Here is a 142,491-nt window from a genome sequence, read left to right as displayed (position 1 = left end):
CTAAGGGTTCTCCTGTTTTGGGGAACTTAGTGGGACTGAGATATTAAACTTTCAAAGGAAAGTGGTAACTTGCTTGTAGCTTATTAATTGAAGGACTTGGCTATTTCCCATTAGTGTTTCAGAGCTCTATTTTGCATTTCTGTCATTTGTTAAATCCTTGAGGTGAGACTTGGGGCTTCTTGTGAAAGAATATGGTTGTGATAGCAGTAGGAAAATAAATTTTATGCTATAGAATGCCTTGAATAATTGCAGTATGACCAGTAAAGCTGTTTGAATGTTCTTTAATCCCATTAGGGAAGCTGTTGGGTTTTCAGTCCCTATTTGCAGAGAAGGAAAGAAAGGTTTTCGATACTTCAAGATGTACAAGTTATCTGTTTACAAGATGCAAGCCTCCAAGAAGCAACATTGTTAGCAAAGAGATGCCCCTTTGAGGGTCACAGACCCTCAAAGGGGCATCTCTTTGCTAACAATGTTGCTTCTTGGAGGCTTGCATCTTGTAAACAGATAACTTGTTCATCTTGAAGTATAGAAAACCTTTTTTCTTCTCTGCAAATGGGCTGTTTTTTTCCTCTTGATCTGAGGATTGTGCATTGTGTGTGTGTCTGATCATTATCTCCTGGCAGGCAAGCCAGAGTTTGCTTTGATTTGGCTGCATTTAGAAACTAATTCTGCAAGGAATGCTTGTTAGACAGCTGTCAGAAATGCTGTTTGCTCCAAGTCTTCTGACTGCTCAGAGCAGGGAAGCTGATGTACAGGAATGAGCACGCAGGCTGCTGTAGCTGTATGGAGCCCCTGTAAGGCAGTAACCTACAGTAAAAGGTTAGGAGGGTGTGAATATGGCAGGACTGGCACTGTGCCATGGTCCCCTCACCTTCTGTGAAAATAATTTTGCAGTGCTATCCATTCAATGGAATGAATCTGCAGTGTTTGGCCTGGCTGTCTTCCTAGCATCATGTTGTCTCCAGCTAAATTTTAGGCCTGACTTATTTTTTTATTTTATTTTTTTTGGGAGGGAAAGGACCTATTGCTTGGTATCCCTCTGACAAATCTTTCAATAGCAAGAGTGGCAGAAAGTTTTCTTCCCTCCTCAATAGGATTATTTTCAATGTGTGTGGAAGAGGAGTTTGGAGTGGAACTGTAACTTACCTGTGCAGCTGCTATCCTGAAGGGAAAGTGCCTTTAACTCCAGCTTCCTGAGCAGAATATTATTTTACTAGTGTTAAGACTGTTGCTTAGAATTAGAGAACAGGTGAGGCTAGATGGAACCTCTGGCGGATTTCAGTTCAGCTCCCTTCTCTAAGCTGGACTGACCTCAAAGTTGGGCCAAGTTGTTAATGGCTCTTTCAAGTCTATATATCTTTGAGAGAGAGAAGTGGAGAACTCTTCCATCTCTGAGAAGCTGGTTCTGTATTTAACCACCTGGGAGGAAAAAGCTCATATTGGTATAGAATTTCGCTTTCTGTGGTCATGTTGTCCCTCATCTTTTTGGGGTGCACATCTGAAGTCGGGCTGTCTTTGGAATAGCCTTCTGCTAGGTAGTCAGAGGCAGCAACATTAGCCATGGTTCCTTAGCCATTTCTTCATGCTGAACAGATCTCCTGGATGTTTCTCATGTTTCTCTAGCTGTTCTAGTGTTTTCACTCTAGCTGTACTGGTGAGTCCAGAAGTGGGCACAACATGCCAGAAGTGGTCTCATCAGTGCTAAATAGCAGGGAGGAATTGCTTCCTTGTAACTGCATTGCCAGTGCGTCATAAGAGCTTCTATCTGCATGAAATTAAACAGTTCAAGGACAATCTACCTAAGTACCTAGAAAGCTCTTGCTTGGGACTTTCTAAGTGAAAACTTAGAATGGGAGGAAACCACCAGTGCTAATTCCATGCCCTCTTTCTAAGAAATGGGGAAGGCACTTAAGTGGAGTCCTGTCTAAAAATTTTGTAGCGGAAGTCACACAGTCAGGATTTCCCCCCCAACAAGATCTTTTGTTTTGAGGAAAAGGTCCTTAAATGCTGGCTCCCTGTGGGAGACCCAGTTCTTTTTTTCCCCAGGAGAAAAAAATCATTGCTCAAAGTTAACTAGTGTTTGGTAGCCTTAGGGGGCAAGAAGCCTGTCTTGACTCCTGAGGCCAGAATTGCCATGTTCTCAGGCAGGATAACTTTAACTTTACCTTGCTTGTGATGTTGAGTAGCAAATCTGAATTTGTCTCCCTTGGAATTTATAATGACTAGAGTTTCTTGCTTTAAAATTGTGGTTAAGACTCCCTACACTGTGGAAGGGGAGTGTATGTTTATAGGTTGGCTATCTCATCAGATATTCCTCTTCTAGAAAAAGCAATGCTCAAATAGCAAACAGTTGGACAAGAGTTTAATTCTCCCTCTCGCTCTGAAAGGGAGTAGAAGTCACTATCTTTCCCAGTCTGACCTTGACCTAGTCAAAAACACCATGGGTTTGTTACACCCAGGTTCATATGTGCCAATATCCAAAGGAGATGTATCGTTAAGAGATGTTAGTACATGAGTAGTGATCCTACAGCTATGGGTAGTTTTCTAGGTCCTGTTAGAGGATGCCCTAACTAGTTTCCTGGTCTAAGATTTCAAGAATAACAGTAACCATGCTGTATCTCTGGCATCAGAGGATTTTCTTCAGTTGTTTTAAATATTGGTATTTTCCCAAATAAGTCACTTCCTGCTGTGTTCCTTCAGGAGCAATGACGCACTTGAGGGAGGTGAATTGATCCTCAGACTCATTCTTGTCTATCATTAAGGTGACAAAAGGTTTAAGTTGACAACAAACAGGCTGTACCTTGGTGGTTAGCTATCAACTTGGTCAGTAAAAAAGGAATAAAACTTCGCCTTGATGGTTTAGCACTGGAACAATTGACTTCTGACTCAACCAACAGCTTAAAGGGTTTTGCCTGCATGGACAAGGAGGATAGAATTCCTCAGGTGACTCCTCAGATTCCTGTCTTTAAGGCCTGGCACCTTAATGTAGCAGCTATTCATTGGCCCTGTCTTGTTTCCTGATGTGGTGGTGACTTTGGAATGATAGACACTTTTACTTGAAAGAAGTGTCTATATGTAAAATCTCCCTAGGATTTCAACAGTCTTATGTAAATGCTTGTGATGTCTGAACCCAGACATGAGGTCTATTAAAGCTTGGTTATTTTTGTCATGAAGTCAGGCTAGTACACTTCTTGCTCCAGGTCCCCTTTGGTTTTGATGGAAGTGGTTTGGGCATTATACGTCTGCTTACACACAGGTCTGTGGGGCTTCAAAGGGGTCTGTTTGAGCTGGCTGGTTTAGTGCATGCTATGTGATGTGCTTGATAGCAGAACAGTTATACAAGGTTCTTGCCTTGTGTCAACTGAAGCTGTCCACAACTGTCTGGATTATGAAAGCTATATATGTCTCCTTGCTAAAGCAGCCTAGGCAGCTGAGCATAAACCTGCTCCAGAATTTTCTTTCCTTGTGGTATACAGACTTGGTGTTCATCTTGTCCCTACAAATGGATCACACTGCAGTGCAGAAAAACTGTCAGGTCCTTGCAATATCCATTGCTGTATCCACACTGCTATGGTCCCCATGCTTCTCCCTGTCTCTGATCCAGGGGTTCATCTGCAATTCTCCTCCTGGGAATGATGTAGAGCACTACAGCTGGCCTGTCTTGGAGAAGAAGTGGTGGGAAATGCCAACTTCCTCCATACAAATGCATCTGGATCTGCTGGTGGTGCAGACAATCCATTTGCAATTAGGATTTGAATGACATCTGCCATTTGAATAGCAAAAGTGCTGCTGCATCTGTGTAAATGTGCTTCTATCAGTATGTTCATGTGTGCTTGTGGAAAATGTCTTCTACAAATTGTAGAGGCTGAATGTTGCTACCTTATGGATTCATGTCTTGAAATTTTAGTACGCATGTCATAAGTACTGATGTGCTGCTTAATTTACTAGCCTCTAATCCTTTCCTAGTCTAGTCTCTAGATATCTAGATGGTAGTTCTGGGACTAATCCCTTGCCAGTCTGTTTGTGTGCTATTTATATGATCAATATGGCTACAAAAGTCTAGTTTTTGATGCAATTTCTGCCAAGTGGTGAACACAGGAGCAGCCAATATGTGTTTCCTCAGGAGGGTTGTCCCTCTAGTGTTCCCCTTGCCTCTGAGATGTGGGAATTCAGGAGCAGGATGGTAATGACATATTAGTGCTGTGATTCCCTGCATGGGAGGCATGAAATAGCTGCTTTGTCCTGGAAGCCTGTAGTTGACTGTTTGTTTAGGCCAGGGATGCGCTTTTTTTTTTTTTAATCTCAGACCAAAACAGAAAAAATCTTGGTTTTTGCCTACCTTTACTGTTTCTAAAGTACTTAATTCTTGGCAGAGTTTCCCTGGACTTGTATGTCATGAATTGTCACAGTCTTTGAAGAATCGAAGTTGGCTGAGCCTGCATCTTTGTGCTGCATCCAATTCTTGTCACTCTGATCTACTGTAGTCCCTGTGCTGGCTATTTGAAGAAGGCTAACAACTATGTAGGTGGTGCTTTTAGTTTCTTTTCCCTTTAAGGAAGCTAGACTTTTATATAATAGTACCACTTGTCTCCTTCCTTTAATAACAAGCTGTATGCCCAGTTGATGGGTGATCTCGCTGATATGAAGACCTTTGCATGCCTGAAAAGAAAGGAAAACAGTGAAATGTCCAATGGCAGTCTGTATTAAGAGCTCTCTGCACCACTGGATGCTTGGGAATCCACCTGTGAATTTGATGCAAGGATAAATCTGTAGATGAGTAGTTGTTATCCTGCTTCCCAAGAAGAGACCTGTTTATCCACTGCAAACCCCAGGTGCCAGAGTTATGGCCAAGTTGGGTTGTGCAGCCACTTTTTATTTGCATAATCCACCTCTCTCTACTTCCTTGAAGTAGGGGGGAGTCAGAGACTTCCCTTTGAGCATACAAAGCCCTGTAATCTAGTTAGATAATACTTGCTTGAGGGAAGATGGCTGGATTAAACTTATTCTGACAAGCTATTCAATATTATACAGTTGAACTTCTTCCCCCTTGGCTGGCTTATTTCATGCTGGATGATGGTATCTGAGACAGGACAAATGTGAGTTTATTCCACCATTGATCCAGGAGCGTGTGCACAGGCAACCATGTAATGGGGTTTGGTAAAGTCATTGGTTGGTGGGAAAACAAGGTCTTTGGACCAGCTATGTCTTGGCAGGCACAGACTGACACTTTCCTGTTGCTTCATGAAAATGGGATTCATCAATCTGCTCTCTAATAGCCTGGGTGTGCATCAAGTCTGAGGCTTTGAGGCAAGGTTTGGCATTTTCTGAAGCAAAGCTTCCCTGTGCAGATAAAAGTAAATTTTACCAACAATCACATATGGCTACACTAGGAGTTAAACCTTCCCCAAGACTGGTGCTTTTTGGCATGCCAGCATCACCCAGGCTGATATTACCTTGGTTGAAAAAAGCAGATGTGGGTGAGGTTATTTTCAAGAGTAAGAAAACTTTCTCTAAGGAAATTGGTACAGGTTTACAGCAGTGAACTTCTAACAGGAAAACAAAGGAAGAGCTCTGCAGCTGTCTTGAAAGAGAATACACCTTTAGGAGCTGACAGTACAAGCTTGGAGGAAGCGATAATATAGTTCACATTTATTCATTAGCTGAGTGAACTGCGTAGGTTTGAGATGACATTAAGTGAAGCTGGAGGGGATGGAACTAGGACCTACTGCTTGCTCCTTTTCCAGTGAGGAAAAGCACTGATGGGCTGTACTAGTTCATACTGGGATGAGAGCATGGATATAGAATTGATCCTGACTTCATCCATGGAGATATTGGGTTTGAGGAGACTGGTGCTTAAACCTGAACTGTGTTCTAAGTGGGAGATGAAGAGAAACATAATGAAAGAGGGGATACCTATGTTGGAGGCTTTAAAGTCTAATTAGAGGCCTATTAAGCCTGTGTGTGCATATATAGAATTAAGATTCCCTTTGAGGAGGGACTTTTTTTTTTATTTAACAAGATGGCATAATATTTCAGAATCTCGCAAGGAAATAACTTGTGGGAGAAACATGTGAAGTAGTATCTGAACTGCTCTAAACAAGTGGGAAGCAAAGAGATAATTCTACTTGAATATAACACTCTGGCTTGATATCATTAGACTCAAAGAATGTCCTTTTCTAACTTTCTACTGGTCCTGTTAGGCCTTAAAATGAATAAAGACCCTTTTAAAAGGGGCTTGCTGGCCCTGGCACTTCTTAAAGTATGACATGGTAAGGCAAGCTAAAGTTGGTTGACACCTTTAGGCCTGAGCTAAGATCCCTAAGGAGCACTTTTCTTTGCAGAGATTAGTGGAATGATTGCTCTTACCTACCCCAAGGTGAAACTTCTGCTTTTAAAATATATGGTAGAACTGTTAATGTGGTCTCTGCCTAGGTTAGGAATCCAAAAATGTCATTTATGAAAGAGATTCTATTGCAAACAAGCTTCTAAACTTCAGTAAATAGACAATAAGTGTGGTGGACTTTCAGATGGTGAAACTGAATTGCCCAGGGTAAGGTTTAGGGATGGACTCATGAGGGGCAGGCTTGATTACCTTCCTGTAGGCTGTTAATTCAATGAAGCAGTGTAACAGATCCAATTTTAGTCTATTTTCAGATGCTATTACATGCTTTTATTTTAGCCTGAATAAAGCATGAAAAATGTTTTTTTAACCCCTGCCATCTTTCCGCACAACCAGAAAAACACATGTAAAATTGTCCTTTTTAATGTGGGCTATAGGAACAGCTCCTGGGGTCAGAGATGAGATAAACTATGTATAATATTTTCACCTCTCAAGTTTAGTTCCTTATGCTTCTAACAAACATCAAAGCATTCCAGAAAAGTCTTCAGCTAAAAGGTGAGCTCAAATATACTAAGGAAGTCCAGCCCCATATAGGAAGAGGTGGTGAACTACTGTGACTCATGTGGAGATCTTTCTTCTTAAAGATCTGGTATGCCTTTGGTTTAGAGAGGTCTATTTTTTTCTATCTATGAGCAGATCTTTTTAAATGCTCCAATTATGCTTTTGCCATTTCATTAAGCTTTAACTGTAAGCATGAAGTGTCCTGGGTGTTGCCAGACTTCTTGTCTGAAGTTAATTTTGAAGAAAAAGGGGGAAATTAAAGTTCTGTTCATCCAGCCTCTGCCATGCGCATTTTAGAAGATTACTTGAAACTTGTGCATAGGTTGTGTTCACTGGAAATGATTCCTTCATCTGAATGCTATGGACATCAGACAGAATGGCATAACGATGTATTGTATTTATAAGCTTTGCAGGCTACCTGGTTGTTATAGTAGCACAAGACTGAAAAGACAGTAGTATATTGGCCCCTTCGATCTGAGAATCTGGGGCCCATCTGTACCAATGGTGACAGATTTGTTTGTGACTGAACTGATGCACCACAGAGGACTTAAGTCTGAACTATAGTTGTACACTTGTCTTTGTTTTGGAGAATCACGAAAGATGAATAATCAGATATAAGGTTATACAAATGTTAAATAACTCTCAGCAAATACTAGTGTTCCAGATAGGTTTCACTTGAGTGCAAAGCTTTGAGGCACAACCTCAAGCCAAACTGCTAAAAATGTGCAGGCCACAAACCACTGCTCAGAAGCACAGAATAATGAATTAGTGCTGTCTGTTTTATAGTTGAGTAATTAAAGACTGACTTATATTCTTTCATTCACAAAACAGGAAAAACTTGTGGAAGTTGCTTCCGGCCTGCTACTGTGAAAGCATTTACCAATGCAACTCTGCTGGTGTCTGTGTGGTCTATCAGCAGGTTCCCATTTTGAGTCCTACCAGGAGGAGGATGCTCCTTAATGTGAGAACTTTGCAGCAGCAAATGGCATCTCTGGTTGGGTGATGCTAGGTATGTGATATGTTTTGGTCACCAGGGTTCCCATCCCATGGATAATGGGAGAAATGAGGATCTTATCTGTTTTGCCCCCCCAGCAGTAGAGGGCATATTTTCTGGTAGAGACAAGAAGATTTATCTGTTTTTCTTTACGCTGTCACTCATTGAAACTCTTCAGTTTTCCTAGCCTGGTTCTCTGACATAGTGGCATCAAACTCATTACATTTGGATCTTCAGTTCTTGATCCTTGTGGCGTTATCTCCTGCTGCTGTCATTTTTTCTTATGACTGCTAATCTTAGTTACCTCCTGTCTGCCTCGTACCTGCTTCCAAGTCTGCATAGCAAAGCCAAAACCATTGAGCCTTAAATTCCAAAGTCCAAGGGCTGTTGAACATATGCAATTTAGCTGCTCTTTCTCCTCCCCTCTAAAGGCTTATAATTTGCCTAGATTTTCAGTGATGACAAAAATTTAAATTTGACACAAAAAGCTTATCCTCTGCTCGTTAAAGTCCCAGTTCTTAAATCATGGGTCTCAGGCTTTTCAAAAAAGTCACCAGAAATTGAACAAAACAATGTGTTTATTCCCATGCTGCTTTCTGAGAAGCAGTTGAATTCACATGTTCCAAAACAACTCTGCCTGGGGCAGACCCAACTAGCATGCAAACTCCTATCTCAAACAGCCAGGACTTGGTGAACTTATAAGCAACTGAAAACAGTACTGGGAAGGGTTAGGCAGCCTTAATACTGTCTAAAGACACAGCCTTGAAAGGAAGATAATCTCTTGAAAAGTCTCGTAAAAATCAAGTCCTGCTGAATTCCCCTAAGAACATGATGGGTTTAATTCAGCCTTGCCACACTCTTGCACAGACCCCACATCATTCCTGTTTAAATAGCCCAGTATTCTTGTCTACCACAATAGTACAAAAGACAAATGGAAATGATTGTGTGCTTGTGAGTCTTATTTTCTTTAATAGATGCATTTCAGGGGTCATGGGCCATGTGGCCCTCCCTTAGATATACAATCAGACCCTGAAAGAACATTGTCTGCTGGAGAACTTCCTCTGACACACCACCCTGCTGAAACAGCATGACAACAGCCATGTTTCATTTTTCAAAGAGCTGCGTTCAGTCAACTCTGTAATTAGGACAATGAGGAATATGTATCTCTAAAGTAGCATGTCTTTTAATAGTTGATTTATTTTTAAGAATGGGTGTGATTCAACAGCTCTAAAAACTTCATCTCCTACTGTCTGTATGTTAAGGAATAAGCCTGGTGTTGATCTAGTGATTCTTCAAATGGCAGGCCAGAGTTGGCTGACTTCAGTATTTTGAATGTGCTTTTATCAATACTATATTGGTGTCTGAGCTCTGGAGGCTTGTTCTTTGGCCTCTCTAAGGAGTTTTGCACTGTGTTCATCTGACCTGTTAAAGCAAGTGCCCTGCAATGGAGATGCTTCCTTTGAAAGGTTAGTGATGTTTGTGTGCTCTGATGTCTGTGTGAGCTCTGCAATCATGGGCAGCCATGTGTGTTTTGACTAGTTATGCTGCAGGGGGGCTGTATCTCTGGATTCTGGGGGCAAAGAGATGCATCATGCTCTGGGACTTCTGGTGCTTGCCTGACCTGGTACAGGTGAATCAATTGGTACTTCATGGTGGACTTAGGGGCATGCTGAAGTCCCTGTCCTCAGTCCGGCTGCTGCTGCTGTAATGGCTGTAATGGGTTAATGACTCTTGTAACCCAAAATGCCTACAGGCACTAGAAGGTTCTTGTTTTCCTGCAGCCTGGAGGGGGGAAAAAAGAACAACATCTTTTTTTCAGTTGTGATGCCCTCTCATATCCTCCATCCTGGGGATTTCCAATCTATCTTGCTGCTTTTTAGAGCATGAGGGACCCCTATCCACACCAGGAAGCTTTCTGCTCTCCTATTTCCATAAGAAGAAACTGGCTTTTTTTTTTTTGTATTAATAGCTCTAGAATGCCTCTCCTCAGGACTGAATTGTCATGGCTGATGCTGGAAAGTATGTGATGCTACCAGCAGGGCTGAGCTTTAGCTTTTGCAGTAGGCCTTAGTGATGCTGAGATTTTTTTCAGCTGGCAGCCCCCTCCCTTTCCATCAGAGGAACTGTCCCTCAGTGCTCTCTATTGCTTGTGTTTAGTAGTCAGGTTAATTGCACTCAGGAAGATATTTTCAGTGGTCAAGGCTAGTGTTTTCATCTGAAAACTGTCACTTTAGTTCCCAGCTATGCTTGATGATGGAGGGTTGATTTACTCTTAGCATCACAGGTGGGCTCATGTGAAGCCTCTGAGAAGTCTTGCTTGTAATGTTCCTTGGTGCTTGGCATGTGTAAGCAATTCTGCACTTGGCTTGTTTGCATGATGTCCCATTCTATGGGACTAACCAAAAAATAGCAAGTTTTGCTGCTCACTAACTCTCACAAAGCAAGCTTGTAGCTGATGAATGTAACCTGTGTTCAAACTGAGGTGGTCACCACTGCTGCCTCTTGAAGAGTTCTGTTCTAGCAACCTCACAGCACAGAGTAGGCTGAGGATGTTCTGTGTAGTCCCTCTGGAGCCATAGTAAGTGTACAAGGTCAAAGGGATCAAGAGCTTAGGAGTCTGAGCACAAGAAGGGGAATGCCATTATATCTCATCTAGGAGATACTGACACCTTGACATTCTTGGGAAAATTGTTTTTCTTGTTGCTCTGGACTTCAGCATGGACCTACTAAAGAGGTTTGCTGTCAGTGTAGAATTGGGGGCAAGCGAAACAAAGTATGAGAACTAGTTGTGTGGTGTTCTGAAGCCACTGTGTTTCTATTCCTTCTCATAAAGTGGTGGCAATGGATGGTAAGTGTTGGTGAGCCTTCAGGGTCCTCCATGACTTCCAAATGCTATAAACCAGTATGTTCTTTACTCTGAAGCAACTGACTTCTCAATAGGCAGAGTTCATGCAGCTTAGTGCTGGTGGGTTGTCTTCCAATTCATAAACTTCTGTGCTGGAAGTTGAGATTATCCCTATCTATGGACAAATCCTTACCTTTGAGTGAATACCTGCAGAGTGGAGGAGACCAGTTCTCATAAAATGAAGATGCTGTTCAGCTCCAGGATATGGCTGGGGCTTTAGCTGACCTGCCAGCTGCCTCTTGTGAAAGAGTTTGTCCTTAGGTCACAGCCTCCAGAAAGGCTTTCTGCTAACAATGCATTTGAAAAATCATGTTGCTTCAGCTTCAAACTTCCCTGAAGGAGGGGGCCTTCATGCTTGTCTCTTGCATTCATGTCATTCTAATATACAATAGTTAATAGGAAAACTATTGCTGCAACGTTCAGTAAGCAATTAGCTATGGTGCTGAAATTCAAGACGCGTTTCATCTTGGATTCTGGGTAAGCAGTGTAAGGTCAGCCAGAGAGAAGTTTGGGCACCAATTTTTTCACTATTGCTAGGTGTTAAATTTAGGAGTCTGTAGCCCTTTTCCAGAGGCAGCTTCCATAACTACATAATTATTGAGCAATACTTAGCTTTAATCTTGTGGTATGCCCTAGGAATAAATGCTTGGCTGTTGGTGGCAACCAAGTTCTTTAAAGTCATTCAACCCCTTGGCTGGCTTGATGAATCAATGCAGCACATCTGGCCGTGGTTCGTTGTTGCATGGTAATGTGGGGAGGAGCAGGAGGTCAAGAATGAGCTTGAACAAGAAGTGCTATTCAAGAGTTATTCCCGAAGAGGGTATGTGTATGTGTGGGGCATAAATGTTTTGTGTGTGGCTAATTCTCCTGGAAGGTTCTTTTTCTGCATGTGCATGACAGAAGACATTTAAAAAATTGTACACTGAATCTCTAACAATGATCAAAATTCAGTTGCTAAATTTTTATTTGATAAATTTATTCATGCAGAGAGGAGAAATAGTCAAGCCAAATGCTTGTAGCTGTCACCAAGTATTAAATACTTATTTAAGTTAGGGTCTTCTGATAGCAAGGATTTCTAATGCCTGAAGAACTATGACAAGTTAGTGGAGACCATTATTATGGTTTACTTAAGAGTATGGAGAGCTCCATCTTCATTAGGGAGTGAAAACTGTACAGATAAGAACCCTCTATTAGAAGGGCACTCAGAAAAGAGGTTTCCTTTTGAGGAATATACCTGTTTACTGAACTATCTGAACTTTCCTTAATGACTTGAGTTTTTCATGATGACACTTAACACTTGCAGCTATTAGAGGAATGTGATACATGAGTATGAAATGCTGCACCAAAAATATGAAAAGGTGTGGTCTGGGAGGCAATGTAGTCCACCTGTGACAAGGAGGCCAACAAAAGCACAGGAAACTTGAAGTGATGGGTATTAATTCTAAGCAGCCACCCTCATATGGGTAGTCTACCTCTGTATCTTGACATTTCATTATAAATCCTTACTTGCTGGGCAAGAAAATCAGTATGAATATCTCCTTTTTTCCCAGCGCTGTTCTCTGGTACACCATTTAGCTGATATTTAAATAACAGTGAGACCAGAGCTATAACTGAAAGTTATTCCAGCTTGAGAAAGCTCTTGGATACCAAGCCTCTTAAGGATGCTTATCTGCTCTAGAAGTCTACTTTTGTTTCGGAATGGCAATATGTCTGTTAGAAGTTTTTAAAGTAAAACATGAATTTGCTCAGCAGTGACTCAAGTAACTATCTGTTTGATATCCACGGGATTGAGAGGGCATACTTGAAGTTCAGCTGTATTGCTAGAGGATAATGCCTATGCAAAGGAAATTGTGTCTGCCTAAGTAAAATGTGTTTTGCCGAACTTCTGGAATTATTCAAAGGCCTTTGGCTTGCTCAGGAAGATCAGTGACTTAGTGATTGGTCAAATTCCAGCTTAATGGCAAGCTGCTGGAGGTGCTGGTAAAAACTGGCTGTCATCCTAGGCTGTTTGAACTGCTTGGTCTATCCTGATGTCCTGCTACTGTGGTGTTGTCTTCCACCATTTCTGGTGGAATGTAGGTGTTGTGAAGAAGTGCAAGGATCCTTGAAGTAAGGGTTTGTGTGTACTATCTCATAACTGACATGCAGATAAATATTAATAGCAGAATATTCAAACAGCATAAACGTAATGGTCGCTTGGTCTCTCTAGCTTTGCAGATGAGAGAATGTGAGAATGACATTTTTTGGAAGATTCTTAAAGGATAGCCTGCTTCAATATTAAATATGCATCTGGGGAGGCATGTGTTGTGTGTCTTGGAGAAGAATACAAATTTATTTGCTTGCTTGGATGATTGCTTGAACCACCACTTGTGGTGTGAAATATGAATTTGGAGAACAACTAACAGAATGGCTCCAGTGACTGCAGGCAGATGCGGGGTGGGGCAGGGTCTCTCTGTGTACTTAATGAGCTTTTTTAAAAAGGTTGAATATAGAAATGCAGCTATGCACATGTTTCCTCTGTAATCCTTGAGAGGCCTTGGACTGAGATTCTTCCATTTAATTGTGACTTTAGCTCTGCTACAATGGCTTGTGTGAAGGAATTGCAGGAAGCACTGAAAATGGTATGTGGAGGCCTGGGAAGAAGCACTGCAAGTGTGGCTCTGGAGGACTTGCTTTTCACTTTGGATCAGATCTGAAGCCTCTTGTAGTGGCTTTTAGGCAACAGCTAAAGTATCAAGACTACTGTTTGTACCTTGTACTTGGGTAAAGCAACATCTTCCCCAGGGTGACAAGCCATCCAGCAAGCTCTTAATACTGTTATCCTGGATATTGGGTAATATGGTGGGCTGTCTGATGTGGGACTAAAGGACTGAATGGAAGTGCGATGTGAAATACATCTCTATTATGACTTCTGATAAAACATACTGCAAACATGCAGTTCTAGCTGCCTCTAAAACCCTGCTAAGAGGCTATCTGGCACTGACAGATTGGAACTGAATCTGTGGTAGACTTTAGTATGCATGCCACTGAACATAAGTTTTCTCTGCTAAATTATTAGCAAAACCAGGATGGGAGATGCAATAAGACAACACCAGCCTTATTTTGTCTGAATACTACTTACAAAATAAGTTGTTATATGATGCACATACTATATGAAGTGCCTGCATGTCTGCTTCAACTGCAGAGGGGGTAAAAACATCTTCAGATACTAGTACCTGACTTCTGGCCTCTGTACAGCTTGTGGGCAGAGCACTGAGCTGCAGATCCAGGGAGACCCTCACTATGAAAAGGCCACTATGTCTGCCTAGAGCAGCTCTGCTGCTTGTAGACTAATGCTCCAAGAAGGTGACTCTTCTTGTGCTGTTAAAATGAGTTTGTTGTTAGTTAAATGACCACTTGTGGTGACCTCCTTAAGTTCTGTTGAAATAGCCAGAGGAAGTTTGAGGGAGCTGACATTTAAAACAATAGCATTCTCATACCCACTTATGTTATCAGGTATTATCTTAATATAAAAATGCTGCTATTATCTGAGCTCTTGAAATTAAATTTTACTGAAGGGCAGAAAAATGGTCATATATCTATTACCTAGAACTCAATGACTTAGGGGTGTGAAATTCCCTGTGGGAACATTAGCCCTTGGCTCACCCTGTAAGCCATTCCAGCAATAATATGCCAACTAAAACCAGACCATTTCACTCTAACCCTTCCTTCAATGCCATCAGCTGTTTGAGGGTTGAATTTCTTCCCCTTCAATAGACACATCTGTCTGGTTCCTCATCTTCTGCAGCAGCTGAGAAAGATCAGAGTTGTGGCTCCTGCTGAGGGATGACTGAAGTCTGCATTGGACTATGGGTTGGTTATCCATACTGCAGTGTTACAGGCTAGAACTTCTCCTCTGATTTCTCCCCACTTGCATGCTTTCTACATCAGTGCTGATGTGGTTTGGGGCTCTGTTTTGCCTGGGAGCCTTCCTTATCTGATACTGCACTGAGGAAATGTTCTCAGTAGTGGAGCATCCCTTTTGGAGTGGGAGAGGGATGTGCTGACTGCAACTGTCTTGTATGAGCCTCCAGCTACCCAATGTACAGAAGTTGTTAGCCTAAAGCCTTTCCTCTGTCAATAGTGCTTTTTGATCCGAAGAACTCTACCTGAGACAAAATGCAAAAACAATTGAGATTTAAAAAAAAAAAAAAAAAAAAAAGCTGCTTAGGTTTAAAGCACTGCAAAAACCAGCCAGCTTGCAAGATAGGCAACTTTGCAGACACAGGCCTAAGAAGAGTCCCATGTAAATAACTTCTGCCTATTAAAAAAATTCCAAGTTAATACTTGGAATTAACATTCTCATGTTAGAATCAGAGAGCAAACTTATCTTTTTCCAAGGTTGAGTGTTTAATTCTTACAGTTTTTCTCCCTTGAAAGGCATCTTAGCAATTTATAGCAGATCTGAGTGTCATTTGAACTTGGACTCCAGCTACTATTTCTGTGTGAATGTGTGGTTTCACATCTGAAACTTTGAACTTGGTGTGTAGAAAACCAGCTTCCAAGTTTCCCATCTGCAGTTCAAAAGGCCAGGAGCTCAGGCCCACTTCAAAGGGGTCTTTGCTGTTGAGTAGCCCTAATTGTGGGTTTGATGGCCAATCCATGCTGTAAATTGGTGGCCTCCGGTGTTGGAGAGGGGTTATGAGATTGTGCTGCAATAAACACGTGAAGCTGGCAAGGCTGTGAAGACTAGTCTGTATGTGCATCTTCAGAGGAAGAGACTTCACTATGGACAAAATCTCACAGCAAGACTGAGAGGAATGGAGCATGTGCACCTCTCCTGCGCTTCACTCTGGCTCCTAAAAAAAAAAAAAAAAAATAGCTGTTGCATGATGGTTGAGGCCTCTTCTAGTTGCCTACTTTTTTGGGGTTGTCACATTTGTACAGCCAGAAGAGCCACTGACACTCAAAAGCACTCATGTTGAGATGTCAGCTTGCTAAAATGTTATTTTTGAAGGGGAAGAAAAGCAGAACTCTGCAATTGAATTCAGCTAAATTCAAGATGTGCAGAACAGGAATCCTATGGCGCAGGACAAAGCAGGACATGCTGTGCTGTGTATTCTGCTGGGGTTTCCTTCCTTGTTAAATGACTTAACAGAAGGAAGTCATAACCCTCTGTGTTCCCTCTTTTGTTTGGAAGAGTTAACTTTGCAGCATTAAAGACAATCCAGCCCAGGAGAGTGACTGCAATGAGTGAAATACTATAGAAATCCCTTTGCTAAGTGGTGTGTTTTTGGTGGTTTTGCAGAGATAGAAGCATATTAGTCTCTCAAGAACTCAGAGTTTTAAGTATAGTCAATCATACTGACAAATGCAAGATGTTTAGTATAGTTAAAAAGACCCTATGATTAAAGTGCAGCTATCTACTGGGACAGTCTCAGGCATAAGTGGTGTCACCTGCCTCCTGCAGGGAAATAAGGTATTTGGGGTCCCTGCAAGTGCAGACATGGATTTTGACCCTTGGTGTGTATTGGGTTGAAGGGAGGGGAGTGTGTATGTGCGAAGAGGGCTTGTCCTGGGACTGCCTGGGCTGGGGAGAGCTGGGTGAAGGATGGGGAGATGCCTGCAAAGAAGTAGCCTATGTGGAGGATGGGCATGGAGGAGGTAGAACTGGGTGGCAAGAGCTGCAGCGAGGGACTGACAGCTTGGCCAGGAGAGGTAAGAAATACCTCTGTACAGTCAGAGGGTCCTGTGCAGAGCCTGCTCCCAGCTCAGGAGTGAGGATGTGTGCAAGGAGCAATATGCAGAACCGGCTGGTGATTCTTGTTTCCAGGGGAAAACAACAACAAAACTTTTATGTTTTGCCAAGAGGCTGTGGAGATCTCACCATGAGAAAAACACCTGTGCAGTCCACTCTCTCCACCTAGCAGCCCTCTATGTGGAGGACATTAAGGGAGTCTGGAGAACTCCTCAGCAATTGGTTATTGCAGGGATAATATTGCTCAGTTAAGAGCTGTAGAAACAGGACTTACCCGAGGAGCAATTTTGGATGCAGAAAAATTGATGATAGACACCTTTCTGCAGGCAGGCTAATGTCTACAGCTGGTCAGAGCACTTTGGAGCTAGGAAACATTCAGGCCTTGCCCCCAAGAAAACAGAGTCAGGTTGCCTAGATAGTCTCTTGCAGATATGTGCCTTCAAGCATCATGTATGTGTGTCTGCCTTCCTCCAGGTCTCTGAAACCCTGGAAAGCAGGCTTTGAGGGTCTGCTGCCTGCTCTCCTGCCTGCTGTGTAATTCTTCTAAGAACTGAATGTTGTGAGCAGACTGTGGCCCTGGGAATATTGTGTCATTAATAAGTGACACCATTAATTGGGATTTGCTTTATGGGCAAAATTCTGTAATCAAATGCAGCATTTCTTGCACAAGTCCTATTTTTGTTTTCTCTTCCCCATGAGCCAGGAAGCATAAAGTGAACATGCTGGAAGAAAGCTGCAGCTTTCTTCCCAGCCCCTCCTGATAGGGATGGGTTTGTCCCAGCAGTAGCCCCTTTGTAGGGTATAAAGAAAGAAGGGTGGGGGAAGGTCAGGCTTTCCTGAGGAAAGAATGAGCTGGAATGAGTGGAAAAGAGTAGGAAGGACTTCCCAGATACCAAGCAGGAATGGGGGAGACTGGAGTCTGGCTCTTTCTCTTGCGAACTGCCAAGTAGCTCTACCTCTATGATCTTCATCACTTTCCTTTTGAAGATGGGGGGGGGGGGGGGGGAAGTGATGCTGGAGCTGGGGTCCCCCTGAGGAGATGCTGAAAGACTGTGGAGTTTTGGGAATCCTTGGGATGTTGTTATCCAGTCTTGCAGCTCAGTCTCTGATATGCAGCGGCCGCTGGGAGCAGTCATGGTTGCGAGCTGAGTGTGCTGGGGCTGCCAGCACAAACAGCTTCCCCGGCTGTCGGAGTCAGGAAGCGGCTGAGCGAGCGCTTCCCCTCGGAGCTGCTTCCGGAGGCAGGGGGCCTTCCTGCCTGGGAGGATGCATGCCCTTGTGCGGCTATATTTGGAGGAGCAGCGCAAGCTGGCTGCGTAACTCTGGGTGTGTTTCTGCAACAAGAAACTGCCAGAAAGCTCTTGGCTGGGCAGCGGGAGTGTGGATGTGATATGGACTGGCCTGTAGCTGTGGCCTTCCTCCCTTGGGGACAGCCAATGATGGCAGAGCTGATGAACTGTGTTGGCTTCATGTGGCAAGCCTGGGGGCAAGGCTACCCATTGGAAATCCATGGAGCTTGTGTCTTCCTGGGACAAAGGTTCCTGAGCAAGCTGTGAACCAGGCGGCAAGAGCTCATCCTGATGTGAATGGGCTCTTTCTGCACCTATTCCACAACAGATGAAAAGCAAAACGAGGTGCCTGTGCAGGGGTGCACCCCATCAGACAAACTGAGGTCTCTGACTGCCCATTGTGTAGCACCCTCTCTGCTCTACAGAGCTGGAGGGTGGATGAAAGAAGATGATGTTTTGGGATACCCTGGATAGCTCCTGTGCTTGCTGATCCTGTTCAGGCTTCCATGAGGTAGCAGTCTGGTTCACACACATAATTGTAGCACAAGCACATGAGTAGCAGCTTGCCTTGGCAAAGGCTGGGACTTCCAGCCTTCCAGTCTAAGTGTGTTGGCCAAGATCTGTTTATGAAAAACACTTGGAACCTATCCAGAAACTGCTACTCAGACTTGCTGAGGTCTTCCACTTCAGAGTGTTTGGCTCCAAAGGCTGGAGGACACAGGCAGAAAAGGACTGTTCTTGCAGTCTCCCAGACATGTACTAAACAAGTGTGTACCAAGACTTCAATGCCATAAAAGTTTTTGGTGACAGTGAGGTCTCCTGGTCATTGAAGTGTATGAGGTACCGCAACTTCACCTCTAATTTGGTAGGTTCTTAGAATCCAGAGCTGACAGAGGTCCAGAACAACCTAGGGGGTCTCCCTTAAAGGCTAAGCTGGTGTTGAGGAAGTTCTAGGCATTTGCTTGTAGCTGTTTTCTAAGCCAGGATGCTGGGCTTCATGAAGGTGCTTTGATCAGCAGATGAGCTTAAACTCTTGATGCTCTTGCTTTGCCCTTACCTATCCCTGGGAATTGCCACTATACTTAAAGCTAATGTACACAATAACAAGTGTTCTTGAGCCTCAGCTAGCTTTCTCTGTAAGAAATTTTACTGGGAATGTGGGGAGGAAGCATAACCAGTAATATGCCTGTATGAATGTTGTCAGAAGGTGGAATGAGCCTGTAACTCTCTACATCTCTTGTCCATTTTCTACTGGGAAGTATCCAGAGGAGCTTAAATTTATTGTTTTTGTTACTTGTGCATGACTTTTTTTTATGGAGGAGGTGTGCCAGTTGATCCTTTTAATCCTTCAGAAAAATAGGTTTTGAGCCTTAAGTCTGGCTTGGTGTTCTCAGCACTTCCCTATGCTCTGTGGGTTTGGGACACAACTATTGAGTAATTTCAGCATCTTTCATGAATGAGATTGAGAGCAGCCTGGTGACTCAATCCACACCAGATTGAGGCAGTGATAAGTCTGTTTGAAATTAGCTGGAAATTGTGCTAAATGATTCTGAGATGCAGTATGTACCTTGGGCAATAAGGGCAAGACAAACAGATTTTGAGTGTTCAAGTGGTGCCAGATCTACTTTCTGGTTTGAGGTAGTTTGGAGCCTGAGCTGTGCTTGGTATTGGGACAGAATCTGCCTGTCTCCAGTGAGGGCACAAAGTGCTTCGCCCAGTCTGCCGCCAGGGCATAGACACCAGAGACGTGACGTCTGGACAGGCTGTTTGCTAAAGGATTGCTCACAGTGAGCTGCAAACTTGGGCCAACCCTTCAGGGAAGCCTCTCAAAATTGATCTGGCTGCTTAATTTACCAATGAGGACCAAAACAGATATCCACATCCTGACTGCTTGGGCACTGAATGCTCCTACAGTGAGGAGGTGACAAAAGGCCCAGGAAGGTGGTATTGGCTGACTGCTCTTGGGCTGTTAGTGCTTAGTGTTCTGCACAGTATCACTTTGTTTTGGCTGTAATATTTCAGGTAGCAGTTATCAAAATGTTCTGACTAAACCGAGGGAGTTCTGGGGCACGTGTTGACAGCAGCTAACTGCCAGCAATATCCTGTATGGTTCCCTGGTGTCTGTAGTCAGTAAAATAATTACGGTAAAATACTAGGTACAATGCATGTGAATAGAGGACATGTACTCATTGTGTATGCTTTATATCTCCAGGCAGTAAACAGTACTACATGAATGCCACAATCTGCCTGAGCAATGCAGTCATTCATTTAAAACACTGCCTTGATTTGCTCCCCTCGGATCTTGCAAGCTGATGGCAATACAGAAGCTGTTGGTAGTTGACTGGAAGTGAGAGCACCTTGAAGGCATAAAGTAATGCTGTGACCCGGGTGGCTGCAAGGCTGGGGAAGATGGTTAATGACAGTATTTGAGGTGGAATATTTCAAAGTAGTTAAAGAGCTGTTTCTAGATCTGAGCTCAAATGTTCCCAAAATTAAACAGTAGTCTAACTTTCCAAAGTGTGGAAGTATTCTTCAGAGGGAACAGCAATTGTGGGTCAGTTCAATAAGCTGAATGCTAATTTCTGCAGATATACCTACTGGAGTTGTCTTTAGGGGATTTAAGATGCATCAAAAACACTAGTGTTCCCCCTCCTCTATGCTTCTGAAGCTTTTCTTTTTTCAGGTGAGTTAGGGAAACCTTTACAGTACCAAGAACATTTGGATTCCCTTAAGCATTTAGCGGGACTGTCCTGCAGCCAAGGTTAAAGCTGTGCAAGGCCAAGCTCCTGGCTTGGCTATCCTGGTACTGTTAGATCAGCAATGCTACCAAAGCTCCTTTTGTAGACACTCGCCACCTGGTTGAACACCAAACTTTTGAACTTTCGTTGACTTTGATTCTCCAAAAAATGAGGGTTCGGTCCTTTGTGGTCAAGGAATTGGTTTCAGATGTGATTTTTATTTGGTTCTGTAGCTGCTTGCTGCATCCTTGATCTGCATGGCCTTGGTTGCTGGGCACTGGGTGAAAGAGCAGGGCATGTGGCTTTTCCCTGGAGAAGCTCATTACTGTTGAGTTGCTCTGGGCTTTAATTTCAGTCTTTGCTACCTACTTCCTCAGGATTTCTAGTCAGGAGCCACTCTGTCTGCAAGAGGAAATCATTTGAATGGATGGTAGTGTGCCAGCACTTCTGTAGGTGGCTCTTTTCAAGTCTCATTATCTTTAGCTAGGACACTTGAAAACACAGAAATGAAGAACAGGATAGGTGTTGTAACTTCAACTGTCTGCAGAACAGGCTCTGCAGCGTGCTGCTCAGAAGTCAGTTTTGGTGAAGACTTCTGAACAAAGCTTTCAAGCTGACAAATGGCTTTTGTGGGCTGGCATTTTGTCAGTTTGGCTTAAAACCTATTTTGCTTCCATGTTAGGGTCAATGTCCTACTAATACCAATGTCTTAAGACCTTCCATATAATTCTGCAACTTCAAGTGAAGAATAAAGGAAGGGGGAAAATCCATGGATATTGCTGGGTTAATGTAAAAAGGAAAAAAGCAGAGTCCCAGAAACGGGCTGTAGATTTCAAGCTACTATTCTTTTCTCTAAGAGCTAATAGAGGGTTAAGTGTCTGTGTGTTTGAACATGGCTGTATAGCAGTCTAGAGACCTCTGGCTTTAGGGAGAAGACTATTACACTGAGTATCTTACACTGCCCTAGATATGAAGATTTTTTTTTTTTCCTGTCACGAAGTAATTCTATATTCTTGTAGCATGGATCTGGAAGAAAGACTTAATTTGGAGAATAGAACTCACTTTTGCCCCCTTTCAACTCTATTTAAAAAGGCTTGTATTGCTATATGGTAACCTGTGTTTTTTGGGGATTTTGTTGTTTTTCCCTCCAGTTTGTGCAGGAATAATACTCTCATGGGACAGGATGACTAGATTATAGTCTGATGGCTTAATCATTGAAAACTTTCCTGCTCGTCAGTTGAAATTACCTTGTTCAGTCTTGTTCTGTTCTTTTCCAGCTCCTCTGTCTTGAAACCTATCCACAGTTGTTTTCCTCACAGGTCACTTCTGAGAAACTGCCATCATTTTATTGTTTGCTCTCAGGAACCTGTCAGTTCTGCCAACAACCTTGAGGGAGCAGTTCCAACTGTAAGCTTGAAACCTACCCATCTTTATACTTAATGCCAAGTAATAGTGTTAATAGTCAGAACTTTAATTATCCAGCTCTAGACTGATTGCTTATGCATACAAAGTCATGAAATATAAGCCACAAAACATAATCTGCACAACACAACTTCCAATCTGCTTGGAAGCTTTCTTGGAGTGATGTGCCTCTGAACCCTTCCAGACAAGCAGGTGACATGATGGCAGCTTTCTGAAGGCTGAAAGTTTCTTTTTCTGCCTTGCAAAGAATTGAAACTAAGCCAGAAGCTTCCAGTTCCATACAAAACAGTTTCCCTCTTTCTCCACAACTCTTGATGAAGTAGTAACTGGTGAATTATCTCAAGAATGGCTTACCCAGCTGTGCTTTCTTCCTCCTTGAGAGCAGATGTCCTAGGGAAAATGGAGGTTTATGTTCAGTGCTAGAATAGAAGTTAAAAATATATCTAGTGAGGTGGTGAGGTAAGGGTGCAGATGGATATGTCCCAGCCTCAGATCAGTGCCTTGTGTTTGTAGACCCTCTAAGCTCCTGTGAAAATGAACATTCACCTGCTGACAGTGAACCTGCCACCTAGCATTTAGGAAAACCGGCCGGAAAGGACCGAGTAGTACAACAGATCACGGATGTTTCACAGAGAAATAGTGAGCTAAAGGTAGAGAGTAAGGCTCTAAATTACTGCCCTCCCTTTCATGCAAATAGTCATGCCATGAAGCAGCATCTTAACTAACAGAAGTGCAAGTGAGTCTTTGAACAAGAATCTAAAAGTATTTCAGTTAGGAGGCTCCTTGTGCTTTGCCACTAATCACTGAAAGAATAGTTAAGCCTGTGATGGCATCAATAGTTTATGGCATTTAATGAAGAAGGAAAAAAAAATAACTTGAGCTAAAGGCAGTAAGGGCTTTATTTAGCTAGTCCCCCAGGCAGGGGGAAATGCTACTGGTCCAAACCAGTTCTAAAGAACAAGTGCTATCTAATAGCTTCTATACTTGGGAAAGCTAAACTTTTAACATCAAAAGGGCTTGGTTTCTTTTAATCTGGTGGCAGGGTAACTTTCTTTGTGTGGGAGCTGGATTGCAAACTCTTGAATTTGCTGTTGAGATGTGATACTTGTGCTTATGCTGTAGTGACAGGGGTGCAAAATGACATGCTCAACAGCCCTAGATGACAGCCTCTCTGCAACTGTCTGGTGTGCCTAAGTAAGGAAAAACTGTGACTGTATCTTCAGGCAGCAGCTCCTGCAGTCCATTATGCCACTGATCATCAAGCAACAAATTAAGTTTATTTGATTAACAAGAGCACTATTTGAATAGTCTGTGCTCCAGTATGTATGTAACCAGCCACTGCTTTCATGCTCTAATTAGGTCTGAAAGGCTCACTTGTAAGTGAGAGTATTTCTATCCCATATCTCTAGGGCAGGGATTGAATGGAATGGTTTTTTGCTGAGACTTGAGTGATTTTAAGGAGGCAAAGGCAATGGGGTTGCTCTGTGCTAGTGTTCCTTCTCAAGGAGGCTCATGAAAGAGGCTAATAACTCTTTAAATCTACAGTTTTGGTGACTAAAATATGTATGCCTCCCTCTCCTAGTGGAAGTAGGATATAGCTAATTGGGCAGCTCTGTGCTTGTTGGTTCAACTTCTACTAAACTGAAAGTTGTTCAGTGGAATTTGTCCCACCTGTGCTGCTAAAGCATTTTTTGTTTTGTTTGTTCTGGAGGAGTGGAACAGCAGCATTTCCTTGGCCCTTTATTCCAGCCTGAAAGTTTGATTTGTGCTAATGGTGGGGAAGTAAAGCTGTGGACTGGTCCACAAAGCTGGAGCTTAGCTCTCTAATTAGCACTCCAATTAAGTACATGTATGTGGAAGCTTGGTGTCTAACCCTATAGCTGATGGAGCTTGTGGGGCCTTCAGCTCACCATGAACTCCCCTATCTGGTTGGCCAAAAAGGCCTCCATTGCCTGTAGGGACTGGGTCTGGGCATCCTATGATCCTCCTTCCTGTGAGCAGAGTCCCCAAGTGCTGCTCAACTACTGCATTATGAGGCTGTGTTAGCTTGTGTGTGGTGTTTTTATTATTCACAGCTTCTGAGGGGTAGAATGCTTGTTAAAAGCAATGTCCCTTTTTGAAGCAATGACTTGAAATTGGGCAGATCCAGTAACCCTGAGTATGAGAGCAGCCTCTGTTCCTTGGTTGCTGCTCATCTGCCATGGAAGATATAGATGCCCCTTCTCTAAGGGGATCCAAGTGAGGATGCTGTATGTCACATTCATTTCTCTGTAGGCTACTTGGACTTGTAGTCTTCCTTAAATCCCTCTACTACATTTTATTAAGCATCCAGAACATTATTCCCAGTCTGTGCTGTCAAAAGCAGAGGTGTCAATTTGTAATCAGTGAGGACTGTGCTGTTGGAAATGGTGTGTTCCTGCTACTTGTGCACTACTGTCACATTGCTGGGGAAGGGTGGCACTTCAAGGATAGAAGTGAGAGGCTTTTCATGCACCACAAATTAAATTAAACAAGCATAGCAAACTGAATCTGTTTTAGCAGCAAGTAAAACACTATTGGGCTTTGAAGCTTGTTGTGGAATTTGAGGTTTCTTCTGTTCTTGGGCATTTGCTGCCAGCAATTGTATCTGCTCAGTGAGATGAAAGTTGTCATCCCAAAGTGTGAAGAATCTTCACAACCGCATCCCAGCATATGATCCCTTTGTGTCAGAAGCAAGGTTTTTAGCTTCTCAGAACTCTTCCAGATTGTCACTACCAGCTTCTTTCTGCAGGTCCTCATGAACCTGCTGCTGAGACTTGAAAATAAATATTTTCCAGGAAAAAGGTCATTTTTATATTAGGTTTGTTTTCATATCTATTACTTCCTAAGCCTCGCTCTTGGTTTTGTTTCCTGATATGAGACTGCACTGGTACCCTCATCGTCTTGATGATCATGAAGGCTACAGGTAAATCCTTACTTCCAAAGATGTAGTGTGATCTAAGTGGGTGTGCAGCAAGGGGCTTTGCAAGTGATTTTTTTCTTTTTCCTTTTCTTTTTTTTTTTTTTTTTAAAAAAAAAAACCTTAAATGTTCTTGCAACTTGAGATGTTGCTGAGTGTTCCTGTTCTTTATCTATTGCTTTCAGTTGTGTAATTCTTCATTGCTCTATTATGTGACATCATTTGGATCTGCTGCTCTAGTCTGCTCATTGAGCTTCATAACATGTTCAGCTGAGTCTTGGGTAAGGACAATCATTTATTTCTAAATCCATTAGTGTTCTGAAAATAAGGGGTTTAGCATGGCACTTATTTAGTTATCTCCAGTGTGTTGCCTCCAGCAGTAGTGAAAACATTCCCCTTGTCTGAGTTTCTGCTCTCTGCAGAAGAGAGGCTGGGTTTCCACTGGCTAGACTAGTCACTGAGGGTTTTTTCTTTAAATTGTGCTCTTGCACAAAAAAGGCTGGCAAGTGTGTTCGGTAGTGGAATTACAAATCTCTTAATGCTCTGAGGCTAAACTAAGGCTGAAGTCAGCTATTCAGTTGTGGCTCTGTACAAATCTCTATTGTGTGTTTTATCTCGGCCTAAGACCTACTTATGTTAGCGGCACACTTTGTATAGCTGTAATATCATTTAAAGGTGTATTTTTGCCCTTTTTTGTAGCCTTCTCATTTAAGTGAAGCAGTGGAAGGCTAACTTTCATTCCTGCTGCATGCTATGTCTGAAGTGTTACTTTGGTGGCACTGATGGATCTTGGAGATCCTGCTCTATCAGTAGATACTCTACCCCATAATGATGAGACCCATCAGTTCAGGCACAGGCCAGCAGAAAGGGGATGAAGCCAAGGCTGTCTAGTGTGTGGGTAACCTGCGCTTCAGACCCTGATTGCCTGCTGCTGTGGAGTTTGTGTGGGGATGTTCTCTTAATGATCCATAAGATGTAAATGTGCTTGCAGAGCTCTGTGGAGACACCCTTTAATTTCCTTGGAAAGGTAAACTGGCACTTGAATGCTCAAGCTGCAGGTGTTAACTTACTCTAGTAGTAGAGGGGTAGATTTGAATACCCCACTACTATAGCATTGGATTTTTATTTTGATAGTGAAACAACCATGAACAGAGTTTCTTAACTCTGACCCCAATCCTGCCTTAAAGTGGAGGGGATCCCAGTGTCTGAGGGTCAGGCTCTTTATCTGAAGGAGTAAAGAATTCTGCTGCCCAATGTACTAGTGCTGAGGTGCACCCTTAGCTTCATCTCCTTCTTCCCAAGCAAAAGCAAGGCCGTGCTCTAGAAATGAGACAAAAGCTGTGTCAGGCTGCAGTCTGGAGAGACTTCCAGATAAACATTAGTCAGAAAAACAAAATGTCCCTCCACTTCTCAAAAAGAAAGAGCAGTTATAGGGAGATAGGTGTGATCAAGTCCTTTCATGTGTTATAGTTCTTTCCTCTTTGCTGCTTTGTTTCTTTTCAGTGGTCTTTATTTACCCGTTGGATGAGCTTCTCTGCAAGGTGGGGGAGAAACCTAAGAGTAAAGGAGATCTGTCTTCTAAAGGGCAACTTGAGATATGCTCTCTTGCATCTGGAAGAACTGATTCAGTCCTGCCATGGTGTGTCTCTATAGACTTTAAAATAACCATCAAAAAAATAAACCCAGTAGCTGAGTCCATGCTCAGTGTTCAGCCTGCAAGCTGCAGCTGCTCAGACTGAGGTTCACTTTGGCCTTCAATACTTTTTTCCTCTGATTAGCAGAGTTTGTCCAAAACCAATCTGGGAAAACCCCTCTGCAGGCCACGTTGCCAGCACAGCTTCAAATGTGCATCCTGAAATGGGTTCCTTGGTGATTGCATTGGGAGAGACTAGGGGGATCCAGCCCTGTGGGCAGCTGGAAGAGCATTAAAGCAAACTGGTGGTTGGGTAAACACTTAACTCTCCCTAATGCCAAAAGCTTGAAAAAGCCATGATCTGGTTCCTGGCCCCCCTGGAGGTGGGAGTTCCCAGCAGGTTTCTGTGCTCCCTCTGCTGTGCTGCAACATTTATTGCATGATCCTGGAAACAGAACTGGCCCTTTGCAGCCCATTGCACAAGCCAGGCTGTGTCTGACAGAGCTTCATTTGTGAAGCAACCTCATGTTTAACCTGAGTTATGGTCAAAGAACTGGGACCAAGGAGGGGATGGAAGGAGTTCCAGGCATGACTAAAACAGAATAAAACAACTCTGAGTGCAAGTGAAGTGCTACTTAAATCTCTTTGATCCCATGAACAACTCTTTAAAGTTTTGGCTATGTCAGAGGCATAGGAATCCCAGCAATAACTTCATGCATTAGTATTGCACAAGTTTCTCTGCAATGCTTGGGTCCACCTAGTGTTTCTTTCTGGGCTCCAGACTCTTGTCTCCGCTACTAGTCCATGAGAAAAATCTTGACATCCATGTCCTTAAAAACGAGTATAGCTGATACCTGCCCATGGTTTGGAGGAAACCCAGGTGTTTTCTACTAACATATGTGACTGATCTTGCACCAGAGGATCATGGCCTGTATTACTTGATTGTGAAGGTAAGCAAAAAGCCCACTGCAAGTTAGTTTCATCACAAAACCAGTTTAAGTACAGAGGGGGATGTATTTAAGGTCAATCAGATAGTCTTTGAAAAGATTTGCTAAAAGGGGGTAACAACCATGCTGCTCAAAAGGAAATTATCTCTGTGCATCAAGTTATTTATCTTCCAGAGGTGAATATCAGGATCTTCAGAAGTTGAAGGACTTGGGTTTTAGGGTGCAACTCTTGCCTTTTTTAATCTCTGGGTGATCATGCTTAATACACCAATGAAGAGTTTCAAATGCTTGCAGAGATCAGACCTGGAGCCATTGGGAGAGACTAGATAGCGCCAGACAGAAGGTATTTGATATCTACACTGGTGCCTTACATCAAATCAGATAAGCTGATACCTGTGGTCATCTTTCTGAAAGTGATCCTGATGGTGGGACTAATCTCTAGCAAGAGACACCTGCAGTAATTCTTCATGGTGAAAGCTAGCTGGGTTTGAGAGAAGAAATTTAATATGGTGTCTGGGGGAGAGGAGGTTGTGACCCTCAGTATCCTGTGGGCATAGGCTTCTGCTCAGCCTTCCTTGCTGTCCTCCTTTCAGGAGGAGCAGGCCAGATCATGAGTGGCGACCAGGCTCTGCCTAGGCCTAGAGTATCCTCTAAAATCCGTCTTGTCACCTCCAAAATAGTGCAGGTGTCCCTGGGAAGGCTTGCATATAGCGCTTCACCCAGTTCCAACTTTGGTTGCTGAAATTGTTGAACTTGAGTAACAGACAACTGCAAAAAACTCCATCTAATCACCTGGTGTAGCCACTTTTACAAGGAGTTAAATCTGTACAGTGTCAGAGTTTAATGCAAATACCAAAGCTTGGTTTATGCTGCATAAGCAAAACTCAGAACCACAAATTGTTGAAATATATCTGTCTTTCAAACAAATATAAAAACCAGAGCTCCCCACTCCTGTGATGTTTTTGCATAGATCAATCTTGAGAGCTGAAGGAGGCATAGCATTCAATCAGAAAATTTATTTCTTCCAACTCACCTAGGTATGTTAAGCATAAAGGTTTTTTTTCTTCCAGGATGTGCCACCTGAATCTAGAACTAGTTTGAGCTTTCAGGCCTTAGGTGGAATGGAACCTGATCTTCACCTCTGGTTGTATTGATGCCAGTTACTTGATGTTTTTGTTTATTTTTTTTCTGGATGTGGTTAGGTTTTGAGGATAGGAAAGGCTCAGCCCTGGTATAATGCCTTGAGAATTTCCACAGCAATTGCATGCTAAGACATTTCTGGATTTACTACTTTTGCCTATTTCCCCCTATTTGCAACCGCAAAACCTCTAAAACTGACTGCTCCAACAAGTTCAGCTTGGATTCCTCCTTCTGGAGGAAGGGAAAATGGGGAAGTGGGTGAAATGCTTTGGGGGGGGGTGGTGTCAGTTTTTATCATGTACTCTATTGTGTTAGGATAAATACTTGTGTATATACTCCAATACATATTGCAGATGGTGCAAATGGCATTCAGACACCAGCAAGGGACTTAGCAATACTCTCTTGAAAAGAAACCAAAGATGTTCATTACTTCTGTGCTGAGATATTTATGCTTTGCTGATGTGTGCTGGGTTCCTTGTGATCCCCTGCTCCCCTCCAATTTTTGTGTTTTGCATTCCTAGTGTCAGCACCCCCCCTGCTTTTGGGGTGCTTTATGCAGGTGGGCAAAACACCAAGGGCTGCTTAGGTTGCAAGCAAGGTAGCAGCTGGGGAAAGTTCACTAAAAGCAAAGTCTCCTGTAGCTTGTGGTGTGCTTGTTTTCTTGCCTTTTTTTTTTTTTTTAAGCAAACACTGCGTGTCTATTTTGAAAACCTATTTTTTGCTTGGTTGTATAGGTGGCTCTTTGTTCTTCTGAAGTTAAGTTGGCTGGTTTTGATTCAACTGAAGCCCCATCAGGTTATCTTGGAGCAACCAGGTTTTTGAGGGGGCTTTTGGACAAAGGTAGAGAGACCTGATCCAAATAAGGAGACCTTTTGGTATAAATTGGCCCTTAACATGGGCATATTGGGGAATCAGGATTTGCTAACTTCACGTTTTGCCTAGAGCTGGTGTCCCTAATTGCTTGTCATCTATTAATGATTTTACTAGCATTGCATGCAGTCTGCACACTTTTCTTGCCAAGGAAAGTAAGAAGTGACTATTTTACTTAAAAGTCAAAAACCCAACGTAGTTGGGGGAGCACCAGTCTGTACAACCTGTGTTTCCGTGCACCTTAGGCTGCAGCGACTCAGTTGGCAGCATCTTGGCATTGTGCCAAGCAAACCCTGGGGATCGCAGTGTGGCCCTGGGGGCGAAGCAGCTGCCCGGGGGGTGCTGGGCACTTGCTGGCACTGTCACCCCGATGTCTCTGCCTTGCCCTGCTGTGTTCATGGCCTCGGCCAGCCCCGGTGTGCAGGCAGAGGCTCTGGGAGGGCGCTAGGACCCAGGCAGGGGTGTGACACTGCACGGTCCCTTCCCCTTTCTGCCTGCACTAGTGCACAGGGAGTTTCATTTTTGGCCACGCTACCCCTTTTTTGGAAGGGGTGAGAGAGGAGGGGGAAGGAAATAAATAATAAAAACTCGAAAACCCAAACCACAAAAAAAAGTCCGAAAGTGTCAAGATGGTGAAGACGGGATGAGAGGAAAAGGCGAAGCGGTCCCAGGAGCCATGGCAGCGAGACGGGTGTTCCACCTCCAGCCATGTGGTGAGAGGCAAAGTGGGCAAGAGGGGGAGCCACAAGTGTGACGAGCTGCATCGGGTGGCTTGCAGGGGCTGCCCTTGCCCTGGCGTTTTGCAAGGGGGGTTGTGGGTGAGGGTTCTGCTCACCCCTTGCTGGGGATGCAAGGGGAGAGGGGCTGGATGGGGGTGAGAATCGCAGTGCGGAGGGGATGGGAATGGACCCTGGGCTCCTGGTTTTTCCTCTTGCAGTGCGGGGGGAGTGACTTGGGAGCTCAGAGCTGCACCCAGGGCTTTTGTTTAGGAGCTGGTTGGTGTCTGCCTGGAGCTAACAACACGCTGCAAATCCCAGTGAATTTGACAGCTGTGAGTTTAAACCCAGCGGGTGCTGATACTGTGCTAAGGAACCAGCAAAGGATAAAGGAGCAATTGAAACTTTGGATTTCCCATCGTTTTTATTTTTTTTCCTGTGTTCCAGTACTTGTTTATACCTATGGGGGAGGAGGGCAGAGCGTGGCATTTAACTCCACTCTGTGGCTTTGCTGGCGGATGTGGTGCTGCCTGGCTGCACAGGGGCAATGGTGTAAAAGCAACAATAAAAAAAAAAAAAAAAAAAAAAAAAAAAAACTTAGTAGCTCAAACTGAACCAATGCAAAGGGCTTGTTGGGGTGTCCTAGGAAAATCGTGACAGTATTGAAAAGCTGGATCTTTAAATGTGCTTAAAACATTGCTCTTGATTCATGCAAAACTTTTTTCTGATGTGCTTTTTCTCCTCTGCCTTGCAAAAGGAAGCACTTCCTTAATCAGCATGGCTGCATTTAGTGCTGTTTTTATGCTAAATTAAGTGTTGGGGGCTTCACGGCAGTTTACGGCAGAAAGTTTGTTCTGGAGTTGAAGCGACTGTAGGTGGCACAACAGCTTTGCTGCCTGCGGAGCTGCGAGCTCCAGGCTGTTCCTCCAGCTTCTCCCTGGGATGTGTTCCTGGTGAGGAGAGTGCCCCTGCCACCTTGTCCCCTTGCAGTTAAATAGCTTTTATATATAATTTTTTTCTTCAGAAGGCATATTATTCTTCTGTTTTCTTCCCTGCTGCCGCTTCTCCTGTCCAGGGCCATCACTCTTTAAGGCTTGGTGGTATAGACTGGTTGTCTTGCCTGGCACATTAGTTGTCATCAGTGGTGTGCAGGAGAATAATAATATCTCAGTAGCAGTGGAAATCGACTCTTTGAAGGACTTCTTAATAACCTGAGTGTGTTTTAGGTGAGGACCTTAGCACCGCTCAGCAGGGATATGGCTCTATGTTCCCTGGAGCTCAAGCATGAGATAAGATGCTTGACCCAGCCAAGCCTGTAGCATTTTAACTCTTGCCTGGGTTACTCAGGGTTGGCATCACAGCTGGTGGCTCTATTTCCTCTTGCATGGCAGGAGGAACCAGTGATGTAAGGTTTTGTAGAGGTGAGGGGAACCTCCTTGGTCACTGCCACCAAGTGACACAACCCTGAGCTGTGTCCTTGCTTCCCTCCTACAGCAGAGACACATTGGCCAAGGCAGCTCAGCCAAAGCCCTCTTGTTCTGAAATGTCTGTGGCTTTTAGGCAGTTGCCACTTGGTTAAATTATGTACCGCAGAGGAAGCTCCTCTGTCTTGTGTCATTCCCTGGTAATTTGAGCACTTCAGCTTGTTTAAATGAGCATGGCTAGAAATATGGGTTTGGCTTTTGAGCACAGCATTCGCTTGACTCTCCCAGTGGCATAAGATACCAGTCTGTAAACTCCTGGTGCCTTGACTTTGAGTAAAGCTGTAGTAAATCAATTTGAGGCTGTAAATAGTTGTTAGAACTTCAGTTTGTTGAGTGAATGTGAAAACAAAGATGCCTTGGCTTCAAAAGCCAAGGGATGCAGAAACAGAAGCTTTCTATGTTGTCTTAATGTCAGGGGGGAGAAAAAAAAGCTTAATATTCCTTGCAGCAAACTTGCCAAGCTCCCTTCTGCAAAGTTTGACTTGGTTTTTAGCTTGATATGACTATTTGCTTGTTGCACTCTATATGACAAATGCTGCACTTGCAGAGCTGCAGTGATATTCCATATGCATGATTTATGTGTAAAGACATGTCCTAAATCATATTATCTACAGGGGAATCCCTTATTAGGGAATTACTGTAATATTCTGTGTTTTTGGAGGTTCCTGGGTAGTCATCAACAGGGCTTTCAAACTTTTCTGTGTGCTGGTCAGGATGATACTTAAGCTACCAAGGCCCTTCCTAGTGCAAAACCACTTCTTGAAAGGCCCCATTCCCTTGTGTGGGGTTTCTCTGGGAGTACCCAGCTGTCTGGGACACTTTAATGGCTTGTCATCGTGAAGCTGTCATCTGCTCTCTAAATAGGCAAATCCCTGCCAAGGGCACCAGTGGATACCAGCCTTATTTTAAATCCAAACTACCTCAGTGTCTGCTGCTAGAAGAGGTGCAGGCAGGGTGCTGTGGCTGGGAAACAGAGTAGAGGGTCCCCAAGACACACCACACTTAAAGCTACAAATTGAGTGCAGGGGCTCTTTGTTCCCTGAATTAACCCCAATTTGGGGGCAAGCAGTGTTTTGTCACTCTGAAGCCTGCAGAGTAGCTCCTTCAGGACTCCGCAGTGGAATCTGGTACAACTGGAGACCTTTTTCAAAATGCCACATGGACTTCTAAACATGATCCAGTGTAAGCTCCCATTAAAGCTGCTGTGCATTTGAGTTGCTGGCCCTGAAGCAGAGTACTACAGACTCCTGCATCTGTTGGTGCTCACTCTGATATCAAAGTACTGAACTGTCACTTGATTCCCTCTGTAGATTCAACTCAGGATCTCCCTGGCGTAAAGGGAAGACAGGGAGAAGCAGTGCTAAGGGCTTCAGTATGACACAGCCAACTCAGTCCTGCTGGTGAATCAGTGGAGAAAGGTCTCTGCAAGCTCTTGTGCCCTGGTTGGAGCTGTGCTTTTGGTAGGGTAGCAAAAGGAGTAGCAAACTGTGTTACTTGTAGAAACTGCTGCAAAAACTAACCCTGGCCACTAGCAGGACCAAGGTCACCAACAAATGCCAAGTTTGTGTTGAGAAAGTCTTATGTGGGCTCTGCCTGGAGCTCTGGTTTTGAGGAGCTGGATCCTTTGCTGCAGACCTTGTGACTGTTCTTGGGGCTGGTAGTCATGCCTGGGAGTGCTGCAGGGTTGCATGCTTGGATGAGCTCTGGCCCATGCAAGAACAGCAAGTGTGGCCCCATAGCACAGCAGGGAGAAAAGCTCTTCAAGACAGCCTTTGGTATGTAGTGGGGTTTGAGCTACAAGATTGAAGAGCAGTTCGCACGGTTGGGTTTGCTGTTGGTGCTGCTCCTCCAAAGACCCCCAAAGGGGACTGCTCACAAAGTCCCTGCTGCACAGTTTATTTGGTTGATGGGTGGTTTCTCCTGGCCCAGCTTTTGAACAGACCTGAAGATGCCTGGACAGACTCTCACATGGGAGCAACAGCAGGGTGAACCCCACAGGTCCCACTGTGCCCAAGGGGGAATTGCAGCATGTGAGCCTGCTTGGAGGCAGCACGAGGGGCAGAAAGCCCTGTGAGGAGCACGGCCTGAGGAAGACTGCCTTCCTCCCCTTTCAGCTAAGGGGACAGCATCAGGGCAGGCACTGCCACCCTGCAGAGGTGGGGACTGCACCTCTGGCTTGTCCCCTTGCAAAAGGCATCTTGGGGGGCACGGAGCCAGGCACCAGGTTTCTTCCCAGCCCTCCTTTTCCTGTTGAACGTCTCCCTCTCCAGTTGTTCAATGCCTCTTCCCTCTGCTCGGAGCCTAATTGCATCCCCAGGGTTTAACACGCGTGTGTTTGTTATATTCAACGCATTGGCTGTTCCCACCGGAACAGGGTTTTTTTTAAAGGGATTAGGGTTTTTTTTGCTTATTGTGCACAACAAGCTACTGCTGGAGATATTCAAAGGGGGGAGGAGGAGGAGTTGTAGTAATGCCAATACTTCTTGAATATTATAAACCTGGCTTATCAGCCCGACGCAGGGCTGGAATTTGTCTCTTCCTGTGCTGCATCTCTGCTCTCGGAGCGAGGCGCACTTAAATACAGGCTGGAGACGCAGCCTTCCCAGTGTGCTCAACTGGGCTGCCGCAGCCAGCACGGGGTTTCCATAGGGGTTTCTTTCTCGAATCCCTGGGAAGGAGCCGTGTGACAAGCCAGCTCCGAGCCTGCATGTCCCTGGAGTAGCTGCTCCAGGAGGCAAAGGGGGACGCGTTTTGCTTCGTGCAGGGCTCGCCTGTCTTCTCCGTCCTCATGGAGCCGGCGCCGTTCTGCTACCCACGGCTCACGTTTCTCCGCTCACCCTATGGCCAGTTCGGGGCCAGCGCCGATGCCGCGCAGAGCTTGGCCCCGTGGCCCCAGCGCTTGGTGACCAGGTGGAACGGGTCTGTGGATGGTGCGTGGAAAAGGTTTGGGAAGGTGGTGTGGGATCTGGGGAGTTCCCAGGTGTGATGCTTGGGTGTTGCCTTGAGTTTGGCTGTAGTGTTGGGTGGTTGTGTTAATACTCTCCATTTGGGACCTCTCCTCTTAGCACTTGCTTGGGAAATTGCATTCTGTTTCAAGGAGCTCCTATGAGCTGCTTGGAGAAACCAAACAAACAGCAACAACAAATAAATATCGTAGCTGGACTCTTGCTCTATAAGACTTTGCTTGCCAAAATACATATGGTGGTGTTGGATACCTAAACCACCTGCTGAAGTCTAGGTGGGCTCAGGTCACCTTTAACACTGGCACTTTGAGCTTGGTGTTGTTTAAATGTCTAATGGCGTTATAGGTGGGTGGTGGAAGGGTGGAAGACCCTCTGTTACTGATCTTTACTCTAGCTGCAGAGATTAACCTAGATGTTTACTTGCTTCAGAAATGAATTATATGCACTGCTTTGTGGTGAAGTTGCTAAACTTAGTCAATTCTCCTGTTTGGGGTCAAGTCTGGCTTTAAGTGCTGATGCTTGAGGAATCTCTTGCTATCTGTGAAGCTCATTTGAGGAGCTGTTGGCCTCCCCAAGATAAGGTCCTGCCAGACACACTCTGAGAGCACCCAAGGCCCCTTCTGAGCCTGGGTATTCCATAACTCTAGAAAACTTCTTGGACACAATAAGAGTATCCTGACCATGAGAGGTCCTACCTGGAAAAGCTGGTCAGGTGGCACACAAACAGGAAGGGATGAGCAGTCTCAGTGGAGAAGATGTGCAAGAGATGTTTAAAAACATGCACTGCTGGTGGTTTTGTGCAGCGGAAACAGTCCCCTGGCAGGAGCTTAGAGCATATGTGGCTTTGACCAAATCAGCCTGCTAAAAGCTGTCTATAGCAGTAGCTTTGCCATGGAGGGTTTGGGCTGCCTCCTGGTAAACTTGGTCCCTCTGAATTTCTTCCTCAGGCACCATAATTGTCCCAGTTACTGTGAGGCTCCTGAAGATGGAAGTGACCCAGTCATCCAGCATTTGGGCAATTAAATATTTATTTAGGTCTCTATCCTGTGGTGTGTATGTATGTGGGTTTTTTTTTGCCTTTTTTTTTGCTTTTGTTTTTTTTTTTTTTAAGGCTGGTTGAATGCTCCTTTGGGGAGTTCTGGAGTTTTTGGTGTGTGGCGTTTTGTTTTGGTATTTTTTGTTTCTTTTGCCAGCACAGACCATTCCTCCAGGCTTTAAACACCCAGCTGGGGAGACTTGGGTTATTGTTATGAAAATCTTGAATTATAAGGAAAGTGAAGCAGTAAACTGGGGGGGAGGGGGAGAAGCAGGGAGGGGGGGAAAGGATGTGGCATCTCCCTCCCTGAAGGTTTTTAGGAGCTGGCGAGTGGCTCGCTGGTTGCACAGGCTTGGAAACAAGTCTGCTTGGCTGAGGTGAGGTCTCCTGAGCTCTGTTTCCTGCAGCTCGCTGTCTCTGCGGCCGCCTGCCCTGTGTCTCGTGCAGGCTCCGAGTTTCTGCGTTAACCGTTGCGCTGCTGCTGCGCTCGGGCGGCGTGCGAGGCACTTGAGCGCAGCTCTGCGAGCGGGCAGCAGCCGGCACGCAGGATGCAGCAGCTGCGTCTTTAAGACTTGCTCTATCTACCTCTCAGCAGCCTTTTTCTTTTCTTCCTGTGTCTTCATTCTTTTTTTTCTGTACTGTCCATAAGGTACAGTATCTTCTCACTTTCAGCTACTGCGAAGCTTTCTTAAGGAGGCACCTGAGCTTGCACAACACCCGCAGAAGGGGTTTGTGCACAGGATCACTTTAACTGTGCTTTATTTATTTCTTTCCCCGGCTCCTTCTTACCAGAGGCAAATAGCTCCGAGAGGCAAAGCTCTTGGTGGCTGCAGGAGCCTGGATCCCATCCTGGCCGGGAAGGAGAGCCCCGGCCGGCAGCATCCGCGCTGCCCCGGCGCTTGACTCGGTGCGGAGGCTGCTTTGGGGCAGCCGAATCGGCTGGGCACCTCTGGGCTCTCATGGGTCACACTCTCACTCCACCCATTTGCCAGGCGCCAATTGGAAGTGAGGCAGAAAGATGCCCTGGATGGATTAATATTGGAGCCATTGAAAAACCGCAAGCTGCTGCCTCGGCAGCCACCTGAGCGAGTGGCTCTCAGGAGCAAGTGGTCGCTGTGGGGGAGAGCACCAAGGAAGGGACCTCTGGGGCTGTTTGCATTTGAGCAGCATCTCTATTAAAGAAGTAGTGCAGGTAAGTTGTGGTCTAAAGAAGAAAAAATACTGAAGTGCTACTGGTGCTGGATGATGTGATTGCACAGGGGAGCTGGGAAAAGCAGCTCTGTCAGCCCTTTAATTCACTAAAGTAAGGCAGTACTTGGTGTGATTTCAATAGGCTTTGCTGTTTGGCAATGCTGTCTAATGCTTGTGGCTGATGTCTCTGTGCTGCTGTGGTTAGGGCTGGAGGATATCTTTTTGGATTCAGGTTAAATGAACCAGAGTGCTGTCTTCCAGAATTTGATTTTTTTTTTTTTTTTTTTTTTTAAGTTTCAGGAAATGCATGGGGAAATGAGTGTGGAGTTTACCTATTTATTCCTTCTTGAATGCTGAAGCATCCTAACAGCCTGTCAGATAGGCTTTACATACTGATGCTTCACGTGGGCAAAGTGTGGTGCTTGGAGAAAATAAAACGCATCCATGCAATCGGTCCAAAACAGTAGCGAGCATCGTCCCTGTCGCTGTAGCCATGGAAGCCATGTAGATGAACTGTAAACAATGTTCTCATGAATAACACTCTATCATGTACTGCCAGCCTGCAATTATTTCACCAGCTGGACCAGGGTATTTCTTTATTTTGGGCTGATGATGGACAGCAAAAGCAGGTTGTGGTGCTGCTTGCTTGCTCCCTGGTTGTCCTCCCACCCATGTTGTTGCTGCTGTTTTGTGGCTCCTCAGCATAGGACCTCAATGGGGTTACCAAGTGTGTGTGTGTGTTTTTTTTTTTTTTTTTTTTATTTCCAAACCTGTCTTGATCCAAAAATCCCTGTTTTTATGGGGAGGGTTCAACCTGCAAAGGGCAGCTGGGCTGCTGTTTGTGTACCTGGGCCTGCTTTCACTTATTTCAGTGTGTCTGGAGCAACAACTGAAAACATGCAACTTTTTGGTGATCAGGTAAATATCTGAGCTAGCTGCTACACTAAGTGCCTTTCAGTATTTTGGGTATAGAACTTGGTTTTTGATCTAAGTTCTGATTTTGTACAAATTAAAGCTGGCCTCTTGGTCTGTTTAGATGCTCTTTGGGTGGTGATGGGCAGGGGTGCAGAAACAGCTTAGCTACAAAACTTGGCCAGCCACAGCTGCTGCCTTAACAGTTGTTTTCCACCTTCGTGGTGGTAAGATAGAGAGTAAAGACTTGAATGTTGCAAAACCCATGATTTGGGTACCCTGGGGGAATGACCAAGTGTGAAACAGTTTGGTGCTGCTGGTGGAAAGGAGCATCTTTGATGCAAACCCCGAACAAGGGGGCTGTATGTATTATTCTACGCCTTGTGACTTCTTGGGTTTTTATAATATTTAGCTGAGCTGTTCCAGGGAACAGCTTCCTTATCTGGGTAGCCCTGAGCAAGTAAAATGTTGATAGACTTTTAATCATTTTTGCATGTCTTGCAGAGCAGTAATGCAGATAAGTGGCAGGTGGTGGCCTCTGGAAGACCAGCCTGTGTGAGAGAAGCCTTGTAACAAAAAGGAAACATCCAAAGCACCTTTGGGAAGCCCTATTGAATCCTCACAAAGACTGGGGGCTGGTCAAATGTCTTTTCTAGTTAAGCCATGTGCTTTTTGATAGGGCCCTGCAAGTAAAATATCTGGCTGCGAAGCTGTCAGTAAGAGTTAATGCTTTCTAAATTATTTAAATGTTTCAGGGAAAGTCTCCTGAAAGGCCTTGACTGGTCTGTCCTTGGGTCATTGCCAGCTTGTGGGATCTGTGGTGGTATTTGCTTTCTCTCCTCCATGTAGCACTTACACATGTGATGCTTGCAAGTCTTAAATCACTTTTAAGCAGGTTCAACAATTAAACCTCCCCTTTCAATTTGAAAAATGTGAATTGCCCCAGTTTGTCTGCCAGCCCAGTCCCAAAGTGTTGCACTTTCCTGGCTGCTCTGCTTTTCCCAATTGACTAACAGAGGCTGCTGTCTTGCATAAATCCCATGCAATTTTGTCCTGGACAGCCACAGTTGTGCCAAGCACTGAGGACCTCAGTCCCTCTGACACCCTGGGACCTGATGTGACATGGGTAGAGAATCCAGCCAAGAGATGGAGCTAAGGAGGGGAGCGGGAAGTGTCCGCAAAGCATCTGCACAGTAATTCCTTCCTTGGGTCTTTCCTTTTCCAAATCACCTCTGGGAGGCAGCCTTGCATATTAATTGCTCTGGTGGGCTAATTTGTGATGAGTCAACCCTGAGAGCCTGGTGCTACCAGTTAAACACAAATGCCCTGATGCCCATCTCTAGCTTGCTTGCTCTTTTTGGAGGTCTGGGGTGGCAGTTGTTGCTGCAGCTGGTTGCCTTCTAGCAAAGGGTTTTACTGGGTGTCAGATCCTCTAGAGGAGGCTGGAGAGGTGTTGAGTGCACTAAGGCAAATGCTCTGCAGCAGACGTCTGGTGCCTGCACTCGTGCGTGGGTGTGTGTTTGCCTGGGAGTGAGCAGGCAGGAGGAAGCTTCCTGCTCTATCCTCTCAGTACGATGCTTTTGCTCTGCTCACACCAGCTACTGTGAAAATAAGATTCTTCTGAAGTCAGGCTGGGATTTTTTTGTTTATCAGAGTGACTGTGGCATGATTGATCTCCTTATCCCCATCTCTGGGTCTGAAGAATATCTAGCTCCTTGCATATAATCTCTGGGCTGTTAGTCTACAGCCTCACAGCTCAGTAGGGATTAAAGTTGGGTTTTTTCCCTTTGTCAGCAGGGCTTGGATCTGGATTAGCATCCCAGGACAGTTGTGCTTTGGTCAAGGATACTGTTTAGCTAGATCCATGGAGCAGTTTTCCTCAACCTCTGGTGCACTTTGGGGTAGCCCTGGAAATGTCAGGCAGTTAGAAAACTCTTCTTAAACATGCACAGAAATGGGACACATCCCAGGAGTTAGAGCCTTTTGGAATTAAGGCAGACTATGTCCCAGAAATGGAAGCTCTGGGGTTATTAAGTCCTTTGGGAGGCAAAGATTGGGTGAAGGGCCTTTACCCTTCAATTGTGGAGTGAAACACATCCACATGTCTCTCTTAAGAGAAGAGGGTTTGAGAGTAAAGTACCTTTGACCAACAGACACATTCTTCCTGCAAGGACTGCTGCTGGATTAGCCACTGTCCCTAGCACTGCAGTGCATCAGAAGAGCCAAGCTGGGTGTCCCTCTAAATGAGTCTCTTGACTCTGTAATAATTTGCTACTGGATTGAGCTGCTTAAAAGCATTTTCCTTCTTAATGCCAGCTGTGGCGATGTTTTATCTTCTAAAAGCTTACTGAGGTGAAGGAGTTTGTAGTATCTTTAAATCTTGCCTGGCTGTGGCTGTTTGAGCTACCTCACAAATCTCATGAGCTGATTTTTGGGTACGCTGTAGCTCTATGCACATAAAGAATATGTTCTACAGCCCACTTATGGTCTCAGAAGAAATCAGTAGTCTGCTCTGAAGCCATGCCAATGGCTGCAACAGTGTACCAACATCTGCTTTAAACTTTGGGGCATGCTGTGTGTGTATAGGTACCTTAGACTAAAGGGCTGTGGTGCATTATGGCTGTCCTTCAGCACCTGGCAGCATTTTGCAAAGACTTGTTGGCCTCGCAAGAATGAGAACCCATGAAGCCATGTGGTGTAAAGTGGTGTGCAAGAGGAATGTAGGCAGAGAGAGTCCACCTTTACTTTGAATACCACCTCAAGTATATCCTTAGGCTGTCACAGTGGAGATTTTAATAACTGGATGCTATAGAAAGCATTAGGAGCTTCTTATTCCCCACCTGCAATGGAGAGGCACTGTGCAAACCTAACTGGGCTGAAGAAGGCAGAGCTCTATTTTGGGGCACAGCAAGCAGGTTGTCTGCCCGGCTCTGCTTCACCCTTCCCTGTGACGGTAGCCATCAGCTGAATAACAAACAAGGGAAGAAGGAAAGTGTCTTTCTTGCATGTCTTTGGAAAGAAGATTTTACCACTGGCAGCCTCTGCTTAGGATGAGACCCTGACATGTGTGCATTCATTCAAGAGGCATGCATGGTGTTTTGGACAGGGGAAGGAGTAAGGGGGTAATATTGCTGGGAAGATGAGGCCTTTTGTTGATCTTGGCTTTCTCCCCTGATGATAAACCTCCCTGGAAGGCAGTAGTGCTGATATTGCCATTTGACAGAATATCAAAGTTTTCCCCTGCTCTGAGCTCATTCTATAACACAGTTTTTCTAATTTTATCAGAATAAAGTGCTTTCTGGATTGAAGTCTACACTTGAGCTGGCCCTGTGCATGGTACTTACCTGGAGCTTTTTTGTCCTGGAGCTTTCCTGAGCAGTATTAACAACCATGCCTTACTCATCTTACACTTCCTTGGATTAAGGTGATCAGTTCTGAAAACATGAGTTATGCTTTGTTTTCCTACATCTAAAAGGTGTAACATACAAGAAAAGTGGGTAGAATTTCAAGCCTTTGTTTAGAATGTGAATCATTATTGCCCAGAATGGCAGCATAAAGATGTCTTATTTTTGTGCTGTCTGACAGATGTGTTTTTCACTAGAGCTTTCCAGTTGATGTATGCAGTGCCATGGGAATGGGTCAGCTACTTGTTACTTGTGCCACTTGTCATTTCTGCTTATACCTTAAGGCAAAATGGGAAGGTTTTCAAATGATGCTGTTCACTAGTTCTTGCTGACTTAAACAGTTTTAAATAACTCACAGCAAATGCCTCTGCCAGGAAACCTTGTTTTTTGGTTCTGTCTAGAACACCCACTATTATAAATGATTGTGTCATAAACATGAGCAATGTTACCTGAGAAAAATCCTGCGATATCAATACCTTTAGACCTGATCAGCAGGTTAATGTGGTCAGCAGACTCTTATTAGCTGTCAGTTGGGCTCATTTCCTATTCCTCTAATGCTATCCAGTTCTGTGTCTCAAATGAAGTATGAAGTTTTCTCTCCCTGTTGTTCAGCTCTTGCTGCATACAGAGATTTCTGTATTCACTTGCAAAGTCCTTTCTGTCAGTTCCCCATAATTTTTTTAAAAAAGTCTTCTCCTGCAGGAGGCTTTCTCATGGGGTATAATTCTTTGTGTGGTTTTTCTATTATGTCTGTCTGGTTTTCAGCTGACTTTGGGTGGAGGAGGAAAGCAGTGCAACTTGGCTATTAGGTATGTGAGAGTAAAATCTGCTGCTCCATCCCTGCCCCAGATCACATGAGTGCAGTGATGCCTGGGTTCAGCTCTCTGGTTATACACACAGCTGCCAAGTCCCTTGTCCTGCACTGTTTGTGCATGATATGGGGAGGAGGACAAAGTGAGCTAATTCACAGCTGAATATTAAAATACCAGGTCTGGTGGGGTCCTGGATATGGACAGCTTTGTTTTCTTCCTCTAGTTTTGCCTGGGTTTGGATAAGGACATGTGCTTATTCAAAGTGAGATCTGGGACCAAGCCTACCTGAGGTAGCCTGGCCAACTCCAATGTTCTTACTGTGTAGGGAAGCCTGTACCTATTTCTTTAATGGTAGTGATAGATGCTTCAGCCTTGACTAGTGAGTTCCTGGAAGGCAACTTGCAGAGGCCAAAACTTTGCTTGAAAGCTGAAGACTTCCTTATGCTTTGAAAGACCCCCTCTTCTTGGATAACTGTCTCCTGGGGTTGTGCCGAGAATTGGTAATTACTCCTGAAGGGCATTTGGGAAAATTGAAATTATAACAAAAATCTACTCAACTGAATAACTCTTCTAGCTTAAGTGATTTGCCTCTTGATAACTGTGAGCCAAGGCATTGTATGTGCTGATGAGGTTCAGAATTGTCTCCAAAGCTCCAGTAATGCCATGCTGAGAAAAGGAGGAAGCAATGCAGGGCATGAGGTGCTGGAGCACACCCTGGGTAGAAGATCAGTAAGGAAGGTACCTAATGTTTCTGATCCTGGAGCAATACTTGAGGGACAACTGAAATAGTGCTGCCTGTATTTTCTCGCGATGTATTTGAATGCAGGCAGCCTCTACAGCGGAAGAGGTGTTGTCATTAAAAGCCTGTAAATGCAAAAGTTTTTCAGATAACTGTTTAATACTGCCTCTAAGTACACTTCTGTTAAACAAAAAAGTACCAGAACTTGGGGAGCTTTATTGGCAGGAGACGATAAGGTTGCAGAAGTCTGTGGGACCCCTTGTGAAAGTGTCCGTGCTGCAGACTCATTAAAGATAAATTTTGCTTTGCAGTAAGGCTCAAGCTGTAGAGATCTGTTTACTTGGAAGATGCCAGCAGCAGAACATTTTAATCAAGTTACCAAAGTATCCAGAGAATGTGTTTTTATTTGTAATCTTCTAATATTGCAAGGATCAAGACAGCTTATTACTAACTTTAAAACAAGAGAGTTAAACTGGGTTATTGGGAGATCTGAAGCACATCTCCCAAAGGAATTTAATAATAGAAGACAGCACGGTAGGGTTTTATCTGTTTTTGTTGTTAAATGCAAATGTAAAAATGGTAAGAATGTAAGAAATGAGGAAGCATGTCCACTCTCTGATACTTCTTACTATAGAACAATGAATTTGTCCTAGTCTTAATGCTAAACTCAAACTTATAGTACTTAACCAGCAGGGTAGACAAGCTTCATATGCCTTTGCTGGCTCTTCAAGTCACTGGAACAACTTCAAATGCTAGTAGCTTATTTTTTTAATCTTGTCTCTTCTCAAATATGCATTTCAGTCTAAAGAAATATGTATTTTCTTATTCCCACACTTTTGTGGGCTGTACCTTTGATTTTGGTGAACATAAGGAATAGAAAAAGTCTAGTGAAAAGCTCTATTTATTTTCTTTTTTTGAGAAAGAAACTATGGCCTGATGCTTCTAATGACTGTCCAATTTAATCTCATTTAAGTAGTCATACCCTTTGGGGTATTCGGGGAATATGGCGGGTTAGCAGTAGAAACTAAGTAAACAGTTTTCTTCATTTTTATAAGAGTTAAATTGTTTAAAAGAGCTGTTTCATGGGTTTTTGGCAGATGATGGAAGATGGCATCTTGTCTTGCTGGACAGTGAAAGCAACTGGAGTCTGATTTTTCTCTATAGGTCTTCAATGAGGGTCTGAAGAGCTGGGATGCTGATTATCTGATAATTACTAGGTAGAGGAAAGGGGAGGAATATGCTGTGTTAAGTCTTAGTTTCTCACTAATGCTTTTCAACTTTGTCTCTAGAAGCTGGATCTTGTATCTTAATGAAATTGCTTCATTGGATTTTAATTGCTTAAATTTAGGGGAAAAGCTGGCAGAAATGAGCAGAGGATAGGAACATGTAACACTGCTGTGGATTGAAGAAGTGAGTGTGCTGGTCCACGAACAACTCCTACCTGTCAGTAATCAAGGTTTCCCCTACAGCAGAGTGTATGTCTGCGCTCCACCCACAAAACTTAGCACAGGGTCTGATTTTTATACTTTATGGAAGCACTTTTGTGGCCCTGGGTGAACCCTGGAGCGTTGTCCTGTGCATCTCTAACAGCCTTGGCAAAGACTAGGCAGAGATAACAAGTTTCTAAGCTAAACAAATGCATTGATAGCTGTTATGTCATAACTGCCCCCTGTTTGGGGTTTTGAATTTCAAGAGCAGAGGGGGGATAAGAAATGTAGCTGCTTGTGTATCTGTAGCTGTATTGCTAAGGGAGAGAGGACGATGACTTGCTGTCAGCTCTGCACAGCTTGAGCCCCTTGGTCCGGTCTCCAGTGAAACATGACTAAGGAGCAGAGACCTCGGGTATTAAATTCCCCTAAGCTTCGAGAGGAGAAGAATGATGATCACTGATGCTTGACTTGCTGTCTGGCACTCAGCATGCACTCAGGTATGGTTTAGTTGGCCTTACCAATAGCTAGTAACCTCTTAAATAAGATGAGCCTGCTAGTGCCAAACCTGTTGTGGGAGTATGGGGGTGAAGGTCTGATATAAGGAGGAAAGATATCTTCATCTTCCCCCAATCTGTCTCCTTTATTCTGATCAGTTCTGTGGATTTTGCTTCCTTTAGATGGTCTCAAAGGTGGTGTAGCCCCCACTCTGCCCTTACCCACACTTTGACAAATATGTTGGATTTTGAGCTAGTGCATGTGTTTGGAATTGTATAAATAATCTCTCAACTTTTACCTCCTGGGCACATTACAGACAGCTCTCAATATTGATGTGTTCAGTCCCTTCTGTGGAGGTTGCAAGAACCTTTCAAAAGGCTCTAGCACAACTGTTTGAAAACCGAATCTGGTTAGAGCTGTGGGACTATGTTATACAGAGAGAAGCTAAATTACCAAAGCTGGAATTTAGCCAGGACATAGTAGGGTGAACGCCCATTTTTGTGCATGTGTGTCTCTCCAAACGTGCCATTGCATCTTTAATTACAAGGTTAAGACCTCTGTTTTATGACTCATCTGAAAAAAAGCAGCACCTCCAAGTTAATTGCCTGAGCTGGTTGCCTAGGGGACTGTGGCTCATTAGTGACTCAGAGGAAACAGTGCCACCTAATGAAATGCTGCTACCTGCTGAGATACCCCAGCCTTGCCCTTTTCATGTCTTGTCCAAGCAGTGATGAGACCAGTCTCCTGTGAAGGGGTAATGTCAGTCCAGGCAATGCTGCAATTAGAAGGTATTTCTGATAAAGAAAGACTGAATTTATGTCCATGGGGCATTATCTAAACTGTAGGAATGGTTGTGGATTCAGTTATAGTAAAAGCAAAGGGTGTCCTATTTTGCCTAGCAAGGGATGAACCTGTTGCTTTAGGCTTCCTCTGAATCTGTGATAGACATGAGAAATTAATATACCATCCTACGTGGGAATGCTGACCTCTGCTATTCCTTAGGTAATCCTCCTACCTAGGCTATTTTCTTTGTTTTGCTGAAATGCGTGAATGCAATCATTACACAATAAGAGCCTTTAAAAAAAAAAAAAAAAAAAAAAAAAAACACCCTTCCCTTGATCATGAACATACTAATCAGCCTGGATGGATCTTCTCCTTCCCTTCCAGGTGGAGGGAAACAATTGGCCCGTGTAACCGGTGTCCCTTGGCCACGATGGGTTTGTTTCTCCAACCCATTGTTCTGGGATGAACTTGGAACATTATGTTTCTGTCTCAGACTAGACACTTGAATTGCCCTGACTTGTGTTTTTATTTCAAATGGTCACTAGGGTGTCTCTCCAGGAACCTGTGTCTGCATTGAGCTGGCACAAGCTCCTAGCCCTGTTCTAGCTGAGGGCTAAAAGTTGGGGAATGGAGCTAGTGCCAGAGTCGTATCCTTCATCTGTCTGGCACGCAAAGTCTCCTGATGGACCAGAGTGAATTATGATGCTTGGAAGTACGGCATGAAAAAGGCCCATAACCTGTAAGCCAAGGAAGTTATGGGGTAGAGAAAAGATCTTTGGGGAACTTGCTTTCTCATACCTCAAAAGCAGGAAGCCTAATCTGTAGAACAATAAAGCAGGCAAAACCTCTTTCCTTGTTGGCCCAAATTCATCCCAGACTTGCGTAGGTAATACTTGATTACCCTGCTGAAGTGGGGAAAGACAGTAAACTTATTTCTTTCTGATTGCATTTTGGCTGGGAAGAAACACACAAACGCAGCATCTGGTAGCTGTTTTCCCACGGACTGTCTAGGTGACTCTGCTGAGGGCTGGAAGTAGAGCTCTTAACTACCCATATAATGCAGCATCTAGCTGCAAAGAGATGTTGGTCCATACAATCTGACTAGTCCAATACTTCCAGTACTAAAACACAATACTCTAGAGCTGGGTACCAGGTTTTGGTCCTGCCTGGAATAGATATGTGTGCTCCTATGTTGTTTGAACACCCCTTTGTCTGTAGTGTAAAGCTTTATCAGTAATAATGGTAGAAGTGGATGCTTAAGAAATAAGATGTCTCCTGCAGTGAAGCAAGAGGACTTAGTCCTGGTGCTGCAGTGTTTGCAAGCTCGGTTGTGGTCGGCAAGGCATCCTTTTTCACTTCCTTATGAGACCCTGTTGGTGCAGATGGTGCGTGTCTGCTGCTGGACCCCAGCTCAGGAAGCTGGCAGAGGAAGGCTGAAGTGTTCTTGTGCTTATCTGCAAGTGCCAAGCATTGGTATGGGGATATCCTAATGATTAGAAGCAGCAGAATGGGATGTGAAATTTAGTTTGCCTCTAAATCAAGAGTTGTTGCTTTCCAAATTAAACTGGTTCAGTTTGTCCAAGCATAAGATACAACCTGGATTTCATTATGGCTTCTATTAAAAAGCAGCGTCTCAAAAGCCTAGCCTCTATTAGTATTTGTATGTAACATTTCTTAATATTTGTCAGATCTCGTCCTGGTCTTCAATCTTGCTGTTTTGTGGTCTCAGCACTGGATGCTTGAGATGGTTTAACTTTTTTCAGACAGTGGTTGTGACTGTATAAGATTCTGGTAAATGCAGAGGTCAATAAACAAAAGGTTAAAGTTGCCACACTCGGAAAAATCCCTGATGCCTGTGTACTTTGGGGCCGGCTTTCTGCTACATTGGATGCTTACAATGAGTTTAGCAGTAAGGTGAAAACATCCAGCATTGACTCATGCTTCCTCTTTCTGTCTTTTCAGAGTCTCCGCCAGCAGCCATGTCAAGAAATGGATACTTCTTTGAAGAGAGTGGCAAGTATTATTTGACTTATTTGTGCATTGTATCTCCTTACAGAGGATGAGCTGGGCTACAGGGTTAGCTGAGAACTTGAAGCAAGTGATATGAGAGCCATTTCGTTTAAATAGCACCTGAACACGGGGTTGAGTGATAGTTGTGTAATCTAGCACTGGGAGCAGAATGCATTTTTAAATTCTGTAGATGTTCTAGATATTCAAATCAGTAAGTAATCCTCTTCATGTTGCCAGCAGTGACTGTCCTGGGTGGTTCCTTGTTTTTCACATTCTTTCAGGATGTTTTCCTGCTGTGCAGACTGGTAGCTATTCTGTTTTTCTTTTCTGGAACTGAGACTATGTGTAGGTGTTAGATTCCTCTCACGGTTGTCTTGCCAAGAGCATTGGGCAAATGTTGGATGGCTTCAGTAAATGCATTCTACAGTCCAAAGTGCTCTCAAGGATTTCCCTTTGCAAAAAGGTTCAGCTGTGGTCTCTGGAAACCTGTCACATCTGCTTCAACAGAGTTGGCTGAGCTGTTACAGATATCTTGCTGATAAAGGTCAGAAGTATATGCCTGAAGTGTAGCAGAATCCCAATTCTTCATCTTTGAGAGAAAAATCATGTGCAGGAGGTTTAGTGAGACACAACACTGATCCCAATTCAAGACTAACTTCATGATGTTTTCCCTTGCCCTTGGAAAGGTGCATAGGACTAAAATGCTTCATTTACCTAGGCTTGCAGATGCTGGTAGTTAGTGATGGCCTTTTTTGTTCCAGGGGCTAAGCCACCTGGGAAGGGGAAGTTAATATACACCAAATACAGCTGCATAAGATCTAGCATTACTCCTGACAGGGCTTCTGGCAATGGCTCACTTGCCTTCCCTAAAGCACTATATAGAGTCAATTCTGAGGACTGAAAGAATGAAACTGGAAGCAAAAACTCAGCTTTAGTAAGCTGTCTTTTCCAAACCCTGGATTTGGGCTCAGAAGAGCAGGGAAGAAAGGGCCTAATCTCAGGAAGGCTTCATTTCCCTACTGTTTGCAAGCTTTCCAAGGACATGTTACCTGCTTTGTCCTTAGCCTTTCTGCCAGAGGTAATGTTAGTGTAGGTGTCTGTCCTAGTACAATAAGTTGGAAAGGGTTTGTATTCCTCCTTCCAGTGCAGCTGCCTTTAGCACATCAACTGTTTTGAGTATTCTTCTAGGTGGCTTAAGTGACTGGACACCTGGATGTTTTGGGGTACATAGTTGCAATTGTGGCAGTCCCTGTAAAAGCTTTACTGTTTGTTATAGTGTGGTGGGTTTTTTTTTTAACACTAACACTCTATGGAAGAGTATGGCTTTTTTCTCCTGTTGTACCACTGTCCTTCAGCGGAAGGAGGGAAGGTTGTTTAACTTCCTGAAGTCTGCACACAATATAAACACCAATTGTAATCAAAAATATGGTGGATTCCTTTTGTCTCTACTGTAACTGCTATTCCTCAGAGCCATCCAGTTATATAAACTCACTTTTAAAAATTCAGTTGGTGATAGGTGATGAGTCACTTTTTATTACCTGATATATGTATTTTTTTCCTTCTCTCAGAGTTTAGGAATGGCACATCTAGGGAGTTTCCAAGATGCATGTTCATTGCCCTGCAAGGCATTTCTTTGGCTCTTTATGTATAGGAGTCCTGAGGGCTTGCCCAAAACTACAATAAGAAGTTACCTTTTCACATGGTTTCAAAATGAGTGCTTTTGAAACAGCTGTAATCATTAAGCTGTTTCTTGGCAGCATGAACTCTGCTATGATCAGCTGATTCAGTAGAGATGCCAATAGATGCTCTTGCCCCACCTTTAAAACTAAAAGAATGTCAAGTACATTTTCTAGGCTGTAAAAACAGCAACTCTTCCTTGGTTCCCCTTAGTATTTGTGTGTTTTTTTTTTTTTTTTTTCCTCTTGATAGAGAAATTGTTTCTCATACAACTGCTCTTATGTAGTCAAATGTTTTTCTTATCTGGTCCTGAAGTCTCACGCATATGGTTTTCTGCAGCATTAGTAATTAGGATGCTTTTTCATTAAATGTGGTGCTCTGCTCTACAAGCTGTCTCTGCCAGCTAACTTTCTTACCCTTGGGCTCTCGAGCAGCCACAGCAAGGTTAAAACTTAAAGCTGGAACTTCTGTTTTGACTAAAAGTGAAGTCATTACTGCAGCACCAAAGCAGTTTTTAGTTTAAATAAAAAAAAATTAAAAACACCTCCTGGATATTTATTATTTGTAAGAACTTACTGAAGTGCGTAACTTCTAGCTCCTGCTAAAACAGGAGCTGAAGAAAGCCTGAGTAGGATTTTTCACTTTATGGATGCGATTCTGAAAGCTCAGACAGTTGGTACATCCTGGGACACCTTAACAATCTCCTTGAGCTAGTTAACTAGGTAAAAACCTGGGGTTTGAGAAGCTTATTTTCATGAAGAAGTGTATGTGAAAGTAAACCAGGGCCATCTACTTCAGACACAAGTTCCAGGTTTCCACTCTTCTTCAGTTCTCCAGTATTGCTGGAAGGACTTGAAAGTCAGTTTTGTGGCTGTTAGTATTTTGCAGAAGGCAGATGAACATGATAAAACTTGAAGAATATCCTATTGAACAGCTGGCTCTGTAGAGGCCAACAAATGAGGAACAGGTCTACTCCATTTCTGCTAATGAAAGTATGGTAGAGATTGTTAGCTACTCTCTGTTTTGACCCATATATTGAAGTAGTTCTAATACTTATGCTCTGACAAAAATACCTTGCTGATTAAAAATACGTGTTTTCCTCATACTTTTGTGTCAGTGGAACAAGCCTCTTGTACATGAACAAAGTCTGGCACAGCAGAGTATTTGGTGTTTTTTCCCCCTTCCTTTCCTGGCCTCATGCACAGGCGGTATATTTAAGCTGCCTGAATCTCCAGCAAGGTTACCTGTTGAATCAGTTGTCTTCCTGGCAAATTTAAGTGACTGAGATGATTGTATAAACCTAATCCAAACCTGAGCATAATTGCAGCCCTGATGAAATGGAGCTCAGCAATTAATGTTTAGAGCAACTCATCAAGCCCTGCTTTGTGCCTTGGCCCCCAGGGCCAAGGGAGGGGTGTGCATCCCCTGCTCCTTGCAAGTGGGTGAGCTGCAAAAACTTGTATTAGCTCCAAGTGATTAAATCCTCCCAATATGTGATGAGCTTCCTAATTGACCCAGGAACTTTCTATGATAAAAGATGCAGAGCTGGCAGGCTTTTGTGGCTCCTCTTGCAAAATCCCAAGGAAAGGATCCCAATATAGAGCAGGGATATCTGAATTGTGTCATTGTTTTAGAGCTGGCTCAACAGATCTTGCAGCATAAATCTTGCCTTCCAGAGCAAATCTCTTACTGTTTGGTCTCCTCTGACTTATTAATTGGTTTTGCTGGCACAATAAATAGCAGTTTTGCTGAAGGGCCCCAAGGCCCCAGTCTGGCTTGGGATGTTTGGATATATTTTATCTGCTTGTTTTTGTTTTTCAGTTTGCAGTTCAGTTTGGTATGTGGGCTGTGTTTTTTCTTTTTTTACAATTGCCTTTATCGGTCTTTGAATTGTTTGCCTAAGTAAGAGATTAATCTGAACGTCTCTGTAAAAACAAACCTTTTTCCCAACGGGTTTCCCTGAGGAGATGCCCAGTTTACCAGCAGGAGAGGCACTGCTGCTACCTATGCAGAGCTGGAAGGGACAGCTTGCAGGTCTCTTAGTTCTCAGAAATAAAAGTTATCAGGTCTATATTAAAAAAAAAAAAAAAAAAATCAGGAGAGTTCATTTTATTGTGGATTCAGTTACAGAACTGAAATTCCACGTGCTGCTGTGTTTTATATTTAAAAAAGAGAAAAACAAAACAGTCCCACTGAATTACTTGGATTATTCACAACATTTCCTAGAAATCTGGCTGCAAAATACAATACTGGATTTAATTCAAAAGTGCCTGGGTGTTTTTCTTATTTGGATTTTTTGTAGCAGATCAGCTCTTTCAGCTATGTTATGAATTATTATTGGAGTGGCAATGGGAAGTTTATCTTTTCATCTGACTTCTTATAATGAGACACAAATATAAAATAGCATCAAGTATACAACTGAGAAGCCATGTCTGGCCAGTAGAGGAGGTATCTGTCACTTCAAGGAGATGCATCTGTTGTTAGTGGCTCCCCTGTTAAATGCTTTCTACCTCTACTTTGTTAGAAAGGTTGACTTAACTGATGGTTTTGGCGTATTCAGAGTTTACATCTATGTAGGATGTAGCCATTCCTACAGGAGGGAGAAAGCCCTCATCTTTTGGGCTTGCTGCAGCTCCTCAACAGCATAGAGGCATCACCCAACCCTTCCCTACCTCTTCTGATCCTTGAACGACTTGCACAGGACCTGGAGCCAAAGCATTGGGATAAAACCAGCCAACAGAAGTCATTCACCAACCTGTCCCAACTTGTACCATTAAGATTCCTAAAGGAGGCCTCCTAACACAAGCATGGGAGGCAAACTAGGGAAGCCCACTGGACCCCTCTTGCTCATGTCAGCACCCATCCCACAACAGCCTGTCAACACAGCCTGTGAGCAACCCTAATCTGAGGTTCTCTTCCCTTGGGCTGACATAAATCTTGTCCACGTGGCTGCCTGTTAGACAACTGGTAAATCTCCTCGAGGCAAAAATAGTTAGTCTTGCCAGGGAATCTCTCAGCCATGAATCAAAGGAAAAAGCTTAAAATTCTAGTAAGCATCCAGCAGTATGCAGAGCTGCTTTATTTAATCAGCGTGGCCTAAATGTTTAATTTTGTGGGAGACAGCCTTGCAAAATGTGACTTGATAGCAGCCTCTGGAGAGTATTGTCCTGTGGCTACAGCTCTGCGATTGTTCTTGTCTGACATGCAGTAATTTTTTTCAGTAAGAAGGGAAATCTTTTCTAGACTGCTTTTCAGATTGCTGTGATAAATGGTTGGTGGAGACTATTTCTCAAGTTTAACTTCTGCAGGCAGGTGCCAACTTAGGCAAGCATTTATCTAAGGCTGTTTTGTTCATCTAATTGCTTTCACTTTTTGTCTCCAAAAAAGCTTAACTATCTCAAAATCCATGTATGAGATGACCTGGAGCTTGCTTTGGGGTATATGTACATGTGTGAGCAGCACGTGATTTAAAACAGTTTCTAGAATAGTGTGCAGAGTGGTGATGACTGCACAAAGTGTTTCCCTCTCTCAGGAATCCCATGTTTGCTTTTTACCTAATGCAGGGAACTTAGGTGTTTTCCCTGAGATGCAGCAATTCTACACTTTAGCTTGCAGCTCAGGCTGATCACTTTGGCTCAGGCTAATTAAAACCTCATGCCTTTCTTAAATTAGTGTCTATTTTTGGTAAAGCATGCTGAATTCTACAGCAATAGGGAAAACCAGGGGAATATTTTAAAGAAGCTTAATACCTGTATCCTAACTAGATTTTAGGTGAACTAAGACCTTTTGAGAATCTTAAAATCATTTTTTAATCAGTACTGAATATTTGGAGAACCAGACCTGGCTTTAGGGCAGTACCTATATTTTAGCTGGTGGGGGTTTCTTTTGCTTTTAAAATCAAGTATGAATTACTACCTGTCCTGTTACTCCTTAATTAAACTGTGCTGCTTCAGATGAAGTGGACAGGAGTAGGTCTCGAAGACCAGAACTTGGCAAACCTCTGTGTTTCAGTGACTGCTACAGAGAATTTGGCCTATGTGAAACAGCAGGGAGGCCAATGACTGGATTTTTGTCTTGAGTGGATTGGGCTTGGTGACCAGTATTTCTGAAGTAGGGATACTGGAAGGAGAGTCTTTCCCTTTTCCTTTATTTTCCAGGGGAAAATGACTGGGGCTGCTGAACTGAACAGGAGCAGTGCCATACCGCTGCACTCGCCTTCTGGCAGGAAGACTGCAAGTGCTTTCTTGCAAAACCAATAAAAGGAGCTAACCCACAGCTCACTGTTCAGTGCCTAGAAACTCACTTAAACCTGGGATGTCTTTTGACATGGCTAGCTTATCTTGCTGACTTTCCAATCATAAGTGCTCAAAAGAATCTCAGTGTGTTTCAGGTTTATGGCTTTTTGAAGCATTTTCATGGGAGAGGGAAGCTCTGCTTTCTTAAACAGATACTATTGCGTGATTCTGGATTTTGAGGCTTTCGGGGAGACACCAACTGCTGTGAGGCTTTGATTTGACTGAGGGAGTAGGCATTGCTGTGCAAGCAGAAGTACTGTAACTGACAACACTTCTGGACCTGTACTTACCTCCAGTTTACAAAGCAGCCTAAAACAGGTGTTTTCAGATAGTTGATTTGAGTATTGGGAGTGTTAACATGGTGTGTATATATATATGGTCCTTCAGAAATCCAGCTTTTGAGACTTGACAGATAAATCCAAGGATATGTGTCTTAACCTTATCTGTGTAACTGCTACTAAAACAATAAGAAAATCTTTTCTGAAGGAGAAATTCTTGTTATGGAGCAAGTATGTGCCTAGAGCTGTGTGACATCTGAGCAATGCCAGAAGGGGAAATGCCTGACCTGCTGGAAAACCTCCTTAGATGTTGTCTGCCTTACTGTGCATGCATCAGGGTGGACAGATGCATCTGTCCTCCTCACCTCCTGGCTAGCACACATGCTTACAGATGCAAATGTTGGTTAATGTTCAGCACTTGGCTTTGTGCCTCCTATAAGGCACAGCAAAGTGTTATGCCAGTCTCATAACCTGAGACATGAGAGGATGCTGCATTACAAATGGTCTCTCAGCCCAAATGTCTCAGGCTTGGGTCAGCAAAGTGAAGTTAACCTGGCACTGCAGTTTGAAACCATGATGGCCAAGGTATGGGGCACTTCATTTATATCCTTTCAAAAAACACCCCTGATTTGCTGACTTGTCATGCTGTGCTGGGTGGGCAGAGGGACAAGAGGAGCAGGTCTTCAGGATTCCTGATAGCTGAGGGGTTTTTGTCGTCTTTTCCTCAGCTGCTGACTTCTGCTAGGCTAATCACTTGGGAGGAGGGTTTAGTATGCTTAACCACTCTGTGAGCTATTCCTTCAGCCAAAATAGTATTCTCAGAAAAAGGTTCTGAAAAAACATGCAAAAGCCTAACTAGCCTTCCTGGCTATGGTGTGGCACAAAAGTTTGAGGAAAAGACTTATTAAAAACTGAGAAAGGTGCTCATCAGGAGTATAGCTTCAGGTCCCCTGGGCGGCTGAGCTTGACAGCTGAAGATCTCTGCTGCTTTGGAGAAGTCTGCAGCCCCTGGGCTGAGAGTGCTGCTCCCACAGAGCAATTAAGCATTTCTGGAGAACGTGGTGAGCCTTGAAGTGATGCTTTCTTGTAACCATTGCTCTGCTGACTTTTATTGCTTTAGCTGCCAGGTACTGCTCAAACAGCTGGGAGAGGTGGTGTCACCTTCAACTGCTGCAGCTCACTTGCTGCTTTTCCCATCAGAAATGGTTAAAACACAGCTCAGAAGCAAAAGAGCTGCAGGGAAACAGCCTGTGCAGATAGGGGGAAGGTTAGTCACAGGACTGGAGGATGCAGTGAGAGGAGAGGGTAAAGCAGATTTGAGAAGCTGGAGTTGATTTCGAATAATGGCAAAATGAGGAGGACAAGATAAACCCAGACTAGGCATGAACTGCAAAAGGTGCAGTTCCAACTGGCCCCAGACGTAGGCAGGGTACACCAGGGGACTTCGATCTTCAACAGGGTCCTTGCATGAGCCCTGATGGCACATGTGAAATGAACAGCTCTGCTGTGCTGCTCCTGTGAAATGTGGTGATGAGGACAAGAAGGTTCAGTCCTGTAAAGCTTGAGGGAAAAGTCTTGAGGTTTGAGGCTTGTTGCCATTATGTTGAAGCACTTTAACTATATAGTTTATCCTTCAGTGTGATTTCAACGTGGAGGATGAATTAATAGTCAACTTGGAGGATGAATCAATGGCTGAGGAATTACTGCAAGTGCTTAGTGCTCAGCTTTGGAGAAGGAAATGCATCCATTTCTCTGCACCCTGTAAAATGAGTGGGGCTTATTTTAATATCACAGATGGTGAGCTGAGGTGCAAGACCATAGGCAGCTGAAAGTACAGATGCTTTGGCCATATGTAAAGAGTGGCTTTTGTATTTCCCTGCTGCTCTTCAGCTGCAGCACTGAAGGAGGGTGTTTGGGTTTGTCAGCAGCTACATTCTTTGACTTTCTGCCCTTGCACACAAAGGTGCCAAGCAGATCCTTCTGATCCCAGCATCAGATCCTCAATGTGCAAGAGGGCTGTGTCTGTTTCAGCCAGCTTTAACTTAGTTCCAACTCCGGCAGCTTCTTGCAATCCAGTGTTTTACCTCTTGTGAGGTTGCGCTGTTGCTTCTCTCTAGATATAAGTTGCATATATATATACAGACTAAGCCTTTCTCCTTCCATCTCCTCCTGGCTATGGGGAAACTATTTCTTCCAGGCTAGCACCCCACTGATGGGTTAATGCTGCAGGCTGGCTCACACCATGTACTTGGTCTATGGCCATAAAAGACTTGCTGCCATTTGAAGTTTAGTGTCAAGCAAAGTGTGCATGTGACTTGAGGGCTCCCCAGTGAAAAAAGCCACTATCTGGTACTTCTGCTTAGCAGAAATTATTTTGTATAGGCAAAATGACTATTTTACAGGCTGAAATTTGACTCACTACTCAGATTTGACTCACTACTGTGTAGTATCTCATAGCACTTTGGTGAATGTTGGTTTTGAGTGAAGACAACCCAGTGATGCGCATAGTGGTCATGGATAAAAATTTCATAGTAGAATCTTTCAGCCAGTTTTGGGCAATATGCAAAGGTGTGACTTGTACCCCTCAGGAACTGCTCACAGCACAGGCTAAGAAATGTTGCCAAGCTGCTACTCCATGTGGAAACCTGATCAATATTTATCAGTTCACAATTACAAACATCTGAAGGAGGCCAAATTATGCCATGTCTGCATCAGGCCCTGCTCCAAACTGCTTTAAAAGGCAGATCAGCACCTGCCCCCCCAGGAGATGTGAACCTATTCTGCTGTTGCCCATAGCATCTGCAGTAGTCAAGCAGCATGGGCAGAGGGTGGCCCTGGGTTATCCCTCAGGGTGGTGGGAAAACCCCCAGAGTTGGGGGTGGCTGTTGAGTCCTATTCAGAGGGAAGGGAAAATGTCTGCATCTAGAAGACAGGTAAGTAGTTTTTTTTATCTTCTTGATATCTACCCTTGACAGGAGCAAATCACTGCTATGTTAAAATCTCTAGTAAAGTCACTGGCTGAAGGGCTCAAAGTAGGAGTGGCTCCAAGTTTAAGGTTAGTGACAAAGCAGACACCTGCCTGGAAGCTCAGTTCCTGTACAGCCCAGATTCAGGATTATTTGCAATGCAAGTGTTTTGTTCATCCCTTGCCCAAGGGACATGCTGCTCGGCTGCCTTTTGTTCTGCTCTTTCCTCCCCTAAAGAGGGAGGAACTGAGGATGCTTCCCTTGCCAGAGTCCTCGGTGACCTCTGCCCAACCCTGTGATCTTACTCCACCCTTGCCCTTCCAGCTCCTGCACTGTTTCTTCCCGTCTCCAACTCTGCTTTCAGGACCTGCTGCTGCCACTTCTTCCTTAAGCCAGTTGTGGAAGGCTTGGAAAGCAAATGGATAACCTTCTCATAGGTTCTCTTGCTCATTTGTGTCTTAATTGCATCAGGATGCTGGAAAAACTCAACTGCCAGCCCTGCAGCTGGGATAAAGTGGTATTGTGTGCTTGAACTGCCTCAGCCCCTGTGTGCCTTTGGTATGACCCGCTAAGGAGAAGGGAGCTGTACAGACTTGTTGTGACAGCTTACTTGGGCATAACCAGGATGGTGACTCCAAGATTTGAAAGGTCAGGCAGTGGTGGGCATCCCTGTCTGCCCCTGGGCACTACTGTGAATCACTGAGGCCTGATTCCCTGTTGTGCATAGGGAAGCTCAACTAATACCTAGATTTGCTGACAGCCCTAATATTTGCAGGGGCCACTGGTGCTGTCTACAGATGGGGGAAATCAGTCATCCAAGTTAGAAAGTACCAGTCAGGCTGGTTGGGGTTAGAGATGAGGAATGCATCTAGCCACCATGATCATAGATGAGCTGAGTTGTCTTTGAGGGAGAGTTTTGACAGAGCCAGCAGGTTAATGATCAGTTTTCTTTGTTAAATTGCTACTGTCACCTCTTCCAAACATATTTTTTATATATTGATCATACATGGCTTCCCCAAGGGTGGCAGGGATAACTGGAAACAGATTTGGTCCTCAAGTGACTGCCTTCTACAGAGGAAAGACCTCCCAGTGTGGTGCCCATAGTGGCACCATACCTATGTTGAGGTGTTTCTAATTAATTCTCATGCTGTCATCACTCTACTTATGTTAAGTGCTTTAGCCCAATTTCTGCCTTACAGAGATGTAAAAGCTGTCTTAAACTCCATCCGTGGTAAAGGGTAGGATGTTCTGTGTGTTTTGCTGGCTGCTTGGCAGGTAGTGGTAGGGAAGGGGAAACAGTTGTTGCTTGTGCTTTAGATAAGCACTGTTGAGCAGAAATCACTTAAAGGTTTGGGTGTTCTGGATCCTGGGACAGGCTAGGGCTATCCTTGGGAAATAGATGCCAAGTGTGTGTTATTAGTCTGCATGTGGGGACAAGTACAAATGTCAGGATGGAGCTTGCAGCAGGAAGTGCTGCAGTCTGTGTCCTGGTTCATCAAGTTCCTGTTTGTGGTCTCTCTGTTCAGGGCTTGTTTTTGCAGTGTCAAGCAGCCAGCTTGATATTTCAAGAACGTGGTGCTTTAACTGCTGCTCTTGGTGCTGTTGCATCTGCATTTCCTTTTATGATGCTTAAAAGAAAAAATAAATGCCATCAATATTTTAGAGTTTCCATTCAAGTCTGCCTTGGAGCTCATGCTTTTCATTTTGCTATAGTGCCTAAAGCAAACTAATAAAATATATCCCTCCTGCTTCAAATTAGGCATAAAAGACTTGTCAGGAAAATGGGTAGAAGCTGCTGAATAATTCTAGTAATGTAAAAATGGCTGTTCTATAGTGTTTCTAATTCTTCTAATTAAACATGATGCATGAACACAGGAGTCCTCTAGCTCTGGAATAAAATACTGCGAGGTGCTAGTTTGCTGTTGGGGAAAACAGGCTAGGTTAAGCTGTAATCTTACGTCTTGCCAAAGGATGAAGAATTGCCAATTTTAATTGGGAAATTTGTTTATCTTTATGTCCCTGCCTCCTCTGACCTGTTCCTCAGCTTTGTGGGAAGCGTCAAGTCTGTACCAGGTGTCTCCCTGGAAACCTTTTTTCTCAGTTTTGAGTTGTGAAGTTGTGTGGAGAATGACTGTAGTGCTAGTAACTGGAGATGGCAAAAAGGTTGAGTTTGAGGGGAAGTGGGTGGGCTGAGGCCAAGAGGCAGCTCTGCCTTCAGCATCATGGTCTTCATGCAGAGTTTTTGGCCTTAGAGGAGCCTGCCCTGTATGGATCTGCAAGCTGTGACCTGGCCTTGGTGGAGTGGCTGCAGTGTCAGGAGCTCCGTGTCTGCCACACTTCTGAAAACACTCAAAAAAATAAAGGAGAGTGTGTCTCTGCTTCCTGAGTTGAGACCTAACATCCTAAACTGTTTCCACCCAGAATGAAACCTTTAAAAAGTCTTGTGCTTGATGGGCAGACTCCGGGCCATCGAGCTCCTGGAGCCTCCCACACTGGAGCTATCACCCAAGAGTGAGGCTGACATTGGCCACCATGGGCCACTCTTCTGGCATGGTGGTGGCACTTGGTGTTATGTCACCCACCCCAATCTTCAGATGTGGGTGGCAGTGACCATCAACAGCTTCTTTACCATCTTCTCGCCTGCAGGGTACCTCAAGTGCGACACAGACGATGGCTGCGAGGCCAAGGAGGAGGCGGGTGGCGAGGAGCTCTTCGACACGGTGAACTCCTCCATAGTCTCGGGAGACAGCATCCGCTTCTTCGTCAATGTCAATTTGGAGGTGCCCCCCAACATTGCTGGTGAGTGGGGACCTGGCCACAGGGCAGGAGGGATTTAAATATATTTTAAAAAAATAAATAAAATGCAAGTTTTTCAGAGAAGCTAAAACCTCCAACTGCACCCTCTTAAGAGTTTTTGGGTTTCAGGGAAAACCTGATTGAAACGGCTCTAGAGCTGACTTCTGGCCACCTGTGTGAAGCCTCTTGGCTCTCTTTCTCTTTAATCTTCCCTGTTTTCATCAATGAAGGGGAAAATCGGTGTGTAAGGCAGAGGTCCTGCTGGAAACCCACAGGTTGCTGCGAGGCTGGAGACAGGCCGGAGGGGAGGGGCCTGGTAGCACCTTCAGGGCCTACTGGCTGCTACCACCACCATCCCCGCTGCTGTGGGCCCCGACAGCTGTTTTAGTAGCGAAATTGGTGATTTGCTGAGCGGTGTGTGTGGGAGGGCCTCCTTAGCTCTTATTCAACTGCTTTTTGGGGGGCTTGGGAAAACAGGGGTTTTCAGGAGTGTTTTTAACTGCGCTTTAAATTTCATTTGGAAACAATAGAACTGAGTCAGGCCCATGGGTTTATCCTAGTTGGGTGCTGCTCTCCAGCAGCTGGAAAAGAAAGCAAGTGGTGGTGGGGAGGAATAGTGAACAAATAGGTGAAGCTAGTGTTGGATGTTTTGAAGCTGTGTCTGTTTCTCATATTTAGTAGTCTGCTATTGTTACCAATGTACTTAGATATCAAAAATGAGGAAGGAACTGGTCTGGCTGAGGTCAGTTGTCTTGAACACAAACTGATGACCCACCTTGGTTTGTGTGATGCTGTTTCTGCAGCCTGTGGTGGGTTTTGTCCAAGTCGCTCCATATCCCAACTTATCAGGGAGGTGCAGTCTGCAGAACAAGATGTTTTGGGTAGAGTCCTGTGGTTTTTGGTGCTTTCTGGAAGGCTGCTTTCCTGCAAGATGACAGTTTAGCAATGGAAGTGCACTCAGTGTTTGTGGGGGACATCTAGTGTTACAGCTGGACATCAGGGTTGGACTGGGTGGTCTCCAGAGGTCCCTTCCAACCTCAACCATCCTGTGGAAAATTTCTGTACATGAGCAATATGCTGTTGCATTATGCTCTGTTTACAAATATAAAGCTGCCTGCTCCATACTGAGGGCCCAAGTACCAAACTGTGTGCCAACAGGCATAGGTAATATGGATATCTGCAATGAGGCAGGCTTTCCATGTGGTGGAAGAAGACTTTGAGGACAGAATTTCCTGCTTGGGGTGTTGCATGCAGAGCTGTGAGATGGGATAGCAGAGCAGCTAAATGAACTGAGATTTGCATGCTTGGCAATCTGTGCTGTCAGCACCACACAGTTCCTTGGCTTGCATGTGCCAAGTATTTTGAGTGAGGGAGAGCTTTTTTTGAAGAATTTGGGGAGGTCTGTTGCACTGCCTAGTCCCATCCTGCATGTCCCAATGCTGTGCTCATCTCGGGTAGAGGAGGCTGTGAATAAAATTGTTGCGCACTTGTTGCAAGTGGACATACCTGTATAAATGTGTGCTTGTCACATCCACCCTGCAAGGTCAGCATCCTTTAACTTTGCCCAATGTAGGGTATAAGCTGGAGAGAACCTCTGAGCAGACTAGTTTATGGTGAATTGTGAAGGTGTCTTAAAATGGTTGCTGTTGAGGAATGAAATCCCACAGCTGTGTTGGACTCAGTCTATGGCTTTAACATGCTTTGCAAGGCCCATGCTAAATAGTAAAGGAGTCAGGCTAAAAAAAACTGGTGTTAATTGTATGTGCCTAGGAAAATGTGGCCTTCGGGACAAGCCAGAAGCCTTGGTTTTATCCCAGTTGCTGCAGGCAGTCTGAAGTCTGCCTACATAGGCTCTTTTTCTGAAGATTAGAGGCTAAGGGCTCTGAATTGTACTTAGCATGACAATATTGGAGAGGCCTTAAAGTTTAAGAGAAGTTGTTTTTATATTGTAAGCAGATCCTGATTAATCTATAACAAGCAGTTTTTGGAAACAGCAATGTAAAATAGGCATGTCAGACTTGTGCTTGACTACCTTGAAGGCTACTTTCTGAATGTGAATAGAGACTTTAAATTAGGAATCATATCTAGTGCTTTTTAAAGCATGTAGTTTTACAAATTCCATCTCAATTGAAAGACTTAAGGGCAACTGTACTATGACAAGTCTGGGCTTAATGCCGTGGGGTGCATTGTTTGGGATGAGGAATGCAAGTGCTGCAGATTGCTCTGTGTTTGAGGAAACTATCTTTTCTTGTGTCCTCTTGGGTTTGTTATGAATGTTTTCCCTTCTATTCAAGATCAGACAAAGCTTCCTTCTTTCCCTCGAGCAGTGATGTTTGCTGGTATTAGTTGTATCCTTTTTCTTTAGCTGAGGTATTCGAGATGCCTAAGGAAAAAAGGACTTCTGAAGTGCTGAAGTCCCTTTCCAAACACAGGGATGTAGGTTACAAGAATCTAGAGTCCAGACTTTTTAGGAGGACAGGTATGAAGTAAGGCCTTGTCTACCTCTTTTACCTGCTATAAGCAGCATCAAAGTGGCCCGGGTAGCCGAAACTCTGTGTTTATGTGAGAATTATGCATGGGATTCTCCAAACTTCACGTGCTGGAGTGCTCTAGGCTTTTGGTGCTTTCTCCAAGTAGCTTGGCTGAACTGTCTTCCAGAGTTGACTTTAATGTGCCAAACCAGTCTCTGGATGTAAAGGAATCATAGCTGATTCTCTTGGCAAGCCAACTTCAGCTCTTCTGCTTATACAATTAATGCAAACTACTGGAATGACTTGGAGAATAAAAACAAAAACTCTTCTTTATAATCTAAGCTCTTCCCAGAAATGAGGCTTAAATTCTTTGAGATACATGTAGGTGCTTCTAGGGATGTTTCTCATGTGGGGGGATGCAAGGAGACAGCTTTCAGAGATGCCCTTGCACTGCTGCTCTGGGTGTTGCTTTGAGTTTCTAGCTGAGCACTTGCAGTGTTATCCACAGTCCTGGGGACAAAAATACTGCTCTGGCCAGGCAAACAATACCTACAAAAACAGATTACTTGAGTTCTCAGGGAAGCTAGTGCCCAAGAATCGACAGCATCAGGCTCTGGTACTGTTTAAACAGTGAAAAACAAATACGGGAATGCTATCTTTCTGTTCCCCATCTCCTTTTTTTTTTGCTTTCTGAGTTGGGTGAAGGCTATGAGCTGAAAAGCCTCCTTGTGCCAAATGACTCCGTAGGGAATATCACCCTCTTGTCATGCAATGCTTCACAAAAACAGCTTGGGGTTGGATTGCTGCCCGTTTGGAGAGGGGTTGACCACTGGTCTTGGATGCTTAAAACACAACTGCTCAGTCTCCATCAGGAAAGAATAAAAGGTAGCTTGAAACAAGAAAAAAATAGCTGCTATGAGATGTTGGAGCTGCCCCTTCTGGTCTCCATCCTTGTTCTTTGCTCTGTGGGCTAAATTGTTTTCTGCAAGAGGCCACCTCTGGAAAGCTGCTGTGAGGGTGTTGCCCACTGTCAGGTATAGGGCTAGTGAATGCTCCTGGGGAGGGTGAAGAGGTGGTAGTGCAGGGTATGGGTGCTGGCAAGCAACATAAGTGGAATTACACACTTGATGACAGCTCTGCTATCAGCTTGTCGAGCTGTTAATCTCCATATGATGGATGTGCAGCTCACTACAAGCATAATTAGATGCACTTTGCTGTTTTTTCTCTTTTTAAAGAGCTCTGTGTGGGATGAACCGTTGAGCCAACATAATATAGCATGGCCCATAATGCTCTGATAATTAGCCATTGTCATGAAGTGTTGGGCTGTGTGTACAGGTGTATGTAAACCTTGCAGTTTCTTGAAGTTATTGCCTTTTAATGTAAGGCCTGTCTTGTTTTAAATTATCACGGGCTGCTCTTAGATTAAGTGTAGATGCCCAGATACTAAAATGCTTCTTAGTTTTGACGCCTGGATCTTTTGTACTAGGTATTTATTGCTTCCTTGTGGTAGCTGATTAAAAACAAGCTGACTTTTCTTCTGCCTCTGAGCTCTATAGATTAGGTTTAGGTGGGGAGAAGTCAGTCTTCAGCAAGAGTTGATAGCTCCCCCCAAAAAGTGTGCTTTTTCTAGAAGCTGGATGCTTTGTGGCATGGGATCAGTTGCCCAATCTGGGAAAGATTGGGCAGGTTTTGGAAACATTTTCATGGCTTGGAGAGGCTTAAAAATCCTGCTTCCCAGCTTGCAGGAGAGGAGTTGGCAGAGTTTTTCTTAAACTAAAGTCTGGCTTTAGTGCTAGTAGCCACTAAACCTCTTGCAGCCTATGCTGCCAATTGCAGCCAGTGCTCATATTGGTGCCTTTAGCTGTCAAAGGGTGCCCAAAGGGGTGTGAGTTTTTTGGGGGAAGAGGAGGAAGAATCCTGATCACTAGCAAAAACCTCATTGGCAGGCAGGATGTGGCTTTGTTGGAGGAGCAGGGGGTGAAAAATAATGGAATGCACCTTCAGCTTCAGGAGAAATTAAAGCCTGTTCCCCCCTCTGGACAATTGACCATGGCTAGAGCCGGAGAATTGACGATTTCCTGCCTGTCCACTCCCGAGACGCGCACGTGCTGGCCCACCGCTGCTGCTAGCAAAACGTGGCTCCCACCGCTGCGGAGATAACTTCTTTAGTGTGTTTTTTCTTAAGGGGACAAGGAGAAATGCTTGATGCTGGCGCCAAGGATATTCCAGGGAGAGTAGTGTCCAGAGACAAGTGGTCTGGGCCTGAATGGGTATCACTCTGCACACAATAGTCACATTTCCTTGCATTAATGCCGAGGTCCTTTTTATGTCTCGCGGCACAATGCTGACCCACGCGTTCCATCTGATAACTCCTATTTTAGCAGTTTGATGTCAGTGGGGGCTGCTGGGCTCTTCGGGCTTCCTATACTCTAATGGAAAGTGGATACACCAATTGTGTTGTGTGTGTGGGGAGGGTGGCCTCCGTCCGAGTTTCCTTATTAGGGTGTTTTCAAAGCAATGTTGTTTAAGTGAGCAGAGGAGGGGGGAGGGAGGCGGGTAGCCTTTATGCAAGGCTGTGCTAGGCTCCTCACCTTGGATTTGCTTCAGGGGACTCTCCCCTCTTGGTTTTGAGTGCCTGATACCTGCTTAGGAGCAACCTGGCAAGAAATGAAATGTCTTTGCCCTGCTTGCTTCCTCCATTCCATCTCCTTCAAGAAACCTAGTTGAAAATCCTATTTTGCTTTTATTTTAAAACAGAAAATTTGCTCTTGTACGTGCTTGTTTGGGGTGTCAGGGGGTGCGTGTTGAGCCTCGCGGTGCTCCACGCTCTCGTGTCTTGTCCCTGGATATGTGCATGAGCCCTGATCAGTCTGTGCAGTCTGTCTCTTTCCAATCCCTCAGCAATGTCCCAAACGTGGTGTCAGCCGATAATTCTCCACACGCCGCAATCTTGCAACGCCTGTGCTGACTATTTCTCAGGTGAGGCTTTCCTTCCCCCTGCCTGCCCCTTTCCAACCTGCTCCAGGAACTTGCAGCTAGTTACTAATCCCCAGCTGTCCACTTAAGAGCAATGATCTTAGCTGAATTTAGGCTTTCTGCTGGGTGGAGACCCTTGGCTGAGGGGCACTTCAGCCCACTGCTCTTATTGTGGGAATGTGGGATTGCTGGGCTGTGAAGGTAGGTTTCTAGCTTAAATAAGTCAGATGGGGATGAGTCCAGGTTTGGAGCAGCCCCCACTAAAGTGGGAGGACGCCCTTGAGATCCTCACTGTGTATCTCCTCTCCAGCAAAGAGCTCGTGTTACCTCTTCTGCCTCTAAAAAGCTCCCCTTGTGCTGTGTTTCGGTGAGTTTCAAGGCAGAAGATGCTAAAAGCAGAACAGTTCTGTGGCTTATGATGTGCTCCCACTTAAGTGACTTGAGGTTTAAACTTTCTCAGGCTTCTGGAATCTGCCAGTATCCAGATAAAATAGTATTTGTTACATGAGAACTTAAAATGCTTCTACTTCAGCTTGGTTCTTGACATTTTTGGGGGCAGGGCAAAGCATGGAAATGCTAAGGTAGTGCCCTTCCCGGATTTATTAGCATTTTTGGCTATCGTGATGTGCTGGGGGTTGCATACAGATCTGAAGCAACTTAGCTTAGACCTGTTCAGGTTCCTGCTCTCTATGAATCTGCTGCAGAGCTGCTTCACTGCACAGAATTATTGGTCATCCCAGGTGTTAAGGGTGGCACTGTGGACCTGTGCAGGGAAGAAGTGCCAGAGAAAATGCAGTTGAGGCAAGATTTTGCTTGAGGCAGAAAGTGGAAAGCTTTGCACTTCAGCTTATGGCTTTCAGGAGATTTTTCAGGGCTGCCTTTGCACAGGAAATGCATTGAGTCTCTTTATCTAAATAGAAAGGAGAAAAGCAGAAAACTTCATTTCTCTGGATTGCTCTGCTCAGCTACGTTACGTGAAGGCCAGTTAGGGTGGAACTGCTTTGGGGTATGGCAGAGATTTCTTGCTGTGTTTCCTGCTTCCAAGTGTTAAATTTCTTTGTTAATATCTGGAAGCTGCCTGGTCCTGCTGTGCTGCCCATGTGGGAGAGAAAAAGGGAGACATGGCATGGTGCTCTGCCAGGGCTCTGAGTGTGCTGACTTGAGGCCATAGGAGCAAATCTCATGTTGGCACTTTATCACTGTTGCTAAAAATTGAAGCTAACTCCAGTGAGCTGCTTGCTGTGTACTCACTCATGCCGCATCCTAGAAAACTGGAATTGTGCATGTTACCTTGACGTAGGCTCCAGGGAGCATCTGAAATGCATTTCTGGCCGTTTTTATTTTTTCAGAACAGAACCTGGAGTGCAGCATAAAAGATAAGTTCAGCCCCTTTTAGCAGCTATCCTGCACATGTGTGGATGGGACACAAGGCTCAAAACTAGCAGTTTTGTCTGGAATGCTTTTGCAGGCTATTTTCTCCAGGAAGGAGGACAACAAAAATGGATATGTAAATATTACATGGCCCTGACCTCCTTCTGTTGCAGTACAATTTTAGTAACCAGGTTTCATACCTGAAAGTTAGAATTACTGCACCTAGCAGCAATGCACAGTGGATGCATCATCTGCAGATGCTTTCCTGCTGTCAGCTGAGGGTGAACTCATATTTTCCTATAGCCCCTTTGCTCTGTGGAGTGCTAAGGGTGAATGCCCTCCAAAGCTGCAGGGGGGATGGCCAGGAAGGAGAGAATTATGGATGAAGCAATGAGGGAAATGTCATTGGCAATGACTGGGCAAAAGCCCACTAGGGCCAAGTAACAAGTCCATTGGGATTAGTGGGATTCCCCTGGGATAGGGCAATGGGTAGCTCATAAACTGGGTCAAAATGCACCTAAGTCTGTATTTTCCCACTTTCTGTTTTCTGCTGCCCAAAACCCATGTTAAACCCTCAGCAGGCCTTTGAGATCCCAGTCCAACTGGTTTGGTGTTATCCATCTGTCTCCTTCCTTTGGATCAGGATGATGTGACAGCTCAGATGCCATGATGGATGAGGCCTCCTAGAAGTCACTGTGCCCAAAACACTGTTTGGGAGCTCTGAAAGCCCCTGCTCCAACAGATGCAATGACATGTTTTTGCTTGTGCTGATAAAGCAGCCCCGAGAGCTCATCCAAGTTGAGTGCTGTCAATGGCAAGGACTGGTGCGCGCTTCAGCTGCTGAGGGACGAGGGAGATGCTGCGAGATAAAAGGGCAACATAAGCTTGTTGCCTTTACATGTATCTAAGAGTGGAGAGAAGGACAGATTGCAGATATGCTTTTCACACATGCTCCCTATTGTGCAGGGTTGTGGGTATTTTTTGTCTCTAGAATGATTTCTTGCAAAAGCTGAAGAACCAAAACATGTTTTCTCCCAGATGAATATTTATGGCTTCTAAATCTTCCAGCATACTTCTGCATATGTAATTAGCCTGCAAATTGAGTAAGTGAGCATTGGAGAGCTACAAATGTAAGAGCCTGAGGAAAATGCCTGATGCTTCTGGTTTAGCTGGGTGCTTGATTTTTAATAATAAATAGCATTTTCAAGATAAAACAGCTTGTGTTTTTTCCAAAGGATGTGTCAAAAGCAGTAATAACTGGGACTGTTGCACCAGGCAGACATGTCTAGTAAGTGATTCTTTTAATCGTATGTAGAGCAACTCAGTAAACTTTGGTTGTCACTCAGCTTTTCCCTCAGCCTCTGAACCCCTTTAACTTGTTTTATGGGGAATGACTGCAAAGTCAACTTTCGAGTCCCAGGCTTTTTGACCCAAGTGTGAACACAAAATGAATTCCTGGTTGATCAGTGATGCCTTTGGATGAAAGACAGGAAAAAGCCTAAATTTTGCAGCTTTCCCTGTGCTTTTTTTAAGCTCTTGTTAGTGTTCTTTTTGCAAGTGATTTGCACCTGCAAGCAGTTTATTTTTTGGAGGGTAGTCGAGCAAGGCTTGTAGGTGCCTGCTGTGGGGTGAGCCTGTAAGATGGGATTGCAGCAGTTCTTACAGGTTAGATTTTGAAATACTGATATGGAGAGGAAGGGAAAACTTCCCCTGGGTATCTGTAACTGAGTTCCATCTCTGTACTTTTTCCATAGCTTGACTAGTGGGAAGGTTTCTGGCCTTTGGTGTGTTTATCCTGTGCTGTCACTGTGCTCATTTGAATGAAAACTGTTCACGTTTCCTGTATAATTTTGGTAGTGGCTGAATGCTTGTGTTTTTGGAGGGTGCGAAGATGACTTTGTGGAAGAAGGATGCACAAACTGTACTTTAGGGACAGAGATCCATACATGGTACTAAAAATCCAAAGAGAAGTCTTCTTCAATGAAGGTGATGCAGAGAGTAGCAAAACTGAGCTTTTTTAGATTATTCTTATCTTTGGAGTTATGGTGAAAGCTATCCTGAGTAAATATTAACCTGGATCCTTGGAAGTTTGACACAGGAGCTTCCTAGGTACCCTCATCCCAGCTTAAGCCCTGTAATAAATGGTACTTAATAGTCTCTAAGCTCCAGTTTTCTTTCTCAAGAGCTCTGTTGCTTTGCAGCTAGGTGTATGGGGGCAGTGTGATGAGTTGACAGGATGTTACTGTGCTCATCTTCAGGTTGCTGCATGTGATCTCTTGCAGGCTGCTCCCCTGGAAGCGCCTTGCTGCTGTTGCTGACTTGCTGAGTACCAGAATGGGCTCCACATGAGGATGACTCATGTAATTTTAGCCTCAATATATCAAGCAGCAATGCAGGGGATTAAATGATTACCTAAAGTATTAGGAGTCCTGTGAGGAGCTTCTATTCAAGAGGGGAGCAAAGAGTAAAACACAAAACCTTTTTAAAAAAGGCAAACTGCAGGACAAAAAGCTGCTCAGATAATACAAAAGGCTGCTGCTGTACTTGGTTCATGCTTCCAAACCTGGAAATGTTGTAAAAAACAAATCTCTGCTTCTCTCTAGAGATCATCTGCTGCCAAGAGAACAATCTTGCACCTTGTTCTGAGCCTTCTGGTTGATTCCTGCTGCCTGTCAGGTACCAGTGATAGTAACATTTCCTCAATTTTTCTTTCCAGTTGAGAATGAAAGTGCTGGCTGCGTGTTGCTGCACACATCAAGGAAGGTAAGTAAGAATTATTTATAATGTCTTTAGTAATTTAGAAGCAGAGAAAGGAGTCTTGAAACACTTGGAGCACTGTTGTTTTTTTATGGCCTGAACAAAAGACATTAATGCCTCTTTCCCTAAATCTGTCTTAATTTAGATTTCTAAAGCCATGTGGTGTTTGTTTTCCAAGCAATTTCTTTCTAAGTCTGATTGTTCCACTGTTTTTTGTCCCAGACAATTCCTTGACACATTAATTCATCCCTTCTTTCTGTAGCTGCCTGTGAAGGGATCCAGGCCTGCACCATAGTCTCGGGCTGCTTAGCTCGTCTCGAGCCTAAAACAAAAGCATCCCATAGACACTGCTGTGACTTGGTTTCCTGTTTATCCCAGCTAATCATATCTGTGTTAGCAAGGAGCAGCAGGAACGAACTCCGTGGATGCGCGGGCTCTTGAAAGGACTGTTGTGAAACAGCATTTAGTTTGTGCTCCCTCTTGAGACCCTAACTTGATAACGATAAGGCAGAAATGCATGAGCCCTGTATTGGTAGTGGTCCTGCAGACCCAGACCCTCAACTACATAAAATATGCAAAAACCATGCAGTGGGGGAAATGGGTACTTCATGTTAGGTCATAAAAGATCCAGTTCACTTTTTGCATGCTAACAGTCATGCTTGGGAACTGAAATCATTGTAAATAAATTGCCCTGATTAATACTAGTACCTGAGTTGCTTTGAATTTTATGCCCTAGATTTAAAGCAGCAGAGGAACTTGGTCCTTTCAAATGCAAATTCCAAATACAAATGCAGGATCTAAATCTGATAGGAAATAGATAGGAGGTGCAGCACATGTAGCTTTTCTGATTTATTTTTCTTTTCAGTTCTGTAGGATTCCTGCTTTCTTGACACTTTAATTAATGCTTAAGCATTTTAGTGTGCTGTTAAGCAAAAAATGCCAGAGAGATACCCTGCTTTAGCTGGGCATGTGAAAAGATGCTACTGCCAGTGTCTTCCAGGAAGGACAGGTGGAATTGCGTGCATTGAATATGAAGGAAACTGGACTAGAAGCATCTACAGAGGCATATGGGTTTTTCAATCAATCTGTTTCCACACTCTCTCTATAGAGCCAGTCCTGCACTGAGGACCTTTTGTTCACAGACAGTTTGAGGGGAGTTTCTACTATTTTGACTTGAGAATATCTGTGGATATTGACTTTGGAGGATGGACAGCATAGCAAGATCAGTAGGAAGAACCTTGCAGGGCAGACATGTGGGGCTGCCCCATGCAGGACATGGAACAAGGTTGTTGGAGATGGTTCAAAGTGACCAGGAAGGGGAATCACTAGATGAAACATTAGAGATGTTTCCCTTTGGGATGTTCCTTTCTCTTGTCACATGTTTATGCTTTTCGGAGATTACTGGCAGTGTAATCCATGTCTCGGGCAAATTTTAACCACTGCACTGCATTTTGTAGGTACCAGAAAGAAATCTAGAGACTGCTGTTGAGTTTTGAGCTGTTTAGTCGTCATTTCAATGAGTTTCGGAGGAGATTGCCCCAAGTGTCTGTGTTGGCTGCTAAGGTGGAGCACTCTTGTAATGTGCTTGCAGCGTCTGGAAATGCATGTGATCCAGAGCAGCAGCCCAGCAGATAACTAACCTTTTGGACCTTCATGATGAGCACTGAAATCGGTTAATTTTGTGCCGATCAAGCTTGCAACTTTTTGTAGTGGCTGGGCAGTAACTCTGCCTGTAGTGAGGGAGGATATTTAATGTTTTCTTGCCTCTGTAAGCTCAATAGCCTTGGTTCTTCCTGCTGTAACAGAAGTGTTCAGGCTTGTATTGGTGTATACTGGGCTTTGTTAAAGCTACTGTGTGGTGGCTGTCTTGGTGTGCTGTGTGTGTGTGGTTTGTGTGCGTGTGGTGTTTTTTTTTTTTTTTTTTTTTTTTTTTTTGCTAAGCATATTCGAGTATCACATATCCTGGTGTGATTTGACTATTTAGCTAAAAATATTTGTGAGGGAGCAGTCATAAATTTCTCTCCAAAACAGTGGGTGTCCTGATTGTGGAGCAGGCTCTGTTTGAGCTAGCTCCCAGGTGCTGCTTTACCAACTGATTCTTTGTGTCTCAGCTAGAGAAAAAATGTATTTATATCCTCCCCTGCTAGCAAGCTGCCTTTCAGTGTTTAATTTGCCTGTGTCATGGGCAGGAGGACCCTGTTCAAGAGTGAGGAAAGGCAACAGAGGACTGAGGCCTAAGATTTACCCAAGGCTGTGCCAGAGGTCTTTGACAAAGCTGGAGCCAAATCCTGATAAGCAGTTATTAAACATAGTTATGAAGCCACTGCTTTGTCTTTTTGATGCCTTCTTACCACAACAGTAGCTGTGAGGGCACATTCATGGCAAGCTGGCCTTCCTCATGTTCTTAACCCTCCCTATATTTCCTTGGCTACCATCTGTGCCATTCACACCACTAAATCCTCTTATTTGGCCTGTGCTGTTGGAACCCCTATCCAAAGTCAGGCTCTGAGGAGGTAACTTGCTTCAGGAAAACCACCCTGCCTTGCTTGCAGAGATGGTTGCTGATCATGCTGTGACTCCACAAGTTTCTTACAGCTCCTGCTCTAAAATGGTTGTAGATGCTTAATCTGTTCTCCTGTGGTGATAGGCTAAGTCTCCCTTGGCCACTTGGTTGCCTCCTCTAGTTGGGATTGCAATGCAACTACTTCACTGTTTCCTCTCCTAAGAACAGATGGCAACAAGGGCTTGGGGGTGGGAGCTCAAATCCTTGGGAGGCTCTTCTGTCTCCACCGTGCTCTCTGAGAAATGATTGATGCAAAGTAAAACAGTGTTAATTGCAATGGATGTGTACTGACAACTTGATAGTTGCCTTGATAATTACAGTAATTACTGAGATGTTAGCATTCTTTGCTGTGTCTAGGCTATAAATGGAAAAGGTAGTGGGGGGGGTATGTGTGAGAGGAAGGAATCTTTTTGGTTCAGGTTCTGGAGCAGTCTAGTATCATGGGAGGAATGTGTCAAGCTCCTAGTCTTGGAAGCAGGTCGGAGTTAGCTTTGGAAAAGGAGTTCGGATCTTGATCCTTACTGAGTTTAAGGGGAGCAGGGAGCTTCAATCACAGAATAGTTGAGGTTGAAAGGGATGTCTTGAGCTCCAGCAAGGTCACCTACAGCCTAGGGTCACCAGGAGCCTAAATGTATCTTTAAAATCTGGCCCTCAACACTATGAATTTGGGCTTTGCTGGTTTCTAGTGGGATGGAAGATCCATATAATGATGTCTAAATCTCATATCCACATTTAATCTCAAGCTACTGAAGGCGATGATTGTTGGTCACTTGACAGATACTTTGCTAACTGCATTCTTGGATTTCCAAGAAGCGTGAATGGGAATTACATATTTAATTCAGTTGAACTCCCCTGACAAATGCAGAAAGGAAATGAGACTAACATAGCATGGCTCTCCTGTTGTATCTCCTAGACATCTACCAGCTTTGTGACTGGGACTGCAAAGGGAACCAGTAGAGAGCTGGAAGACAAAGGCTGACACTGTCTTCTCCCATCTCCTGTTTATACCCCGACTCAAAGCTGAGTCTTCTGTGCAAAAGATGAGAACTTCCTTGGATGTGGAACAGGGGGTGGGAGAGATATAGGGATTAAAGGCTCTGAGGTAGAGAGCATTCCTCATCTCCCTCTCCAGACTTCCTAACTGGAGGAACAAGGAAAGGGAGCTCCTTGTTTGAGAAGAGCTAGCTTTGGATGCTCATGTGCATATTAGTAATGTTTCATGATGCTGAGCTCAAAGTATATTTCTTCAAAGTAACTTTTCCAGTATTATAAAAATCTTGAGTTATTTAAACCAAGAGAGACTCTTAAATGCTACCTTGAGCATTTATGGTTTTAGACCAACTTTTGTGCTTCATTCTAGGCAATGAAACTAATGTTGTTAGTTCTGCTTTCTATGTCAGGATTGAAATGGTGTTTAGGTATGTGCCTGTGATGACTAAACTAGCTTAAGCCTTGAGAATGTAGGCCTTTGGTGCAGTAATAGAATCATATAAACTCTTATTTAAAATGTCATCTGCGCTGGGAAAGTGATTCCAGAATCTCTGGCTTGCTGGTGGTAACTGGAACAAAAGGTTCTTTTCAACTACTTGGGTATTAGTTCTCTGCAATTAGGCATTGCACGAGTCTCTCTAATGTTCTGACCTCTTCATGCAGTACCTGAAGTTAAAGAATTTTGAGGAGGAAGTCAGAGCCCACCGAGACCTGGATGGGTTCTTGGCCAGAGCCAGCATCATCCTTGATGAAACTGCAACCTCCTTAGATGACGTCCTTCGAGAGATGCTGAAACATTTTGCTGAAGACCCTGATAACACAGAGCCGAGCTGCAACTTTGAGAAAATCATGAGCACTTTATTCACAGATTCAGGGACCCCTCGAGAAGGGAATGGTAATTAGCTCTTGATTCACCTTTGCCTACAGGTTGCTGTTCATCTTGCTTCCCTTGGTGGCATGTAAAACACACTACTGCATGGTCTTTGGACTGGCATGGTGCATGTCACATGAGGGGAGTGGGGGTTCTTTATGTCACTTAGGCTGGACAGTCTTATGTCACTGGGATTTTTATAGTTTAGTGGAATCTGGCCCCTAAGATGAGATGTATAGGTGTTGTCCAGAAGTGCCCAGCACTGGAGTGTTTGGCTTGTCCCTGTTAGGGTGATGCACTTGTCTGTAGACAAGTGGTTGATGCTTTTAAGCAAAGAGGCACTTGCTGGTGTCCTTTCAGAAACAGCTCCTTTGCCTTGTGATTCACTATCTGAATTCACACAGGCTGGAGAAGGTGACTGCTCTGACCACCTTCCTAATATAATTTGTTGGTGAGGGCTGAGCATTTACATTGCTTCTAGTCAGCTGCAGGTGGTGAGAGGTGCCTTTTCTTTCTCCAGAAATTCAACATTTGAGTAGCCCTAGCCAACATTGTTAGCTTAAGTGTCACCTTAAACTACAAGCAAATGTCATAGCATAGACTAAAACCCTACCCTCTAGCCCAAGATGTAAAGAAGCTTAACTAAGCCTTGTTTCTCTGTAGGCACCCATGATGTTTCAGAGCCAACAGGAATGAATAAACACACATGTACATCGCACCTCAAATGTAACTGTCACAGCCTGAGTGAATTTGTTTAACAGATATGTCAAGTCCTGAGCATGTAGTAAGCATGTTCATGCTTTGCTTACTTCTTGCTGTCTTAGAGCTTTGCATTTATCTTGTTAATTTAAGCTTTCTGCCAATAAAGGAAAAAAGAGCAGTTCCATAAGATGACTTGAGAGTAATTACAAAGAGGGAAGAGGGCAGGGAAATTGGAGGAGGAAATCTCTTCCAGTCCTGTCTCTGTGTGTGCATTGAATAATGCTAATCTAATAATCTTGTATTATGGTAGGATGAGGTTAGGCAAAACAGCTGCCTTTTCAAACTGAAAGACTGAAGGGCAGAATTCAGAAGCATCAGGTCAAGTGCTTCATCTTTCCCTGTTGTCACCCCTGCCACCCTTGCATCAATCCAGTATGCAGATAAATTAGTGCGCTTTGTATTAGCACTTGGCATCCATTTGAAAAGACTCTAGTGTTGCAGAGCACATATGCAAATTGTAATATTTTCTTTTTTCCCTCCCTAGTTCATCTCCTATCAGATACAATTCAAGGGGTCACGGCAACAGTCACAGGGGTGCAGTATCAGCAGTCCTGGCTCTGTATCATGTAAGTACTCAGCTTAAATAGAAGAATACACAGGCTGTTCCAAACTTCTTGCTGCTTTTTCAGTGGAAGAATAAGTGCTCCAGAAATCGCTGCTCTTAAGTCACGGTGGTAATGCCCTGTCTGGACATCTGTCCTTGTCTGTGGCATCTCTATTTCTATCTTGCTGCTCTCTTCTACAGATGGGGAAGCAGCACCACAGGCAGAGATGGCCACAGCCCACACAGGGCATTAGGTTACTGTAATGCTATCTAAATCTGGTGTTAACAAGTTAAGGGTGCTGGTCAGAGGAGGGGGAAAAAAAAAAAAAAACACACACACACACAAACAAAACATTCAGAGGCTGAAAATGCTGCTGAGAAATGTTAATGAGGTGGTTCTGTAAAGAACAAGGGAATTTGTGGATCGTGCTTGCTCTGGTAAGGACAGACCTTGCATTAAAAGGCTTTTTAGGCCTTTTGAAAACATCTGAAGTCTGCAGCTGGAGACTGGAGTCAGAAATTCAGGCACTAAGGATGCTTTTGATTCATTGCCAATATTGTCAAAACATGTGGAGAAAACCTTTAAGACAAAGGAGTCTGTCACCTGGGATTTATAAGGCAGGACACCTTCCCTGCCAGGTACTGTTCCACAAAAAAAAAATGGTTTGATACATTTTGAAATGATTGTGCAAGGCCAGTTTGGCTGGATAAGCCACACTGTCCCTTCCCAGCTGAGTCACTGTGCCAACCAAAAAGATAATCTGTCTGCCATCTGTCTGCTGTATGCATGTGTAGTCTCTAAGTCGAGTTGTCAAGAAATATTTTAGTAATTTCTCTGGGATTTAACATATGTTGGATAGGAGCCTCAGGGCTCTAGGAGTGTGTATGCATTAATGTAGCCTTCACAGCCAGTTTGCTAGGACAACTGTCACTATCTTTCCTTCTAGTGCTGCTCTTCCCACTCTGCTAATGGCTGGAACAAATGCAAGTTTTTCTGCCTTACAGATTTTTTTTTCCTCCCTATTGTTTCTGCTCTCTTATGAAATAGAAAGATATGATCTCTACTTAAAAGGTAATTATTGCACATCAGGGCTCTGCTCTATGGAATAAGCAACACACATAATGAGTCTGTTGTGTGTATGCTATTATCAGCTTTGTTTTTACACCTGGGATTTAGGGTACACTTTACACAAATGAGAAAATAGGTTCATATAGCAAAGTGGTCTTTGTCTGCTGGTCAAGGTAGTGTTTTTGTACAGTGTTGTCCCTTTGGATGCCATGGACAAGGTTGGGGCAATGAAACAGGCTGTGCTACTCTGGGAAGGACAGAGGGTGAGAGCTTCTCTTGGGAAAAGTCTGTTTTCCCCATCCCTCATCTATAATCATTCCATAAATTGTTCTGGAGATTTGTGGAAATGCATAGAGGTGAAAATGTGAATTTAAAATTCCTGGAGTTGAGTTTCTGAAAACTATACTGGAAGAAGCGGAGAGCCTTGGGGGTGGCAGATTGACTGGCCATCCCTTGTTCCACCCCAGCATGTCATACGGCTCTTGAGGGCTTTGGCAAAGTGCTGGCTTGGTAACAATGTGCATCTAGAGGTCATGATGCAAATGCTGTGATTACATTTGCAAAGCTTAATGGCATAAATTCAGCCTTTCTGTAAAAAATGAGGCTAAGCTTTGAATATCTGTGAGTAATAGTAGCTTCTATAACAGATGATTTGAAAAATAAGCTCACAGCCTGAAGGTGTCTTATGCAGAGTCTTCCTCATTTCTTCCTTTTGTGTCTCTGAAGAGAATAATGTGGTGGGAAAGCAATAATGAGTTATTAAATATAATTAGATAATTATTGTACTGTATTTCTGCTGTAGCTATTGTGCAACAGATTGAGAGCCATATTTTTTGACCTTACGTTGTTCTGTAAGTTAGATTGCAAAACACAGCTTCCAAAGCTCTGAAGTAAAAGGCAACTTTATTGGTGAAGGATTTAATTTTCCTATATAAGCTGGAAGAACCCTTAACTCTACTGTTACTTATCCCTGCACTTCAAATAAAGTTTAGCAAAGAATATAGGTTAGCAGTGCTGTTTTGCATGCACCTTAACTACTTACAACAATTGCATTAAGCTTAAGTATCAAGATACAATGATATTAATGAGTAAGAGGCATGGTTTTGATTGTGCTGCTTCTGCCTTGATTTTAAGGGGCAGTGTTAAAGGCAAAGATACCTTTAATCCATATAGGAAGAGTGGTGTGGAGTTTTTGTCCAGTTTTGCATAGGCTGCCTGCAGAAATGTCTCTAATGGGGAACAAATTTGTTGCCCCTTCCTACACTGGCGAGGAGACTACTCTAACACTTGCTGGTGTGGGCTGGAGTGGGGCAAAACCAGGATGAAAGTTATTCTGCTTCTGCTGGAACTGTCTCCCTCCTGAACAGTTCAGTTCTATTGACCCACTATCAATGTCAGATTTTCCATGTAGATCTGGGCCTTGTTCCCATGACAGAAAAAGGTATTGGTGGATTGAAGATCAGGGTGTGATGGCTTCTGACCCAATACTCTGTCAGGTTCAGGTTAACTTACTTAGCTTGTGGAAGGAGCTTAGGATGGCATGTTGCTACCCCTCCCAGATGCAGTAACTTCAGCAGATACAAATGGAAACTGCTGTGAATTCCTTAGGAACCAGCCCAGTTCACCATGATCAAAAGCCTGGATACTCTACATGCCTGGGTGGGAAACGATGGGGAAGAATCTTCTATGCAAGGACTCCTGGTTTTCCTCTTGCACAGCTTTTCCTTCCTTCCTAGGTGGGAAGAAGGATCCCTAATGCTAGCAATGTTAAATTAGCTGTCAAGTGGCTGCTGGTGCATATCTCCTTGATGTCCTCCTAGGAGCAACAACAGCTGTGTAGGTTATTTAGTAAATGCTGCCTGGGTTGAATGGAGTTCCTTTGGCAGTGCTATGTCAGAGCTCTGTCCTTCTCACCAGGATAGATAATACATTTTCCCCCAAAGTTAGAGAGAAGAAGGGTGGAGGGGCCAACCTGCTTCATAGCTTGTATTGAGTAGCTGAAGAGCTGTTTCTTTTGGTTGCCTTGATAAGGCACATGGATTGGCAACAGACTTGTCTTTAGTGCCTGCAGCTAATTTGCTAAAGATACTGTAAGAGGCAAAGGAGGGGAAGAAGCTTCTCTGCAAGCAAAGAGGGGAGCTCAGTAGTTCATGTACTCTGTGCTGCTCTAAAATTGTTTATTCTGTTAGACTGTCATTGCAGTGGTTCCTCTGGAGCAGTATAATGCAAAAAAAGGTAGCCTTTCAAAAACAGGAAGTGTGAGGTTTATAATGGGCATTAAGTACAACTGATGTCTGAATTTGAGTAGTAATTTCTCAGTTTTCATGGGAAATTGATCATTGTGTGGAGCACAAATACCAATGCATCTCTAAACAAAAGTAAAAGCCAGGCCTTGCTAGCATGTTCAAAGTGTCAGGACCTTGAGGTGTGTATGTTCCAAATGAGCTGTAGAAAAAAATGCTGCTATTTTAGATGTTGAATAGTTTTCAAATATAGTGTCAGTCACTGTATTCCTCTAAGTGCCCCTTATTCCCAATAGCAAGGGGATGCTGTAAGGAATTAATTGCAACCCTGTTACAAAAGCAAATATTTATTTTAGCAGAATCCTATAAACAACAGCTTCTCTCCCAAAGCTTGCAAATGTAACCTTTGATGCACTTTTTGGGCTTAAAGAATTAGAGAGGGGTGCCCGTAGCATCCTTCTTTGCCTGTCCCAGGTACTCCTAAATATCCGAGGCCCTTGCAGCTGCCCTGTTAGGGAAGGGAGTTCTCAAATTCAAGCTGTTAGTTGGGAATTTGAGTCCCCTGAGGGGAGCTGTTGGTGGGAAAGGCACTTTGGCTCAGTGCCTGGAGGAAGGAGGAGGTTTTCTCCTGTGTTGGCCTGTAGGAAACACTTTCTCCCCAGTTCCCTTAGAGATTAACTGTTAGGGAAGAGGAGGCTCTTCAGAGCTCAGCAGGATGTTTTTAGCAGCCCAAAACTAGATCCAGCTTGGGGGGATTTTACTGTACCTTGGTGAAGACTGTGCTGAGCTGTTGCTGCCCTGATGAACTGTCTTGCTGGCCAGAAGTGAATTTCTTATTTGCAAATTCTGGTTTCTGAAAGCCTTTGCTTGGAGCTGGTTCCTGGAGGAGGATTTATTTGCAGTGTGCGGGAACAAGAAGTGTCATTGTTGCTCTGCACTGGGACAGGAAAAGGCTGGCTGGCTGATTACCTCTGCTGGGCATTTTTTCTTACTGCAGGGGATAATTTGTTTTTGAATTAACTTCCTTTCTTGCCCTGTTTAAAGAGGGCTTCTGTTTCTCTTGGGTCTCCATAATTTGCCCCTTTTTATGATTTGTTTGAAAAATGTGTTATTACTCTGATAAGATCTTTGGCGTAGGCCAGATCCTCAGCATGTGGGACTCGGTGCGTTGGTGATTTTGGGGAGTTTTTACCCTCTGAATGCCCTGGTGAGCACTGCTAGACATGCAGCCTGCAAGAGGACACTGAAGTAGATAAGGTGCTATAATTGAAATGGCTTTTTAATTAATTTAGTTATTGGAGGATCAAGATAAAACTGTAGAAGATGTAACCTGACATCCCCTTAAATCATAGCCCAGCATTTCCATATGTGACTAATACTGACTGAAAATGTATTTTTTTTTTTAAGCTTTGTGGCCAAACCAAGAGAACTAAATTAGAGTAATCCAAACCAAAAGGGAACTCTGGCAAAACAGAACTTGAGTCCTAGAGTCAACTAAAAGCATCTTTCTTGTCCAGAGTTTCAGTATGGGTTTAGGTATTTAGTGGGCTTTTTAAGTGGCAATTTAATTGCTGCTTGAAGACATTTGCTGCCTTACCTAGGCCATGTTCCTTCTCCATGCTTCATTTCTCTATTCCATACAGCCGTGCCTGTATGCTTTGGAGCTGCTCTCAATGTCACTTCCTTAAGTCTGTTTTGATTCTGACCCTTGCTAAACTCTACCCATTTTATACCAATATAGGTTTAGATTACATCACTAAGTTTCAGTCTTCAGTGGCCAACACCGTCCAGTGAGAATGCTGGCTGTCAAACTCTATTCTGAAGAATGAATGGATGGCTTGATTATACCTCTATAAAATAGATTTTTTTTCCCCAAATAACAGCTATATTGCCATAGGACTTCGCATACTGTAGCAAGGGGAGAAGGGCTCCTGTGTGCTGGTGTCAACACAAGTACAAGCTTCTGTTTGCTGCATGCCCTGGGGTCCTTTGCCACTTCCAGCGCCAGGGCATGTGCTAATATGGCCAATTCTTGCCCTGTAATAATCCTTGTCTGACTGCACTTTGCAAGAAGCTCTATTGAATTGCTGGGTCAGATGCTGCAGGCCCTATCTTTTTACAGGGCAGGTAATGTGTTTAGTGCTTTGCTGGACATATTCAGTATCTGGTTCTGGCTATCTCTAGAATAGGAGTGATGCTCTAAGTGACTAGAAATCCCTCCTTTTCAGAGCAGATAACTTGATCAGCAAGCTTAGAAGCTAAGGAATGAACATGCTGACTTGAGATAAAAACAGCAGAATACAAATGGATCTATTTCCTCATGCTGCATTAACTACTGCCTGCCTTGTTTGTGCAATTTATTCTTTATCTTGTCTTCATGTGTCTTCATGAAAGACATTGGTCAACTTTGTGCTTCTGTTGGTTTAAAATCTAGAGTTAATGCATCTGCCCTATCAGTTTGCTTAGCTGTAGCACCAGGTGACTTGCAAGCTGCCCAGCCATAGCAGAACTGCTACCAAGAGGCTCTGAGAGGGGCTGTTGACTCTGCTTATTTCATCTCATGTGGCAGAAGGACAATGACTCTTGCAGGTCCCAAACTATGTTGGGTGTTGATAGTAGTCTCCAAACTGTAGGTGTTTTTGAGATTAGAGAAGATGTGGGCTTTGTATTTTTCAATCAGATTTATTTCCAGCTTAAGGATTTGCCTTTTTTTCTGTATTCTCTTCCCAGGCTTATTTCTGTAGGAGGGGGGAGAAAAGGCCAAAAAGCCATGATAGAGAGGAGTTAGGAAATCTATGAAATAATGTCCTCTTCCTGATGTTTTATTGGCATACTATAAGCTCATTTGGAAGTTCCCCTTTCCAAGAAGTGCCTCTAATTTGTATGAATCAAATGACTTACTGATTATCCATTGATAAGAAACTGTAGAAAAAAAACAACAAAAAAACTTGGAAGGGGTGATTTTATATGTGAGTTTTGGAGAACTATGAATATCTCATGCTTCAATGTCCTGTGCTCCTGAAGTACATCTCTAGCTAAAGAGCTTTGGGGAGCCATTGCTGGAATGGCCTTCAGGGCACGTGCGCTTGAGAATGTTGGAAGGAAAGACAGGCCATAATTTTGAAGAAGAAATTGAGTGACTTATGGACTGTGATAGGTGTTTGGGTGAAAAGGAAATGAACAAATAGTTTAAATGATTTTTTTTAACCACCAAATAAAGTCTGAGGTGGGGGGAATGGACACTTCTGTATCTCTTGAATATGACTGTGCAAAACCCATGCATCTGTCTCACCAGTGACTTGAACAACTTTGAAGTGCAAGGAGGTTTTTATGGGAATGAAAAGGCTGCTGCCCAGGCTGGCATTAACCTCCTGCTCCTGCCATGGCACTCGGCAACTGCACCAAGTTGCTTTGCTGCTTTTCCTGAGTTTCTAGCAGGAAAAAATGATGGTTCCTTGATCACAGCTTTAAATATTGCAGAGTGTATTGATCTCTCACAACCTCCAAATGTGGTCTTAGTGACCAGTTGCTTGATACTGGTCTTGGTTATAGGAGTACTGCTTAATCAAATGTCCTTTCCATGCCTGGCCCAGTTGCCTGGATTGCAGCTCAGCCCTGGCTCCTGAGCAGCACTTGAGTCTGCTCCAGCCCCCCAGGGCTTATGCATGAAGGTCAGCTTGGTATCTGTAGTGTGTCTGTAAGGGAAAGGGGAAAACAGCTGAGAGCAAAAAGGGAAAATTATTGCAACAGATATGATAGATCTGCCCAAGCACAAGGAGGAATGGAGATGTGTTGGTTTGGTACCTTGCCTTGTCTCTTCCTGTTTGATTTCCTCTCACCTCCCAGAGTGCTTTTGGAGGTGTGAAGTGCCTAACATTTTGGGTCTAAGAGGATGCATATGCTTCTGTAGCACTGCAAATACAAGTCATGTTCTTGCCTTTTTGTTAAAAAGCAGATGGGGAGGAGCGAGAATGAGCCTTTTAACCTTGGAAGCTATATCACACAAATGCATGGAGGTCAAGTTCTGCAAAAGTGTTAATTGGGCTGGGAGTAATTTGAAGTCATTGGTAAAGACCTAAGTGAGCCTGTCCACAACTGTCTTGCATTCTCATCACTGAAATGTCTCTTGGTAGACTTTGCCTACCAGAATAGAGCAGTGTTTCATCATGCCTAAGAGATAATCGTGCTGTTTCCCTCAACAGTTGCACTATAAAGTCCCTTCAGCGACGTCACGTTTGCATCAGCCGCCTGGAGAGGCCTCAGAATTGGGGTGAAAGTTCCTGCGAAGTTAGATTTGTGATACTAGTCCTGGCTCCTCCTAAAATGGTGAGTATTGCTCTTTTACTCTGGTGCTTGAGAGGATTCTCCTAGGGATTGCTTTTCTTTGACTTTTCTCCTTAGGTTAATGATAACCCGCTTTGCTTACATGTGCGGATGTGACGAAGTTTGAAACCTTTCCAGAACTTCTCAAAATTGCTTTGTAATTGTGTATGAGGGATATATTTTCATCAACTTTTTCGTTGTCCCATACTGTAGAAAGGCCTGTATCCTGCCATGGTGGGGAATGCTGCAAGCCAAGTGTCTGTAGTCTTCCTATGCTCAATTCTTGCTGTTTCCACAATCTGTGGTTACTACAAGTAGCAATCCACAGGTAATTTTGAACTTCTCCAGCTTTATTGGCCTTTTTTTTCGAGGTGCTGTTCCTGGCTAGTTGAAGCACTTCTGGCAAAAGGGCTCTCTTAAGTCTGCAACTGATGCTCTACATTGAAGTTCTGGGTTTTTGTTTGTTTTTTAACAGCAAAGACTCTCTTTACTAGACTCTGTGTTACAGTGCAGATGCAGTTGTACATGCAGCAATTTTGCTAATAGAGATGCAGTTGTGAGTTGTGCTGTGATATGGGTGAGGCTAGTTGGGAGCCAGGATTCTTGTAAATTTAAACTGTGCCAAGGTCCTTGTGGCTACGTCTTTATGGCTGTTGCCACCTTAAACAACAAGGTTAAAGCTTGCTCAGGTGTACTTAGTCATTGTGTGTACTGGCAATGCCAACAAATTACTTGGTAGCACGCTCATTTATTGTATTCTCATAGGGCACATTAAGAGCAGTTGGGGATTGTTTTCTACTTTCTAAAAAGCCCTGGGACATGGACTTGATCAACTCGTGTGTGTCCTGTCCTACTGTCTCATGGCTGAGGAGATCAAAGCTCAAGGCCTTGTCATGCTCGAGCTGTCTGAGTAAGCTCTTAGGCTGCTCTGCTGCTGGGAGGTGCTGGGGAGGTCGGAGACCTTGTCTGAAATGTGAGAGATCCGGATTGAATTTCCTGCTTCTTGATGCTATCTGTGTGACCCTGGGACCTCCTAGTCTCGTCTGTCTGTCTTCCTCCCTCTACCACCACCCTTGTTGAAATGGAAATACTGATGTTTCCTTATTTCCCAGCATTTTTTGGCAGATCTTTCCAGAGTGGTTCAATGCTCTTGGCATAGATCTTAAACTCTACAGGCTGAAAACATATTCATGTCCCCATGAAATGCACAAGCAAACCACTGAACAGGCCTGCAGTTGTGTTGATCTCTCTCTCATCATAGGGCACTTAGCTTATCTCCAGCCAGCTCTGTGCAAAGCACCCAACAAACAGCTCTGCATCCGCTTGTATCCTGAAAGTCTGCAACTTTAATGGACATCATCAAATTAAGGAAAGGGAGCGGAGGCCAAGCAGAGCTGCAGTTGCCAATATGCTTTACTTTAAATGAGTTGATCTAGCCAGCTTGAAGTACGCATTTCTGGTACAGCCGTTAAAATAATTAACCTGCTGACAGTAACAGATTAAATGAGCTTTGCTTGGAGGGGGTGAAAAAGGCCTGGGAAATGGGCATCTGTTGTGCAAAGGAATACAGTTCTTCAGTCTTTAACATAGGGAATGGAAAGAGACTTGAACAGTTTGGAGGAGGAGCACAGATCTTACAAACATTCCTCTCCCTGGGAAAGATGAGTTAGAGTGGGAGAGCAGAGAGTAAACAGTATTGGGCAACTCAAAGTAACTCTTTGCTGTGTTCAACCCAAGGAGACTGCCTCTCAGAGGTGAAATAAGAAGCCTTCATCCTTTTCCCTGCTGTGACAAACCCAGGCTGGTTTAATCTGGAAGGATCAAGCTCAAAAGCCTTCATAGCCCCCAAACCCAGACCTTCTGTGGAAGCTAAATTCAAAGGAACTCTAGTGAGCACATCTGTAGTGACATTAGCTACAAGAGAGGGTGAATGTGAGGAGGAGGCAAGTGGTGAGCAATCAGTGTTGAAAGGATGACTGAGACTAGAGTGGTGTGCCCCACGTGTTCATGTCTCCTCATCAAATGACACTGAATTAATTTGGTTGTGTTCCTGAAGAGATGGCTCATCTGCTTTGTTGTGAATCATGAGAATTAATTCAGATCAATAACGCACACTACTACTCTACACAGTAATGCTAGGAGTTTGGAGGCCCTCCAAAGGAGGATGGCTGTTTGGGTGTCTCCAGTAGTGGCTGTAGAGAGGGAGCTGAGTGTAGCAGAAGATGCTTAAAATTAGCATCAGAAGCAGCTCTTAGCCTTGGCTCTGACAGCATGTAGCTTGGAAGCTGCCTTGGCAGGTATCTTTCTAGCCTGACCAAAGTGATGCAGTAAGTTGAGCAGGTTGGGATTTATAGATATCTCCATCCCTGCACAAAATGGCCAAGTCCATGCCTCTGTCCCTTAGTGCTGCCTTATATCTCATTTACAGTGTGTTTGAAGTAATGGGAAAGTGTTTTTGATAGTGTTTAAGCTGCACCCTCAAATATCAAGCCTGTAGCTCACAGACATGTTAGTCAGTGAATAGGCACTTTTTTCATGCTCTTAAGTCTCCTGCCCCTTCTAGGCATTTGTTGGAGAAGCATACAAGTAGCACTGTATTTCAAGTTCAGCTGCTTATTTTCTCTGCTTTTTCCTTGCGCCTTCCCTGGTACTTTAGCTGAGAGCTCTAAATCTCTACTTCTACTGGAGTTGCCCCAGGGAAACCGACCAAATTGGGTTTTAATGCCCAGAAAATATAAAGATGATGAAGCAGATGTATACAATAATCCTTGTCTACTGGAAAACACAGCTAGACACCTTCACCTGCAGGAGTCTTGACTATCCCAGTAGCAGGAAAGCATGAGAGACCATATGATAGCAAGAATCTTTATCTATTTAGTCTTAGCCTTGAAGGACTAGAGGGATAAAGTATATGTATGCTCAGCACGATTCGGTTTGGGCTTTCGTCCTGGTAAGCTGGCAGAGAAACAGATCCATGTTTCTGCTGAAACATCAGCATGTGCACAGAGCTCCTGCTGTGGTTGGCATGTGCAAGTCTGGAACAACCTCCACATGTGTTATTCCCAATGGGGAATCCCTGGAGGTCCTAAAAGTAAGTTAGCAGAATGACTTTTTCTTCAGACAGTGGTGCTGGAAGGGCCAAACCAGTGGCTTTCTTCTGGTAACACAAGAAGAATGTTGGGAGCGGGGAGGGAAAAAAGGATTAATTTGTTTTTCATCTTTCTTTCCCTACTGCATCCTCACAGAAAAGTACCAAAACTGCCACAGAGGTGGGCCGGACCTTTGCCACGATGTTTTCGGACATAACCTTTCGGCAGAAACTTCTGGAGACCAAAACTGAAGAGGAGTTCAAGGAAGCCTTAGTGCACCAACGTCACTTGCTCACAGTGGTGAATCAGAGACCCTCAGCAGTGAGCGATGGGCATAAGCCACACAGCCCTAAGCCGCTCAAGGTAGGACTGGCCAACGTGTGTCTTTATGTTGTGGTGGTGTCCAAATGCATCAATGTGAGGGTTTAGGGTTAAGGAGAAAAGGCATTTTTGCTGCTTATCCATCATGCCCTCTTACAAGCTCCCTGTTCTGAGGTTTCTACAAACAGCTACATGTTCATGTTCAAATCCTGCCATAAATCCAAGGAAGATTCTTCCAAGGTGTGAGTGTTGATGGGATAGAATGGGACAGAATCAGTAGGGAGTTGATGGTCACAACTTTGCTTCCAGATGTTGAAGGTGGGGTTAATGAATTGCTGAGCTTTGTCAATACAAGGTATTTAATCCTTACAATCAGAAGAAGTTTCTGAAGATACTGCTGCTTGTCTTTCCTATGGTCAGATTTTTTTTAGCTTGTCCACACATAGTAATTTCACTTGCAAGTTGTCTGCCAGTACTTTGCCTGACTTCTTGCTGTTTGATCTGTAGCTCTGTACTGTGAACTGGCTTTCTACTCTGAAGTTTGAGGGAAATGCTGTAACTCCGCTTTCTTTTCTGGAATTTCCTGTGTATTGGTTACTGCACTCTTCCGTTCATAAATTCCTCCTTTAACCACGCAGCATACCTGCAAAACAAACTAGTTTGTGCTATCTCTAGCCTGCTACTCTTGTTCATGTATTACTAATCATAAAGCGTTGTCTATGGTGTGACAGCTGGTAACTTATTGCTTTTTTCTGGAGTAGAATTAAGGGTTTCAGCTGCACATCTGGAAATGAGCAAAGTCTACAATTTTCTTTTTCAATAAGGTGCCTTCCTGTATAGGTAGCAACTTGAACTCTGTGCCAGTCACCATACATGCAATCTTAAGAGCCAGTAGATTGAGGCTTGGCACAGGAACAGTCTGCGTAGAGAGGCTGTGGAGTCGTCTTCTCTTGAGATCTTCCAAACCCATCTGGATGCCACCCTGTGCCACATGTTCTAGATGTCCCTCCTGGAGCATGGAGGTTGGACTAGATGATCTCTAGAGGTCCCTTCCAACCTCAGCCATCCTGTGAGTCTTGAAATATTCTTGAAACTCAGTCATTGAGTAGTGATATCTGGACTAACTTCAGCAGTGTCACATGAGTGAATGAAGCTTAACTCTTTGTTTGAACCTCTAAGGGATGACTGGCAGTATACTAGCTCTGAGTCTTCAGGACTGCTTGGTCTCCTGCTAAAAGTACCTTTTTAAGGTCTGTATAGAGATTTCAGCTCTATGGCTCAGAATCAGAGAGCAGGTTTCTGTTAGCAATGCTGACCTGATAAGCATTGACCACAAGAAGTGGTGTTCCTAGCCTCTAGCTTGGCAAGAGGTATTGCCAGGCAGACCTTCCATTGCTGAGTCCTGTAAATAGCTGTGTCCATTTCTTTAATGCTTGTTCTTGGCAACAGCCATTCTTGGTCTTACTGACTTGATCAGTCATCGTTTTTATAACATTTTTCCCCTTCAGTTTTCTTGTCCTATGTGTTCTGATGTCTCCTAGAAGAATGTGCTTATCCTGCCCTAAGTGGGTTTGCCAGCAGAGTTCTTAAGAGCCGGTATGGAGCTATCTTTCCATCTTCTTGACAAAGTTTTGCCTGTAGGAGTGAGTTTGGCTTGGGATCATAGTTCTCCTACAAGCTGATGAGTGCAGAATAATCTCCACTAGTCCTCTCTTGGCCTGCTCTGTGTGATAGAGTGCATGAAAGGAAGCATTTAATCTGGTAGCTGACTTGTAATCACACCCTAGTTTTGTCCAATCTGTAAACACCCCAGGTTAAAATACCCTAATTTGGAGCTCCTGTATTGCACAAGTGAACTCCTGTAAAAGGAAGGGGCTCTCTGTTTTAGGTGGTGGCTGAAAGGAGTCTGTTCTTGAAGGAGCTATTTTCTGATTGCATAACTAATAAGGCTGATTGAGCCTCTTGCTCAAGTTTATGGCAAGATACTTGGAGCAATTTGTAAAATGGAAAATGGATGTTTGGTAAATTTTGAGTTGTTTTTTTATGGGTCCTCCTTTTTGCTTTCTACTCCCACCTCTATTAGTGGGAGCACAAAGTGCTAGAAGGACCTTTGAAAGAATAGGAGTTTGAAGGAGGTTGTGTTGGGTACTTGAGTGGTGGTTTCCAAAGGCTAATTAGGTTTTAGCCTGGTGGGAGGGTGTAGCTCTGGGAAAGATGCCTTCTGGAGCAAGCATCGCAGTATCAGTGTATTGCCTTGAGAGCATCACAGATGGGACCGTGAGAGGTGCCACCACTAAAGGAATGTAGACCTCAGTTTTTGGTTTCTAGAAGTCTGGGACAGGGACTTAAAATACAAGCGCATTGGCAATATGCTAACAGAAACAGAATAGGTTCAAGTAGCTGAAATATGAGATGGTGATCCTCTGCACCTAAAATTCTGATTGCTCTATCTGGGGTGTGCTGTCTCTAGTAGAGTTTTGTTTTCTGATGTGAATTTGAGGTTTTACTTTGATGTGACTCTGAACTTCCAGGCACTGCAAGACAGGTGAGTCTTGTGAGGGAAGATGAGGCTGTGTAGTCTAAATGAACACAATAGCATGAAGTCCTTCCTGAATCCCTGAGGCTTCACAGCGCACTAGCCAGGCAAAGTTGGGAAGATCTCTGTGTTGTGATGAGGTGCTTTTTTGGCAAAGATATTGAATCTGTGACATTTTTCTTTCTCTCCTGTTGCAGCCTCTAGCAGAGGTTGTGAATATTCTTTACCTAGGTCTGCAAGAAACATGAAATACTTAATGTGAGTTGGCTAGGGATAATCAAACTTGAAAGGTCCATTTTTGTGTTTTTTTGTTTATTTGTTTCTTTTTAGTAGTAGCATTTATACCCAGAGTTGAAGATAGCAAAAAAGACAGGTGTCTCGTTTGCAAGTGTTGCTTACTCTGATGCTTTCAATGTTTTCCTTAAGGATTTAGTTGAGATTTGGGAGGCTGTAAGTCAATAACAGCTGTGGTGTATTTCTAAAAAGCTCTGTATTACCTGTCATGCCCATTAGATCTTGTAAACAAATACTTGCATCCTGTAGGTCCCCAGACAAAAGAGAGCATGTCAGGTCTTTGAGACCTCTTCACAGCATTTGTCTTGTTTATGGACAGAAGTTAAGGCTCTATTTGAAGCAATTCCAGCATCTTTTTCAATGGAGTTTGAGGTGTAGACAGGTGTCTTATTGATTTGAGGTCTTCCCCCTTTGTGAAAGTGGTGAAGAGAATAATGTACAAAGGTGCCCTTCCAGAGTGGTTTTCATGAATTTAGGGAACATTTTGCCTGATCTGAATCTGGAGTTGGCTGGAGGGGTTGGGAGGGCAGCTCTGACCCAACATAGATGCTGCAAGTACTCAAGCATCACCCAGCACCTGAAATCTAATCATGTTGTTGGCCAAGAGTGTTTTTGGAGAGTCACTTCTGTGTTCTGTATCTACTCCCTCAGTTGTGAAGCAGGGATGTGAGTGGGGAAGGGGAAGAGGGAGGGAAGGAAGGGAAGAAAATATGGTGTGTTGGGGACTTTTTCTTACAGTGCTTCTGAGGATATAATTCACTATTAAAGTGCAAAGGGTTTATGTCTATTATCATTACAAAATCTGATTTGAAATGACCTATTCAAAATGGTCTATTCAAAATGACCAGTTTTGCTCATATCAATATTGAATAAGGAGGTTAATCTCTTTAACAATGCATGAGCCTTTAAACTGACACAGCACTTCCTTCCTTTCTTTAGTTGCATGAGTTTCTCAATGTTGGCAAGGGGATTTCTGATGACATTGCACGAAGATTTCCAGTGTACGCTTTGGACTTCACTGACGGTATGTTGGCCAGTGTTTATGGAAGCATTGGCCTGATTTTGAATTTTTGTGATACAATGTCCTGTTTACAGTGTGCATTGAATATGCTCTTTGATGTGTAATAGCACTCTTATTTCTCATTTGAAAGAACATGTTGATAAAAGCCTATGAATAGGCAAAATGGCATGTTATAGATGAGGTTTGCAGTGTTCCCTTAATGAAGACATTAGCTGTATGTAGATGGTGTTTTTATTTCTCATTAAGCAATGAGATGATTAGATGGATTGATTATTGTCATGTCCAGACACAGATCAGCACACTGCAACCTAATTAGTTAGCACTTGCCCAATGGGCCCTTCCTGATTGGCAAGCCAATGGTGATTGTGGTAATGCTGTGGGGGGTGGAAGTGCTCAAACAAGACCTGAGCTGCAGAAACATCAGCTTAGTGCCTCTTAAAGAGAATAGTTTTCTGCTGTAGTGAGAACACACAGAAGAAAATACAATACTTGTACTGAGCCTTGGGTTTCAGGCTTTGTGTAGCTCCCACTATGGCCATGTGAATTTTTAGTCCCTTTCTCCCTTTCCACTTAAATATTTGCATTCAAAAATCAGAGGTTGTGAAGAGTCTTCAGGTTAGCCTCAGTCTGATATTAAAGCACAGATCATTTGGGAGTTTGTTAATATATTAAAATCTCTGGAATCAAAACCAGAGTTTGCAAAAAATTGTGATGTGAAGGGTAGGCAGGGAGAATCCTGGGCTGTTAAGCACATTCCTACTGTTACATCCTTCATACATCAAGATGTAATCATCCTTGCATTCTCCCCTGCCCCTCTGGAAAGGGATATCACCTCTGAGCTGGCATGAGAAAACCAGGATGACTCTTTCTGGACAGTTGAAGCTCATGTGCCCAGCTGAGAGCCAGCATGGTAGGTGTGCAGATATATCCTTAACTCATCTATCTTGGCATGACCTGCTATGCCAGAGGCAAAGCAGTCTGCTGCTCTGCAGAAGGAGGTGCTCTGCCTGGAGAATTACTGAGCTCTGTGTTCCAGGGTGGTCATTTCACACATGAAACCAGCTTTGGCTTGAAGTGCTGTGAGATAGAAACTTCTCCCATGATGATTTGTCTTGCAATCGGTGGTCTGCAGTGCTTTGTAGATATTGAATATCTACTCTGGAAAGAATAAAATAGGCCAAGCCACTTGCTGTGTGTGGTTTGTTTCTGGATGGTTTTTCTGGGTGCTTTGTTAACTGCTGGAATTAAGCAATTTTCAAGATGCTTGAGGTGAAAAGGCAGGTTCCATTTGAGACTGAGCCCTTAAGGCTGAATTCTCTGGTGACTGTGGACCTGTCCTGTGAAGGAAAGGGGACAAACTGTTTTCAGGATAGCAGTGAAGAGCCTGCTTGAAAGCACCCTGCCAGAAAGCTCAGAGCTTGTGCCTTGCTAACACTAGATCTGGCTCAGGGATTGAACCCCTAACTTTCACACCTCTGGAATGGACTCAGGGTGCCTCAATTCCATGGCTACTGCTTTGTAGGCTGTCAAAGTGTCAAACTATTCAAAGAGGTAGTGAAGCAGTTTGAGGAATATGCTCCAAGCTCCTTCAAGAAGAATACTATGGGGACCCATGTGCACTTCAAGCCAGAGTAGTGTCTGTTCTGGCTGTGCTCCTGAGTACAGCAGCAGCAGGTTTGTAGGCATGAATGCATCGTGCCATGGTCCTGTCAGAGTTGGAAATACATGTTCTGGGTCTGTAGACACCCTAAGGAATCTGTGCAATGCCTGCTAAACTGAGATTTTCAGCTATGGACGGGTTAGCAAACTTTCCCCAAAGGACTCCCAGTAAGCAATGCATATAGCAGACCAGGCTTTGTTTAAGCAAGGTGTGTGGATTAACTAACTTCTAGTTACTAACTTCTAGTGATGAAAGGCCATCATTTGGGGAATCAATATGACAAATTTGGAAGTTTTTTTTGTATAAAACAAGTACATTAAAGGGGGTCTGTGCACCACTACCATTTCTGGAGACCTGAAGAGAAACTCAAGAACTATTGCAACTCAATGGGAAGTGCTCACCTTATAGCAGTTATGTTCTTTCATCCTCTCCTCATGCTGCATGATTAAAATAATGGGATATGTTAATATGTGCTACTTCCCAGAAATCAGGAAGTGAGTTGAAGTCTTTGAGGATCTGTGTGGAATGCAAACCATATGGAGTGCTAAGCATCTGCTGTAAACCACCAAGAATGAAGGTGATTGGGAATGTGAAATTCCTAGATCATCACAAAGCAGCAGAGTACCAGAACATTGGGGATTTGAGCTGTCCAAATATCTGCTCTCCAGACAACCGCATGCATCAGATCTGAGCTATAAAGATGCTTTTTAAAAGATGCTTGGAGTCTAAATTTTCAATCTGAGACAATCTGTGGTTTTGGTTTAGATACAGGAACTGATTAAGAGCAGGCAGATAAATAACAGGTTTTGTAGGGCCATTGAGTGTTTTGTCAGGTGGATGCTCATGTGGCTGATCTTGCACCAAATAAAGCTAGCCACTAACTGATCCTTAGCCCTCATGACTTGGGAGGGGAAAAGAGTAATATCTAAAACATATATGTTTTTGAGGGATGGCTTGTTTCTTTTTGGTTGCTTTTCTGTCCAGGTTAAGGTTTGTTTCAAGTTTAGGTCTGACTTAGATTATAGAAGTGGGTTGTGATGGGCCTCTGTGTGTGTTGGCTGCAGTTTTATTTCTGCAGTTGAATGTGTGAAAATAAGGAAACGTTTTCTAAGCTCTTGCTGCAAGACTTTAGTGTGGGTGTCCTGCAATAGGTGTCTCTTAGCAGGAGCATCTGCTGATAAATTGGGTTGAACATAACTGCTAAATCACTTAAAGTTGGGATTCATTTGTGGAGTCTTTTATTAATGATTGCAACCCTTATTCATGCAATTCTGCTTTTCATGCAATTCTGCTTTTCAGTTTTTGTGCAGCACTTTATCCTGAGAATCTCAATAGGCACAGGGTGCTTGTGCATTTGTATTACCCTTGAAAATGAACAGTAGGAGCTTCCTGAAAGTTTGTTTTTGAGACTGGTTTGAGGGTGCAGAATCTGCCTGGGCTCTGCTTCAAGTTGTCAGCAACTTAAATTTACTGCCTTTACTCTCTGAATATTTCCTGCTGCAGCACAGAGGAGTATACTCTCAATGCTTGTGTGTAGTGTTTGGGCTATCTAGGGGGAGCATTGAGGTGTCTGGTATTTTGCTGAGCTTCAACACTATAGAAACCCTCGTTTTGAACCCTTCTCTTTCTCCTTGTGCCTTAAAGGAGAGTTGAGGTTTTTTGAGTCCTCTTCCCCCGCTCCTCTCTTCATCATATCTTGATGCATGAGCAGCTTGACTGGAAATGTGAATGCCTCTCTGTCCTTGGTCCTGCAGAGGATCTGTGACAAGCTCATGTGAACATGTCTGCTAGCAAAGGCTTCCTGCCTTGGTGCAGCTGGTGATTTGCTGTGGGGGTGTCTCTGAAGTGTCCTGCACTGTGGACATGGCTAGAAGCAAGGGCTTAAAGGTGCTAGAATAAATATGATTGAAATGGCAGGCTTTGATATTGGCCTCTGGGCCTTAAACCTGCTGAGATGTTGACTGCAGCTCTGCTGCAGGCTCTCCTGAACCTTTTCTGACCCATTTGCTCTGTCTGCCTTACTTAGCAGAAGTGTGTATCTGTGGAGAAGAAATAAAAGGGTTTGGGGATGTCTTTTTACCCTTCTCCTGGGCCTCACTTGCCCTAGGTCAGGTGTGGCAAGCTCTTGCATTGATCCCTTCATTCCTGAATGTCAGCTCAGTGTGAAGGTTTAAAGCTGTTTGAGGATAGTTTTTTGATGCCTTGGGGTATAATGACCTGGACTCACAGCTCTGTTCTAAGTCTCTTATGCAGGGAAATTCACAAAGATGCTTTTATACTTCTTGAGTATATGGATATGTTTTCAGGGGAGTGGAAGTCCACAGGAAATGGACCAAAGGAAGTGAGGGAAGAGGTAGAAGCTCTGGGCCCTTGTTTTTTGTTGTTGTCTCTTCAAACTTACCAAGTCTGAGCATGTGCGTGGTTTCTCTGCCCAAAAATCAGTAAGAGGGGTTTTCCTTTTCTGGCTAAATTCTTTAAGTAGTCTCATCTGCTGTACTTGGGGATTTATTTTTTGTAGTACTTCATGGAAGATTAATCTTTTTTTCATCTGAAAATTGGACAGAGTTCAGCAGCTACTAACATGTGAAAGGCCAGATTGAAAGAAGTTTAACTCTGCATTTTTTTGAGTAAAACCTATGAGTATCTATTCTTACTATGAGGTTTTTAGCACTGTAGAAAGGTGTAGATGTGTTTAGTTGGAGTTTTAATAGGTGTGGCCTTGACAATATAATGCATAACACTATAATTAAACTTATCTCATGTTAGATATTTCAGAGAATTATGGAGGAACATTAATAGTTGGATGTTTTATAGAATGCCTGCCTCAATTTTGAGGCACTAAATGTACAATTAGGTTTAAGGAACTGTCCTAGCTGCTGGGTCTCTTGGTCATTAGCTTCTTGATGTAGAATGTCAAACAAAGTGAGGCCAGTAATGGCCTAGTGTTCTCACTTTAACATCTTCCTTAAAACTAAGTCTTTTCAAAAAGTAGAGCAAGGAAACAGAACTGTCATACCGATGAACATAATTACTTCCCATTTCAATGTGTAGGTGTACCTTAATTTCAAGGGATTTCATCTGTAATAGTCAGCTACTCAAATTCCACAGCTGGTGAGTGAGTTGGTATTTTTTTATGCTACGAATTGACACTGTGCGGTTAGTGACACATTTCTCGAAGGCTGAACTCCTGAGTCTGCTGCAGATGAAGCACTGTCATACTGCAGCCCATCTCCTTTTAAATGAAGTAGTGTCAGTCTTTAGATTGCAAGATAGACCTTTAAATATTTGGGTGTTGACTTTAAAAGGTATATTGTGATTAATGCTAGAATTTAGTGGTAGTGTCAGATGAATGTCTGTAAAACTCAGTATATCTCAGTATTTGACTTTAGCTGTAATTAAAGGGTGGCTGCTCATGTTTGTAATGGAGACTACAGCTAAAGCAAACTGAACATATCCTTTCACAAAGTGAGTTTTGGGCCTGCCAGAAAGGACTTGGTCACTTTTCCATCCCGTAGTCTCCTGGATAAGATGTGAAGAATAGAATGTACTGGAAAACTTTAGTCCAATTGTGATATTATGTAAGGACCTCTGCAATAAGTAGTGAATCCTCCTGAAATGCTTGCTTTGAGGATTGAAGCTGAAACTCAAATCCATATATGAGCTTTTGATGTTGAACTTGAAGGCTTTCCCCACCTTCTCTCAATATAGCTTATCTACCTGCATTTTTTAGGAAGCACCTCATCTCTTAAATATCATTCTATGTTCAGCAGATGAGCATTGATGTAACTTGTCACTTCTCTTGTCCCAGTAGCTTGTGTTTTGTTTCCTATGAATGTTTTCAAAGGTTTCCATCACTGCTGCCTCTGATCTCACCTCTGATTTTTCCTCTTGGAGAGGGTCCTTTATCCACAAAGCAATGCAGAGTAGATTACTCAAAGATGTGAATCTACTTGTAAAACTACCACTTTTTCTTCTATTGACTCTGCCAAGTCTTTCATCTTCTCTAAAGGTCTCTGGGCACTTGAGAGTGAGGGATGAGCACGCAGCTGTTGGCCTTGAACTCACATGAGAACTTTTAATCCCTAAGAAGTAAATTTCAGACCTTGTGGTAGCCAAGAGTGGTCAGGAATGTTGTCTGTGGTTTCTGAATCTGGAAAACAGACTGAAAGGAATCTGCCTTGCAACAACTGGTCCCATGACTCCTGGAAGGTCAGGTTCACATTTTCATGCTTGAGATGTCTCCTCATCTCAACCTCTTGCTCTTTCTTTTCTCAAGGATGCTGAGCATGGGAAGTCCTACCTGTGTGTTCCTCCCATGTCTGAGAGCCATCACGACATGTCCTACTCATCTGGCAAGCTGATCATTGGAAACAAACTGATTTGGGTGTTTAATCTTCCTAGGTGCTGTTTTCTGTGCTCTGTAGATGCTGCAGAAAACAGATATTAGATAAGATCCTAAAGTCATCGAGTGGCTGCTTTTTGTACTAGCTCTAGTCGCTGTTGTGGTGATATTCAGATTTTTCTGTGCTGCAGCAAGAGCCTCAGATTCGATGCCCTTCATGGCAGCCTAGTTCCGTAGGCAATGGACTGGTGGTACCAAAGGCTTGAGAGACATTTGCAAGTAGGGTAAGATGCTGCATGGGAGGTAGCTGCTCAGGTGGCTGCCGGAAAGTGAAACTGAACAACTCTGTATCTCTCTAAGGGTCTTGCAGTGGGGACACCATGAAGGATTGCAGCTCAGGCAGATCAAAGGCTGTTACAAGGCGTTTGGAAAAGCAGATTTACATTGCATCTTCCACAGAGGTTGCTCAGTAAAATGGTCCTCAGGTGGTATCAGCTGCTACCATCTCAAATTCTTTCTCTTGCAATGTGATATGAGTTCATTGCAGATGGACCTTGCCCTGAAAGTAGGGAAGTAATGCTACTTCAGAGGCCCTTAAATTCATATCATGATACTTTAATTCCTCTCCAGTTACTTTTGTTTTGGTCTGGTGTGTTTTTTTCCAAAAAACATTTTAAAGCAAAGCTGTTAATGTACACATTCCTGACCTCTTTGTTATTAGTTTCTGTAAGTCTGCTAGCACTAATTGGCTCAGCATAGCACATTATTGATTCAAGCCCATAACCTCAGATTTCTGTCTAGGGAAAAAATGAAATGCTTCATTTTTCTGCCTAGAGCATCATGAGTTGGAGACAAGCATCACAAAGCTAATTGAAGGCATATCACAGAATACCTACCAAGTTGGTATTAAGAAGGCAGAGGGGATGGAAGGAGGTTATAAATCCTAAATTCACGATTTATTCTTTGATCTTTCAACCCTTTTAGGTTGGCAAAACCTGACAACATTTTCAACGCTTCCTGTTTTGATGATGCCAGAAATGGCATTATCTGCTGGCACATTGGTGCTTCCAGTTCTGGTCCCAGCTGAGCAAAAGAGCATGGTTGTGCAAAAGCAAATGTTCAGAATTACCTTTAAGACTTTCCTTCCCTTTCTCCCTTATCTCTCTCAAATTATTCTACCTTTAGTGTTTGGCAGTTCTTATTTTATATGCAGTTCATTTTATTTTTCTGAATCGTGTCATCTTGCCAAGAATATTCATCAATATTTTCTAGATGGCTACATGTGGCAAGATACTTTATATATTAACCATTCTACTTGCCTAGGGCACTTCCCAGCTGCTACATCAATACTGTCCATGTATATGCTGCTTATAGACCATGTATCAAAGAATTTTTGTGCAAAAGCATAGACTGAGTTTAGACTTTTGCCTTTCAGCACTGGAAGAACTAGGGGTAAATGAAGTTGTTTCGAGCAGTGTTTTAATGCTAGAGAAGTGTGTGGTACTAATGCTTCTTTTGTTCTGGTTTATGCTAGGTGTTATTGGAAACAACAAGGCTATAGGAAAATATATCACAACCATGATTTTTCTATATTTTGCCTGCCTCCTTCCAGCTATTGCATTTGGGTCGCTCAATGATGAAAACACCAGAGGAGCTATTGGTAAGTTGATCCACATTGTGCATCTGTTTTTTGGATGTTGTGTGTTCATGTTGGTTAGACTGCTCTGGTTGTATGAAGTTTGGGCAATTTTCCTTGAAGTAAACATCGCCAAAGGCCTTTATCACTCTTATATTCATGACTCTTTCAGATGGTTTGGAAAACCACACACTTTTCATGGTATAATATGACTGAAAGATAGAAGCATAGTATTTTTAAATAATCCCGTGTCTTGCAGCTATGTAGGAGTTGCCTGCAATCTCTGCCTCTGCTCCTCTGCTTTTGATCTCAGTTTGGATGCCAGTACCTAAGCGGTTGGTGTACTGCATGATGCCTTGTGCAGTGGAGCCATTTATGCTACTATTGCTGTTCATAGGACTCTCTAAAATCTTGTCCTGAAGGTCTCAATAAGACTTGTTTAAGGCTTTATAGGGTTTTAAAATTGCTTTCATAGTCCAGCATATGAATCTTGACTGCATCCTAAACTATTAGCACAAGTTTTCTGGCAAAGGGTCGCTACTTATTCTAAGAATGTCTTGCCTTTTAAATATTGCCATGAGTCTTCTGCTTTTATGGGCACAAAAGCCAACTACTGTTTTTCTCTGTCAGTGGTATTGGTTTAAAAAAATGCTTACTATCCTTTCTAATTGCTTGTAGATGTGCAGAAGACAATCATTGGCCAGTGTATTGGAGGGCTGCTTTATGCCCTGTTTTCAGGGCAACCTTTAGTTGTACTCCTAACTACAGCTCCTTTAGCACTCTACATTAATGGTAAGTTTACAAAATATATACACTGGGGATGGTGTTATTGTGATTAGTGGAATGGGATATTGCACAAGAACCATGTGATCCTGAGCACCCTGGTTTTTGTTTAATAAATCAGGGCTGCTTCTGGTGCTGAGGGAGAAGGGAGTGTAATCTGATGCAGACTTAAAGGACATTGGTTTCTGGTGGGATCATCTAGTACAGAAAAACAATCTCATAAGAATAAGCACTTCTGCCTCAGAGAGAAGAAATTTTTCATGTGTTTTTCATGTGTCTAAGAGCCTTGAAACGAGGATTCTTTCTTGGTCTGAAAAGTTGATAGGTGGACTCCCAGCTGCAGTTTGCAAGCTCAGTTTTGTGAGCCAGAGGTGTAAGGGAGCAAACTTGAATCAGTACCTCTATGAACAGCCAGATGAGCTCTGGTTAGTGTAAGATGAGGTCTTAGCCAGCGATGCAATGACTGATTGCATGGAGTGCAAAAGCAGATACCAAAACCCTTGATTAACACCATCTTTGAAACACCAACAGTCCAGTGTATGGCAAATTCTGACAGCTGATTTCATGGTCTTGCCCCCTAGAAGAAGCACTGAGCAGCATGGGAGAGTATTTTCCAAGTGTTTCTCACTCTGTCTTTAGAGGTGAGGGGAAAAAAATCTGCTTGAATTAGTCTGGTGTCTTTTCCATGCACAGATATGCAAGGAAAATGCATGAGGTCTGACTTACCTAAGCCTTGTTCAGTGCTTGGGATCCTTCCTGACTCTGGCTTGCTTGTATCCGTTGAATAGGATAGCGCTTCAGGACTGTCTTAGCTTGTTTTTGCCATCAAATAGATAGGAATTTCAGGATGGTGGTGACAAAGCTTAATCTGATGTTTTTTAAATTTTTTTCAGTCATTCGTGGAATTTGTGATGACTACAACTTGGATTTTAATGCTTTCTATGCCTGGATTGGACTGTGGAACAGTTTTTTCCTTGTGATGTACTCCCTCTTTAATTTCAGTCTTCTGATGAAGCTCTTTAAAAGGTAGCTATTTTCAAGAAGTCATATTTTGATCCCATTATTCAGAAAATGGGAAAATTATATATTCCAACAAGATCCTTAATTATAAACTTGCTGCAAAGTGTATTTTTTGGGATGAGACTAGTATCATTTCATCTTATTGTTCCAGCTTGAAAGGAGCTTTTAAAGATTCACTGGGTTTCGTTTCCTGAGCTGGAATCTAAAATTGGTATATTTTCATGTCAATGCATGAATATGCTGATTTTGTTAGAATGGAGTTGAATGCAGATCCTGCTACTAGCTGTGTTCATGTCTTTTTTTTCCCACAGGTCAACAGAAGAAGTAATTGCACTTTTTATATCTATCACCTTTGTTTTCGATGCTATTAAAGGCATTGCTAAAAGTAAGTCTTGCAACAATGCTCTTCAGGTCTCTGCTTAAAGGGAAGTGGGATGCTAAAAATGCATGTGATAGTTGCTTGTTCCATGTCTGCTCATTCAGGGTATCCAGAAAAACAAAGTCCATGAAACTAACAGCCTTGTGCCAGCACTTTGATTTATAGGGATGTATTGATCCCTAATACTGATTAGTTAGAGATTTAACTCATCAAATGGATAACCTATATCAATGGTGCTGGAAAAGTCTCTCTGATATTAACTGGGTTTCAGACCAAAATAGTGCAATCTGATTTTTTTTTTTTAGTAGTGCGTGCAGGTTGTACTTTTTTGAGTATTCAGATTACAGCTGTGAATATATCCAAAGGGGAGTTGAGATTGGTTGAGACTACTCATTTCTGAATAGTTTTGCGTTCTGAGGCCTTTTCTGTAAGGATGGTGAGGTCTGCCTGCATGTCTCTAAAGCAGTTCTGCCTTTTCCAGCCACTTGATCCCCATTTGTGGCTTAACTTCTAGATGAACACCCAGGGGTACCAAGATAGGAGTTTAATGTGCTAATCTCTGGTAACTTTCTGCTTTCTGATCAGGAATTGCAATGCATATTTAGCATTAGCAGAAATGCCATGCAGATGGCAGTCTGTCTGCTCATCCTGACAAGACATTAATTGAGTCTGAATTCCTTGTTTTATGATCAACTGTCCAAAAGCCCCAATGCCTGGGCTGTCTCCTGGAATCCTTCATGACGTGCTTAACCATGCTGAGCAAAACTTCCATTTTCCAGGTTGTTGAGCTTGGCTCTTTATGGTGCCTTACATGCAAAGACAAACACCTTCAAAGAGAAGGTTTAACACCGCAGAGCAGTTTGAAGTGAGATGTTTCCTGACTTTATTGAGCATCCTTAATTGCCTTCTTGGGCATATGCTTTGATTGTGCAATCAGTGTTTTTTTCCCCCTGCAGAACACCTGTGTTTTTCAGATATCTTTCCCAGATAGGTAAGGAAAAACTGTTCTGTAGTAGTTTGTCTTCTCAGTGCTCTACACACAGCTCTGACTTGTGTATGCAATTAGTACACTGTTCTGGATGCACTGAGCCATTCCCCTGGGACACTAAGGTGTTGGTCACCAAGATATTTAAGGGCTCTAATAATTATATAAGGTCACAGTGCTTTTGTGAAGTGTAGGTATGCTTTCCTGTATCATGGCCCTAGGATGCAGGCTAAGACCAAAGCATCTGTTCATCTTGGCTGACAGGCATTCAGGAGTATGTAAGTATTTTTAAGAGTATTGCAGAGGGAAAGGGAGAGGAGCCTGGAAGTAACTAGTGTGATTATCCCATGTAGTTGGGTAGAGCTGAGCTTATGTGGAGTAGTGGTAAGAGCTCAATAACTTGTTTGCCAACTCATCTTGACTTGAGCTGCATGTGTGTGCTCAACATATGAATAAATGAGACCTCAGATCAAATCAGGTCTTCAGACCCAGAAGGCTGCCCAGGGTTTATCCCAAATGATCTGCCAGTGTCACATGGATTACACAGTAGAACTGGGGACAGAACCTGGGAACATACTGCTCTTGGATTTATTTTCTTCTATTTTCGAAGCACTGGTCTGCAAGGTACATGTGCAGGAAAGAAGGGGGAGGATGCAATCCCATACAGAGGAATTTGGACGTGTGCGTCCTCACTCTCCCGGTGACACTTTGTTTTCGGCTTGTGGCCCAGCCACCTAAGCTGTGTTTGTTTGATCTTGACATCTGCACTCCACAGGAAACAGCTATGAACTGGCTGAAGCAAACAACACAAGCTAATATTGTTGGAGGGAACTTGAACACGCACTGTGCTTGAGGATGGCTCTGTTTCAGGGAGAGCATGACTTGCTTTGCAGTGTACTCTGAACTTGGGTGGTCAAATCCACTTATCCAATTCTTGCACATCTAGTTATTTAATAACAGAAAATTATTTTATAGAAAGCCCTTGTTGCAGGACAAAGGTTCTTTCTGGCCATCCTGGCATGTTCTTGTTGCAGTAACTAAAATAGTAACTAAGTTGGAAAGTTACCCTCAGCTCAGGACTTAGTGGAGCAACCTACCTGGTTTTGAAGTGGAGTGAATTGAGCTGAACTGACTGTAATGTAGTGTGTGTAGCTGTGCTTAGGCTTAAATACACCAAAGTTGTGCTCAGTCTTAAGTCTGTCTTTGCTAGGCTGTTTCAAGTCAGGAGTTCTGAAACCCTGAAAGAAGCAAAACTATTTTATTTATTTAAATCCTAATCCAAATATTGAGGCATGAAAATCTATCCTGCATAGCTGGGTGGTAGTATGTGCTGTCAGTTTATCATATGCTCAAGAATTGTGCATATATCTGGACTTAGTAGTGCTTAGGAGCTGCTGAGACAGTGAACAGCTCTTTAGCCCTGGCCAGCTGTTAATCCCCAGGAAATACCCCCGTTGCTGTTTTTTATGACAAAAGTGTCCTTTAATGTGCAGAGCAGGAAACTCTGAATCCTCCAGCCTGCTTTGTGCCGGTGTGCAGGTCACAGCAGTGCTCTGCCTTGTCTTACCTTGCTGCGCGTTAGGCGGGGGTGTGCGGCTTGCATGGACACAGCTGGGAGGATGAAGAGAGGAAATAACAGTGTGGCCTTGTCCCTGTCACGCGATGCACAATATACATGGTGCTAACGCAGTCCCTAAGGGGATGTTCCTTGCAGGGGGAGCTTTCTCATGATTAACTGTGCAATTATCACCTTATTTCTAGCTGCCTTAGATCAGGTTGAAATGGTAAAGCTTGAACCATGAACATTCCTCAAGGATGTTGAAGCTCATGTGTGAAGGTGTTTAATATGAAATAACAGGTTTGCTATTCTGTGGCCTTAAAATCCTATTGACCCCATCCATTGGTCAAGCATTTGGATGCTTAAAAAATATATAGTGTGAAAGCCCCAAGAAAGGTTTCTACTCATAAGTGTCATTATGCCTAGACATATGGTATTGATATCTGGATTTATATTTATTTTGTGTTTTAGGTTTATTATTTTTATTGAGATCTTGCAGTGAGAATCCTTAATTTTGCCTATTTTTCTATGTAGCTGCTGATGGGAATGGTTAAGAGTTGGCTTTTTCATAAGCTACATGGAGGGAAGGGTTATTAAACAGGAGCATTACATCATCTAACTCTTGGATTCCTGGACTTTTGTCTAAAGACAATCTTGGCAAACGTTTGAGTCTTCCCTTGTGCGAAGCCTGGTGAGGTGTCTTCACTAATGAAAGGTAGAAACTGCAAAGCTCAGGCATACTTGTTTCCCACCTCTCATGTCTTCCTGTTGGTGTGCAGGAGCTGTCTGCTCCTGTCTGTTCACACAATCCTGGTTTGCGTGTGCTGCAAAACTCAGACCACATCTTTTGGTTGTGCTTGTTCCTTGTGGCACCTCAGGTTCCTCTTTGCCAAAAGAGGTGAAACCATCTCATTGACACTTACAAATACTTGGAGCTTTCCAAAGTGATAGAAATGGGAACATGACAGATATGTACACTTGGAATGCTCAAGAACAAGAGTGTATTTGTCTAGCTGTTAATGTTGTTTATAAATTACTCTGAATTAACCTAATGCAATAATGGACAGATCCAGAGGCATTATTTAGTCTTTTACAGGTTAACTTTAAATGCTGTGTAACTCTATTTGCAGTTTAATGTGTGGCATGCAAAACCTGGCAGACTATTCAAATTTATTTTTTAAAAAATTTACACCAGCCTCAAAAGGAAGGTCGCTATTCTGCGTTGTATAGTCGTCTTAAGGATTTGGTCAACTTACCCATTTTTATTTTATTCAGAGTTTCTGATGCAATTTGTTTAGCAGGTTGCAGAAAGGACATGTTTTACTTAAATTTGTATTTTAGAGCAATAATTCCAGTGCTGGGGATTAAGCTGTATAAAGATTAAGCACTGTAAGCCTTACACTTCAAAAATACTGCTCAAAATCAGTGCAACTTTTACCTGCTAAAGTAACTGAAAAATAAATCTATAAAGCACTGGCTTTGTAAGAGAAATGGCTCTCCTGGGTCTTTACTGGTTCGAGGGATAGAGCTATAAAATTGGTAAAGCTGAACATTAATAATACTGCATGATCAAGCAAGAAAGAATCACATTATTTTAGTTGCTTTGATTGTCACAAACCTATCCTAATGCTTGCCTGTTGGTTGTTTGTACAGTTTTTAAGAAATATTACTACTATGGGCGCACAGGAGACAGTTACTTGGAAAAAGCACGAATTGATGCTATTCCAAACTTCGGCATCAATACCACCTTCTTGATGAATTCATCAGTGAGCAGATCCATGTCCTTAGAGAATCAAACAGGCACTCATGATGTGCATTATGGACGTGAAACTGCTGTCCTTAGTCTCATGTTGATGTTGGGTACCCTTTGGCTTGGTTATACGCTCTATCAGTTTAAGAAAAGGTGAGTTGCTTTAGTCTTGGAGCTCAGAATACTCATTATTTCATATTACCCTTAATAAATTGCTGGTGATTCAGACTAATTTTGAACACCAGTGCAAACAGGTGGAACTCTTCCATTAGCTGAAATAGCCAAAGCTGAAGGAGAACTTGGCTGGCCACCTGACAATTGTTGGTAGTAGAACAAAATGTCCAGTCACTGGAAGATGCATGTGTATGTTTGGTGTCACAAGTGTTCTTTAGAAAGCTTTGAGCCATGTTTTTCACATTGGAACTCTTGTGACTTTCCCTGATTAGGCATTGATTCATTTTTGAAGGCGTGGGAGGGGGCAAGAACATCATCCCCAATAATATTAGAAGGTTTATCGGGAAGAGACCTTCACTGTGTTCTTGAGTAATGGGGGTGTTACTGCTGTTTTCTTAAACTCATCACTCTAAATGCCTGAATAAGCAAATAAAACAAGAGTGGGAATTGGGCACAAACACAATGGTACTGGAAGACTCCTTTCTAGTTTGCATCTTAGTTTCTTATTTCTTTGAGTCTTGCTTATTTTCATCAGTCTTGGAAGGGTAGATCCCCAAGAGCTTGGGGCTGAATTCTGCACTCCCAGCATCTCTAAAATTGCAACATTGGACTGAATACTCAATTGGTAGAAATTGAACGTGATTTGGGGTAAGCAGTTGTGCCATCAGTGTGATGTTGATGAGAGTTGTTTTTGTCTTAAATTGCAGCCCGTATTTGCATGCCAGAGTCCGTGAAATTCTGTCTGACTGTGCCTTACCAATTTCAGTTCTGACTTTCTCTATTGTGGGCTCCTATATCTTCAAGGAAATAGAAAGTAAGTTATCTTGTTGTTTTCTGAAATTCTGGGGAAAACATTTAAGGTTGAAAATGTATTGGTAATGCTCTCATTGTTTAACTATCTCAGTGCTTCTGTGTAATTGTCTAAATGTGTATAAAGACAATCCTAACTTATTCAATCTTAGATTTAAATCATTCAAAAATCTAATCAAAAGGGACTGCTTTTTTTCTTTTTCTAGAAAAAAAACTCAAGTGTGTCTTTCAGTCTGAATGTAATCTAAAGTATGGATCTCTAACAATAAAGAAGATCAACAATTTCTGGCAGAGAACAAAGGACAGGGTAATTAGTAGGCAGGAAGGGTTGCTGCCAGTTTTGCAGACGTAGGGTTGATGATCCCAGTCAGTCCTGTTTGTCTCCACTTTACGTCTTCCTAATTTAGGTGAAATGGTGCAGAGCATCTGGGCAGCTCTAAGTTACATGAGGAAATCTAAAAACGATACACCATTCATTGGCCAAATAGATCAACTTTTCCATATCAGGAAGTGATAATGAGGACAGGAATTGCATTGTCCCATGATGACGTGAATAGGTGATGTGAGGAAATGTATGGAAACAAATAAGAAATTAATTTTTTCTAATGGCCATTTCATCCAGTTGGATTGTAAATTGATGCATTGCCATCTGTAGCTTGTCCTTAGTGATAGATTTCTTCCACTGGCAGAAAGGGACACATTTATACTGAAGTGCCTTGCACAGATTTTTGGATACAGGCAAATTTTTAAAATGCCTCTGAGTAAATCAACTGAGCAGGAATCTACAGTTGATTAGAATTAAAGACTTCTAATCTAAAAATACCTTGCATCTGTAGGAAACAAACCTCCCTCCTGTTTCTCAAATACGCTCACCACCTTACTAGAACTAGCCATAATTTGCCAAAGCAGGATGGTATCCAAGTTGTAAGAGCAGAGAGTAAAGCTAACCTAAAAATGCTGGATGGGCATATTTTGAGGCCTTCTGGCTCTTGTATGCCAGAGAACATAACTTGCTTGATGTGTTGATTTCCCCATAGTTCATAATATGGGTAAAACATGGCTCCACTCCATGCTGATAGTTGAATAAGAAGGTGCAGCTTAACATCATTCCTCTCTTCTTTGCAGTGTCCAAATTTAACTACAACCCATCCGAGAGCTTGTTTGTGCTGGCCCCAGTCCGGTCTCTCTCCATTGGGTCGGTGATGAGTGCCATGGGGCTGGGATTCCTCCTCTCGATGCTGTTCTTCATAGAGCAGAACATTGTGGCCTCGCTCACAAACGCCCCGGAGAACAGGTAATGCTTTGGGCATTTCCTCTGCCTCTACTGAGGGCAAATCTAGAGCATGTTCCCAGCAGCACCATTACTGGTGTTCTTAGTAATCCAATGGGTTGATGTGGGCAGGTACCCTGGACCTCTATTTTCTGTTTTTACTGCTGAAATGTGGTTGACTGAAAAGCCGTGTTCAAAAATATGACAGTATATTAATCTGGGAGAGGTGGTTCTGGTTTCTCCATTGTTGTCTTATTCTGGGTATTGCTGTGCTCAGACTTCTGCTGCCCAATATTGGGAATAGTAATCTGCAGAAGGGAACAAAAATCTAAATTGAGAAGATTAATTTTACTAATCTAGTGTGAATGATAACTAATATGAAAATTATTATTACCATGTTTCCCTCCTTTCCTCTACTAAATTTCCCCTGCAGACTGAACTTTGAGCACAACTAGTTTGGATTAGGAAAGATCCTCAATGTCTACTTTTCAGAACTTCTCTTGTAGAGATGAAAGTAATATTTCTGTTTAATGCCCTAAAGTGTCCAAAGGCTGGTAGTGTGGCAGTAAGTCAAAAATGCAAAACATCAATGAGCTGAGCTCCTCAGACCATTGTAGGAATGTTATGTACCACTAACTGTTTAGTGATCGACTGATGTGGTCACTTAAATTGCTCTTGGTATATAGAGAACTTAATGTAAAGCTGGTCATCTGGCTAAGCAATGTCTTAGGATCATGTGCTGCACTTGAGCATCAGAGGATTCATCTTTGAGCTGCTTGTGATTAATTTGGAAGATGGAAGCAGAGTAGAACAGTGTGTCTAATATATTTTCAGTTTTATCTGATGGGTCTGATTTATGTGCAAACTTGAGTCAAGATTTTACAGTATTAAAATATTCTCTTTGAAGTTTTTGTGCCAGCTGTGATCAGATATGGTACCAAAAATGAACATATACAACACTTTTTCCAGGGAAACTGCCATGTCTCAGGATTTTTCTGTTATTGTAATGTGTGAGAGGGTTTTTCTCCTTGAATAAGCTTGCATTAACATTCTCTGTATTGTAGCTGAAGTTTTATTGGGTTGGGGAGAAGACAAGCACAAAGCTGTTCATACTGCTTTGGTTTTCTTTGGCCACTTAAATTTTCCTCTTCTCTGATTGCATCCCATTTAAGCAAAATGCTGCATTAATTCGTAATATAAATGGGTCACTTTTTTCCTTACGTGGATCTCAAACCTACCACTAGTGTCCCACTAGAATATAAATTATTCTTTGTAGTTTCTGTAGTATTTTTCAAAATGCTTCATAATGTATTATGGATCATTCTTCATAATATTGTAAATGAGACTGAGCTTGTGCCTGATCAGGTGTCAGAGCATGTTTTTTGTAGAGAAGATAAGCTAGGACTTGCCATCTGTTTTGGATACCATCAGAGTATAAAAATGCCATGGACATCTGCACCTGTAGTTCTACATTAGCTGTCTTGGCCAAATGGAAAGCATTATTAGTGCCCTCCAAAGGTAATGATTTCTTCCTGGAGAATAAATGAGGAAAAAGTAATGCCCCAAAATACTCTCCTGTACCTTGCTAAAGAATAATCAATGCAAAATATCAGTAAAATATCAGACAGCCAGTGGGCCACCATGGAACATAAGGAAACATGGAAGCTCAGTAGATTTTTATCTACACTCTCATCTCATCAGTGTTGCAAGACTGCTGAGACCAAACAGTATCCCAGGGGAACTAAAATGATGCTGGTACTAGATGCATAGCTTTGACTTGTAAAGCCCTCCAAAAGGGCAATCAAACAATAGATGAATACCCTGGGGATGCTGGAGATGCTTTTGCCCTGAGTAAGCAACACGTGAGCTTGGGCTGTGCTCCCAAAGCATGAGCCACCACAGGAAGCATGTCTACAGCCACACAGTCTGCAACCCACCCTTCCTGACAGCATCTTTCAGCTTCAGAGATGTTGCAATGTAGACATGTCTCATCTAGTCACTATGTGGTCTTCTCTGTCAATGGAGGTGGACACTTCCTGTGAGGAGGTGATTCTTATTCAAAAACTGGATTCCACCCAAAATGTTTGCCCAAGCTTTGCCCTTTGAGAGAGCCTGGGTATCTTAAGATCTCCTTTATGTACAGTCATCTTCTAGCCCCGTGTGCCTCATGTCCTGTAACACTTCGTATGGCTCATAAGTGGTGAGTTGAGCCTGCTTGAGTGGGATGAACCTCTCATGTCTGAGTTCCCTTTCTAGTTGCCTGTGCTTAAAGATCAATTCAGCTAATCCTTTGTGGCTGTTGCATCAGGGTGAGCTGAACAGTTTTCAGGGTCCTACTATCCAGGTGCAGAAGCAGAACTGCAGGTCTTAACTTGGCAATCAAAATCCGAGAGCTCTATCTTTCTGTTTTTTCTGAATTTTACTCAAAACATCTCAGCAGTTGTCACTAGCTGGATACGTTCAAGAAGAGTCCAGACTCTGCAAAAACAGTAAGTTTAAAGTAGATGCACTGAAGTGTTAGCAGCCACTCTAACACTCCTTAACACAGTGAATGAGGAATAGCCAAATCCTTTATGAAGGCTGTTAACTTCCATCTCCTCTAACAAAGTGGAAAGTACCCTGTGTTCACTAAAGTTAGCATGTTGCCTTGGTTGACTATCTAAGAGAAGATGATACTTAATGAATTCATGTCCTATTTTCTTACCATGCAGTAACACTTACATAACTGTAATGGATTACTCTGTACTGAACACTCGTGCAGCTGCTTCTGGGTCTGCTTGTGGGAGAGGATAGAGATCAGGATTAAAAGCAAGAAGGCTGGGGAAACTCCAGTGCTTGTAGTTTTGCAAACTGTACCCAGATTTCTAGGTAGTGCCTCTGTGGGCTCTGCCAGAAGATGTGACTGGAGTATTTTGGGTGGATGCCACCATAATTGGAGCTGCAAAACACTGAATAAATTTTCATGAGCTGTTTTGGTGGGTTGCCTTTCTGCTCAGGATTTTTCTTTCAACAAGATGGTCTTTTCGCAGAGCAACTATCAAGTTTCACTACCTGTAGCTTTCATGTAGTATAGCCTATAAAGCAGCAGATGGGTGAAATTGTGCTGTGTGTGGAATGAACTTCAGTGTCTAGTGTTCAGGCTCACTTCAGCAAGAGTGGCCCTGTTATTTTTAGAAATGCTAAAAACTTCCATGAACTTGCTAAAATGCTAAAAACTTCCTGTTTCAGGTTGGTGAAGGGAACAGCCTATCACTGGGACCTCCTGCTTGTTGCACTGATCAACACAGGGCTGTCCATCTTCGGCCTGCCGTGGATCCACGCTGCCTTCCCTCACTCCCCGATGCATGTCCGTGCTCTGGCCTATGTGGAAGAGAGGGTGGAAAATGGACACATCTATGAGACGTGAGTAAGAGGTGACATGCCCACAGAGGAGATGGCAGAGTAGAGATGGACGTGGCATTAAGTTCCTTTTTTGTCATGTTTGCATGAGACAGACTTTGGAATTTTGTGCTGTAGGAACAGCCTCTGATAACCCAACCTACAGACACTGCACTGAGTTTGCCAATACAGCTGTAGCTGAATTGGAAGAGAGGTCCTATAACCACAGAGCTGTCTAGTCCTCCATTCTAGGCTTGACTTGTGGCTTCCTAATCAGTTGGGTACAGTGGGATATGTGGTTGAAAAGTCTGTCCCCTTGCAAAGACCTGCAAGGGAGAAGGAGAAATGGAAGATGCATCCAAAGCCACCTCAGCCAGCTGGCTTAGCTTGTGACCCAGCATCATCCTAAAGTGCCTGTTTTAGCAGAGCCTTTTAGGGGAGTTTCTGCTCTTATCAGTGGATGGAGGCACATTAAGAGACAGTTGGCCTCTTGATGTAGATTGCCTTCTTAAATAGTGTTTGCTGAGGTCCTTTTGTTGGATTCCTCCCTGTGAAAGGCTGAGGAGATGTTTTGGCTAGGTTCTCACCAGATCTTTCCAGATATTCTTGCCAGAAAATATCCCATCTGATTCATTGCTTGAAACCTGTCTGGTGGTTATTACAAAGGGCAGGAAAAATGCAGCTTTATTTCAGAGCATCCATAGCATCTTTGACCACATTTCAGATAGACAAAGGCTTATTTAATATTTTATTTCATGGTTTTATACAAAAATGTTTGTGCTCAGATCCGACCTTTTTCTTTAAGAACAGGTTTTGCTGCTCTCAGTTGTCCAGCACTGTCTTTTATTGGAGACATACTTAAAAAACAATTTCTCATGAAAACTCCTCCGAAATAGAGATTATCTGGTCTGTTTGATCTCAGTACATTACACTTCAGGGCTTTAACCTCAGAAGTGGTAATTTCCACTTGCATTCCATTAGTTTTAATTATCCTGACTTTGTTTCCATTTTCAGAGTCATCACTTATCAAAAATGAGACTAAGTGGTCATTTACTTTAGGGGATAGAGCTGCTCTGCCTTTTAATTTCAGTCTTGCCTTCATACTCTGCTGCCTCCTGACAGTCCAACCCAGCACAGCTGCTTGTTGTCAGTGATGGACAGGCTTCACCATCACATCCAGGAACAGCTGAGCCCTGCTGTTCCTTGCAATGCTTTTACAGCCTTTTTCTGGGAGAGCAACCCCTGTGCTGATGGTCCTATTAGTATTTCTTGGCATAGGAGAAGCCATAATGTATCTCCACCTCAAACTTTGTAATTTCAGTTGCTTTAAACAGCTCTGCAGGGTTTTAATCCTTGCTATTGCTCCTTGAATCTGTAATTTGCTCTGAGATAGAGAATTTACCTTTTGATACCTATTTATCAAGCGTCCCTGTGGCATCCTCTGCTCCTTCCTGCAGCTGCCCCAAAAGAGCATGGCAGATCCCTTTGGCCTTTAATCACCAGAGCCGAAGCTATGCGAAGGTGCTCGGTGAGATGGAGGAGGGATGCCCTGCGTAATTGCACTAAGCTGTTCCCTTATGGCCCTGCTCTTTGCTGGAGGCAAGTGGGTGGTTAGATGCTCTGAACTGGATGTTGCAGGGGGCGCAGGGAGTCAGTATTCCCCCACTGCTTGAATTTCCTTTGAAATGGAAGCTGCTTGTTCCCTGTGCTATAAACAGGAGGCTCCATGCGATGTGGTCATCTTTCCTTTTTTTTCTATTTTTTTCCTTAGTTAGCTTTGCTAGAAGAGATTTGTACTAAAGCTCAATTAAAAAATCAAGAAGAGTTCCCTCAGCACTGGTTCCCTTGGAAGGCTCCTTTCCTGCACTTGGAAATCAAAGCACTCAGTGAACATAATATAAACAAGAATAAAGATCTGTCACAATGAAAGCAAGTTCTTCTCCCCTGTAGAGTAACAACTTGAGTTGGATGTGGACTGACCTTGGAATCCCTAAATAGGCTGTCATTAGGCGTATGTAAGAAGTCAGAAATGGCTAATCCTATGCTATCTGTATTAAAGGATTCTGGGGGAAGCAAGTTTGGATGGATCACTTTAATCTCCCAAAATTACTTCATTTTCATTGCAGCACAAGATATTTTCTCAAGGGCTAAACAAGCTCTTGAATACATTGAAAATTCCAGGTATCTTCTGTTGGCTTAATACGACTGCCCTTTATGTCCTTACGTTTGAAATAAAAACAGTGGAAGACCCTAACATTTCCTCTTCTAATAATGAACTTGCTAAAATATCTTGAAGGCAAATTGAGACCATTGTGAGAATGGAGTCTAGCTTGAGAACCTCACCTCAAAAATTAGTTTCCCCAGAAATAACTGACTTTTTTTCTTTTCCCCTCAAAAGTTTGCCTTGTAGCTTGCATGATGACAAAGCAGGGGGGATTTCTTGTTCTAACTCAGTAGGACAAAAATAATCAGTGCATCCCTTCCCTTTTGCTTACTGGGTCATTTGAGAGGCTCTAAAAGGCAAAAGCCTGGTGGTTCTGCTAGCTCTAAGTGGCCAGGCTCTTCCTTTATTACACTATTAGATTAGTCTGAATTAGCCTAGCATTTGCACTTGAAGCTTGCTTGGCTCTGTCATCTCCAAGATTTTTTTCTTCTGCCTTCCTCTAACCCTGGAGGCTGTGAAAATGATGCCCAGTGAGATCTAACTGAAGCCCTAATGCTTCCAGAGCTGGCAAGGAGCAGGGAGCTGTGCAGGGAGCACAATGGAAAGAACTGCTGGGCTCTCCCTCAAGTTCTGCAGGTGTTAGCAGGACCCTCTGGCCATTGGGTCTGGAGAAAGCAGAAGTAGGCTGGTTTCTGTTTAAATCTACCTGGAGTTGTTCAGAAGTTAATACCTCCAGGGTCTCTTCTGTGCATCTTCTCTTGGTAATGCTGGATAATATGTGCAGTCTTTGCTCACCAAGGAATTTCAGGGTTGTCCTCAAGACTCTGCACTGTTGGCAGTTTTTGACTGCTGTCACTTGGGTCCTGTGACTGCCAGTGTTTTATCACACTATCCAGATCTTGCAAGACAGCACTTAGACTGTTAATTTTCTCTCCAAATATTGAGGGCGACAGCTTCATCTGTCTCCCAACAAGTTTATGTTCTTTAATGCACAAATATAAGAGATTTGAAGTTCAGTCTGACCTTGCTTATAAGCAGGACTCTGAAAAACTCAATATTGAAAGAATTTAATGTAAGCAGCTGGCAGTTGTCTTTAGGACAGAAGGGATTATGAAGTCCCAGCACTGTGTATATAAAAGAAGAAAATATGTTCTGTTGGATCTTAAGTCTGGCTCTTGTGTTAATCTCTACTGCATAGAGGGTTAATTTGAAATATGAGGTTTCATGTCCAGGGAGCGAGACCAGTAGGCTTCACTAAAGCAGCCTGTGAACAAGCATGTTCCTACTGATAGAGGGGTGTTTAATCACTAGTGATTATCCACTGAATTGGTGTGTCTTCTTTCTCAGATATGTGCAAGAATCCTTCTTTTTCTACTTGTGGGAGCCTTGAGAGAGAACTTTTCTTTCTTTCTTGTCCCTCTCGCAGCCCCAAAGTAGACTCTGAAAATTGCTGTGCAATTTCCTGTGAGTGCAGTGTGTTGTGGGGTTTATTTATTTATTTTTCCAGGGTTTAAAAATATCAATCTGTGGTCCGTCAACTCTGGCAAATTTGCATTAATTACATGTTTTGCATGGTAATGGACAATTTGCAGCACAACTGCTTTAATCCACAGCAGAATGAAATTTCTAGCTCCCTCCATAGTGGTCTTGGCATTCCCCCCATGTAAACAGAGATCCTCACATACATCAAAATGCTGACTCTATCAGGAGTGTGGGCTTGTGTGTGTGTGTTTTCTTTCAAACAAGAGGTTCTCTGGTTCCTGTGGAAGTCAGTGAGCTTTCTTTTGGATAAAAGCCAATTGCATATGCATTGAGTAAATCAAAGAAGTTTATTGCTCAGAGGTTTCTTGTGTTTTGGGGGTATGTTTGTGTTTGTTTTTTAGGTTTTTGTTTTCCCTCCTTCCCAGTATGCTAAACTGAATCAGTTTAGAGGGTAATATAGTTCAGGATTGGGTCTGTGCAGCTTTGGAGATAACAGGGAAGGGGGAATTTGGCACTTTTTCAGCTGCTCTGTTTGAGTTGTGGATTAAGTGTCATCTGGTCTGGGTCCAAGAGCTCTGTCTTCTCGGTGTCAGCTCAGGGCTAGAAATGCTGATCTCAGTGCTGTGGAGATGAGCTGTCCTCTATGGGTGGCACGTGTCCTGGATGGCCTCAGTTATATGTGTGGTATTTGATTCTTAGCCTCACCTCATTCCGATCCTCTTGCCTCCAGGATTGTGAGCGTGAAGGAGACCCGACTGACAAGCCTAGTGGCCAACTTCTTCGTTGGCCTCTCGTTCCTGCTCCTCCCTTTCCCTCTTCAGTGGATCCCAAAGCCAGTCCTCTATGGCCTCTTCTTATACATCGCACTGACTTCCATAGACGGGAACCAGCTCTTTGAGAGGGTGGCTCTGCTGCTGAAAGAACAGGTATGTAGGTTGGCATGTCCTGCAATCTTGGGGCCAACGAGATGCTAATGCTGGGAGCTAGTGGTGCAAGGAGCATTCTTATCCCTGAAGCCACACTTCCTGGAGCCTGATTTCCACCTGCTCCCTGTACCTCATGCATCACTTTCCTCTCTTTGTGTAAAGAAGAGGTGAAATTTGATGTCTCTGGCTTAGCTTGGCTGGCCCTGGTATGTGTGCAAGAAAAGTCTCATATTAAAGCAGGCAAATGAGTAAGGAAATTATGCACCCCAAAATGGCACTGTTATTGGATTTTAAAAAAAGCAACAGAAGAACTGTTCATCGAAACAAACTTTTTCTTTACTGAAGTTCTGCATAAACTGTCTTTCACATTTCCCTGCCTTGAAAGCTTTGGGGTTTTCCTGTTCAGAGCAGCCTCAGATGATCCTTCTCTTTTCAGTTTGCTTGCAAGAGCTCTAGAGCCCCTTTCACCAGCAGACAGCTGAGTGAGCACAAATAGCTGCCTCCCATGAAGATATCACCAAAACTGTGTTAGATACAAGCCAAAAATAAGTTCAAACAATGACTTTTAAAAAGTATTCTTGCCTGCTGAATATAGGGGTTTTAAGTCCTAAAAATCCATTGTGATTTGTTAACTGCAGAGCACATACACCTTGTTAAGAATAATAATGTCAGGAAATAATGATTTCTTTTTTCCCCTCAAACCAAGTTTCAGAACAGGTTGTTTTTTGTCTTCCAGTTTAATTTTTTTGACTTCTGTTAAATTCCACATGACAGTTTTTTGCAAGTCAAAACAAAATGACTTGCATTATTGAAATCCTTCTGATGTGGGATGAAAACAAATCTGGGAGATCTACTTTTGAGCTGTCGATATTACAAGTGCCGAGAAGGCATTAGTTTGCAGTGTAGGCGGTATCTGGGAGCAGTAACAAGTCTCCAGCTCGCCTTATGTTGTATAACAAGGGTCAAGGGCTTAAGCCCTTGGCTCTGCACCTCTGCTAATCTTTCTTGATCTCTAATATTATATCTCGGTGGCTAGAACTGTGAAATCTGAAGAAAGCTTACATTTGTCATGTCAATTTTCAAATGAAGAATGAATAGTTACTGGTGTACATGGAATATTACTTCTGGTTTTAGTACAAATTATGCTTGGAATTTTCCAAGCTTTGGTCTGGAAAATTAAAAAATATTCTCATATATGGATCTTTCCCCTTTCTGGAAACCTTTTAATGAGTCATGGCACAATCTGAAATCCACTGAGTCTATATCTGTGCCAGCAGACAGTCGCTCATTCCCTTCACTGATGTATAGACAGTGAGTCAAAGCCTGCATCAGACATGAGCAAGTAACTGTCAGAAGAAACCACGAGGAATATTTAGCTTATTAATGTCATCTTTTCCCCTCCTTCTCAAAAAATGAGTGGCTTGGATGAGTATAAGCAATCTGAGTACAGTCTCTTCTATCATCTCCTGAATCTGACCCTGTGCAATTCCTCTGTGAGGGTTCAGGCAGGGTAGCTGATCATGAGTGTGTTGGGTGTGATAAGCAGAGCTCAGAAGGCTGTGAAATAATGAGGAGTTCTGGTTTGGGGTAGAGGAACCATCTAGCAACCCCCAACACATCTGTTTACCGCCACCACACTGCAGAGCCTTCATGTGTTGCTGCAAAGCCCTGATAATCCTTTTCAGGGGAATCTCATCAAAGTATTTTGTTGCCCTCCAGATCCTCCTAAGCCAATTCTAGCTGCATGGTATGGACTTTTTCTCCCAGATTTCTAGTGCTCAGTTATCTTCTGAGTGTTGTTGCCAGTGGTGTGCTTTAAAGCATTTAACTCTACAAACCCTGTGTCTAGTGGCTGAACCTATCAAGGACTGATATTGATGCGCTGTGTGTGTGTATGAATGCGACATTCTTAAATCCCTGATATCCAAAGGTCTGTGCTCTACCCTGCAGTCACAATTCCATGTTGCTCTGTGTAACACGTAATTCTTCCCTTTCCAGACTGCTTATCCTCCGACACATTACATCCGCAGAGTGCCCCAGAGGAAGATCCACTATTTCACAGGCTTGCAGGTCCTGCAGCTCCTCATTCTCTGTGGGTTTGGCATGTCACCATTGCCCTACATGAAGATGATCTTCCCACTCATCATGATCGGAATGATCCCAATCAGGTATGGTGCTCTTTGTGGCAAAGCTTGGCTGTGTTTTGCCAGTGTTCCCTGCTTTTTAACTTCGGTGTTGGACTTAGTGTGAGCAGTCACAGAGGGACCTCTTGTAGTTTTGAACTGTGTCCTGGGAGTGGTTGGTGACCTTCCCTGGACTTCCCTGCTCTTCCTCTGGCACAGGACAAAATGTCATTACCCTGCTGGGTTCTGCAAAGGGATATGAGCGGGCAGGTGCTGTTCTTTCCACTAGCAGGGAGGTAATTAAGTCTCCTATAGCAGTGCTTCCAAGATATCATTCTTCCTTGGAAGCCTCCTCTCTAGATATTTGATCACGTTCCTCCTTGGTTTGCGAACTGGCTTTCTGTGATCTGTACTCAGAGAGCAGAACTAGATACTTGATGCAAGGGGTCATTACACCTAATGTGGGGCTGTACTGGGATAAAGTAACCTTGCCGTAACCTCTACCATACCAAATTATCTTAGTTAGGTCAAACTGGCCCCTTTTAGCCTTAAAATATATTCTCTAAAATTGGGAGGATCTTGCAATATCGTGCAGCATTGGAGGCGGTGTTGAGAAATTACATTAGCTTGTTCTTGAATGTTCATTAAACAATGACTGCCCTTAATTCTCCAGTTAAATCATTCATGCTCTCCATCCTTTGGACATAATGAGAAGCCATAATAAGATCTTGGAAAGAGCGTATCTGTCTCCAGCCCCTTCGGTTATTTTTAGGCCAGTGAAAGCATCCAGTGATATCTGGTTGTCTTTGAACTCGCAATCTCAGACTTTCCATCTGATCTGAAAGTTCAGGATTGTTGCAGATTATCACAAAGGCAGCTATTGTGATGTTTTCTTGGATGGTAACGACGGATCCAGCTCTTTCCAAAACAAAAGCACATGTCATAACTACCATGGCTTCCAACTGGCTTAGGTTAATTAGGCTGGGGTTTTCAGATGAATATCTGAAGAAAAAAAAATGCTGACTTAATCATCTAAACATCCATTAGCAATAAAATTTGGTCCCACATATCTATACCGTTCTTGCCACTCCTTTTTTGTTTTTCTGCAATTTCTGCAAGAAATTGCTTGCTCAGATAAAGCTTGCAGCAAAACTGAGTTGAGGTAGTAGCAGCAAGCATGAGGATTTCTGGGGGAGCTGGAAGAGAATGGCTCTGCTGTTGCAAGAGCTGTTCAGAATGAGGGGAGCTCATGATCTGGGTGACTGCCTTTTGTGCAGAGCTATCTGAAGGGTGAGTTTCCATGTAGGAGTTATGGAGTTAGCATTCCAAGTAACAGGATTCAGCTGGGTATTTATTTTGAGGGTATAGGTGGTGGGGTTTTGTTTTCGTGTTTTTTTTTTTTTTTTAATCCAAGGGCAGAGGACTATAGAAGTGTCTTAAAATCATCCCAAGGTGCTTTTCAAGCCTAAACAAAAGTTTGAAACGCCAAACAGCTTATTCCTATGGTAGGAGTCATTCCCAACCCTTCACATAGGTATTGCTTTGGGTGAGTGGTTAAACAGCTGGTAAACACTTGGTTTGTGTGCAGTGGTGGGTGACTGGCTCCTGTGGGAATTGCACATCTCCAAACAAGACAGCCCAATAAAGCAAAGCTGCTTTTTCCAAATACTCAAGTATTAGAAGTAATATAACAGGCTAAGTTGATGGAGGGTGCTGTGTCAACCTGATTCTGTGACAACTAGGTTATTCCATGGTGATATATATATATATATATATATATATATATTCTTGAATAAATAAGATGCTCTCAGCTCTTTGCTAACTTGCTGTCCTTTCCTGAGCAAGCTTTTCTACTGTCTGGATAATCAGCCCAGGGGAAAACTGATGTGTACTACCTGGCACAATAAATCCAAAAAAAAAAAAAAAAAAAAACCCAACAAACAAAACACACACACACAAAAAAAAAACCACCCTTTATCTTCCCTTTGGAAGGTAGCACCACTGTGCAGGACACTTTAGTTTTAGAGGAAAAAAAAAAAAGGCATTTCCACAAAGATTTGGTAGTTTATATGAAGCAGAGTGGAAGAGAAGAAATGAGGGAACATTTTCCTCATGGGTGGTGTGTCAGCATGAAGGATGTTGTATCTCAAGGGCTTCTCATTACTGTGGTATTACAACATGTCAGGAGGAAATGTGATCCCTATAGGTATCCCAAATTCCTGTCTTGGATTCGGAGCCTTATGGTTATTAGTTTTTGGTTATGTTTTAATCCCTGCTCCAAGGAGTATTTTTAATGTTCAGAGAAGTGGATAAAATGCTGCCTTTTCAATTTCTTCCAATGACATTCTAATCATTTTGCTTCATGACAGATCAATTTGAAGAGATTATGGCATTTCTCAGTACTAAGTGCTGTTTGAGATCTCTTTCCAGTATTGAAAAGGCTCTTCCAAGTCTACTGGTGTTTCAGTCTTGTTTCAGCAGCTAAAAAACTTTCTTGTTATGCAACAAAGTGTCAAACTATAAATATGCAGTAGGATTTAATGAAGAGAGCAATTTTACAGCATACTGTTATAATGCTTTGCCTTTTTCACCCAAATACCTTGTCACAAGGGTGTTTTTTGAAGGGGGAGGGAGAAAAAAGGTAACATAAATGCTGTCCTCATACTCCAGTGAAAGTCAGGCACACGAGGTAGGCACGGAGCTCTGCCAGCAGCTGGAGGACTGAACATCACAGCCCTGCTTAGCCTTTTGCAGTGATCTCAAGTCCTGCAGACAAAACTTCTACGGTTCAAAAGACTGCAGAGTTCCTGGGTGCTTATTAAAACCTCCAGTTGGGAAAAGTGGAAGAGGTGGCTCTGGGATGCTGAAGGACTGAGATCCTGTAATGCACGTAACTTTCATATCATGGTCTCAGACAGCCTTGTGACCTTAGGGGAGGATTTCTGCTATGTGTTCTGCATGCCTCGTATTGGCAGGGTCATTGGGAGGGTGCAGGGCTGTAGGGTGTAAGGTCTGTGTGTGGGGAAAACTACAGGGAGACCACTGAAATGGGTAATTGCTTATTATAAATTATTGTTTTTGACCATATAACCTGTCTGTATGCAAGCTAGGGTAACCAAGTGCCCTGTACAAAGCAGGAGCATAGCTGTGGCTCAAGCGAGACTGTACATTTTTGGTACTTCCTTCAAAACCCCTTTGCAACAGAGTGCCCTTGGGCAGCAGTTCTCTGCTGTGTGAGGAAGACAAACTCCTCCCTCCTAAACAGACATGGGGAGATTTTTTCCAAGACATCTGCACTGCTGTTTCCATAATTGCTGCATTTGCTTGCAGAATTGTTGTTTTTCTTTCCTCCTCCTCACCTGTGCTGCAGTTGTGTGAGTCTGTATGATCTTGAACAAACTTGTCGGAGAACGAACAGTGTTACAGTAATGAAATGGTAATAACCAGGCATTGATTCTCTCTTTGGTTCAATCTTAGGTATAACCTGCTCCCTAGGATCATTGAAGCCAAGTACTTAGATGCTATGGATGCAGAGCACTAAATAGGATTTGATGCACACAGAAGCATGAAGATGGCTCCTTTTGGAGTTGAAAGGACAGGGTGGCTTTGAGGCACAGAACAATTGATCTGCAGTTCTTTCTTTCACCACTTTCTGCTCTAATATGGCGTTGGCAATGCACAAATATTAAAGACCAACTGAGCGTTGAAGCGTCAGACCAAAACAGTCTTGGACTTGGAGGCCGATGCTCTTCAGAGCCTTGAGGCAAGCGAGCTTTACAGAAACATTACTTTCTACATCCCAAAACTGGAAACCCCAAAGATCAGCACATTCTATGGTTGGAGCATGCATTCCTAGTGTTGTCACACGTTCCCTTGTTTGGGGTGGGTGGGGACCCCTTTTCTATGCACCACATCCCTTTTTTTTTCAAAAACACTATTGATGTATAAGGACAGCAGCTTGACCCTTCTTTAACGGAATGACAATACTGTTCTGGAATTCTCAATTGTTTCCCATGTGTCCAGTATTCCCAAAATGGTATTCCAGGTGGGATGGCCTCATGGTAAGCCACTGCTGTCAGGAGAGGTGTGGCCATCTCTTCTGACCGAGTAGTGGAAGGGTTTGAAACAGTTTTAAATTGGACAGATAAAATCCACAGCTTTGAGTGTTTAATTCCTACGGAGGAGCTGGAGGTATTCAGGGGTTGGGCTCACCTGGTGATGCTGCTGAAATTGTATCTGGGTCTACGTTATTTGGGAATTATTTTGAATCTTTCTACCATTACTGCTCAATAATCAAATATGGAAGTGTGGTTTTGCACAACTGCCATGTTCTTGCTTGCACACAGATTCAGATTTGTCAAAGTGCAGTTGTTGATTGCATATACATATGTACAGTAGTGCCTATGTGTACATATATACATATGGATTTGTGTATATATTTTGCATAGATATACAAATAGGCCTGATTCTTTTGAAATATCAGAAGTGTTTTGTGCAATCAGTGTTACCTGTGATGTCTTGAGCATTTATTTGTTCTTTGCTTCAGTGCTGCTTTTTCTCATTTGAGATATGGTCACTTTTTTGTTATTTTGAAGCTGCTCATTTACTGTTTTTGTCCATATGTTGCTTTATTCAATTTTTTTCCTTCCCATGACTTCTAAGGTTATCATTCTGTCTTGATGCTCCAACATGTGAATTTTGCATTTAATTTTTATGTATAGCATGTAATGAAAGTTTCTTCTTGCCTAATGAATAATTGTTGGTCACTTCATTGTTTTTGTAGCTAATCTCATGTTTTTTTCCATGCTCCCAGACATTATATTATATTTCTGGATGAATCTAACTTCTGCTGTCTTTTATATTTCAGTTTAACTTTGCCTGTACAATGGTCAGTTTTCTTATCTGAAGTACTGTGAAACACGCTGTCTTTTAGTTGGGTCCTTTCCCTTTGCTGCACATACAGGTCACAGGTAAAGCATTAAGTAATAGATGGAGTTCTCAAGATGATGAGCTTTCAAAACTCATTTTGTCTTAGTAGAAATGAGGCAAGGGGAATATAAAGTGAAATGCAAATACATCAGATGAGCAGAGGGAAGACTTTTGCAAGTTGCTTGCCCAGAAAATAGCACAGTGTCTTATCAGCATGTGCACTAGTGATTAGGTATTTTTCTACATGGTGGAGAGGACAAATTTGGTGATGAGAGAGGAAGAATTTAGACAAAATGATCATATGCTGAAACCAAACCAGATTCAAGGCACTGTATTTACACTGAATGTCAGGTGGGGTTTCATCCTAGTGTAGTCCCTATGGTTTTAATGCATGTATCAAGAATGGAATTTTCAGTTTTTGATTAAAACTGTTAATCTTTATATTGGCATTTAATGAAGGAGAGCAGTTAGTGTTTTGTTGAACGTGCCCTTTTGGCTATGGTTCTTGTCACAGAGCAGGAGAATTTTCCTCGGTTTCAGGAGAAAACTCTCACCTGTGTTAGTGAACAAAATGGCACTGTGTGACCTCAGTGAGGACCCTTGTACCACACCAGCAAACCCTGGGGACTGTGGAGAAGGCCCTGGATCAGGGTGGCCACCAAAGCTTGCCAGTGCAGGTGCCACCAAGCATGTGGGGTTTTGGGCAAAGACCTGAAGGTTGCAGGTTGTATCTCCTGCTGTGTCCAGTATTTTGCCTGGCAGTGTAAATCAGTATGTGATTTCTAAGCACCTTGGTCAGTATTTTCCAGATTTTGAGTCAGACCCATGATGAGATCATTAATATCTGTTGCCAGGGTCTGCATGTAGGAGTGAAAAGTGAGCAGTCAGGAGACAGGGTTTGTGGGTAGGAGATGGTGAGTGTCTCTGATCAATCAGCAGAAAGAGAATAAGTGACAGCAAATGGCCAAGTGCCTCATCGCAAGGCAGGTAATGCAAAGGCTTTGGTGCTGCTTGACCTTTATCTGGATGCCGCAAGATTAACTGAAAGCCCCTGAAGGGAAGGGGGTGTCTTCAGGTTGAGTGAGCTATTGAATGCAGGTGCCCTGGAGGTTTGTGCTTAGTGCTTTTGGCAAGCAGAAACAGTCACCCTGTGGACCTGTTCAAATCATACTGTGGTTCCCCTGGCTGCAGGGAGGAGAGGATGTGCCAGCAGGAAAGCAAGGAGGGGAAGTAATGATGTGCAGGTCTTCCCCCAGGATAGCTTTGAGATGGACTAATAGTCACACTGATAGTCTTTAGTCTTTTCTTTGTAGTATCCATAAGATTGTTTTTCAAGGGTTTTCTTTCTGCAAAAATCATAGGCCAAAGAATCAACTGATTGGAAAATTGGCACAACTTGAAAAAAGAGGCTGTGCTGGCCTAGACTGAACACTTTTGACCCATGTGTCCCTACAGGGGTAGTAAGAGGGGGCTCTTCAATCCCCTCAAGGGAGTGCAATGATTTCACAGTATTTTTCATAGAAATCTCTCTTCCATCTTTGTTTGCTTCTGGTTTTGCTGACTTAAGTGTAGCTTTTCCAGGCAGTAGGCTACCTAGGGAAGGAGTTTGTTCACAGAGTTAATTCAGCACTTTAATACTTCTGTGAAGGTTGAGACGGCTGGAATGTAAAAAGTTTTGTTATAAGCTCTTTATATACGCACAATGTTATGTATAAATATTGCCAAAGAATTGGATTTGGAAGATGTTAATTGCTATCAAGCAAGCCCATTTGGAATCACAAGGTAGTAAAATACTTCTGAAATGAGTGAATTTTGGAAGCTGCTTTTGAGTTGCCAAAACTATCAGAAACTGGGGACATGGTGAATTTCTGTGCTCAAATCAAGTTTCTGACCTTGCACTGAATGTAGGAGCTAGAAGATGGCTTGACAATTAAAATGGGATTTATACCCAAGTAGTTCTGTTGGTCTGATGCTTATTACTTCATTGCCTTCAACAATTCTGTTGATACAGTATGTATGGAAATGTTTCTCCATGTAAATTAAGGAAACTTGGTGAAATATGGACTGCTGAACAGGCAACATAGCACTTTCTGGGTTGCTTAGAAAGCAAATCTGACAACTTGAGTAACAACCACCCCCCAAATTCTCTGGTGTCAACTTTGAAGCTCTTAATAAATGTCAGATGAGTTGATGTGCATCAGTGCACCACTGCAGAGGGATGGGGATAGAATAAATGAAATCAACTGGCTTGCTTCAGAGATGCCATCTGGTGAAAAGCTTCAAGATGAATCCAGTAGGGGTGGGACAAGATGTGCAATTTTTGAACTTTGTCAGTTGGGATGCTCTGGAAACAAATCTGGTATCTGGTCATGTTTCTGTATACCATAGGACAAACTGTTGCTCCCATGTACCCATGTCTTCAGCTCTAGCAACAGATGAACTGCTTCATAGATGTCTTCATACCACGTTTGGCTGCTTTAGAAGCCGCGGCTGAACTGTGCTCTCTGGATGCTCCTTGAAGAAACATGATGATGGTCAAAGTTGGAGATACCTCCTTGTGGGAAGGGCTGCTGGCAACAAGGGCGAGTTTGAGTTCTCAACAAAGTGGATTAGAGATGTGGTATCACCAAAAGCATCTCTCTTTCTCTACCCTGTGTTCAGCTGGGCATGTATCTACTGTATCTGACATTCGTGTGATTCCTTGATCAAGCTCTTGTTCAGTATCCTATATCTGCTCTTCATGCTGTGTGTGGGGGGTGTGTGTTTCTTTTTTTTTTTTTCTCTTCCCTCTTGTGGGTAATTGGCACAAGGTCAAGGCTGGCTCAAAGCCAGCCCCTGCCTCCACTCCCCAGCCTTCAGGACAAGCTCTTTGCTGTGTCATGGCCTGGCTCAGCTTGTGTCTTGCCCAGGCCATGGGGTGACTGCAGCATGCTCTGCTCTGGGTGCTGACTGTGCTCTGTCATGCTGCCACCAGGCCTAGCATTATTTATTTATTATTTTATTCCCTTCTGGAGAACTTGAGCTTGTATCTGAGCAGGGGCATGGCAGCAGTTGCTCCCCTGAGGCTCACTTTGCCATAATAGGTAATTATGAAGGATTTGTAATTGCAATACAGTTATGCTGTCTTGAGTCTCTTTGGGTGATTACTTTATGGCGCAGCAGTGCACTTGGGCTGTCCTTTTCTTTAAACTGTCAAGCTTTCAGAACAACTTAAATACAGAAAATGGGGCAAACCCATCCCATTATATCTGAGCTGAGTCCTGTGGATGCTAGAAGAGAGCAGTCCTCTCTAATTGTTTTCATATCTAATTAAGGCATTTAAGTACCAAGCCCTGTCCATTACACTATTGGCTGCAGCTCTGCTTGCAAAGAATGAGCCATCAATATTGTGTAAAGAGCAGACAGATGAGGGAGTTGCCAGAGTACAGGCTTTAGAAATACAAATTAGCACTTTTCTCTTCAGCCCTAGTGTGTTTTCCTTTCCAACTAAGACAAGCTGTGGCTGTGTCCCTTTCCCTTGTAGAAAACTCTACATGAGCTTGGATCACTTGGCACAGCTCTGATGCTTCATTAAATATTAAGAATGTCTTGTGGGACATGTTGCCTTCTGTTCCCCATCTGTATCTCTGCTGTGCAGAGTTACTTCTTTGAGAACTTGAAGCCTGTTCTTGGAGCAGAAGAGGGGGTGTTTGCAGCATCTCCTCCTCTCCAGGGCAGATGCTGCTGCAATAAATCAGACCATCAGCATCCTTCTGCCCCAGGTGGGACCTCTGAAGGTGAACAAAAGGGCAAGGACTTGGCAAGAGCTGCAAAGAGTTTGCAATTAAATTATCACCTTCTTGACCCAAGTTATGTTGGCTTTTTTTTTGCTGCACATGCTAAAAGGCAAAGGAGGGGGTGCATTCTGGCTGTAACTTATGTGTTATGTGATCAGGGCTTTGCAGAAAAGCAGCATATCTAATCCAGCAGCTGGAGGATCGGTTTCAGCACCTGAGGGGCTTGCTGAAGGTCAATGCTGTGATACTTGGTGTCTTAGCAGAGCTTCTCCAAGCTTCTAATTTGGGTGAGTTCCCCATGGCTGGGTGAGTTTGTGAGTGTGTCCATACAACTGTTGGCAGCACATCATGGCCATGCTGCTCTGCAAGATGGGGCAGAGGGTGTTAGTCCTCTATGCAGGGGCTCCATCCTGCTGTGCAAGAGGTGTCTGGTGGGCATCAGAGTGACCCAACAGTCTGTGCAGTGGACCTTCATCTCCATGAACTACTTACCTTGGCAGACACGTGAGACATTTCTGCTTAGAAGTGCATGTTTTTATCAACAGCATTGTGGATTTCTGAACCTTTGGACTTCTGAGACCAGAGCATAGTTTCAAGCACCCACACCTGGAAGCTGTGGCAGCTGGGATGTGCTTCAGGGGTGTCCACCTCTGTCAGGGGATGGTCCTTGGTCTAAAGAGGCCTCATGGGTCGAAGTGTTGGGTCATTCCTTCCTGTAGGAGAAGGTGAGATTCAGCTGCCAGGCAGTCGGGGGAAAGGGAGATGCTCATCTTGCTGTTGAGCCTTTGAGCATTTCAGCATCTTGTACCTGGCGGAGTTGCTCCGATGAAGAGGTGCTCTGGGGTCTTTCGGAAGATGCCCGGCTCCACCTTCCCCCTCTCTTTCTTGGTGTGCAATCGTACTGCTTTCCCACACGGGAGGTTACCCTGGAAAACAGGGATTATTTTGTCCACAGGCTCTTCTAAAGCAGTTGCTCTTGGAAGCTGTGTCATGCAGACCAAATCCCCTCGGCGTCCACCAGACCCACGGAAGCAGCTGGGACTCAGAGAAACTCCCTGTTTTTTTTCCCCCCTTTTGCATTTGCAGGGAAACTGGATAAGCTGTTAGTAGGTGGTGAGGAGGAAGGTTTTCCCTCCTGAGCCAGAAGCATCTCATCTAGATCCTGCCTCCCGTTTCTGTGCCGGTTAACACGAGCGGAGCTGCTGAGCTCGGGCGCTCTGTTCCGCGCTGCGAAAAGAGCAGCAGCGCGTTGGCTTTCCTACGTGTCCCAGGGAACGTAACTGGTTATTTCTGTATTTGGTGACCAAGAGGTTTCCATCACAGATTGCCGGGGGTTTGCAAGGATTGCGAGGAAAATGCACATTTCTATTTATGGAGATAGGACCTATAGATGTTGCACTTGCTAAATATGCTCCTAAAGCGCATGCCTCTACTTAGTGTTGATTTTACAGTGAATTATTTCTTTTGATAAGAGTTATTTGGGGTGTTGGTGGGGAGGGAATTCCTTTATTGTATAAGGATCTCTGTAATTAAAAAAATAAAATAAAAAGAAATATACTGTTTATATATTTCTACTTTGCGTGTCATCTGGGTCTTTCATTGAACCTTTTAGCTCCTCTCTGAGCTTGCCCCATCGTGGTGTACCCCTGCATAGTTCTGTGGTGGCTGGCGGTGATCGCTGTAGTTGGGATGCTCCGTAGTTCCCAGTGCAACATCTGAGCACTCGCACTGTGAATATAAAGGCACGTTGTCCCTCAGGTGGGAATCTGAGCAGCGAAAAAGGGGATTCCTCTGTGCTTTAGTGGGGATGAATGAGAAATAGCTACCAGGAGCACTGTTACCTGGCTGCCTTTCCTAGGATGGCTCTGAATTCCTTGAAATAATCCAAGCCCGAGGTGAGTCAAAAAACCTAGTGAGCAGGAGCCTGAGCATGGTCCACTTGAAGGAAGAGCTTTGTCAGCTCCTGCCCCTGGCCTAAATGAGCTCCAAGCATCTGCGCTCTGACTCCTCGCCAGCAGTAGCACAGCACGAGCACCCCCTTGCACATGGGCAGGACTCCAACAGATGCTACCTGCCTATGGTCAAAAGCTGCTCCCAAGGGCTCTTTGGCTCTGTTTGCCTCATGGCCAAGAGCTTAGCAGTGCTATGAGGCATTTGAGGAGGTTGGAGGCACGTTAACTTCAGGTCAGCCTAGCAAGCTGCACGAGAGCTCTTTGTCGTGGTCCTGGAAGGGTTTTTCAAGACTCCCATGAGAGAACATTCCCAAGTTTTCAGGACTGGAGCTGCCTGGAGTTCTTCCACATGTAGCAATGCTGGTGCTGGTAAAGCTGCCTGCAGGGAGCCCTCAACCTGTGTTGGCTGCTACAGCCTCATTACGTCCTTTACTGCACAAGGACGTGAGCAGGACCTGGGAGGTCAGAGGGAGCTTTATAAGCCCTCTTTGCTGCTCTACAGTTCTTTAAACCTTGTGTTTTGTGGTTCCCTTCACACCAAGGCTATGCATACCCTGGGTCAAAAATACCACGTATGGAGACTTTCAAATTGGTCCATGGACTTGGAGGCAGGAAAAAGCTGGGGGCAGAGTGGGATGGGGGTGCTAAGCACTGCCCTGTGGTCTCTGTGTGACAAGAGACTGCAGGAATGGGATGCCTGCTGCAGACAGCTGGAAAACCTCTGGCAAAGTGGCCACAAAGCAGGAGTTCCTTCCTAAGGCTGGTCTGAGCAGGTCTTTAAAGCAGGAGGTCCTAGGATGGGCAGAAGGGGTTGTGCACTTGCAAAGCTTTGGAGGCGCATGAGACTGCAATGTGGGGCTGCGGCTGGGGCTAAGATGATTTTGATAGATCCAGGGTCCAACAGCCCAAACCCTTGGGGGCTGCAGGTCCCCCAGCAGTGGGGGAAGGACTGTGGCAGGACAGGGGTGCAGCTAGGCTCAGGGAAGGTGGGGAGAAGCCAGCTGGACCTGACACTCGTGGCTCCTCCAGGGCATCTTCCTAATCCAGCAGCTCTGCAGGGAAACGCGCAGTTTTCCCAGGGCTGCCGTCTCGCTCCAGCCCATAACCGCAACCACCCGCGCGCTGCCCTCCCGCAGGGGTCCCGCGGCTGCTCCCAGGCGTCCCCACGGTGTCCCCGCTGCCGGGGCCCGCGCACAGCCCTGGGCACGGGCAGGAGGAGGGCGGCTCCGCAGCGCACGTGTCGCCTTCCGGCTGCCATCGAGCCCGGCCTGAGCCCGTGGGCGCCCGCCCGGCACGGCCACGGCCCCCGAGGGGCCAGGAGCCCCCAGCAGGCGGCTAGAAACAAGTGCTTTAAATGTCAGCAGCGTTCTCATTGTGGTGGCGGAAGGGTCACACGGGGACACATCCCATTGCTGTATCTGTCCGTCCTTCCCCAGGATGCAAACGCAATGCGCTGCCAGGAGCTCCGCAGGAGGGTGTTAAATATTGCCAGCCAAGAGCGACATGGAGAAGCCCTTGGAAGAGCCACCCGGCCCGGGGGATGCCATCCCTGGCAATCCTGGTGCTGTTTTTTCCCCCAGGCCGTGGCAGGGGGTATTTACCACCGTTCTATGTGGCTTGTCCTCATGCTCCCTGAGGCAGACCGGGTTTGTCAGCCCAAGTCCTCTCTTGCCGTCCCGAGGGCCACCTCCACCTGCAGCGTCTCAGGGGGATGAGTCCCCAGGGACGGCTGAGAAGGGGAAGCAGCTGAAACGCTGCGGCCATGGAGTGCAAAGCATCTGGGACGAGAAGAGGGCCTTTCACCTGCAGGTTTTGAGGGGTTTGGGGGGGTTTTGGTATTTTTTGCTCAGCGGGTTTTTTGTTTTGTTTTCTCTAGCAGGCCATTATTTGCAGCTGCAAACCTTCATAGGCACCAAGAACTTGCTTCTTTTTTTTTTTTTTAACTTTGGCATATATCTATATCTATCTATCTATCTATATATATATATATTTTCATCAGGGATTTAATCTGCTGAGAGCAGGTGCCATCTAGGGGACACACAAGAGAAGACAAGGAGGGTTTTCGTCCCTGGAGCTGGATGATTTGCTCTACCAACTTAACCCACCTGTTGATGCTGAAGGGTCACACACAGCACCACTCCCAAGGATGCTCCCTGGTCACTTTGGCGTCAAGCTCTGGGAACATCAGGCTCAAAATCGGTAGCTGGTGCCCGTTTAGTGCCATGAGGTTAGCCCAGACCGAGGCTGCGAAGATGTCAGCATTGATGCAGTTTCCATGTCAAAAAGCAGCCCCTGTGGAGCAGTGGAGGCTGCAAGGAGGGATCCCTGGGGATGCTCAGGGGCAGCAGAGCGTGGAAGGCACGAGGTGGCCGTGCTGCATAGCCAAACCTCCACCATCCCTTTGGGAAGATAACACGCTCCGGTGACAGGGCTTGCTCATAGAGACGGCCAATGGGTCGCTGCCCCTTCGTGGCGGCATCCCCAAGTGGCTGTGGGCTTGAGGGGCGGTTTGGGTTGGAAACTCCAGGGAAGCGCCTCATTTTCCACCCTTTCCTCTGCAATTCCCAGCAGCTTGGCATTGCCCTTGGCACCCGCTGTCCACCCGCGTCCCCAGGAGCGCGGGGCGTCTGCAGCCGGTCATCTCCGTGCGCTGTGTGGGGACTCCAGGGCTCCGCTTGACAATTTGCAATTGCCACTCATTTCTGTTTTGAAACGTGAAAAAAATCTGCCTATTGGTGCTCACTCCAGCAGAGGGAGCACGGCTGGATCTCCTCAACACCATTAATGTCGGTTCTGCCCAGCAAATGCATCTTCTTTGGGGTTGGACTAGCCAGAATTCCCCCTTGGATCGATGTTTTTTCCCACAAGGCTCCTGATTCCAGCTGAAAGCAGAAATCTGCGGGACTTTTAGAGGCTCTTCCGAAGGACCAAGCAGTGGAGGAAGAGCATTTGTGGACAAGAAACTGCTTTCTTTTGCCTGGGAATAAAATTATTTTAGGGTAGGTTGTTAAACTCTCCCATCTGCATTTGCTTTTCCTCACATGGAATAAGATTGGATGCAGGAAACACTCTGGTTTGACCCCTGGCTGGAATCCTTCAGCTACTGCTGTCAGGCCAGTCCCCTGATCCTTCTGGAGCACCTTGGAGAACATCTAGAACATCTCCTTGCTGCATATGCGCTGGTCACCTCCTTCTCAGCTGACAGGTTTAGATATGAAGGTGATTTCCTATAGTCTCTATTTCTATAGAATATTTTATCAGTGAGGAGGCTGGGCTGGAAAAGAAGAAACAAAGAAGCTGATCCCATGGCCTGCTTGACAAAGGGATGCTTTTTCCTCCAAAGCCCACTAGCACGGGTTGCTTCATGCATCTCTGCACTCCCATGGCACCGAGACGGCACTTCGGCATCTTCAGCTCCAATGCTCATTGGGAAGACGCGGGTCTCTCTGTGGGCGCGGGATGAGTCTTAGGAGGAAGCAGTATCCATACAGTGGAGACCAAACCCAGAGCAGTCCTCGAGGTGTCTTAGGCATCATCATCCCTGAGCAAAACCACTGACAGGCACTGTCGGCTTGGCACGCAGTTGGGTTATTGACCGCGCTCTATGGAAGTGGCTCTTTCTTTTGGATCAGAGTGTGTTGTTTTCCCAAATCTGTCTCATTGGGAATGCTCACAGGCAAGAGCAGACCTTAGTGATGGTGTCTGAAAGCTGAGGGAGTATCGAGTGATTAATTTTGTCTGTGGCCCATCTGGACGTCTGCTCGGGTAGAGAAACATCAACAGCTGGGCCATGAGGAGAAGGATTCATGTTGGAGACAAGTCCTGAATGCACCCAGCAGTGGAGGACCTTGGACTTAATGAGATTTCTCAGAATTTGCATATTAATAACAGCGTTGATTACATTGCCTTTAGAGTTAATAGGGCTTAGTATTAACAATTAATAGTTAGCAAAATAGCCACTTTAACGGCTACTAGTATGTGATGATGGGAGAACGTATCTGGGCAAAGAGCTACATGGTTCCTCCGTGATGTGGCAGGAGGACTTGGTTGATCTCCCACCCAAAAGATGAGGAGAAGCAGAGTCCTTCCCATTGCCACATGCAGGTGTTCCACTTATTCCACACAAATTTCAACAGTGTAAATTAACAAGAGCTGAGGTCAAAATGCCAGCCCTGGTTTTGAGGTGCCTGACTGGGCAGGAATCACCAGCAGCAGCTCCAGCACCCATTTCCCCTCTTAATTGCCATTAAGAGCAATTAGCGCCTCCCAGGATGGCCCTGAGAAGACATTTTTGCAAGGTCATCATGGACCACATCCATGGGTTAGGGGAAAGGCTGCACTAAAGGCTCTTACGGAGGGGAAGGTTTCATTAACACTTTTAATCCTTCCTTCACACACACAAAAATGTTATTTTTCTTCCTGGCCAACCCAAAAACTTGCCCCTGGATGGAGAAGGACGGAGAGCTTCTCCCTGCTCTTGGCTTGATGCTCTCCAAGCTGCTGAGGAGGTGAGGGAAGCATAGCTGGGAGAGATGCTCTGGCAACACTCAGACGTGAGCAGGACCTGGGAGGTCAGAGGGAGCTTTATAAGCCCTCTTTGCTGCTCTACAGTTCTTTAAACCTTGTGTTTAAACACAGTTTGCCCAGCAAGTTGCAGGCTTTTCTGGGGTTTTGGGGGGTTGTTTCCACAGACAAAAATCCATGAGGGTCCTCTCGAGATGCTGCGACCCTTTCCAGCATCTTCTGGGGCATTTTAGGGTGGCAGCGAACCTGTATGGAGCCTTTTTAATAAAGTCAAGATGCTTCACAGGGAGGTTTCTTGCAGCTGATGATTACCTAGGTGCTTTTTCATTCCACTCAGAAAAATAGTAACAAATCTTAAGCCCATCTGTGGGGTTTTTTTTTTCTTTTTTTTACTCCTGGCGCTGTTTGCTGCAGCCACTTTGCTTTCCCAGATAGGAAAGCTGCATTCATGCCGTGCAGAGAACGTGCCACTCAGTGCATGTCCTGCAGTGTCTCACCCTCCGTCTCACCCTCCCTTGCTTTTTCCAGGGATTTCACAATTCCACTACGTAGTATTTAGTGTCGCATTCCCCTTAGCAAAGGGTTTTAGCAAAGGGAGAGGTGGAGGCTAGATCCTACAGGAATGGGGTTGGGATGAGGAAAAGGGAAGGTCAGTCCTGCAGCTCCTGCAGGATTTGGGGACCACTTGCAACTGGGGCTCTAAAACCCACCTGTAATGCAAAGAACAGGGAAGACAGAGCTTTGGGGATGTGCCCGTAATGCAGAGAGGCATCCTTAGGGCTGCTCCAGCACACCCTCCTCTTGGAGGGAAGCTATTTTAGCCAGCTTCCCACGTGCACCAAGATGCTGGAGCAGCAAAGGAGAAACCTGAGTGTTAAATGCAACCTCACTAGCCCCGTTCCAGCTCACTGGCACTTTCCTGGCAGAGCCGTTTGGGGAGCAAACATTGGGGTGGTGCTGCCTCCAAACAAGGGTGATGGAGCATCCCCATCCCTGACCCCCAGGGACGCATTTAGGAACCACCAGTGCAGGAGGTAGTTGAGCTCCTTGTCCTGCCCAGCAGCTGTATAATGCCCTGGATTTGCATCCAAGCACCAATGAAACACTTGGCAGGCAGGGAAACAGATGCACCTTGCTGAAAGCTCCCACTTGGTTTGGTCATGCTTCCTGTTACAATTTTACCAGGATGGATAAGACACCTCTGCGGGAATCGGGCTCCTGCTGTTTGCTGCTCTCTGGTGCAAGAGTGTGGCACCTTTCAGGGCGGGGGGAAGGAGGAAGGAGCTAGGAAAGAAACCCCATCCTGTAAAAATAACCCCCTCCACGGGCATTGAAATAGGTGGGAAAGAGCACTGCTAGTATAGCCTTCCTTCACCCTCTTTGAATCTCCCGCTCAGGCCTTTTGCAATGGGGGTAAAGAAGTGACACTGCAGCAGGAGTGACATTGCAGGGAGGGTAAAGGGGTGACATCCTGCCCATGCCCAGTCCATCATCCCACTGGATGCTGGATGTGCAGGGAGCTCCAGCATTGCTGTCAGAGCGAGGCATTTTATCGGGGGCAGCAGCTGCAGCCTCAGCGCGACCCGTCGGTGCCGTCGGGGGTCTGCAGGTCCCTGTCCCTATCGGGGACCCCCATGTCCCGCTGCGGATGCGGAGGGCCGGGCCCCGGGGCGGAGGGAGGGCGGTAGGAGGGACCGCCGAGGCGGGAGGGACGAGGATGCTCCGCGGGCGGCTCTTCGCTTGCTCGCCCGCCCGGCGCTCGCGTCCACTCGCCTGGACCATGTCTCGCCCCCTCGGCTCAGGTAACGCCGCGGCCCACCCCCGGCCTGGGGAGGAGACGGATCCGGGGGGATTTTACTGAATGCAAAGGGGAGGAGGTTGCAAAACTCCCTCGGAAACCCAAGGCAGAGGATGCAGGTTGTGCAGGCTGCTCCGAGCCCTGCGGATGCAAAAGGTACCAAAGTTTCCCAGACAGAGATGGAGATGGGGGAGCTGCAATGCCCCCACATAGGGATAATGCTGGGGGTACCCACTCTCTGGTTGTACCCCCACGTGCAGGGCTGCAATGCTGGTGGCTCTAGGCAGGGGCTGTGATGCCCCATCCCTCACCTAGAGGCAAGGAACGCTGCAGGGAGGGGATAGCAGCATGTGTGTGCCCCCATCGTGAGCCATCACGTCGTGCCAAGCATCTCTGCAGAGTCACACGCGTTGCATGTTGCAGCCATGCGTGCCATGTGCACACATGTGCAGCTCTGCAGCATCACACGTGTTGCATGTTGCAGCCATGCATGTCGCATGCACATGTGTGCAGGTCTGCAGCAAGTCACACGCCTTACACGTTGCAGCCGTGCACACGCGTGCGACCGCGTGTGATTTAAACGCACGGCTTGGCAGCAATGCCAATACCCATCTAGGACTGTCTGCCGCTGTGTGGCCTCCTGCAAAGGCATTAGGCGATTCGGCGGCTGTGGTAGATGCACTGGGCAGCTTGGGCTCCCTTAAAAGGGTAGGCGAGCTTCCCACGAGCATCCCCTGGCACCGCGCGCCTCGGAGCGGACCGGAGAGCTGCTCCCGGCTGAGCACGTGAGATCCAGCTGCAGCTTTGGGAGGCGAGAGGCAGGGCTGGGGAGGGGGGAGGGGGCGGCGTACTTTGTTTTCCCAGCTCATTTGTGATAAAATGTTCTGGTTTGTCACCCGAGGTGTCATTGCTGGGGGAGAGCCGGTGTCCGACGCGGTGAGATCGGAGCATGTTGCTAAGGGGCAGCCGGTTCCTGGAGCATCGTCTTCTCTTCTTGGAGAACGCGGAGCAGCAGTTCCCGGCTTGGAAACCGCTCCCAAATCCATTCATGAGTGAGGAACCCTCGCTGCCAACTGAGCCGGAGCTGCCGCCCTCCAACCTCACCAACGCGACAGACTGCGGTGAGGAGATCCTGCTCTATGGGGACACGGAGAAAATCGTCATCGGAGCGGTGCTCTCCATCATCATCCTCATGACCATTGCTGGCAACGGACTGGTCATCATCTCTGTGTGCATCGTCAAGAAGCTCCGGCAACCTTCCAACTACCTGGTGGTATCACTAGCGGCGGCCGACCTGTCGGTGGCTTTCGCCGTCATGCCCTTCGTGACCATCACGGACCTGGTGGGAGGCGAGTGGCTCTTTGGGAAGGTGTTTTGCAATGTGTTCATCGCCATGGACGTTATGTGTTGCACTGCCTCCATCATGACCTTGTGCATCATCAGCGTGGACAGGTAAGGGAGGCCGAGGTGCCTGCTGCATGCATTCAGGAGGGTTCAAATACAGGTGGGGGACAATCCCGGAGACTAAGGGCCACCAGAATGATTTTTCCCTCTTGGATGGAAGCTGCTGCATGTGTTTTCCCTGTGAAGAGGATGGCTGAGGGGTTTCTGTATGAACTAGATCCCCCAGTACCTTTGGAGGAGCTTTCTTGAGGAACTTCCCTAAGTTGCTTCTTTAGTCCTCCCTCTCCAGGTAGATGTCTCACATTGTCCTTCCAGGGCTTGAGGAACGGAGCCCAGAGCATGGACCTGCACCCAACCTTTGCCAATCCCCAGGTCTATGGAAGGAGGTTTCATCATGCAGTTATTACATACAAAAAACAAAAAATGACAGGCACTTTGATAATCACGGACTTGTGCCTTAGCTAAGGAGAGCAGCATCTCCCTCCATCTCCCCATCCTAAATCCCGGAAAACCCTGTTTTATCCCCGAGCCTGTATTTGTGTGGTTGTGCCAGCTGGATCCCCCACGTTCTGGAGTTGGGAGGGAAAGGCTGAGCCGGTCTTGCCGCACGGCCAAGGCTGCTCCCCCATGGGGCTAATTATAGCCGCGTACGTCAAAGGGACACGGCGACGACGAGCCGGCGCGCGGCTCCGGCGCTGACGTCCGCCTTGGCTTTCCGGGGAGGTCGGGCTGGGTTTACGCCGCCATCACGGAGACGGGCTGGTGTGCAGTGAAGAGGTCCAGGAAGGAGGGAAGGGAGTCGCAGGGGCATCCATGAGGTTCTGGCCACCCCATCTTGGCTGCAGTGACCACCTCAGTGAGCCCATCTGGGTGCAAAAGCAACAAGTTTGGGTTCGAGCCAGCTTCTGCAGCTAAACTGACATTATCCCCACGCAAATAAGCTCTGGAGCAGCCTCCTCTCCTCACCCAGGTGCCTGTGTGCAGAGAGAGCATCGTCCTCTGCTCCGTGCCCCTGATCGGCTCCTGGTGGGAAAGCAAAGACCCCCATGGAGTGCATGGAGCCCCTGGACTTTGCCTGTTTTGGGGGGCAAAAGGCATTCCTAAAAAGCAGATGTATTTGGCACAGAGAGGAGAAAAGCCCATCTCTGTTAGAGCATGTGGGGATGGCGCTTGTCCTGCTGGTTTTGACCCGGGCTGAGCCTCCTGTCACTCTTCCCCCGGGATTGTCTCTGGAGTCACTGCTCAGCCCCGGGATATTAACATTTTTGCCACTTGCCATCAGTTGTGGGGTGCTCAGGGCAGGGTTTTCCATCTAAACTCCCCAATGGAAACACATATAAACGTGTGCATTTTGACTTCTCAGCCTGATGCAAATCAGAGCTGACTGCAAAACCAGAGCAAAAGTGTTTGCAAGGAGCCTGCAAAGTGATAACCATCCCTGAAAGTGATAATCAGCTCAAAGGAAGGTTTAACCAAAATTTCCAGCAGTATCCTCCTGTAAGAAAGACAAGGGCCAGCAGCAATGCTCCTTTCCTTGGTCTTTTCAAAGAAATATAGCCTTCCTCTGCATTTCTGGACTGCTGGCTGGGTCAGCACCTTTAGGCAGCTCCCTGTCTCCCCCAAAGAGGAGTTCGTGTTTTTATTGAAGGCCGATATACCCTCAGACTTTGCTTAGCATATATATATAAGATGCTTGACTTGCCCAAGATGATGATGTCTTATTAAAATGCAAGTTGCTCTTATTGATTTTTAATGCAGAGCGCTTTCTAAAAGCCTCCTAATGATTGAAGCTGGTAGGAATAAACTTGTCTGTAGGGGTTTTGATTGATTTTCTTTTAAAGTAAAAAAAAAAAAAAAGAATAAAAAGAATAAAATGCTGGAAATGTCCATCTTGCTCTTACATTTGCTTTACAGAGTCTTCACTGCCCAAAACTGAAAAAAAAAGAAAGAAAAAAAAAAGTTCTTTTGACTGTTCAGCTTCTGATGAAACTCTTTGTAAAAATACCTAGCAGCTGATCAAAGACCCCCATCCAACCCCAAAGTCTCAAATGGCTCCAAGTTTCCCTTGTAGGGGAGAAACATCTCCAAGTGCTTCCCAGGCAGCCGCTCTGGGATCTCCTTTTCTCCCTGGCAAGCATTCCCTAGCTGAAAGCAGACAGATGTGCTCCAGATTGGCATCATCTCCGTAGGAGGGAAGCCCAGGAGAGCCAGCAGGACAAAACCTGAGCAACTGATTCGGATTCCCTTTCCCGTGTCCTCCACCTGAACATGCCCCAGGTCAGGTAGGTCCATGGTTATTGCAGACATTGACTATCTCCAGCAAGCCAAGCAATAACCTGGGATGCTCCCATGGACCTGATTTAATGATGGAGAGATGAATCCAGCTGTGGCCTCCAGCTGCTCTCTGCAACCTTTATCTAGAGGCTACCCGTCGTCCAGCAGGATGGTGCCATCTCAGCAGCAGGAGTCAGGTGTGGAGTTTGAATTTGGCGCTTAAATTTGGACCAGGGTCCAGGAGACCTCGATTCAGGGTTTGCTTGGGTCCAGCCAATGTGCATGAGTAGAAGCTCTCCTGGTTGTCCAGCTGCCAGATGAGGAGAGCAGAGGGCAACACCTTGGAAAGCTTCTGCTTTTCTTTGGGTTTGCTTTGGGAAGGTTTTGGGTTTGCTTTGGAAAGCTTTTGGGTTTGCACTACTGGCTCTCACACAACCTGCTGATAAGTGGCTATTTTGGGAATTTGCCTGTGCTACCTGATTCCTGCTAAACTTCATCAATAACAACAACAGCAACAAAATCAAAGCAGGAAAATTCAATTCAAATTTCTGTGCATGTTTGTGCAATCCAACCTCCTGTGCTGCTATAAACGCCGGCCTATTTTGAGGTGTTCCTGCTTTCATCAGAATTATAAGCAAAGACCTCAAAACAGCCCCATTTCCTCCAGCAGCGACTGCACAAGACACCCGCAGCTGAAATGTGTCATCTTTTCCTGCTTTTTTAAAATCTCATCACTATGTGTTTTGCTCGCCTAGCGTGTAAATTCCTTGAAGTTCTCGGCAAATCCCAAGTGTATCAGCTTCTAAAGAAAACCCAGTAATAGCATAAAAAGGGATATCACACAACACAGCCTATATTAGTTGGAGAAGTCCCTGGCTTCGATGTACCGCAGAAGTGACTGCGGGTGCTGAACTTGGAGATTGGCACAGTTTTTAGAGGATATGCTCTCTATCCCCTCTCTAAATGCCCCGAGGCTGCCACAAAAAGTAGGTGCTGTTGGGTAATGCTGCTTATCAATCTTGGCAGGTGTGAGAGCAGAGGAATGGGGTCCATGGCTGGGCTCCCAGCTCCATGCCCTCTCCTCATCTGCCCTCCCCGGAAGAGGTGGGACAGGCTGGTATGGGATGGACCAGCTGCTCCTGGCCCTGCAAATAGCAGCTCCATGTCATGGAGGTGCCTCATTTAGGGAAGATCTTTGGTACGGAGGATGAGATGAACTCTGGAGAGTCCATCCCAGTCAGCTGAGTGGGATTCCTCCCACCCATCCCAATCTTTCCCTACTTCTCATCCTCACTGTGCGCATGGAGCTTGTTCTTTTTGGAAGAATAGCACTCAAAACAGCCCTGCTGCCTCACTTAGATAAGGGAAGGGGTAAGAGAGAGGAGTGATGGACCCATGGGGCGATGGGCTTAGAAGCCCTTTCTTGAGAGGCTGCTTTGCCTTAGCTGACAAAAATGTCGTCCTTTAGCCTGTACCACTGCTGGATATTCAAGGAGTGCAGGTGGCTAAGCCTTGTTTCACTTGTTTTGTGTGTGTGCAACTAGCACCAGCTAAAAAAATAGAAAGGACAATAAAAAAGTGTAATTCAGTGAATATATTTAAATTTATTTTATTTAGCATTCAGGAGAGAATATTTTGGACTACAAATTTATTTAGGGGGCTGAGGGCTGGGGAAATTGGTTTTCTTTTTGTCATTTTCATTGCCTTCCACTCTTGGGGGAAAGAATTGGAAAAGGAAAAAAAATCAGGGAATAGGAGTCTCCTAATATCTACAATAAGACTGTTTGATTGCTGTGTAAAATAATAATCCAATAGAGGTAAAAATTCACTGCAGAAAATTTCCTTTGAGAAAGAAAGGGGGAAAAAAAAAAAAAAAGAAAGCCTGTTCTTTCTTGAAAAAGCTTCTAGCAAAACGTGTCTATATAGATACTGTCCTAACTTCCCCTCTGGATTGACCCAGTTTATCCAAGACAATTCAGAGGTAACTTGATCCTGCCTGAAAATGCCCACAAATTCCTGACAGCAGGCAGTGTTTGAATCAAGGAGGCTGAAACCTAAAAATATCCATGTGACAGCTGGAGGTTATTGCTGTTCGAGGCTGAAGAGGAGGCAGAAGTTCTCAGTGGGAACTTGGACTGGCAATGGCCGTCTACCAGTTTATCACCGTGCAATTGCAATTTTCCAGCTAACAGCTGACACAGTTTCTTAGTCCCATGTAATGGGAATATTACAAAATCGCACGCCGCAGTCTGACCAAAGGATGATGGGTTGTTTCAGTCTCCAGCTCTCTTCAATCAGGCTGGCAAGACAGTAGGAATAACCTCAGCTATCAGGATTTGTGGACCCATCAGTCGCCACATTTTTGGGATCTCCCAGTTGGAGGTGCTCTTATTCTTTTCCCCTTGGAAAGCTCGACAGAGCTGCAGCTTCAGCAGTTTCTAGCCTTGTAGAGGGGCAGTTGCTCCAGTTGGCACTTGCTCCTGTCTGTTTCCAGGGGTCGTTTCCTGCAGATATTGCAGGAACATTTAGGTTTGTACTGACATTGCAGGGTGGAGATGGGTGAGTGAGAAGTTAATTTTCCCTCTCCAGACTCATTCCCAATCTGCTACTTTCTCTTCCCAAAGGTGAAATTGCTTCTGCCTTGGACATTGCCTCAAGGGAACCTGAGATACAGGTTGCAGCTTCATAGCCCAGTTTGCCAAAGCTGATCTCTTCCCCACCCAGGAGGAGACCAGCTTTGTCCTACCCACTCTCTGTTAAACAGTGGTTAGAGTCTATTAATTTCTGACATATCCTGCTTCAAGTATTAGTTCATAGTTCACCCTTCTTTTTCCCTGGGGCAGCTACAGACTGGAATGAGTTACATGTCATGTCTAGAAGCTGTTGAATTTTGTCCATATAAACTAGTTTTGGTGGAAAACTAAGCTCTTTTAGCACTTTTTTTTCCCCATGGAAAGCCCGTGACCAAGGCTGTGCACAGCATTGGATCCCATTTCCTGTCATGCATGAGGTGGTTGCAAGAGAGGTTCATGGAATAGTCAAAACGGGGCATTTAGGCAAGAGAGATGAAGGGGTATGAAATACCATTTCACAGAAACACCGAAACTGCATGTCCCCAGGAACATTTTCATTAGAGGAATTCTTTTTTTTGTTGTTGTTTTGTTTTGTTTTGTTTCGTTCTCTCAACAGGCTCAAATTCTCCTGGGATGGAATATTAATAGAGCTTTAGGAATGAAAATCTCCCAACACCAACCCAAAACATCCATAAACTTTTAAACTTCTTTTTTTTCTTTTTCTCCCAGGTATCTGGGGATCACTCGACCCCTGACGTATCCCGTGAGACAAAATGGGAAGCTGATGGCCAAGATGGTCTTCATCGTTTGGCTCCTGTCCGCCTCCATCACGCTTCCTCCTCTTTTCGGCTGGGCCAAGAACGTTACCGTGGAAAGAGTCTGTCTCATTAGCCAAGACTTTGGGTACACGGTCTACTCCACAGGGGTTGCCTTCTACATCCCCATGGCGGTCATGCTTGTCATGTACAGCCGGATCTACAAAGCTGCCAAGGTCAGTGCCGAGAAGCACCGGTTCATGAACTTCCCCAAGCACTACGAAGAGGAGGGCGTCTACTGCCTGGAGGCCTCCAGCCGGGGCCACCACAGCTCCAAGCGCACCAAAGCCGTGGAGGAATGCGCCACGCTCTCCAAACTGCTCCGGCAAGACCGAAAGAATATTTCCATCTTCAAAAGAGAGCAAAAAGCAGCCCGGACCCTTGGCATTATTGTAGGGGCGTTTACATTTTGCTGGCTTCCATTCTTCCTGATGTCAACGGCTCGGCCTTTTATTTGCGGCATCCAGTGCAGCTGCATGCCCCTGCGGCTGGAGAGGACTCTGCTCTGGCTGGGCTATACCAACTCCCTCATCAACCCCTTGATTTATGCTTTCTTTAACCGGGACTTGAGGACTACTTTCTGGAACCTCCTGAGATGCAGATACAGGAACATCAACAGGAGACTCTCTGCCGCCAGCATGCACGAGGCCCTGAAAGCCACAGAGAGACACGAATGCATCCTGTAGAGCTGTGTCCTCTAGCTCAGTGCCTAACCAGTGACCTCCTGCCTCTTCATTTCAGGTTTCTTGCTTCTCTTGCCCCTCGGGGCTGGCAAAAAACATGCGTGCCATTGCTCCCCAGCCGGACATCGCCGGTCAGTGTGCCATCCCCGTCCCTCACCCTGGGAGCAGCTGCGGATCCCTTCGTTCTCAGTGGGAATAAGCGGGCAGCCCCTTCTTCCCACACCTTCCCAGGTGGGAGCTTAGCATTCGTGAGCGAGACCAGGTGGTCTGAGACTTTACCACCAGCTGTCTCAGGACTGCGGGCAAGTCACACCACCTTTCCGTGCCTCAGTTTCCCCATCTGTAAAAAATACAATAAAATAAAGAAAAAAAAAGAAAAAAAAATCATCAACAAGAAATATGCCACAAGCTACTCAAGACTGAGACTCTCCACCTTTGAAAAGGGCTCTAAAGTCTGTGGAGGGAGCACATAACATGCTATGTAAAGACACTGGCTGCACTTCTCTACGAAATATGACAGCAGCTATAGGCGCCAGCAGAAAGCCATGCACTCATGCCATCCCAGCTTATATGAACTGACTTAATTGCATTCTTTTCCACAGTGAGCTCAACTCCAGGTTTGCACATCCAAGGAGTGGTACCAATGACCCTCTTCCCCTCACATTGTAGCACGACAGCACTTGAAAGAGGCACGCTTGCAAAAAAAGGAAACACAAATGAATGCAAAGTTTTTCTTTATGGTTGGGTTGCAAAGTCTGATGGGCTCCTCATCAGGGAGATGACCAGTGCCCAAAGACTGTTATGTTTATTGGGTTATACTGTAATCTTGTTCTCAGACAAGTGATGTGTGTTCATAATTTGTGGCTAACTGACTCCATAAAAGCACGCTTTGGTTGACAACAGAAAGAGTATATAATTTCTCTGACAGCTTTACAGTTCTTCGGTATGATGTCCAGCAAGCTTGAAAAAATACACTAAGTGATGTATCTTTTTTAAAAAAAAAAAAAAAAGTCTAGTTTCCTTATTTTGGTGTAGATTCTTTGGCAATTGGGCTTTATAGTGTGTCTTTACATTTATGTGGTGGCAGTTATTTGAGCCTCACCTATCTGTCTTTCCCTCTTAAAGCAGCACTATTCAGATTTATATAAGGAAGGTCCTCTCTAGCTGATGGACACTTCCTTCACCTCAGATTTCTTTATGAAGCAGGAAGGTAAGAATGGCAGTGGTAGGTTGGGTCAGTCTGTCTAGCCCCACATCCCATCTCTCGCACTGGGAAAGGGGTAAGAACAGATAAGCATGGGGTGATGCTCTCTGCAGCATTCCTTCAGTCCTGTGGGATTTGTGGCTCAGGGCTTTCCTGAGATAAAGACAGTTTCATTGAAAAAGGGAAGCTCTGAACTACAAAACCAGAGCATCCGGCCATGGTCACTGCTGTGAGCTTTCTTTGTGCAGGTCAATGATTGAACCTTCTGGAAACAGCAATCAGCATAAGGTGGGGAAAGATCATGTCCTGATGGTCACTGAGTTGATCTGTCTGTCCTGAACCAGGATCATAACCATAATTTTCCAGAGTTTTCGTCTAGCCTGACCTGCTACATGTATCCACTGTGCACAGGCACAA

At 44.2% G+C, this 142,491-nt stretch overlaps 2 protein-coding genes across 2 annotated transcripts; both read left to right on the top strand.

The window, feature by feature from the left end:
• The first annotated feature begins 34,600 nt into the window (after window positions 1–34,600).
• Window positions 34,601–119,937, top strand: SLC4A11 (solute carrier family 4 member 11). The gene is made up of 21 exons (XM_088524989.1): window positions 34,601–34,644; window positions 47,442–47,492; window positions 59,352–59,504; window positions 69,036–69,082; window positions 73,293–73,524; window positions 74,164–74,226; window positions 74,747–74,828; window positions 82,321–82,444; window positions 85,687–85,893; window positions 89,621–89,705; window positions 97,239–97,364; window positions 98,019–98,132; window positions 99,017–99,149; window positions 99,455–99,528; window positions 103,719–103,968; window positions 104,697–104,803; window positions 105,925–106,093; window positions 109,298–109,471; window positions 113,824–114,019; window positions 116,018–116,187; window positions 119,620–119,937. The coding sequence occupies exons 2-21, from the start codon at window positions 47,459–47,461 to the stop codon at window positions 119,681–119,683; spliced, it is 2,604 nt and encodes an 867-aa protein (XP_088381115.1). The 5' UTR covers window positions 34,601–34,644; window positions 47,442–47,458; the 3' UTR covers window positions 119,684–119,937.
• A 14,110-nt stretch (window positions 119,938–134,047) lies between these two features.
• Window positions 134,048–141,002, top strand: LOC104574940 (5-hydroxytryptamine receptor 7). The gene is made up of 2 exons (XM_010222246.2): window positions 134,048–134,573; window positions 140,102–141,002. Exons 1-2 carry the CDS (start codon window positions 134,071–134,073, stop codon window positions 140,871–140,873), a joined length of 1,275 nt encoding a protein of 424 aa, XP_010220548.2. The 5' UTR covers window positions 134,048–134,070; the 3' UTR covers window positions 140,874–141,002.
• Window positions 141,003–142,491: the final 1,489 nt, after the last annotated feature.

This window comes from Tinamus guttatus, unplaced genomic scaffold (assembly GCF_059628265.1).
Source record: "Tinamus guttatus ecotype Peru unplaced genomic scaffold, ASM5962826v1 Tinamus_guttatus_pri_ptg000218l, whole genome shotgun sequence".
NCBI classification, from domain to species: domain Eukaryota; kingdom Metazoa; phylum Chordata; class Aves; order Tinamiformes; family Tinamidae; genus Tinamus; species Tinamus guttatus.
The sequence above is the reverse complement of the archived record's forward strand: the minus strand, read 5'-3'. Positions and strand labels throughout refer to the sequence as shown.

What these genes read in the sequence shown, in the direction of transcription:
- SLC4A11 (XM_088524989.1), top strand. Translation starts at nt 47,459, where the DNA reads ATGTCAAGAAATGGATACTTCTTTGAAGAGAGTG. An exon ending in ACAGCCCTAAGCCGCTCAAG is followed by an intron (nt 85,894 to 89,620) that starts GTAGGACTGGCC and finishes TCCTTTCTTTAG; the next exon opens with TTGCATGAGTTTCTCAATGT. An exon ending in ATCGGAATGATCCCAATCAG is followed by an intron (nt 116,188 to 119,619) that starts GTATGGTGCTCT and finishes GTTCAATCTTAG; the next exon opens with GTATAACCTGCTCCCTAGGA.
- LOC104574940 (XM_010222246.2), top strand. Translation starts at nt 134,071, where the DNA reads ATGTTGCTAAGGGGCAGCCGGTTCCTGGAGCATCGTCTTCTCTTCTTG. An exon ending in TGCATCATCAGCGTGGACAG is followed by an intron (nt 134,574 to 140,101) that starts GTAAGGGAGGCC and finishes TTTTTCTCCCAG; the next exon opens with GTATCTGGGGATCACTCGAC.